At 41.3% G+C, this 144,179-nt stretch overlaps 2 protein-coding genes across 3 annotated transcripts in view; both read right to left on the reverse strand.

Moving 5' to 3' along the window:
• Window positions 1–15,798: 15,798 nt before the first annotated feature.
• On the reverse strand, window positions 15,799–88,880 carry DNAJB6 (DnaJ heat shock protein family (Hsp40) member B6). The gene is made up of 10 exons (XM_060280911.1): window positions 88,725–88,880; window positions 76,754–76,846; window positions 74,390–74,499; window positions 71,272–71,328; window positions 68,891–69,001; window positions 57,515–57,646; window positions 56,038–56,179; window positions 55,350–55,420; window positions 22,052–22,249; window positions 15,799–17,515 (listed from the first exon to the last, which is right to left on the reverse strand). The coding sequence occupies exons 2-10, from the start codon at window positions 76,816–76,818 to the stop codon at window positions 17,433–17,435; spliced, it is 969 nt and encodes a 322-aa protein (XP_060136894.1). The 5' UTR covers window positions 76,819–76,846; window positions 88,725–88,880; the 3' UTR covers window positions 15,799–17,432.
• A 4,749-nt stretch (window positions 88,881–93,629) lies between these two features.
• UBE3C (ubiquitin protein ligase E3C) overlaps window positions 93,630–144,179 on the reverse strand; it is a 60,569-nt gene continuing 10,019 nt past the window's right edge. For both annotated transcript variants that reach the window (XM_035128957.2, XM_060280912.1), the window contains exons 4-23: window positions 143,150–143,296; window positions 141,326–141,441; window positions 140,893–141,050; window positions 139,921–140,074; window positions 139,345–139,565; window positions 138,264–138,418; window positions 135,851–136,038; window positions 125,989–126,075; window positions 124,753–124,910; window positions 123,738–123,970; window positions 117,037–117,141; window positions 116,039–116,126; window positions 114,129–114,226; window positions 112,927–113,059; window positions 111,716–111,963; window positions 102,917–103,129; window positions 100,028–100,216; window positions 99,858–99,924; window positions 98,516–98,646; window positions 93,630–95,620 (exon numbers count right to left, since the gene is read on the reverse strand). In XM_035128957.2, the coding sequence (XP_034984848.2) occupies window positions 95,450–95,620; window positions 98,516–98,646; window positions 99,858–99,924; window positions 100,028–100,216; window positions 102,917–103,129; window positions 111,716–111,963; window positions 112,927–113,059; window positions 114,129–114,226; window positions 116,039–116,126; window positions 117,037–117,141; window positions 123,738–123,970; window positions 124,753–124,910; window positions 125,989–126,075; window positions 135,851–136,038; window positions 138,264–138,418; window positions 139,345–139,565; window positions 139,921–140,074; window positions 140,893–141,050; window positions 141,326–141,441; window positions 143,150–143,296 (3,060 nt within the window). In that variant the 3' untranslated portion in view covers window positions 93,630–95,449. The remainder of the gene's footprint in view (window positions 95,621–98,515; window positions 98,647–99,857; window positions 99,925–100,027; window positions 100,217–102,916; window positions 103,130–111,715; window positions 111,964–112,926; window positions 113,060–114,128; window positions 114,227–116,038; window positions 116,127–117,036; window positions 117,142–123,737; window positions 123,971–124,752; window positions 124,911–125,988; window positions 126,076–135,850; window positions 136,039–138,263; window positions 138,419–139,344; window positions 139,566–139,920; window positions 140,075–140,892; window positions 141,051–141,325; window positions 141,442–143,149; window positions 143,297–144,179) is intronic.

Below are 144,179 nucleotides of genomic sequence, written 5' to 3' on the forward strand. Positions count from 1 at the left end.
GCAGTTCCCCATTCACCCCAATGGACCAGACCCCACTACTTGTAGCAGGTGGTGTGAAAGACCTTTCTCTGTCCGGCAGCTGCAGACAGAGGGCTACAGGGGCCAGATGGACAAACCAGTTGACCTTGTTGTTGTTTAGTCGTGTCCGACTCTTCGTGACCCCATGGACCAGAGCACGCCAGGCACTCCTGTCTTCCACTGCCTCTCGCAGTTTGGTCAAACTCATGTTCGTAGCTTCGAGAACACTGTCCAGCCATCTCATCTTCTGTCGTCCCCTTCTCCTAGTGCCCAGTTGACCTAGCAGAGTGCAGATTCCTACGGTACTTTAAATTTATACCAGCACAGCAAGTGATGTCCTTGATAGATACTGAAGAGCACTTCAACAAATGAGGTTATGATCCAGCTGAAGTTAGTGGTGACTGGGGCTGCAATCCTAATGCTGCTTAAACTGGGAGTGAGCCCTGTTGAATTCAGGACGACTTTCCCCTCTGGCGCTAGACATCCTTCGGCTGGCCCACCTGCCCCCAGGAGCCAAGGCAGCCACGGATTGGTTCCCAGGTGTCAAGAAGAAGAAAGGAGGCTCTGCACAGCACTGCAAAAAAACCACCCCGCCCATTTCATGGAAGGAAAATGCATCTCCTACTATTTGTCTGCTCAAAATCACCTCTTCCAGGCTCCTGGTGTATGGGGAAAATACATACAGTACGGTCTTTTTCTCTGTTGAAAGACAAACAGTTTAGGAAGGACATTTTTTAAACAACAACCTAGAGAAAAGTCAACATCTGTATACAATCCAAATAAGCCTTAATTACCAAGGAATGGGGTGATAATGGAGTGCCTGTTTATTAGAAAAATCTGAATATTAGACATTTTAATATCTATCAATTGAAGCTGACAGCTAGAGGACACCACACTGGCAGGAAGTAGCCAACACCACATATGGGGTGAAAATTTGGGCTGTTCTGTTGTTCCTTTAAAAGGTTAGCAGCCAAGCACATGTATCCACAAATGCGAGCTGAATTTACTAGTATTTTATATTTATCTTCAGGTTTCCACATTTGGCTGGCTATCATATTTTAAAAAGAAAAGGGCTGGAGTCTTTGTCACCGGAATCTTTCTCTACAGGGTGAAGAAAATTACTTTTTTGCCATATAGGATTGATGAAGATTTGGTGGGTGCATTCTGCTGTGTGGAAGAAACAACTACACAATTTACAACTTGATATATTCCTTTGTTATTGGTATACGGAGAAAGAGAAAAGGAAATGTATACAGCATCAGCAAGAAATACAGCTTCATTATCAAAAGATGACTTGTTTGCCAAAATAATATCCTACCTCTCTGAAATACTGTCACTTTAAGTGCTGGTCCTTAGCTGAGTTGGGGGCTTTGAATTTCTTTCCAACATTTGGGCACTTGGAACTAAAATTTGCCAAGCTTCACATGCAAAAACAAATTGTGAGTGTCCCTGAGTATAAGCAGAGTTCTTTTCCCATTGATTAAAAAAAACAGACCTAGGTGGGAAATGGCCCTGAAGATGTGCAGAGTGTCTTTTCTTTGAGAAGCGAATGATTATTTGCCTACCCAGAAACTATTTGGATCTGCTGCAGGGCCTGGTATTCTTTTCATTGAAGAATGAAGTGGTCGCTCAAAGGAAGGGTGAGCCTCAGTTTCTCCTCTGGAGTGGCTGGCATGTTCAGGGGGGAAATGCACACACATGGCCAGGCTCAATGCATTATCCAAAAGAAGGCTGATCGCCGAAGAATCGTTGCTTTTGAATTATGGTGCTGGAGGAGACTCTTGAGAGTCCCATGGACTGCAAGAAGATCAAACCTATCCATTCTGAAGGAAATCAGCCCTGAGTGCTCACTGGAAGGACAGATACTGAAGCTGAGGCTCCAGTACTGTGGCCACCTCATGAGAAAAGAAGACTCCCTGGGAAAGACCCTGATGTTGGAAAAGATTGAGGGCACTAGGAGAAGGGGACGACAGAGGATGAGATGGTTGGACAGTGTTTTCGAAGCTACGAACATGAGTTTGACCAAGCTGCGGGAGGCAGTGGAAGACAGGAGTGCCTGGCGTGCTATGGTCCATGGGGTCACGAAGAGTCGGCCACGACTAAACGACTAAACAACAACAAAATGTTAAAATGATTTGGCTGGGTTTCTTATTATTTTATTTGGGGGGGGGATGATTTTCATCCAACAGTCGATCAACAGAGTGAAATCCAAGCTAATAAAATTATGACCATTTGGTAACCCTGTCTAGAATATGTAAATGGGCATGTTTAATTTGCTTTCTCCTTACCAGTGAGAAATTGCAATCCCAGCTCCCCAAGCCATGCCCCAACACACATCTAGGGTCAGTCAGAGGCTGGCTTTGAGGTCAAGCAATGCAGCTTCCATACAGAGGCTGAGCAATTTATTTGAATTTATCCCATCCCATCCCATGACCTCAGAGCAGGTAGAGATATTAAAGCCTAAATAATGCAGCCCATTATACAATGCCCATTAAACTACTAAAATGCAATTAAACTTGCCCCCCATTAAAATGGGGCTAATGCTTTAAAAATTATGAGAAACAATCCAATTTCCTTGCATTGCTTTGCAAATGTCATAAAACGAAGCTGGGGGCCTTAGCAATATACAGTACAGGATGCATAAACCGCTCTGTTACCCTTTGTTCCTGCCTTCCTATGTATATTCAGCTAATAACCAAGGCTGTGTTATACTCTCCGCTTTTAAGCAGAACTGACGGATTTGCTGTCTCCCATTCCGCCATGGGTGGATTGAATGCAGCTGATTTTCTCTCCCTTTCCGTAGTAAATATGTCCCTCCAGTGGCCTCTTCAGAAACCACATCATAAAATTGTTGCATCTGGTATTCCTGGGAAGGAAATGCACTGTGGAAATTTTCTTGGGAAACTGTACAGTTTGGAGATGTTGCTGTTGTTTTGTTAGTTGTTAAATACTGGCTTATAAAGATCAAAGAAGAGTGAATCTCCTGTTCAGAAGATGACATTCTGAAGGGTAAACACTGAAGAAAAGTATAGCCTTGGAATTTCATGAAGAAAACAAACAAACACAAACACAAACACAAACACACCCACACACACCTACCTTGTGGCGCTTTAAATACAATTTTAGCCTCTTGGTTTACTCCTCCAATCAGTGCCAGGCAGGCCCCTCCAACAGATGCTGGCTGGCTGCCATTTTAAATTTCCCACAGTGCCCCACAGTGCCTCTCACTCCAGGGCATTGTGGGAAATTTAAGAAGGTGGCTTGTGGATGCCATTGGCCAGATGCTGGTGTTCACATCTAGGGTGCTGATACCCCAGGGACTTCCCAGTGCCCAGTGTTGGATGCTGACATTGGCCTTGACTACTGAAGAGTATGAATGGCGTGTCCACGTATCCCATTTTACAGAGGGTGGTCCTCTGTTTTGAAGAGCTGGCAGAGGGCAGTTTCTGAGTGTTACCCTTTTTAATATCTGAGCTATGTCAAATTACTTTCTTGGGTAGAGACGGTCCAAAAAGGCATGGGCACAATAGACTAACACACTGCCCTTCTAGAATTCGTTGCAATAAAAGCATTCAATTGAAGCCCTCCCAATGGTTTGGCATCTTGGGCTGAGCGGGAATAAAACTATCCATCGTACTGGGTGATGTCATAGTTGCCCTTCCTTTCATGGAACACTTGCCTGGATGAAAGGTGTCAGTCGTGTTTTTCTGTCACCTTGGCTTCTAGCAGCTGAGTTGGACTCTTGCAGGTAGAAGTTGAAGTTGAAGTGGAGCAGGTAGATCAGGCCTACCTACTTCTTTAAAGGATGGAGAAATTAGAAAATCAGAAGGAGAGAGAAACCACAACGGACAAGTCTGCCCATCCCATGTTTAGCTTTTAGGGAGAAGTATCTAGGCATGGTTGCTCCAGTTACCAGATTGGGAATTGGGGGCGGGCTCCTTTGAGCTAAAGGGGGAAGAAAACCTCAAAGTGCTGAATTACTAGAACTTAAAGATGGGAGGGAATTTTTCGTTTTCATGAGAAAAGTGGCAAATGAGGCTGTTTTGTCCCCTGTCCCGATGGTGGCACCCCCATGCAACACTTGAGCCTTTTAAGAATGGCAGCTATAGACGAAAGGATTTCAAGACTTAATCACAATTTGACTAGTCTTAAGGATGTAACTGGAACTCTTAAGTGTTCAAGTGGCTTCATGTCCCTTGACAAAAGATTTTCTCTCTGTTCATAATCAAGGGCCATTGCCTTGATTGGTCTCCCATTGACTTCCATAGGAGTTACGTCAGGCTAAATATGAACCAATTAGCATCTAGCTGTAATTAATCAGAAGCTTGAAAGGAGCCAATGTGAGGAGCTGTGATCCTAAGCATGTTTACTCAGAGCTAAGTCTCACTGAGTTCAATGGGTCTTGCTCAGGATTCCTTTGTGGACAATATGCCCACAAAGAAATACTTTGTGAAGAATTGCAACAAGAAGCCCTGTAAGGGTAAAGGTTGCAGGCTCTAAACATATCCATGGTCCCATCTGGAACACCTTGTATTAAGGATTGCAAAAATATGTATTCTTTTCTTCTTTCAATCTTTTCCACAGCTGGAAATGAATAGGGGAAGCAGAAAGCCTTTAAAGGCACTGTAACAAGCACGTGTTGTGATAGGAGATCACCTAATCCACTTCTTGCCTGAGTGGGCTCTCCAATTTCTGCCTCAGAGCTGACAATTCCCTTTGGTTTTATGGAAGGAAGGTTCTTGTTCTTTTTTTATTTGCTGAATTTGTCTCCAGGGAAATCTCAGAGGATCAGCTTCTTGCCATGAGAAATAACTCCCCCCCCCAATACTTCTTTCCTCATTTAGATAAGCTTCACAATTCCATTAAATGTTGCTTTTGTTAAGGTTCCTCTGCTCTCGTCCAGACTCTGAAGTATTAGGTGCATCTTAACAGCATGATTGAGTTGGGCCAACCTCCACTATGCTAGGCTTCAACTGACAGACAAGCAGCAGAAATCGTTCTTCAACCTGCTTTTGTAGGAGCGGCATTTTGGCTCAGGACCCGACTGTGGATAATATAGACTCTACTCCACTTGGAGTAGAAATGGCAGAAATAAAACTGTTTCCTACTCTTCTCCATACGGAGAGATGCAAATATTCTGATCTGGATCATTAAAATATGAAATGGGAAACTGGAAGCAGGAGAAATCTTCCTGCTTTTTGCTCTCATCCTCAACATTCCTCATCACTGCCCCCCCCCAGCCTCCCAGCTCCTGTTGCCTAAGAGGCAAGCACCTCAGTCTGTCAAACAGTAGGACTGGCCCATCTACTTGCAAGACCAGTCAGTAAGGCAATTAACTGGAGCTTTACTGAGTATTGTAAAGATAAAGATAAAGGGACTCCTGACCAATAGGTCCAGTCGCGGACGACTCTGGGGTTGCGGCGCTCATGACTATGCTCAAAAAGGTTTTGTGAATGACCCCACGAAGCAGGCCAAGGAAGGTACGTGTGAATGAGGGCTCAGTCACATTCAGCGGCGCAAGCACAAGACTACAGTTACCTGCAGCAACAGAAGGAGACAACATCAATTGTGCTCCCCTGACATGGGTAGGATATTGTTATTAGAGAAAAAAATATTAGGAGGAGCAAAAGGGGCTAAACCACAGCACCATGTGGTGTTTGAAGTGAGGTATGAAGTCATGTATGAAATTCTATTTTTATGTGGGCAAAATCCCTCATTTTTTAATATCTGCCTCCTGCTTCTAGATGATGCAGCTTATCATCCTGAAAGTAAATGTGATTTCATTGAGTGGCAGCCGGTATCTCACAATCGTGTGTGTGTGTGCTTTGCAATGTTAATCGACAAAGGAAGAGAATGTGGCCATTTAGTGCAGCCAAGAAATTGATTTTTTAATCATTCTGTTTAATTCTGATTTTTTAAGTGGGTTCTCTTTATTCTTACAGGCCATGATTAAAACAATTGTGTAACTTTAATGAATGTGCAACTTTAATGAATTTTTAAAAAGTTACCTATTGAAGGTCATTCTCAAAAATGTAGATAAGGCAAAAACTACCTTTATCTGGAATATTGCAGTGCCATTTTCTGATTGCATTCAGATACTCACAGACATTTTTAGTCTTGGGCTGTTTTGGGACTTAACTAGCCATGGTGGCCATGTTGTGTCTCCACTGGCAGACACAGTATGCTTCTGAATACCACTTTCTGGGGACTGCAGTTGGGGAGGGCGCCTGTGGTACTCAGGTGCTGTTTGCAGGCTTCCCATAGGGGTCTGGTTGGCCACCAAGATGAGCTAGATGAGTCCAGCAGCCTCTTCTTATGTTCTTACGGTTTTACTATTGATTTTTCAGCTCTAGGAGAGGGTGAGGTTGTGCTCTCCCTGAAGGATCAGGTTCATATTTTGGGAATACTCCTGGATTCCAGCTCGTCACTAGAGTCTCAAGTGGCTTTTGTTGCTAGGAGCGCTTAAGCCCAGCTATCGTCATCCCTAGACCAGGATAGCCTCAGTTGTCCATGCTCTAGTGACCATCCCATTTGGGCTACTGTGGTGTGATCTACCTGGTATATGGTCTGGAGCTGCAGCTGTGCAGAATCTTGGCATTTGGGGCAGCTGGATGGGAGCATGTGATACTGGTTCTGAAAGCACTGCATGGGCTGTCAGTTGTAGGCATGCAGAGGGTCGAAAGGCCAGCTGGCTAGCCCCCAGCTAGGTCATCTCTTCAAAGATACATTGGCCCCTGGCTCTTTATCAGCAGAGCAAACTGGGCAAAAAGAATAGGCATGAGGCTTGTGGAACCATTCTACAACTACGGATTTATTAATCATAAATCAGGACAAAAGAAACATGTTGTCTCTCTGTCTTCTCGGCGAGAGAGAGAGTGAAAAGCAAAAGCAACAACAACACAACGGAAGTTCCGCTTGTTCCAGCAAACTGTGCTGGAATGTAAACAGACATGTGACACACAAGACCCCCCATGTCTGCAACCAAAGGTGGAATGGCTGCAGGGTCGTCTCTGGGCCCGGGTCTGGTGGCGTGGGGCACCAGGGCGCCAGGCCACCAGGGGCGCCGCTGCGCCCGTTGAGAGGTGCGGCGGAGGCCGCCCCAGGCGCGCCAGATGCAGCCCTAGGCGTGCCTCTCAGCTGTTCAGGCTGCTCTCCGGAGGCCTGGGTCGCAACAGGGGGCGGCTAGGCAGCAGGCTGGATGGCGCAAGGCGCCGGCCCTCCAGGTGGCAGCCGCACTGCGCCCGCCCACCGGCCACGCTGGGAAACGGGGCAGGGGCGCCGGAGGGATCCGTCGCGCCAGGGCGCCAAGCATGCTTAAGACGGCCCTGAATGGCTGCTGGGCCCAACTCAAAGTGTTGGTACTAGCATATAGAGCCCTAAATGGCTTGGCACCCAAGTCTAAAAGAGCACCAGTGATCCTAGACACTGTGTTTGTTAGTGGTGCTGCCAATAGGGCCTGCCCAGTTGCTGCTGCCCCACGATAAAGGCCTTTTCAGTGTTGGTTCCCCAGTTGCGGAATGCCTTCCCTATTGAGGGTGCACCTGTCGCCATCATTTTTAACTTTCAGGGGGAATTTAAAAACATGACTGTATACCCAGGCACAGGGTGGATGGAGAATACAGTTATTGGCCACCAGGGCCAGCCCAAGACATTTTGGCAGCTGAGGCAAACCACCAAATGGTGCCTCCCACCTCACCTTTCTAGAGAAGAAGGGTTGAGTGAAGGTGTACATCAGCAGCAATTGGGGTGTGTGTGTAAAGATCTACATTGGATCTGTTGCCCCTTTGGATCTTGCCAGTCCCCTGGTCTTAAGGGCCCCTGATCACTGCATGGAATGTTTTTCACTATAACTGCTTTTAGATATTTTTAGCTGTAATGGTTTTCAGAAAGTTCCCCATTTGTTTTTGTTTTTCCTTTTTACATAGTGTATCTGTTTGCATTGCCCCAGTGTGAGGCAGCTGTGGGGAAAGGCAGGTTTTCTGCTAGGGATCATTAGGAAAGGAATGAAAATAAAGCTGCCAATATCATAAAGGCCATTCTACAAATCTACAGTGCAACCACACTTGGAAGACTGTGTACCCTTCTGGTCACCACAGTTCCACAAGGATGTTGTAGAAATCGAAAGGGTTTAGAAAAGGGCAAACCAAAATGATCAAGGGAATGGAGCAATTCCCCGCGAGGAAAGGCTACAACCTTTGGGGCTCTCTGTTCCTGTTCTGCTCCTATGTCACCACTTACCCCTTATTTTCCAGCTTGTTTCTTCCTGCTTTGCTTTGCCCTTACAAGCAACAAAGCCACACAATTTTTTAAAAAGCTCGGCTTCTCTTCACCACCACTAAAAGCGAATAGTCGGATCACCATTTGTCTCTACTAAACCAGGCTAGCTGCTATGGATAGAGCTTTGGATTTTTTTATTTGTATACACAATTCTCCGATGTTGAAGTTCACATTTCTCAGCTCTACCTGCCTTTTAGCATTGCAGGCATGAGCAGCTGCCTCGGAAAACTTATCTGGCAAACAGCTCTTTCTCCCATCTGTACTTTCAGATGAAGCCCAGGATCTGGCACCAGATTTATCCCTTTGAGTTATGAAAAGCTGGACCTGTTTTTTAAAGTTTACAGCAGAGCATAGGCGCATGTGAAGAATGGACGGAGACAGCATATGGCCTGGGACATTTGGAGCAGAACTCGAAAAGGGAAAACTGGTGCTTTCTTCTGAAACTCTGTTCCAGTTTGTTTTATTAGCTGCTGGTACAAACTAGATTGGGTGGCTGCCACTCCTCCCCTTCTGCCAAGAAGCAGAGCGCCCACTTCCAAGGGAAGAGGGGGAAATATTTTGTGCCAACCAATGGGAGCAAGGAGCAATCGAGCAAAGTCTAACCTGAGCCTTGTAACGTGTGTGAGCAATATTGCGTTATTAAAACCGTAAGTGAGATGGGCCTCTTTTTGCTGCTCAGCTCTTAAATGCTTTAAAGTATGAAACTCAAACCCTCTTGTTGAGACATCATCAGATGAATGAGTAGAAATCAGAAGTATGCAGTCAAATTATTGCTGCACAAAATAAGATAACAATTGAAACAGAAATATAGACTTCCCTACATTAAAAACCGTGTGTTACTCACTCTGGAAATACTCTCCCCAGCATTTCTTAGGCACCAGGCAAAAACATTCCTCTTAAACCAGGTATTAGGCTGATTAACATATGTCCTTTAAATGTGTTTGTGGGAGGCAGGGTTATTGGTTTTGTTCTGGTTTTTATTATGTACTTTGTGGTTCTATTCTGCATTTTTATACTGTGAGCCACCCTGAGATCTTTGGATGAAGGGCAGTATGCAGTTGTTGTTGTTGTTGTTGTTGTTGTTGTTGTTGTTACCCCACCCATCTGGCTGGGTTTCCCCATCCACTCTGGGCAGCTTCCAACAAAATATTAAAATACAATAGTCCGTCAAACATTAAAAGCTTCCCTAAACAGGGCTGCCTTCAGATGCCTTCCAAAAGTCTGGTAGTTGTTTTTCTCTTTGACATCTGGTGGGAGGGTGTTCCACAGGGCGGGTGCCACTACCGAGAAGGCCCTCTGCCTGGTTCCCTGTAACTTGGCTTCTCGTATCGAGGGAACTGCCAGAAGGCCCTCGGCACTGAACCTCAGTGTCAGGGCAGAACGATGGGGGTGGAGACGTTCCTTCAGGTATAATAAATGATGATGACAACAATATAAATCAAATTGCAAAATAACAGTCTTGGCCCCATGGAAATAGAAGTAAATGCATAACATCATTTCTTCTGGATGTTGGTGGTGTGATTCTATGAGAGTAGACACCATATTGGGCATGCGAACCATGACACTGCTTTGCAGATTTGTGTAGGGTGTAATAGTTTCATTTCCAATGTGGAATTTCCTTTAAAAACACTATCGGCGCGTGGCTCCCCCCCCCTTTCCCTCTTGCATTTAAATGTCATTTCTGCAACAAATAAAGTACAGGCAACTTCTCCTGAAAACAGAAAAACCAGCCACTCCCAGGCTTAATGTTCACCTGTCAAAACAAGAGTAGCTGCGGATGCACAGAAGATTCTCCACTCAAGTTGTGCCTTAGCCCTGTCTTAGTCCTTGAGTGCTCAAAGAGCGGCATTCATTTAAAGAGTGGAAATTATTATATTCTTACCCCTTTTTGCATATTTGAGTGCATGCTTTAACATGCAACCTTATTTTTTAAAGCATGTAATAAGGGAATGTACATGCTTTGAAGGAAATGGGTGTCTTCTGTTGCAAGACCATTCAAAAGCAAGGTGCACGTATCAGAACCATTGCTATTAATATTTTTAGCCTGGGGGATGTGTACCAAAAATCTAAGCATGCAGGTAAATCGTCTTCCAAAAAGAATGATGGTAGTTTTTCAGTCATGAGGATCATATTATAATGACAATATTTTGTAGTGATGTTGTTTTTGAAATGTATTTTTATATTCTGCTAATTTGCCAAGTCTTCACATTCTGTAGAAAATCTGTTGTTGTTGTTGTTGTTGCTGTTGCTGTTGTTGTTACTAGGTAAGCATCCAATTTTCACTTAGGAGGAAAAACCAGTGCCCTAGATATCAAAACTGCTTAAGTTGGGAAATACTGTCCTAGAATGTGAACTTTACCAGTTTTTAAAGGGGGAGAAAGAGAAATCAAAACAGCAGCATAAATTGTTCCATTTGTTGTACAGTATGTTGCTGTCAAGACTAAACAAGCTGGATTATATTTTGGAAACAGCAAATTCTGTCTTCTGCCTGAAATGCGTGCGTTCACCACATGGGGGCATCTTTACACAAAACTGTGTAATACCACAGATTTTTCTACCATGGTGACTGGAACAAGCATGGCTCACAGCTTTACCTTAGTAAAGTGGTGTATAGAGACAGCAGTACAACAGACAGCACATCTAAAACTCACTTGGGGCTGGTTCAGACATGCAAGAACAATCACAAGGTTATCCTTGCTATAAGTTCTAACCACCCTTAGGAACAGGATCTCAAACTGCTAGATATCAGTGTAACACGTGAACTGGGAAGGCACTTTCCTTACCCAAGATACCGTGTGCATGTCTGGACTGCTGCAGTCATGGAAACTGCAGCAAACTCTGCCCGTCTGTAATTTGCAGTGTTTCATTTTTGTCACATATGCAGAGGCAGAAGGGATCACATATGAAGAAACTCCTACAGCTTTTCTTCTGCTTCAAAAACTATTTTGTCATGCAGTCTTGGGGCTTAATTTTTTTAAAGGGAGGCAGCCAGACTCAAAACGGACAGCTACGTTACTGACAGCGGGAGCAGAAAGGATAATTCAAAAAGAGCATTTGAGCAGCTCAAACATTTAAGCCATGCAAATGTTTTATTATGGTAAGTGATGTAAAAAAACGTTGATAGGATTAAGTAATCCAGACTCGCCTAGAATCCCAAACCCTGATCAATCATGTCCAGGGGTACCCAAATAAAGGTCCGCGGGCCGGATGCGGCCCAATCGCCTTCTAAATCCGGCCCGCAGACTGTCCAGGAATCAGCATGTTTTTACATGAGTAGAATGTGTGCTTTTATTTAAAATGCATCTCTGGGTTATTTGTGGGGCCTGCCTGGTGTTTTTACATGAGTAGAATGTGACCTTTTATTTAAAACGCATCTCTGGGTAATTTGTGGGGCATAGGAATTCGTTCATATTTTTCTCCAAAATATAGTCCGGCCCCCCACAAGGCCTGAGGGACAGTGGACCGCCCCCCTGCTGTAAAAGTTTGCTGACCCCTGTCATATCCATTTCTCCTCTTAACCCCCCACCCGCCAGATGTGCTTCCTATGATGCTGTCAGATTCCCAGTTCTGAGTGTTTTCTCTCTACATTGGCTGCTAAATGTTCTGAATGAGAGCTGCCCTTCTTATATATTCATACTAATTAAACATATTTTGGCAAGCCCAAACTCCAGCACTGGATTATTTTGTTTGCTGCTGTTGCTGCTTTATTGGCAATTTTAAATAATTTGGCTCCAACAGGCAAGATGTCAAGCTTTTATCCTATAAGGCAGGTGTACAAAAGCCTTAGCATATTGTAAGATGATATAGTCTTGAAACATATATACGCAAGGAATTGTGTGGCTAAAATTCAGCTCTGGTGTTATGGGAAAGCACGGTCTCCTTGGTTCTGCTCCCAGCTGGACGCGTGCCTACTGAATCATTCTCAGGTAATTTTCCATTTCAGCATTCTGCTAACCAGGTAGGAAAGACAGGCTCACTAAATACTGCAGGAAATTTCCACTAATGTTAACCCCAAGCATAAGTAATACGGCTGGCAAGTAGAAACGCCCATCTCTTCCCACTTGCATCAGCAGAAACTTAATGCAACTGGTAAACCGGGGATTTCCAAATATTTTTGCAGCTGAGACTTCTTTTCCGAAGATCACCTTTTTTCTCAGATCTTCGATGCAAAGTACTGTATGCTCTTCTCCTTCCAATCATCCGGATCCAGGCAGTGGCATTTAGGAAGGGGGGGGGGGTTACTATTGCTAACCACCTCCCACTAAACACACACACACATCGAATGCATTTCAAACCCACAAGCAATTATTGGGCCAGTTCGCTGCTTTTTTGTGACTATTGTGGATAAAACTCCTCTCTGTGCACTAAGTGTGCATGCCAAAAAGGAGGAGGGGGGACACAACCCATTGCTTAACGAAGTGGGGGGCAGTGGAGAGAGAATGCTAATGTATAAACAATACTATAGTTCATACGAGGTATTGAAAGTAACTGAATTATTTTGGGAATGTTGCCTTGATTAACTCAGAGACTGTGGGACTCCAGTTTCCATCAGTCCCAGCCAGCATTGCCACTGATCAGAGATGATGGGATTTTTAGTCCAACAATAGCTGGAGGGCTACATTTTATCTATGCTTGGTGTAAACTCTGCCAAGAAGCATGCCCCAAACATGAAATAGCATGCCTGCCTGGATTCAGTCCTCTCTCCATCAGGGTCATCTAGTCCAACCCCTCTGCAATGCAGGAATCTTATTATACCTGAAGAAGCGTCTCCACCCCCATCGTTCTGCCCGGACACTGAGGTCCAGTACCGAGGGCCTTCTGATGGTTCCCTCGTTGTGAGAAGCCAAGTTGCAGGGAACCAGGCAGAGGGCCTTCTCGGTGGTGGCGCCTGCCCTGTGGAACGCCCTCCCATCAGATGTCAAAGAGAAAAATAGCTACCAGATTTTTAGAAGACATCTGAAGGCAGCCCTGTTTAGGGAGGCTTTTAATGTTTAATTGTTTTATTTCATTTTTCTGTTGTAAGCCGCCCAGAGTGGCTGGGGAAACCCAGCCAGATGGGTGGGGTATAAATAATAAATTATTATTATTATTACCTATGTGGTGCTCGAACCCACGACCCTGAGATGAAGAGTCTCGTGCTCTGCCGACTGAGCTATCCCAGCAGCCACCAACCCTGTACTTACATTAGGCTCATCTAGATGAGCTTTCAGAACTGCTTCATAAATTGTTTTCCACCCAGATGGAGAGTAAATCAAGGAAGTGGTATGAAGCAGTCCTCTCCCCATCATGCACAGAATCAGAGTTAGAAGGGATGTGAATTGTCTCCAACACAAATGAATCACATGGGCCCCGAATTTGCTTTGTCCTGAATTATTTCCTTGAAATGACTCTAATATAGCCAGTAAAACCTGCTGTTCACAGCTTTACAGGAACAGTCTGTCCTGTTAAATCACCTGTACAAGGAAGCATGTCAGAGGGACCTTCTAGGATGTGTGTTTTTAAAATCTAAACCTACATTTGCAAGCAGAAAACAGCTGAACTGATTTGAATCTCCAGACAGGAAGTATAAGCTCTTCCAGTGGGACCACTGACCAGTTTATGCACAGCAAATAAGCTTTAGAACAGGCATAGGCAAACTCGGCCCTCCAGATCTTTTGGGACTTCTTTGGTGATCATTCGCAGCCGAGTAAGATTGTCTTCCATAAACACGGTTTTAACAATGAGTCCGTAAGTGACTGTGGAGGCCAATTCTGGACCCACACGTCCTTCCACAGTGGGGACATTGGTTCCTGGGCAGGAGCTGATCACGGTGTGGATTTGCCGAGCGTGCCTTCCTCTTAGCACGTTTCTCCCTTGCGTTCTGAGTTCAAGTGTCTTCAAAGTCCATGACACCTTTGGTAAAGGCTGTTCTCCAACTGGAGCACTCGCAGGCCAGTGTTTCCCAGTGGTCGGTGTTCATACTACATTTTTAAAGATTTGCCTTGAGACAGTCTGTAAACCTCTTTTGTTGACCACTAGCATTACACTTTCTATTTTTAAGTTCAGAATAGAGTAGTTACTTTAGAAGATGATAATCAGGCATCTGCACAACATGACCAGTCCAACGAAGTTGATGTTGAAGAATCATTGCTTCAACACTGGTGATCTTTGCTTCATCCAGTACACTGATATTAGTTCGCCTGTCTTCCCAAGTGATGTGTAAGATTTTTCGGAGACACCGTTGATGGAATCTTTCGAGAAGTTGGAGATTATGTTTGTAAGTGGTCCATGTTTCACAAGCATACAGTAAGGTTGGTAGTACAATAGCTTTGTAAATAAGCCTTTTTGTTTCCCTGCAAATGTCCTGGTCCTCGAACACTCTGCACTTCAATTGGGTGGAAGAAAGCCGCACTCACAGAGCTCAGGCGATGCTGGATTTCGGCATCAATGTTGACCCATGATCCCTAGCTAGCAGGACCAGTGGTCAGGGATGATGGGAATTGTAGTCCCAAAACATCTGGAGGGCAGAGTTTGCCTATGCCTGATTTAGAACAAGGGTGGCTAACCTTTCCCCATTCAAAGGCCGCATTCTCTCCTAGGCTATCTTCTGGGGGCCGCATTCAAGTTGTGGGCATAGCCCAGCCCACCTGCAGCCACGATGGACCTATATGATCCCCAAGTGCTTGTATTAATGGGATGCTGCACCCAAGGTGGCAAAAATCAACAGTTCCAGTCATCTCAGGCAAGGCCCAGGCTGTGAATGAAGCAAGTCCTACACAATCGAATTTCCCCAGGGCGTTTTATTGGACTTTAAATTAAAACCCAGCACACCAGAAATTCCCTTGGCCGGTGGCACCAAACCCTAATGTGTCATCGAGAAATCCATTCTTGGGCTCCAATAAGTGAGAAACAGAGTCACTATGTTCTTCCACTTATTTCTGCAGCCCGTAAGAACAACAGTCATGTTGGCATCTCTTGGAACAGAGAGCTAAAAATAAAAATAATAAACCTAGTATAAAATCATTTCAGGCAATCACACACAAATCTATTCGACCAAAAAATATAATCATAGAAAATGTGTGCAGTAAAACATTCCAATTTTCAAAAATGGTATATTGAAATTGTAATGTACATATGGCATGAAGGTGGCACTACGTATCATTAAAGTGCTTGAGAATATATTTGGACAGATTCTAAAAATGTTATGTGATTATATTGATTGTGTGAATAAATCTCTCTCTGTGTATGTGTGTAACATTAAGGTTTTTAGACTTTTACTCAGACTTAAGCTATCTGTTTTTCCATCCATAGGATCTCCTGCTGTCTCTTGTTACCTCCTCAGATGCAATTCCAATAAATATTCATTTCTACGGAGAGCTATAAATCCACCCTTCATCTTGTTAGCGATGCAAAAATTCCCTCTTTCTAGAAACTTCCATTGAGTTAGTTTAGCACCCTGACTTTTTAAATATAAATGTCCGAAACCCATTTTTGGCGCTGTTCAAATAAAAATAAAAAGCCAAGGAATGGGGAACTTGCTTTATTTCTTTAAATATTAGTAACACGGCACGACACAAATCAGTGGTATTCATGTAACAAAAAGGGGGGGGGGATGGTTCTGCATCAAACTTCAGACATATTGTGTTTTAAATACCTAATGAGTTGCACAAGATTACATTTTCATAATACGAGCATTAAAGATTAATCCGAATAAGTACCCCAAATCCTCTTGCATCCTAATCTTCCTGGACCTAAGATACATTATTAGGGGGGCTAATCAAAGAATTCTCCAGGAAATTTGGGGTTTCCAACAGTGCCAAGGAAGAGAATTGCCACATAATTTATCAGGGAGAGAAGGGAAGGGAGGACACACAGGAGATCAAAGCAGCTGAGAACTTCAAATCGGGGATTAAGCAGCAAGGAGGCAACTTGCTTATACAGTAACCATGCTTGGGAAGAGTTAAAGGAATGGAAGGCTCCAACTTAGTAGTATTTATGAGGTTAACAGAAGCCACGTACCATGCAAATGAAACATTTATATGGAGGGGAATGAAGTTGCCTTGCTACATCCAACTCCTTAATTCACCCCTTCAACCCCAATTTAGACCAAATGGGAAGCAGCACATACTGTATACAGCCAATGTACAAATACGTAGCCTAGATCTGACCTAGGAATACAGGCCGTAAGCTCTTTCCGGCTAGTCAAGGCTCTTCTCTACCCTTGTATAGCCTCACATGCCACCCTAGGAAGGTGAGACGGGGTGCCGTGACCCTCGCTCTACTTGGCATGAACACATCATCAAGGCTACTGATTTTCGGCCAATGGGCATAGGGAAGTATTTCAAAGTATGCCTTTCATTATTTGGCTCGAGAGAGAGAGAGTTCTGGGGATCATAATGAACTCGCAAGGGTTGATTTCACTAAGAAGCTTGGGGGGGGGACCTGCTCTCTCACAATCATGGCCCACTGTTTGTGATGCATAGCACATAAATAATGGCATGTGCAAGCAAGGAAAATCAACTGCTTCTTCCCCTGTGGAAAATAAGATGCAGGGCTGAATCTCCCGAGAACTGATCCTCAGCCATTATGGGTCCAGCTAAGTTTTGAAGGAAAATTACGGTCATATGAAATGAGAAACATATTAAGGTCAGAATATCCCATGATGAAAACTGTTTGGTTTTTTTGGGAAATATAGACACACCGTTTACAACCTTTTCAAGTTCTAGAAGAAGCACACTAGACTACGATAGCTTTAGCCCCAGGAAAGAAAGAGGTTCAAAAGGTTCTACCACATTATTATTATTTTTCTTTTTCGGAAAATGAAACACATTTCAAGCCAGGATCTGCTTATCTGATGCACCTGACACCCTGATCCTAAACACACGGCTCAGAAGCCAAACCCACTGATTTCAATGGAAGCGACTTCCGTGGAGCGGGTTTCTGACAGGGGTGTCATACAGAAACTCAAGCAAATCTGTGGTGCTCAAGCATAATAGTGCAAGTTTAGTGTACTTTAGAGAGGAGCCATAGTTTCCGCCCCCCCCCCTTGCTAAGTGAGATTAGCCGTAAGAAAATATAAGCACCAGGAAAGGAGTGTGGGTGGGGGTCAAGTGGCGTGACAGCAAAAGGGTCTGTGCTTGGGGGCATCGAAGTCCATTTTAATAGGGTGCCTTGGCTGACTTCTTCTTCTTCTGCTCCTCCCTCAGCTTCTGCTTCTTCCTCTTGCTGACTTCTTTGTATCCTGAGGAGACACGGCTGGTAAAACATTGTTCATATAGTTTCCCCTTCATTAAAGCAGAAGCATTCTGATTTTAAGCCTTTTGAAAATGCAAGGCAGGTCTCCCCCTGAGGAGCACAAGCACATGGCTTCAGCAAGTGCAAGGTTCCTCCCAGGCCACTCACGTTTCCTTAACAGTTGGCCTACCAAAGTTAGCTTCTCCACGTGTTAAGTTACTTCCAAAAGGTGACCACCGGCCATAGGCTCAGTGCAATGGCCTCCTGGGCCATATTGAAAGCTCCCATTAGCCAAACTCTATCCATCATCTGAAGAGTCTCTAAAGGCTATGGCTAGGTCTTGACGAGATTGTTTACTCTGCACCTGTGAGTCGAAGAAACTAACAAAAAGGACTGTGTCGCCTAGCCCTAAATCAATGCAATATAGTTTGACTATATTGTTAACTGAAATGGCCCTTTTTGCTTCCATTGTGTCCTCCCTCTCAAAAACTGCAGGCTAGGTTGTGAATTTAGCTCCCTTCCTTCGCCTGTGATCTACTCGGTCCTATTTCAGAGCAACCCTGCCTGTCATCAGTTGAGGTTTTGAAAACTTTTGTCGAAATAGGCTTACCTTGTTAATTTGGCTTTTAACAACCCTACCAGTTTTTAAAGGCTGCTTTAAGGTCATCTCTGTGTCTGTTTCTGAAGGCATTCCTTTGAAATTTGGGGAAGAGTTAACAAAACATTCAAAGGAATTCTAGATGGCCTTGTTTATTTTCTTATCAAATGTGTACCAGTTTAAATGATGGGGTGGGTGGGTATTTTAAATTATCTATACTGTTTGCAGTAGTGAGACAGTATATGACGCAAAGAGCACTCACTCCTTTCAGTGGGGATTAAGCAGTTATAGTGCTTAAGTCAACAGGAGACTAACATGCACTAAAATACTTGGGCCATGATATACTTACAGCACAGTTTAATGCATTGTCCTGTACCAGCAGACAAGCCAAATATTTGGTGCAGGGGTGGGGAAGCAACCCTGCATGGAATAAGTGGGCTTCCATTTGAATTATGCAGAAACAGGTAGTTTAGTTCGCCATTTGAATTCTACAGAAATCTGTAGTGCAACCAATTATTTAGAGCTGAAATCACCTGCTATGACATGTGAAGGCTGCTCCGTGGACAATGGTTGCTCTGTTTCTAAACTCTTTGACAAACTATTTTAATGGGGAAATTGCATACAAACCCCAAGAGATAAAGCACTGAGAAACCACCCTCTTGTCCTTACAAGGAAAATGCAGGTTTAACTGCATTGGTTAAAATTTGGTAGGGTAAACAAGAGGCCAGATAGGGGGTTTTTTTGGTGGGCAATATCCAGCCCAAAAGGGAGCCACCGATAGTTTTGAGCACTGTCGGTGTCTCAAAATGGGCACTCGCTTCTCTCGTATCCAAGGTTGAAATTATTCACTGGATTCAAGTTCAGATTTTTGCTACTCCAAAAATGGGGGAGCTGCTCAAACCAGTTTTTCAGAACTACTGCCATTTACCAGTTCAGTCAGCTACCTAACCAGGGGGACAAACAAGTTAGGTATCCCCCATCCTAGGGACAGTTGTCCCTGATGCAGAACCTATGATCTTATTCAGAGACAGTATGAACCCAACACAGGCAGTGGCAAGACTCCTAAATCACGGGTGAGGGCCCACCAGCAAGAGCCTTGTAAGTGGACCACCAGGTTGCCAACAGGGGGTAAATATTGACAACGTAAGCTGGTACTTCCACTTCCAGATACAAGGCTACAACCAACCGTTGGATCTCACAAGAGAGACAAAATTGCACAAGTGTCTGTCTCAGCAAAGAAGTGAGGACCCAGTGGGGCGAGAAGTACTAGAGTTCTAGCAACATGATTCATAGAATATACGAAACCATCTTCATCTGACCACTGGTCTATGTCACCCAGCATTGTATACTTCAACCGGCAGCTGCTCTTCAAGACACATCCACACTACGCTTCAAGATACACCTTCCTGCTCCTGAGATCAGTTTTCATGGGAGATGCCAGGTACTGAACCTGGGGCCTGCTGGATGCAAGGCATCTTTGCACACTACCCAATGCGCCCTATCTCCCACCCCATAAGTGATGCTGGGAAAAGTTGACCAGTGCCAAAGTCCATTTTTGGGGCAGCTTTCTTGTGTCTGCAATGCACGGTACAGGGAATAGTGATACTTACCTGATCGAACAAAAGTTTGTAAAAAGATGCAATGATTTTAAACGAGGAAGCATTGTAATTTTTGAATCTGACATGCGATAGCCTCTGGTCCCTTTAAAAAAACATGGAGCATTACCTCAATCACATGCACTTCCTGGTGTGTTTTTCTAACGCCCAAGGCTGTGCTACCTAGCAAACTGCGCTATGCCTAGCATTTTAAAATGATGGGCGCTAGTCTGCGGGAGATGGGTGGGGATTTGACAGCCCCTGTTTTACTTGCAAAGCAAAAAGCACAGATGGCTCCGATATTACATTGTCAGATTACAAACAACAGCAAGACAACGGCGTAGCTGCTGCAGCTGCAGACCCCTCTTTCATGTTATTCCAAAGAGCCACTTCAAAAAAAAACCTGCGTCCAGCAATTGACAAGGAAACAACCAGCCGCCGAAGCATAGTTACTCAAGTTGTGGGAAAGGTCAGCTTCCTGTTACCAGGTGTTGCCTTGCCTGTTTAGCCCCTGCTCTCATGCCAGCCTTGACCACAAAGCATCCTTGATACGTGCAGTATCAGGAGAAAATGTGGAGCGGTACCAGCGCTAGTCAGAGAGAGAGTAGATCCATTGAAACAAACAGAAATGACTAAGGTAAGTGAATGGATCTACTCTGAACTTAGTAGGAGACCATCCATGGCCATTAAGGCTGGCATATCCATGGCCTCAGAAGCAACGGGAGGGAAACAGGCAAAAGGTTTGAGGGCCACAAAATGACAGCCCTTTGGCAACCTATTGACGAGTGACTTTAGTGCTTAATTTTAAGCAAACAAGAGTTTCCCTCTGGGTTGTTTCAAGTTTCCTAAGTTTGCACCATGAAAGCTTCCCAAGGTGGTCACCACTCTCGATTCTGGTCTCCATGGTTCATGGGAGCTGAAAGGAAGCCCTCGAAGAGTCATCCCAGCCAAACCTTGCCATAAAGCAGGTTTCTGCAAGTTCATATCCGCTTTTCCCAGATTGCGGAATGCCATGAGCAGGGATGATGAATAAGATGCTTCAGGGTAGAAGTGCCTGCAGTCAAGGAGCAACATGAGAGAGGATAACTCACCCCATCTGGCTGTGCCGCCTTGCCATAGCAAGGAAAGACCCAAAGACATTTCCCTTTCTATTCTGTCAGGGACTAGGTGAACACAATCCACCCCGGAACTTCTACACTCAGGGCAGTTTCTCATATTACACAGGGCAACTTGAGCCTACCAATCCTGGCTCCTCAACACACCTCCCTTTGTGAGACAGGGGTTTGTTGTGGGTTGGATCCAAACAGCCCCTTCCTCCTTCCACCTGAGGGAGAAAACCTCTGGATCCAACCCCCCCCCCCCCCACACACACACTTTAGGTGTGCACCTAAAAACCATGCTATGTGAAATCTTCCTCACACCGTCATTTCTCCTCAGTTCATGTTCATTTTGCTTGCGGTGGCACTCCAAGAAGTATGGAAAATGGGCAGTGACCACCTGGCAATGGTGAAACTGAGGTTTCCTGAAAATAAGTTCCCCAAAACTGGTTCTGAAGTTAAGCCATAGCAGGGGGGGCGGGGGCGGGGAGACTGAGAAGATTCAGTTGTGCAGTTACTAAGCTACAGTACCGCAGCTTCTCGTTTTAGTAAGCACATGAAACAGACTGGACCAGCAACTTAGTGCACTTGCGTCTCCCATGACGGCAGGCGGTAAAAAACAAATAGGGTATGAACAATGGATTATTCACATTAAGGAGCTTGTTAATACTGGATACCAAGGGAAATGTGAATCTTGCAGTATCAATCTGCAAATTAGATGTTTTTTAGATCTGGCACCGATTGAAATGAGCAAAAGGATGAGTGGGCTGCTGCTTATGTCAGCTCTTGCTAAAGGAAATGAGGAGGGGGGGGGGTGGCAAGCCATTTTGCCAAGGAGACTCCACCAGGTCTCAAAATTTTGAAAATCTAGTTACCTACCTGACAGTGCAAAGAACAAAATCTATCCAGGCTACTAGAAACCTGCATTCAGAGCAAGGAAAGCAAGCAACGTGTCAGCTACTAAACACAGTTCTGCTGTTTGCTGTGAGCTGTATGCACCATTTGGCATAGGCAATGAATTTTATTTGGGTATCTTCTGAAAACGGGCAGGGTAAGGTAGTCCTGAAGCTAGTCTGAATGCAGAGGAATAGAGCATGTGAAATGTTAGCATTAAATCAGTACACAGCAACGCGATCTTATTGGGTTCTTTGACTTAGGCTTCTGGCTAAGTGGCATAACTTTTTTTACCGGCTCCTGCTTTAGCACTGGCTCCTGCTTTTTTACCGGTTCCTGTGTCACCTTTTTGTGCACACCTGATGAATAAATGGGCGTCTCCCAGTTGGTCATAACCAAGTCATCATCCTCATCGCTATTACAGTGAAAGGTATGCTTGGGGTAGGCGGCAGGCTTCAGGGCTGATTTTGGAGAACGGGCATTAGCAGGCTGGAAAGGCAAGGCGTTTTGTCCTCTGCGTCTGCATTCCTCTGCAAAAGCTTCGTCGTCAGCTACACCTGAGAGGGGGGGAAAAAGCAGACCATTCAAGAAAGAAATGAGGGGGGTCACCCAGGATGGCTCTGTCTCCAATGGAAACAAGAGAAAAACCAGTCTCGTAACTTTAGCTGTTGTCCCAAGCAAGTCACTTAAGCTTTTTTTTTTTTACACTTCAGTTTCTCCATCTGCAACCAATAATAATAATAATAATAATAATAATAATAATAATAATAATAATAATGATAATAATTTATTATTTATACCCCGCCCATCTGGCCAGGTTCCCCCAGCCACTCTGGGCGGCTTCCAACAAACATTAAAATACAGAGATCCATCAAACATTAAAAGCTTCCCTAAATAGGGCTGCCTTGAGATGCCTTCTAAAGGTCTGGTAATTGTTGTTCTCTTTGACCTCTGATGGGAGGGCATTCCACAGGGTGGGCGCCACTACCGAGAAGGCCCTCTGCCTGGTTCCCTGTAACTTGGCTTCTCGTAGCGAGGGAACCGCCAGAAGACCCTCAGCGCTGGACCTCAGTGTCCGGGCAGAACGATGGGGGTGGAGATGCTCCTTCAGGTATAATGGACCAAGGCCGTTTAGGGCTTTAAAGGTCAACACCAACACTTTGAATTGTGCTCGGAAATGTACTGGGAGCCAATGTAGGTCTTTCAGGATCGGTGGTATGTGGTCTCGGCGGCCGCTCCCAGTCACCAGTCTAGCTGCCGCATTCTGGGTTAGTTGTAGTTTCCGGGTCACCTTCAAAGGTAGCCCCACATGGAGCGCATTGCAGTAGTCCAAGCGGGAGATAACCAGAGCATGCACCACTCTGGTGAGACAGTCCACGGGCAGGTAGGGTCTCAGCCTGCGTACCAGATGGAGCTGATAAACAGCTGCCCTGGACACAGAATTGACCTGTGCCTCCATGGACAGTTGCGAGTCCAAAATGACTCCCAGGCTGCGCACCTGGTCCTTCAGGGGCACAGTTACCCCATTCAGGACCAGGGAGTCCTCCACACCTGCCCGCCTCCTGTCCCCCACAAACAGTACTTCTGTCTTGTTAGGATTCAATCTCAATCTGTTAGCCGCCATCCATCCTCCAACCGCCTCCAGACACTCACACAGGACCTTCACCGCCTTCACTGGTTCTGATTTGAAAGAGAGGTAGAGCTGGGTATCATCCGCATACTGATGAACACCCAGCCCAAACCCCCTGATGATCTCTCCCAGCGGCTGCATATAGATGTTAAAAAGCATGGGGGAGAGGACAGAACCCTGAGGCACCCCACAAGTGAGAGCCCAGGGGTCTGAACACTCATCCCCCCCCACCACTTTCTGAACACGGCCCAGGAGGAAGGAGCGGAACCACTGTATGACAGTGCCCCTAGCTCCCAAGCCCTCTAGACGGTCCAGTAGGGTGTTATGGTCAATGGTGTCAAAAGCAGCTAAGAGATCCAGCAGAACTAGGAAACAGCTCTCACCCTTGTCCCTAGCCTACTGGAGATCATCGACCAGTGCAACCAAAGCAGTTTCAGTCCCATGATGAGGCCTGAATCCTGACTGGAAGGGATCCAAATGGTCTGCTTCTTCCAGGCGTGCCTGGAGTTGTTCAGCAACCACTCGCTCAATCACCTTGGCCAGGAATGGAAGATTTGAGACTGGGCGATAGTTGGCCATATTAGCCACATCTAAAGACGGTTTTTTAAGAAGTGGTTTAATAACCGCCTCTTTCAGCAGGTCTGGGAAGGCTCCCTTACAGAGAGAAGCATTCACCAACCCGCGAAGCCCATCGCCCAGCCCTTCCTGGCTAGCTTTTACAAGCCAGGATGGGCAAGGGTCAAGGAGACAGGTGGTTGGTTTCACTCGTCCAAGCAGCCTGTCCACATCCTCGATCCCACACAACTTGACTAGACAGGACTCTAGCACTCCCCCGCCCCGGCCCTGCTCCCATGGTGGAGTCTACCTCTTCCCGAATCTGAGCAACTTTATCTGCAAAAAACTTTGCAAAATCATTGCAGGAGATCATGTGGCCCATACTGGGCCCGGATGGAGCAGGTGGTTCCGCTAAATTGCAAACCACCTGAAAGAGTCTCCTGCTGCTGTTTTCTGCAGATGCGATAGAAACGGTGAAGAAGGTCCTTTTTGCTATCGCTATTGCCACTTGGTAGGCTCGAAGTTGAGCTCTAGCCCGTGTCCGGTCCGATTCAGAATGAGTTTTTCGCCACCGGCGCTCTAGCCGTCTCAACGACTGTTTCATCACCCTCAGGCGCTTCGGAGCCAGACAGTCAATAGCCCTGGTTAACTCCACATTCCAGCGGGCCACCAGGGAATCAGCTGAAAGGCCATCAACATGGGATAAAACATCCCCTGCCACTCTCTGGAAGCCAATTGGATCCATTAAGTAGCGGGGGTGGACCATCCGAATCGGTCCCACCTCCCTGCAGAGGGGAAGGGTTGCGGAGAAGTCCAGTTGCACCAGAAAGTGATCTGACCATGGCACTTCTTTTGTTTCGCTTTTACTTAATGTCAGACCACCAACATCCATAGAGGTAAACACCAGGTCCAAGGCATGTCCGCGGCTATGAGTTGGGCCAGACTTATTCAGGGACAGCCCCATGGAGGCCATGCTTTCCACGAAGTCCCGGGCAGCTCCATGTAAGGTCGTGTCGGCATGGATGTTAAAATCCCCTAAAACAACCAAGCTAGGTGTCTCCTGAGTATTTCTGAGTAAGAGAATTTCTACCCATCATATTGGCACAGACCACAAATTGTGCCAGGGTAACTGCACAGCTACATTTTAGAATAGTGAGGCAAGTAGAAGAATATTGTACTTGCAAGTCGAAACTCCTAACAAAGGTTGTTGCAAGTGTATACCACATTCCATTTTGAAGGAAATGACACACGGGAGTGCTCTGTTCTCTAAATTCTCCTTGAGCGTGTGCAGGACGTGGAGGCAACACGACAAAACAGGTGTTCTCAGCGGACTCTGCTTCCGGGAAGATCCCATGCTCTGAACACATCTAATGCCACTAGAATCCTAGAGTTGGGAGGGGATCGCCAAGAGGAACCAGAAGAAAAAGCCCTGCAAAAATCTGCAACACAGCAAGATGTAAACTCGGGTGCATTAAAAACATAAGCAGGCCTGGATCCTAGTGACCATCTTTTGAGTGTTCAGAAATGGCACCAACAGATCATGCATTTCATTGTGACGCTACCTTCTGAAGGCCTGTTAAAGGGGGACTTTGGCAATAAGTGAAGAGCTTACTTGGGAGGCAAAAGGAAAGCTGAGGATTGCAAGAAAGATTGCAAAGATGAATAAGATCATGCAAAGGGAGAAAGAGATTTGTGCAAAGTGATCTTGACCACTGCCTGGGATGTAATGAGGCAAAAACCTTGAGGCAGAACTTGCGTTTTGCACATCTCTCTTTAAAAAAATAAAATAAAATAAGAGATGCTTCTCAAGACTCTCTGAAGATTTTTCCTATTCTCCTGGACCAGTGATGAACTGAAATGACAAACTGCAGCTTCCATAATTCACATCAATAGCTTGCGCTGTGTCTCTTGACACAGATGGTGAGTTGCAAAGAGGTTACAGGACCCACCAGGTCTCTGCACCCATTTCTTTGGATCAACTCACTCAGATGCCCTTGACTGCCATGTCTCCCTAAATGGCTGCCCGTGGATTTGAAGCACAAGGTGTCTGGTTGAGGGGAGTCTGCAACCCTCTAGAAGAGACTACCAGCATTGTGCAATCCTGAGACCTGCACTCTGGGGTTCATTCATCTTATTCAAGAACCAAAGAGTCCAAGCAACTTTTCAAGTAAAAGGGTAACTGTTCACACCGGCATGGCAGAATTGACATTTTATTAGAGGTCAGTATTGCAAGAAGTTCAAGGTTCCTACTACAAGGAAGTACAAAGCTCAGTGTAGCCTAGCTTTATGTTCCAACCAGCATAAACCAGTCTTTCCTAACCTAGTGTTGTCCAGACATTTTAGACTGCAGATTCTATTTTCCCTGACCTTCAGCCTTGCTGGCATAAACTCTCCAGAAAGCAACTGAGCCCACCAGAGGTGCCTTCATAACAAAGCTTGAGTTATCCACAAGGAAGTGATGACCATCTGGAGCTGTCATCATCCATCCATTCATTCACATTTGAGCAAGAGTATAAAAAAAGCAGTTATGTTCCATGAATATAGGACATCACTCAATGTGGCTGTTGAACATATCTGCTTACATCCCATCTCACATACAGTGGTGCCTCGCTTAACGAAATTTCCGCTTAACGAAAGGATTTTTCGAGCGGAGGTTGCCTCGCTAGACGAATTCGTTTTATGAAAAATTCGTCTAGCGAATCGCGGTTTCCCATAGGAATGCATTGAAATTCAATTAATGCGTTCCTATGGGCAAAAAAAATTTCAAAAAAATTTCAATGCATTCCTATGGGATTCGCTAGACGAATTTTTCGTTATAAGAAAAGACCCGTGGAACGAATTAAATTCGTCTAGCGAGGCACCACTGTAGTCGCCTAAAAGGCTTTTGCAGGCCTTTCCCTTTTTCACAGAGGCACAGACAAGCATAGTGAGTGGCTCCTTTGTTCTGCAAATTGAGCTTATCCAACGTCCCAGCTCAGTTCCACCGCTAGAAAAAGCCTTCATTTTTAGGCCTTTGGGTTTGTAAATCTATTGTTTTAGACTTCTGTGCTTTTAAATCTGGCTGTTTTTAAACCTGCTTTGCTTACCAAGGATTTTCCTAAGGTTTTAAGAGATCCTGGCAGCCCCTCTGTTGCCACTACGAAGTGTCGTAGGCTAAAAACAAAGCAACCTCAGATACTGGGAATAAAATCCTCATGGGGCAAGCTATAAACCAACCACAGGAGACGCCCCAAAGGGCTGCCCCAGTTTTAAGGAACGGATTAGTTCTTGAGGCAAGACATAAAAGTAGAAATGGAAAAGGCAGGCAGAGTGCGCCAGGAGGAAAACTTTTACCACCACAGAGACATTAAACAATATGAAAGAGGCGCTGGAATTTCCAACACATTGCTTAGTTCACCTCGTTAATCAGATTTAATGAGTGCTCATAAAAGCATGGTGTCATCCAAGGTGGTGCCACATTTTGTGCATGCTTTCCCTGCTGGCTCACGCATCATTTGGTAAGGATGGCAAGATGGATGGATGTAGTTCATTACAAGCGACCTCTTTGTGACAAAGAGGACTAGGAACTGGTGTGAAGAAGTAAGACAGGTCAAAGGGAAAGGAAGTCCTTAAGAAGTATTGTATGTGCAAATCTAGGGGGCTCTTGGATCACAGCACTGAAAAGTAGTATGACAATAGTTCTCAAATGCCATTGAGGCACCTTTTTCAAACAGGACTAACATGGAAAACTGGCAGAACCCACGTGCCAGCTTGAAACTAGAGTTTAATTCAAAGTTCAGACATAACATAACCCTCCCCAAGCCCACCTTCTCTTGCCCTCAGTCTAAATTCTGAGTAATGGAAGTACTGTAATCTACAAAACAAAGCTGACTTCTTATAATGCCAAAGGCTTTGAGGAGCTTATCAGGAAAATATTAAACAGTGAGGCATGGAAACACTATTAAACTGATTTTAAGAAGGAGTTTTACTTCCTCTTCTACTGCCCATAACATTTTTTTAAGGGGGGTGCCCTTTCTCAGCTGTAAGAGAACATAATGTCTCCACCAGTCCCCACTAAATAGGACCAAGTCTCATCCTTGCACAGGATAAATTCTCAGTTGATTTTTCACAAAATACAAGATACTGCTGGCCCTCTGCTGTGATTTAGGTGACACAATAATTGCTCGGTTCGTTTAAGGACAGCAAATCCACAGTCAGCACCACTTATCCTAAAGTAGCCTGTGTGGGCTGCTCAGATTTGTTTCTATATAGCCCTGGAAGCCAGTATGCAGCTGGCCAGCCTATTGCTACATCAAAACAGAAAGTCACTGAGTTGTGGCTTGCACACTTAAATGATTGTGCGATTTGTACCAAGTTTAATGGGGATATTTTTGGGAGGGGGTAGGTATGATTGTTTGGGGAAGAAGAAACACACGTACAAAGGCTGCCAAGGGAAATGAATGTTGCTTCCACGTGCTGCAGTTGCAATGCTGGCCCAAGATATTTTGCTACTTGTGGCAGAAGGGAAACAGCACCCCCTCATTCCAAGTCAAAGTGCATGGTAACCAATTTTGGCACCTGAATCAGAAAATCCCAAAAATGCTTCTCCCATTTCCTAGGAGGAAAAGAAATGCAATAAATAGTAATACAGTAGGGGGGGAAATGGGGAAAAAAATCCTAACTTGCTGCTCTTTTGTGGCACCCAAAGTCTGCTGCCTGAGGCAGACGCCCCATTCTGCCTAATGGGAGGGCTAGCCCTGAATAGCAAAAGGAATTTCTTCTACACAGAAGCTCAATCCTGATATGAGTGAGGCACTGTTAGTGGGTAGTTCCCTAGACTGGATGGATGGATGGGAGGTTGCCTGCTCTTGATGGGGTGACACTCCCACTGAAGGAGTGGGTAGACAACTTTGGAGTCCTTTTGGACCCTTTGCTGTCACTTGAGGCTCAGGTGGCCTCAGTGGCGCAGACTGCCTTTCATCAGCTTCGGCTAGTGGCGCCGTTGTGCCCCTATCCTAACTACTGCTGTCTGGGCTCTGGCAACCTCTAGGTTAGATTACTGCAATGCGTTATATGTGGGTGCCTCTTAAGATGCTTCAGAAACTTAAGCTGGTGCAGAATTCGGCAGCCAAGTTGCTCAGTGCGACAGGACAGTTTGAGCATCTTACACCGATCCTGGTCCAACTACACTGGCTGCCGATTCTGGGCCCCAATTCAAAGGGTTGGTTTTTACCTAGAAAGCTCTAAAAGGCTCAGGACTGCAATACCTCAATGGCCACATCTCACCATATGAACTGACCTGCACCCTGCAATCATCACCTGAGGCCTTTCTTCGGATGCCTCCTCCACGAGAGGCCCAGAAAGTGGCAACATTTTCTGCAGGGGCTCCCTGTTTGGGGAATACTCTCCTCAGGGCAGCTTGCCTGGCACTTTCATAACATATATTTAAGTGCCAGGTGAAAATGCTTCTCTTCAACAAGGCATTTGGCTGGTTAACAATCTATGGCTTTTTAAAATGTGTTCATGGGAAGGGGGGGATATTGGTTTTGTTGGTTATGTATTTTGTATTTTTCTGTTGTGAACAGCCCTGAGATCTTCGGATGAAGAGCGGTATACAAATTTAATAAGCCGTCGTCGTCATCATCATCATCATCATATCTATGCAGCCAGCTAGGGCTGTTTAATGATAAGGCTCTCTCTCTCAAGCCTAACCAGTTCCTAAATTATAACACTCTTTTCATTCCATGTTTGAAGACTGGTTTTCCACCGGTGCCATTAAAGGCAGTTCAGATGGCAACAGGTCGAGGAAAAGTTTCAAAGGCCAACCACCATGCACAGGGAGAGTCATGAGGTCTGGATGATTATGAATAGGAATGTACATGTGATTTGACTGATCCGGTTTCTCTTCCACTCCATAAAGATTGCAGTTCAGGGACAGAAACGTAGGAAGTTGGCTTGTGACAGGTCAGGCTGCTGTCTACTCTGACTCACATCAGCTCTTGGGAGTGTCAAGCAAATAGCTTTACCATCACCACCTATGCCAAGGCTTTTAACCTGGAAGTTCTGTATGCAGAGCTGTGATCTACCACTGAGTCAGAAAACTACCTGCATATTCCTACATACATACATTCAACCAGGTCACATTTAATTCCCTACCCACAGGCCACCACAACTTGTCCAGTAAATCCAAGGTAGATCATTTTTGGGGCGAAGATCAGAACAGATACTTTCTCACCAGAAGCGGCTTGGTCATGCTGGCCACATGACCTGGAATCTGTACGCCAGCTCCCTCGGCCTATAGAGCGAGATGAGCGCTGCAACCCCAGTGTCGTGCGCAACTGCACCTAACGGTCAGGGGTCCCTTTACCTTTCAGTAATTATACGGGGGGGGGGTTCATATTTGTTTTCCCCCCAGCTTACTAAAATAGGGTTTTCTTCTCCCCATGCAATTAGCAGTATTGGCTTTATTCCTCTCTAACCCAATTAAAATTCTCTTATGAAAAGAGTTCTTAGGCAGAACGGCTAGGATTCAAAGCTATCACACAAGCAACTGATAATTTGAATGTTAAAACTAGCTGCTTCTTTCATCTGATTGTTATAGCCAAATTTAATTGTAAAATGACTTAAAAGGTAATTCCAATCATGCTGATGTGCTAATTGTTAACTGCAACGCTGGAGATCTTTTCCAAAGAGAGACTTGTGTGGCTCAGTTGTTTGGATCTGACTTCTTCATTCAGTCGTGCAAGTCCCTTTTCGGATAGGAGTTTGCACTTATGTTTACCCAAGAACCTCAATTCACCCCAAAGGGCTGGCCCAGAAAGGGGCAGAGCTTTATTCTTTAGCAGATAGTTCAGCAGGTCTTAATCTCAGGGTCATAGGTTCCAGACCCATGTTGGGCAAAAGGATCCCTGCATTGCAGGGGGTTGGACTAGATGGCCCCCTGTGGTCCCTTCCAATTCCACAATTCTATTCTAAGGGTCAGCAAGTGTTCACTCTTAAATGAACATCTTAAGGAAACCTAAGAGCGACAGGAAGGCTTTGAGAAGTTGTGGCAGTATCTTCAACTGTGGCATGAAGAAGAAATGGAAGTGTACAATATATAAAAATAAAAGTATGGGCTGGAAACTAGATAATGGTTGCTCCATTCCCTTGATCCCTTGACTTGCCTTTTATGAACCATGTTTCTTCTCTGCTGATGTCTAGCAGAAGACAACATGTGATGTAGATGCTCTTGAAGCAGGCATCCCCAAACTGCGGCCCTCCAGATGTTTTGGCCTACAACTCCCATGATCCCTAGCTAACAGGACCAGTGGTTGGGGAAGATGGAAATTGTAGTCCAAAACATCTGGAGGGCCGAAGTTTGGGGATTCCTGCTCTTGAGTTTCTTTGTCCCGCCCCCATGAGCAGCAGCCAATTAAGCAGAACCAGGGGTGAGGCAAAGCAGGAGCCCAACGTCTCCTGTAATACCCCTAGATCAGGCATCCCCAAACTGTGGCCCTCCAGATGTTTTGGACTACAATTCCCATCATCCCTGACCACTGGTCCTCTTAGCTAGGGATCATGGGAGTTGTAGGCCAAAACATCTGGAGAGCCGCAGTTTGGGGATGCCTGCCCTAGATTATTGGCTCTCAAACTTTTTTTCTCTTGGCCACACTTTCACACACGTGTGTGTGTGTGTGTGTGTGTGTGTGTGTGTGTGTGTAATACATCTGGAAACACAACTAGGATTGTCCTCAGTATCACTTGATGTTCTTGCTCCCATTTTGAAAAATAGCTATCCATATTCTGCCAAAAAAATAAAAAATATACATATTATGCTACACTACACTGAAATGTTTAAATGTTTCCTTGGTTGTCCTTGAATCTTCCTGCCCACACCTGCCATCTTCTTCTTCTGCACCAGTGTGGCCGGTCACACACCCTTTGAGAACCACTGGTCTAGCTTGACTGGAGCTATCCAAGGCCTAATGTTGCAGAAGCATTTACAAGGCAATACGTGGTGTTAGATAACTTGCTGGAATTGGTGTTAAATGAATATTCAGCATTTCAAGGCATATTCCCAAAGGTCTGGTCTGTTCAGGTTGTATGATAAAACCTGAATAAACAGGAATCTCTCTTAACATCTTTCAGAGTCGCAATAATATGAATTAGTTTAGCCTAACTGGTAGGACAAGAAAATCCCCAAACCTCCATATTTATCCTGTGTCTGAACACAACCCTCTTATCTAGAAGGGGGGAAATGATATAATGAAGTATATACATTCTAGCCAGCAGAGGGCAGTACTACACACTGAGAAAGATCAACTGAGGAAGATCAACATTGAAGTAATCTGTCAACACTTTTAATAAGGAATAGGTTTTCAGTGCATGCCTAATAAAAGGGTAAAAGGCACGACGATAAGTCAGTACATTTGCTGAAGATGCGCACTTCAAATTTACTGACAACTCTTCATTGTCAGAAGCAAAACTGCATGCATCCGTTCTGCAGTTTGTGGAAGGGCAAAGAGGCAATTAGCAACTGATATTTCTGAAACAAAGGCTTGGAGGGCAACCAAAACATAGTGATGAGCATAAGAGAAGTGGTGACACACTGATGATTAGATGCATTGCAAAAAGATCTGCGAAATTGAAGAGGGTGGTCTATTGATGGATATGAGCAAAGATGGCCAAAATAAATCTCCATTTTCAGAGACAGTACATCCAGAGTCCCTTACAAAATGCCAAATGTAGGAGACAAGCAACAGAGAAAGGCACTCAACAGACAGTGCTGGCCTGGGATGATGTCAGCCATAAACTAGCAGAGTGTTTTTGGCAAATCTCCTTCCCCTCCCCTCCCACACCTTAGCCTCAATTCTAGATCTGCAAAATGGGCACTTTTTCAAGAACTGTTGTAAACATCTGTTCTAAGATTGTAAAGAACTTTGCACACTTAATAGGAGAAATGACTCCTTCTCATAGGACACTGCAGAGTTAAGAGAGAGGGAGTTTACTGGTGAAGCAAGACTCAGCTTGCCATTCTTGAGGGTGAAGCAGCAATAAATGTATCCCAGCATAAGGGCATGGCTGAAGCAGGGAAACCCCAACTGTGGGACAAAGCTCTGACAAGATGGTACGGCTTCTTCTCTCACACCCTGGCCTCAGGCTGCATCTCATTTCATTGTACTTTTCGGGGTGGGGTGGGGGTTTAAGTGAATGGAGTGCTTGCTTTGTCTCATGTTGGGATCACCATTACAAATGAACCTTTGTGCAACCTAATGGAAAGAGGTATACATGCTTTTAAGCATCTAAAAAGCACAAATCCTGCAGGAGTGCAGCAGTTATTTCTATTCAGCCCATGCTGGGGGGGGGAGCAAGAATATGTCACTGTAAAAACAATTTAAAATAGCCTTCCTTTCACCTCCCAAAACTATGCATTCCCGGAATACTGCCCTGCTCCCACTCACACTAATACAACATTGCTGAAATACCAATTTAAACCAAAAAAGCTACCATGATTCTTTGAGAACTTACTTCCAAATGCTGGTATCCGGCTATCTTCTACTACCCCTCCCCCCAAAAAAACCCCTCTCTTCACATTTTTCTCTGTCAAGTTCCCCAGTGTACAATTTATATTTCTATTTGCAACAGGCCTCTATTTGCAAAGCAGACTTAATGCCGCTTTGCTTCAGCGACATGGTTACATCATTGTGCCTCTAGACCAGGCACCCCCAAACTGCGGCCCTCCAGATGTTTTGGCCTACAACTCCCATGATCCCTAGCTAACAGGACCAGTGGTCAAGGATGATGGGAATTGTAGTCCAAAACATCTGGAGGGCTGAAGTTTGGGGGTGCCTGCTCTAGATCAAAGCATCGTAGACAAATCAAGGGTTAATATTTAGTTTGCCAAAATAAATTAGTGCCTATGACAAGGCCGGCGTGATTCAAAAACAGTACAGTCAAAAACAAAGGACTACAGTAAACTGGACCCGGGTGAATGGTTTGGCAGTGGTGGCTCCCAGAGGGTAGGGGGAAACAGCTCTGCATGGAAGAAAAGGAAAATTTGCACCAATTACAATGCATTTGCTGCAACGGCATTTGAGATTCCTGAGCAAAATTTGGAAGCTTTTGCCCAAGTATTTTGCAACATGCAGGGGGAAGCATCCTTCTAAGCACAGCAGAGCAATGTTAGATACCATCTGTTGCATACCGAGAACCTCACCAAAAGCTCCCGAGAGTTTAGGAGAGCTGCCTTGTTGCTTTTAAGGTTTCCTCTTAAATTATGCACGTTAAAGTCAACTCTTTTAAAAGGATAGCTCAGATTCCCAAGTGATGCCATTTTGTGCTAGATGCTGCCATCGTGGTGTTGACTACAGCAGTGTGCCTTCATAGATCACTGGGTGCGATCAAATGTTGACATATCAAGCAGCTCGCGTTAGATATTTGCTTAGGAACACACTGAATTAATGAAGCCAAGAGGCTTGGGTAACTGGAAAACCATTACAGTACTTTCTTATTGCATTTTGTGCTAACACATGTCCTACAAAGACCACCCTCCCTCTCAATTTAGCATCCAGCATTCATTTTAGTAGACTAAATGCCCAATGGGGATCTGCTTGGGGGGGGGGCTGCAACCTTCCATTGATTTGGCAGTACTCAGCACCCTAAAAATCTTGAAGCATTTTCCAACACAGGGAACCTTCAGAGTTCAAAATACTGCCAGTTCCATGGCTCATACAAATGCTTCTGAATATTAAAAATTCTCCCCAGCAAGTGTTTCAAATTCCAGAAAAACCGCAACACTTGCAGCACTTCCAAATAAGGCAAAGTTATAATAAAAATCAACTTGCTTTTTCAAAAACACGAATGCTTTGCTATACTTCATCATGTATTTTTTTAAATTGAACTTAAGTTGATATATGTTCTACTTAAAAAAAAACTTGAAATATCCCAGGGTTTGATATTATGTGAAAAGTCACTATTTTAGAAATTCCTGGCCAAACAATGCTTTGTAGACATGAGACTGAAATCATCTAGGAACCATTTATGGAATGTCAAAGCAGCTGTGAAATCACTAGCATGTGTTATTTTGCAAGTCTGGAAGAGATTTATTTGTTTTTTTAGCTCATCCCTGCCTGTGTTTACTCAGAAGTAAACCCCACAAAGTTCAATGGGACTCAGAGCAGCACATATACCCCCTTCTCCAGTGTATCATCACAAAGACATTAGTAGGTAAAGCTGACACCTAGGCAACTACAGCAGATTTGAAACCAGATTTGAAACCAATTCCACTCTACAGGATACAGGGGTCAGCTGGTTCACTCCAGCAGAGATCCCGCCGTGGGCCAGATCACGCGCCTGCACATGATTTCCAGCATCTCCACAGGCGTGATTTCCAGCGCCACAGAAGCGAGTCCCTGCGCCGCTTTAGCGCAGCGCACGGGGACTCACCGAGCAGGTGGCTCCGTTCGGGGGTGGCTTGGGGGCCGGTTAACAACCCCCGTGGGCCGCTTGTGGCCCAGGGGGCTTAGGTTGCCGACCCCTGCTCTATCCGTAACCACATTGGCTCTGTGTTCTTGCAGCTCCTGCTGAACCATTTAAGGACACTGTCGCATTCTAGATAAATAATCACCACAGCTTTGGAGATGATGCCAGCTTCCTCTGTTATCTATAGATCTGCCAAAACACCCCCCAAAACTAGGTGGTCTCTGATTGGACAATATAAGCTTGTGATCATATGAAGGCAGATCAGAATGAGAACTACTTGAGAGAAATGAGCGTGGGGAGTAGAAAATGGGAATGGTGGGGGGGCAGTAAATTAGAGGAAATAAAGTTCTGCGCTATGGAGACATGGCTGATGTTTCATGGGCAATTGCTTCCTGGTTTCTGAAATCTCAGGTGATCTCACTCCACGACTTTCAGTCTACATTTGTGACAGTTCACTGTGTTCCGACAGCCTTGAGCAATACAGAGAAGACAAACAGGGAAATTCCCATTCTTCCGTGATGTTTCTCTGCTTTTAGTTGTATGAATTTACTAAGAGCTCTTCCAAGAATGAATTTCCAGTTGCAGGTGTGGTATAAAACATTATACAAGACTGTAATGCAGAACACCCAACGTCTCGCCTTCAGAAAGCAAGGCCCTTTCGATAGTTTTCACAGCACCCTGTTACAGCCTCCTATTTTTGGAAGATTTGATCTGGCAGGCCTAAGCCTCAGACAAACTATTTTGGAACCAAGCTCACTCTTATGGTCGAAGAATGCCTAGCCGTTTGCCAAACAAAAGCTCTGCCGAACCAATGAAGGCATGGCAGCCTGATATGCAATGTGCCAAAGGTCGCTGCCTGAACACGACAAGTTTCATTTCAGTATGTTCCTCTGAGCTCAGTTCTTTTCGTACCCTGAACCGATTGCAGCAGCACAAACAAAACAAGCATGCTTCTCGTAATTCTAGAAGATAATGCATTCTTGGGCCCCTGCCCTATCTAACATCAGGGACGGGCTGAGATGGCTATGAAGCAGACACTGTACCCTTACACTGAAGCAAGCGCTGAGGTCCCCAACTCACCTCACCTGCACCACACCCTGAACATAGCATACAGCTATGAAAGGCCTACTAGTCGAATTAAGGTCCACACACACAGTGCCAGCATTCAAAATTTCCCAGGTGCCAGATTGGCGACGGACAACTTCATCCCTCTGGCCTCTCCAGCTGTCTTAAGCAGGTAAGCAGAAGAGCTTTATCACTGCATTCTTATCCCACCTTTTCCTCCAAGGAATACATGGTTCACGCTCTTCCACAGTTAATCCCTATGACCCTGTGAGGTAGGTTAAGAGGCTGGGACTGGCCCAAGGTCACCCAGTGAGCTTTGTTCCTGAGTGGGGATTTGAACCCTGATCTCTCAGGTCCTAGTCCAGCACTCTAACCGCTACACCACACTGGCTCCCTAGAGTACTTCTGCTATGGGGCAGCTATAAAAATTAAGTAGGTAAATAAATATGGGGAAAGCAAAAAGTCACTTAGGGAAGGATCTGAAATATTCTCCTTGAACATGGGTAGGCAAACTAAGGCCCAGGGGCCGGATCCGGCCCAATCACCTTCTCAATCTGGCCTGCAGACGGTCCAGGAATCAGCGTGCTTTTACATGAGTAGATTGTGTCCTTTGCATCTCTGGGTTATTTGTGCGGCATAAGAATTTGTTCATATTTCCCCCCCAAAATACAGTCCGGCCCCCCACAAGGTGTGAGGGACATTGGACCAGCCCCCTGCTGAAAAAGTTTGCTGACTCCTGTCAAACAGTGGCTGCCCAGCATCACTGCCAAACCATCCTTCCCCAAGAGTATTATTGTTCATTATTAATGCATATACCCCTTTAGGTCGAAATAGGCTTCTAAGTGGTTTACAAGATTAAAAGCCAATTTCGCCAACATTAAACTATAAGCCTCCATAATTAAAGCATGCAATAAAACAATCCCATTAAAACAACTCAGCAATTAAAACAGGTCAAGAGATCAAGGGAATGTGTGTAATCAGGTGTGTCTTCAGAAGCCAGCGGAATGCCAATACAGATGGGGCCTCCTTTATTTCAGCAGAGAGGTTATCAGCGAATGAGTCACAGTGTATCCTGAAGGGCACAGCTGATCCACCAGCCAAAGATACAGATAGGGTATTAGCCCAAAACTAGTGACTTGCAAAAGTAGCAGACAGCCATCTAAGAAGCAGCAGCACAGTATAAAGCTGTTAGTAAAACTAATCTTCTGGCCCGAGTTCTTGCAATTTACTGTTTATTTCTGGACTTTACCAAGAACTCCAATTTCTACTGCAGTAAAACTAATCCAGCATCCTTTCCTAAAATTGTAGTGCACTGTCACAGCTAAATATATTGAAAGCCTTCCATTCAATCTCACCACACCCCCAGTCTCCCTTGTTAGCCTTAAACAAGCCACAATTCTCTGACCCTCCGATCCCCCATCTACAACATGGTAACAAGCTTATTATACAGAAGATGCATTTGAAGTGCTTTGAACACTGGAATGCATAGTATAAATACCATCTGCTATCGACAGTAAGCAGGTCTTGCTTTCTGATAACTGCAGCCTTTTATTTGAATGCCTGTCTTATGCTCAATAATTTACCTTGCAGTGGTATCTTTTGACGGGTATTTGGCACTTAAAGGACTGCTCATTGCCATGATGGGATATCCCAACCCGTTTATGTTTACTCAGCAGACTGCAAAGTTTGCTGATCCGGGCTTTATAATTCTGTGAAACCTCATACAAGCCCCATAAGTACTCAGGATAGATGCCAAAGGCACAACTCCTATTATAGCACAGCCAACAGGTCTGATGTATTGGAAGTTTTAGAATCTTTTAGGAGAAAGCTTGATTTGCTTAAGAAATGCAGTCAAGCCACAGACCTCTCATTACAAGGATGAAATGGGAGGAATAGAGAGGTGGGCACTGAACGAAGCCTCAGTACTGAAGAAGTAAAATCCTGAAGAGACCATCCATTTCACACCAACCATCCCTTCGTAACTTCTCAGTGGCTGGAAGGTCTGATAAAGCAAGGAATACTCACAACCACCAAGTGTAATAAGCTAAATATGCAGCTATGGACTGCATGTGCGTCAGGTCTCACACCTTACACACAAGTAGTCTCACACAGGTAGTGCACCACACACGAGAGGCGTGACACTCCACAAAAGGCAGCCCTTTGCTTTTTAGCAGTTTGCTTCAAGATTGTCACAGTGGCCGGAGTGGGCTACTTCAGAGTAACGACTCTACACCGCTCTGCATTTTATCTTTTTATTGGTGCTGCGTATTTACAGTGCTGAAGGCAGTGCTATTTACAGAGATACATCTTATCCGCTAGAATCAGAACCTCCGAATGGCGTTTGGCGAGTTTTCCTCCAACATAACAACTTGGGGAGACCCATCCTCTTCCCCCCTACGTTTTCTGCGCAATTCCGGAGTTGGGGGAACAGGTCTGCCCCCCTTGCTTTCCCCTTCCTGTCTCACCTGGGGCGCTGGCTCCGCTACCCTGTCTGAGCCTCGGACCCCACTTCCTGCTTCCCCACTTGAGACGGAGCTCTCCCTGCTTTCCCCTGCGCTCGGGGATGGGCTGGAACTCAGGAGGGGAGGGACTTCGCGATATCCCCTGTCCCTCACAAAGATGTTTCATGTTGTCTATTCGATGTGCATCTTTCTCTTTCCATGTATGGAAATCATGCAGTAACCTGCAGTACCTGACAACTTGAAGGATAGTCTTTCCCACATGTATCTACCGGAACATTAAGAGCTTCATCAGATACCCTTCTCCTGGTGCTCCTCTCTACTGAAATTAGGCAGGGGGCAACAGCAAAGAGCACCTTCTCAGCTTCAGTACTGTTTATGGAATGTTCTACTCAGGGAAAGCTCACCTGGTGCAATGCACTCTATGTGGGGCTACCTTTGAAGGTGACCCGGAAACTACAACTAACCCAGAATGCGGCAGCTAGACTGGTGACTGGGAGCGGCCAGAGACCACATAACACCGGTCTTTCAAGACCTACAGTGGTGCCTGACTTAACGAATGCTCTGCTTAACGAAATTTCCGCTTAACGAAAGGATTTTTCGAGCGGAGGTTGCCTCACTAGACAAATTCGTTTTATGAAAAATTCGTCTAGCGAATCGCGGTTTCACATAGGAATGCTTTGAAATTCAATTAATGCTTTCCTATGAGCAAAAAGAAATTTAAAAAAAAATCAATGCATTCCTATGGGATTCGCTAGACAAATTTTTCGTTATAAGAAAAGACCTGTGGAACGAATTAAATTTGTCTAGCGAGGCACCACTGTACATTGGTTCCCAGTACGTTTCCGAGCACAATTCAAAGTGTTGGTGCTGACCTTTAAAGCCCTAAACGGCCTCGGTCCAGTATACCTGAAGGAGTGTCTCCACCCCCATCGTTCTGCCCTCACACTGAGGTCCAGCGCCGTGGGCCTTCTGGCGGTTCCCTCGCTACGAGAAGCCAAGTTGCAGGGAACCAGGCAGAGGGCCTTCCCGGTAGTGGCACCCACCTTGTGGAATGTCCTCCCACCAGAGGTCAAAGAGAACAACAATTACCAGACCTTTAGAAGGCATCTCAAGGCAGCCCTGTTTAGGGAAGCTTTTAATGTTTTATGGATTTCTGTATTTTAATATTTTGTTGGAAGCCGCCCAGAGTGGCTGGGGGAACCCGGCCAGATGGGCGGGGTATAAATAATAAATTATTATTATTATTATTATTATTATTATTATTATTATTATTATTAGGCTTTTCTCAACAGCAAGGCCCTTTAAATGTTCCCAACCTTTAATAGATGGCTAGTTAGCTGCTGTGGATATTGTGCCTTTATCCCATTTCTTCTAGGAAAAAGGACTTTTTCATGCAGCCCACGGTTAAACTACGGAATTCACTTCCACAAGAAGCAGTGATGGCACCAACATAGAGATCTTTTTTAAAGTGTTAAAATTCATGGAGAGAGCTTTTGATGGCTGCTAGTCATTATGGCTATTCTCTGCCTCTACAGTTGGGATGTAGCAATGCTTCTGAATACCAGCTGCTGGAAACCACAGGAGAGTGCTCTTGCGCTTGAATCCTGCTTGCTGGTTTCCCACACTGTGAGAACAGGATGCTGGACTAGATGGGCCATTGGTTTCATCCAGCACATTCTTATGATGTTCTATTTTTATTGTGACTGTTTTTTATTAACTCAACAGTTGGAATGTATTTAAATGTCTGTAATGCTTTGTTCCCTGGTGCAGGATAGAAAATCGTTTAAGTAAGAATGTTCTATTGTCAAACTAAGAAAGGACTGATAAGTTAACATTCTTCCTAAACTTGCACATATGTTTGCCATAACATCTGAAGGACAGCTTTTCCTTGCTTCAAGAATAAAGAGAGATTATAACCAGCTGGGGAAAAGTAGCTTTGTGCTATTATGATTGCATGTTTTTAAATATTTGGGACTGCTTAAGACCTTGAGTTAAGATTATGCAAGAGTAGTAAATTGCAAAATTATTTGTCCTTCTTAGTTTAAACTAAGGCTACTTTCCTCAAGGAGAATTAATGAGGCATCTGCTGCAACCCATTAGTATACAGAAAATATGCAAACTTTCTGGTTGCACAAGCAACTATTGAATCAAGAGTCACTCCAGCACTGCTTGGTAATGTCAGAAATTAATGGTCATATAGAGGAAAATTTGCTCTGCAGCTCCTTTCCACATTAGATTTGCAATTCTCAGAAACTGGAGCAATGCTGGAAAGAACTGTGGCATAAAAAGGAGCCTCAAAAGACTGAAGGAGCCAAGTTTAGTGTAGCCTTAAAATCTCACCTGGTTTCATGAAGCAGAATTCAGGTTCTGCAGAAACAAATGAATGGGGTTTTGTTTTTTCTAAGTAGTAATTTGACATAGAGGGCAGGTCTCCTCATCAATCAAATACAATGCAGCAAACACTATCTAGGGAAATCTTGTACCAAGTCACACCTACACATTCTGGCAAGCAAGGGAGCCTTTCCCGGCAGTATTCTCAGACAAACCAGTTACTATCCTTGTAGGCAAGTGTTGCCGTGTTTTAGAAAGTCCCAAAGACCATTGCACACACTGGACACCATGCAAAGAGGAAGTTACTTGGCTCCGTTGGAAATAAAAGCATTGACAATCCAAGGAAGTACAAAACTAAAGGAAAACCCAAAACTAATCTAAGAATGGTTTTGTTCTCAAGGGGAATAAACAGACCCTAAGTAAGTTTAAGCTAATAATACAAAGCACTGGAAGGCGGCTTAAAGACAGCATGCTAATTCACGGTGCTCTCCTAAAACCCGTCAATGCCAGGGGGCAGCAACCTTTTTCAGCCATGGGCCAGTCCACATTTTGGTGAAAAAAATGAACGAATTCCTATGCCCCACAAATAACCCAGAGATGCATTTTAAATAAAAGGACACATTCTACTCATGTAAAAACACCAGGCAGGCCCCACAAATAACAAAGAGATGCATTTTAAACAAAAGGACACATTCTACTCATGTAAAAACACGCTGATTCCTGGACCGTCCGTGGGCCGGATTGAGAAGGCAATTGGACTGCATTTGGTCCACGGGCCTTAGGTTGCCTACCCCTGGTCAATACTAAGAGAAGTGTTTTCTAGCCGGAAGGTAAGCCAGACTGCTGGTGGATCCACTATAAGACGCTGACTAGGGGTCCACACATTTTGCCTTCTCTATGAAGCCAACTAGAAATGTATTATTGCCAGAAGCCTTGTCGTTGCCTCGCACAACAGTTCCAAAAGTCAGCATGGGATCAGGTTACAGGTAGGTAGCCGTGTTGGTCTGGATCGAAGTAAAATAAAAAAATTCCTTCAGTAGCACCTTAAAGACCAACTAAGTTTTTATTTTGGTATGAGCTTTCGTGTGCATGCACACTTCTTCAGATACAGTGAAATGGAAGTTTCCAGGCACTTATGTAGAGGAGGGGTGGGGAGGGGTGGGGATGGGGAGGGGGGATCACTCAGAAGGGTGGTGGAAATGGGTGATTGACTGACTGATAGCTGTTGATGACCGCAAACGACTGCAAATGGTTTTGCATGAAAAAGCAAGGGTTGAGATGGCTGAAGATCGCTTATCATGTATAATGAGATAAGAACCCGATATCTCTGTTCAAACCAGGTCCCTCCATGGTTTTGAGCTTGGTGATAAGTTGCAATTCAGCAACTTCTCTTTCCAGTCTATTTCTGAAATTCTTTTGTAGTAAGACAGCTACTTTGAGATCTTGTATGGAATGTCCTGGGAGATTGAAGTGTTCTCCTACTGGTTTTTCTGTCTTCTGGTTCCTGATGTCAGATTTATGTCCATTTATCCTTTGGCGTAGGGTTTGGCCTGTTTGTCCAATATAGAGAGCTGAAGGGCACTGTTGGCATTTGATGGCATACACAATGTTAGAGGATGAGCAATTAAATAGTCCTGAGATGGTATGTTGGATGTTGTTGGGGCCAGTAATGGTGTTGTCTGGGTGTATGTGGCAGCAAAGTTGGCATCTGGGTTTATTGCAGGCTCTGGTACCAGTGTCCATGTTAAGTCTGGTGGTTGTATAATTGTGGGTGAGGAGTTGTTTAAGATTGGGTGGCTGTCTGTAGGCAATGAAAGGTCTTCCTCCCAGAGCTTGAGAAAGGGAGCGGTCATTGTCCAGGAGAGGCTGTAGATCTCTGATGATGCGTTGTACTGTTTTAGCTTGGGAGCTGTATGTGATGACTAGTGGTGTTCTGTTATTTTCTTTTTTGGGTCTGTCTTGCAGCAGGTTCTCTCTAGGTATCTGTCTGGCTCTGTTGATCTGTTGTTTAACTTCATCAGGTGGATATTTTAGTTCTAAAAAGGTTTGCTGTAGATCTCTTAGGTGAGATTCTCTGTCTGTAGAGTTGGAACAGATGCGGTTGTAACGTAAGGCCTGGCTGTATACGATGGATTGTTTGGTATGTTTGGGATGGTAGCTAGAAGCATGTAGATATGTTTGTCGGTCAGTTGGTTTTCTGTATAAGGTGGTGTCTATACGTCCATCCTGTATTTTTATAGTAGTGTCCAAAAAATGTATTTCTTGCATAGATTGGTTCATTGTTAGGTTGATGGTGGGGTGAAAGTCATTGAATGTCTGGTGGAAGGTTTCCAGGGTCTGTTGTCCATGTGTCCAGATAATAAAAATATCGTCAATGTATCGCAGGTACAGGAGAGGTTTGAGTGGGTAGGAGTTAAGGAAACGTTGTTCTAAATCTGCCATGAAGATGTTGGCATACTGTGGGGCCATGCGGGTGCCCATGGCTGTGCCGCTGATCTGGAGGAACAGGTCATCACCAAATTTGAAGTGGTTGTGGGTAAGGACAAAGTGGCAGAGTTTGGTAGCAAAGTCCGCTGTGGTTTTATCTGAAATGGTGTTCCTTATGGCTTGTAAACCATCATTGTGTGGGATGTTGGTATATAGAGATTCCACATCCATAGTGGCTAGTATAGTATTGTTAGGAAGATTGTTCAAATATTGTATTTTCCTCAGAAAATCTGTGGTGTCACGTACGTAGCTGGGAGCACTGATAGCATATGGTTTCAGAACAGAGTCCATATAGCCGGAAACACCCACTGTAATGGGATCAGGAACAGTGGTCTGCTCCCCTTGAAAGAAGGGCAAGCCCCAACCCTTATGCTGAGTTAGCTAGAGAGGCGTGTGGCAAATATCCCTGCTGTGCTGCTGAGGCCTGAGTGCCTCCAAAGTGCAGCATAGCTACAGGGACAAGGTTCCAAACTGAAGAGGGGGCTGTATCTCACGCTTCTCATATTGCACAGCTGTGAAGATAACAACACCCTGCTCCCCCCTCCAGCTCTAACTGTGGGAGGAAGGCTGGAGCTTGTGATGAGGGTCAGAAAACTTGAAGCTTAGAAAACGTTTTTCAGGGAAGGAAATACAAAGGTACAATACTCCCCCCCCCCCAAATCCTATAAGAGAAAAACAGTTCTAGGAAAAGATACCGTGCATCAAGTGCTTGTAAAAGAGCTCTTGGCTGTTTATCAAAGATCTCTGCTTCCACCAGAGGAGTAAGCAAGCCAATACTTTACTTCTGACTGAGCAGCCTTTATTTAGTCCATCAGCTTGCAAACAGGCCTCTTGGACATGCTTCTTAACAGTACTAGAAATGTTCATTTTTAAAAATTATACTACCTGAACGATTATCTTGATTGCCTTCACTGTCAGGGTTAGTGCTCTGAAGAGACAAGCATTCAAGCTTTATACAAAAGTGCTTGTCACAGGTTTTCACCCAACATACAGGCAAGCTAGTACCTGGGAAGTATACTCCCAAAGCAATAATCTGACTGCTTTGCCACTTTCCCAAACCACTGGACACAGGAGGAGATACATGTAATGTTCTAAATTTTCACCCTTTGGCACCGAGGAGGTTTCTCTTCAGGGAGCTATCATAATCGGAGAAAAACAAAATTTCTTCACAGTGAATGTGCAGTTCTTTTTTGATATGGCAGAAAGTGTACAGACTGTAGCTGTCATCTGGTCTAAAAAAACCACTATTTTAACATAACCCAGACACCAGCTGACAAGCCACCAAGTCTTAGCTTGCACCATCTGCCCTAGATCGCTCACTCTGGCCAGGTAAGCATCTTTAAACAGTCTGCAGTAAGCTTCAACACATTTTCTTATATATTGTTGCACAACTTGCAGACTATCTTGAGAGTCCAGGTCACATGGTTGTTGCTGCAGTATTGCTTGTATATTCCAACAGGCACACATATGGAATGTGTACACTAAATATATATACTTTTCTGTCTGAAAGTCTAGAGCTAAGGCCAGAGCTATAAAATGCAGTGTGAATTGCCTAGAGCCAATTTGGAATAGTGGTTAGAATACGGGACTAGAGTCTGGGAGACCAGGTTCAAATTATGAAGCTCACTGGGTGACCTTGGGCCAGCCACTGTCTCTCAGCCTAATCTACCTTGCAGAGTTGTTGGGAGGGGGAGAACCATGCACATCATCTTGTCCTCCTCGGAGGAAAATGCAAAAGTATATATAATAATACTATGCCAATGCCTTTCAGAATAGCTTGGGTCCTTCATTTGCCCAATCTTGTCCTGGCAACCTTTTTTTGTTTTGTTTTGCCAAACAAAACAAACGCAAGTCCTGCCTACGTACAGTCATACCTTGGAAGTCGAACAGAATCAGTTCCGGAAGTACATTCAACTTCCAAAATGTTCAGAAACCAAAGTGCAGCTTCTGATTGGCTCCAGGAAGCTCCTGCAGCCAATCAAAAGCCGTGGAAGCCCCGTCAGACGTTTGGGTTCCAAAGAAAGTTCACAAACCGGAACAATCACTTCAGGATTTGCGGCGTTCAGGAGCCAAAATGTCCGAGTACCAAGGCGTTCAGGATCCAAGGTACAACTTTATTGCCAAATGCTTCACATTTCAGAGCCAGTGAGATGGATGGCTCCTCTATCCTTTCTCATTTCTCTTGCTTGAGCCCTTACTGCCATGCCACCTTCTTTCCTCTCATCTTAAAGCCAGGTCTTTGGTTGGATGGAACAAAAGCAATGGAAATACAGTCTCCCGCCCGACCCCCCCCCCAAAGGTTAGTCCTAAATTTCAGCTGGGTGGGGGGAACGGTCTCCTGCCCTTTCCCCACACTAATTTCTACTGTGTTGGTATGTGGTGTGACAGCTAGAATGTTGAGAAGCACACATGGGACCACGCCTGTCAACAAGACGTTATAAATGTTGAGATATATGGATTAGAATTGTTGAATTGTAGAGTTGGAAGGGACTCCAAGTGTCATCCAATCCAACCTCCCACAATTGTCTGGCTCAGTATAAGGAGGTTTCCCATCTTCCTAAAAATACTGTGTTCATGCAGGCAAACCTTAAAAAAGGATAACATACCTTTGATACTTGTTTCGCACAACTAAACAATCACATCAATAAGAGTCAGGATTCTGAACACTAGTAACTTTTAGAACACTGTAACAGTTTTCAACCATAATCAGATTAAGCAAATGCCTGTTGCACAAATTTCTGGCTAAAATTAGGAAGGCACTGAGTACAAAGAGCGCTCTTTGAATGAGCAAGTGGGGAGCAACGAAAACATGCACATTAGATGAAATGCAAATAGAAAAGGCATCCTATAAAAGTCTTGTTTGTTTCTGCTATATAGAAATACACAAAATCAGTAGCTGCTACTGATTTGCCATTGTTTTCAATGCAGAAGGTTCAACCCAAGTTTCGTCACTACCTGCATTCAATGAATTCTTCCTGTACGTTTCAACAGGCTGTCATGTTTGACATTTGTCAATAAGACATCTGCAGTGATCAGTTAATTAGGCTGTGCCACCCATAATTCCAGAAACTGCTCTCCCTTTCCCAGGGCACATGCCTCTCTGGGCCTCTCACTCTCAAGACAGCCACACAAAGGAAGGAAGAAGCGCATGTGTGACTCCTTGCCCCAGGCGGCGCCCTAGATTGTCCCAGGGGGTGTCTGTTTAGCACCTACTGACCTACATTATTCAAATAATATGCTATTATTTCCTGGCCAGCTGCCATTAACAGGCCCAAACAGCAATTTAGGAAATTTTTACCACCACACCCAACAGTGAACTTCTATCTCCACCCAAAATCTAATTACGTGACAGTCTAGTACTTTTTACCTTGGGTACACACATCAGAAATCTAAGTCACTGGAGTGCTTTTGAGAGACTCCCACAACAGAAGATATGCTGCTTGGGAAGGCATTATTTGTGTATCCAACTGCAGCAATTTATGGGAGAAAACAGAGTTACCATGGATCTAATCTTATGTAAACGTTCTGGGACGACGCACATAATGAAAACACAGCTGAATGCCCTTTTAAGTACCAAGTGGAATTATGATTTGAGAGGCACACTAGGGCCTTTATTTTTGTCTAAGGAGGTGACTTAGATGAGGAAGCCCTGCGACCATGGATTCTGACCTTTGTCAACAGCTTTTGAAACCTGTGCATTATTTTAAAAATACTCTAAATAAACTTCCCAAACATTAGAATGGTTTGCTCAGTACTTTTTACAGATTTGTGACTAATGGTTGCATCTCATACAGCAACGTAATAGTCCAGTCAGTACTAGAATGGGGCAATTCCTTCCTTTTTAAGCACTGCCTAGGAGCATTTTCTAATTTATATTTGTTTTCCCTGGTACATTTAGAATTATTGGGCTGCAGCCTAAGGCCAAATAAACTAAAAATTTGATTTAACTTCTGTGGCTATCAGCTCTTGCCTAAGTTCAGTTCAAACTCTCTGGTGGCTTGGTGTTTATTAATGGCTAACTAACTGGGTTTGTTTTTTGCTTTTAACAAATGTCCCTTACATCCCTTAGAAATGCAAATGGTTAAGCGGTATATCAGTGCCTTAAATAAACAAATAAGCCAGTCAACGCTAAAAGTATGAGATGGAGCACATTCAAGTGTGTTCTGTAATGCATATGCCCCTTGTGCCTTGGTGTACTTTTGCCTCTAGTCTACTGAGCTGGGGAGCCAGTGGTGAGGTACCATGAAAGTAACAGATGTCAGTGCAGGTGTGATTGTATGTCACAAGCAGTATCATGCACATATAGACATCTTATCTAATAACCACTGGTAGCCTTATCCTCCTGTAATTCCCTTATTTTTCACCTGAATCTTTCAAGAGAGCTATTGAATACACAGTAGCAGGGCTAGGAAAGATCTTTATCAAACAAAGTGGAAAGCCAGTGAGAGTAAACAATGCCAAGCTAAGTGAATCAATGATCTGGCTCAATATAAGGCAGTTCCAGGCGTCAATACGGCCAGTGTGAGCAACCTAATGCACAGCCTTAGGATTAAAAGCTTCTTCAAAAATCTGAGTACAAATAAATTCAGAATTCTACAGCCAGCAAAATAGAAGCAAGGACGTTTAAGACTGCAGTCTGCCCTGGACAACCTCAAAACATATGCTGAATAGAGATTGACTCAAATTCTTTTTTCAACCTGACCTTAATCAGAAACATGTACAGTAACCTAAAAAGTAACCTAAATATTCTGCTAGTGCAACTCAAATGACAAGAAACGTACTTGAAGATGCTACCAAGCAACTCATTATGAAGAGTGAAGGAAGAAGAGAAGTTTCGTTGGGTTGACTGTCGGTCATTTGACATGTGAAATCTCATTACAAGCAAGCTCAACTCTTAGGCTCAGAAAAGCATTTTGTATAAAGAGCAAAGTAACTGTTATAGGGAAGCCAGATGGCAATGGTGTTCTGCCGAGCATCGTAAGTAAAAAGACTAATGCAGCCCTTAAATTATAAAGAATGACAGTGACCATCATAAAGTAAGATATGAAACAGAGCTACTCCAGGTGGAGGACAGAAACCAAACAGCAGTCTCACATGCCACAGTACTACAGAAAATGAAATTAGTTTCGAATGCAGCTTATGATACATCATGGGAACCAGAACTGGGAGCAGAGAGATACCCAAACCCTGCTTGTATGGAGGACATTAGACTGAAGGTTTGGCAAAGTACCCACCAATAAGAACTGAGAATTAAGGCAAAGGCCTCACTGTCCTATATCACATCACAATGAGGGCACAGGTTGTAAACTATATGCAATCACTAAGATACCCAACTGCAGCCTCATTTATCAATTTTCAGCATATAGCATTTTAAAAAAACACTTTTGTAGATGAAGAAACTGAGGTTAAGTGACTCATCTTGTAACAACAGTTAAGCAAGAGCTAAGCAGATTTTATGTTTGAGCATTTGGGTCTAATGTGAACCTACACGTATGGTTAATGAAGACTCCAAAACATACTGGGACACAACACTATACAAGACATCAGACAAATGCTATTTGCATACAAACCAATATGTTCAGCCAGGCAGATGGGCAACAGAGAAAGCCCAGACATGAGAATGACATGTATAAGTCAATGTTTAAATCTTTCAAAATTAAATCAGACATCTCAAAACTTAAGACAATCACATAAATTATACCTTTACAAAACACAACATTTTAAAGGGGACAGTTTAGCAATACCTTGTTGGAAATCAATCCCAAGGTACAAATGACAGCGTTCAATCTAGTAACTAGACAGAAGACAGGTTAATACAATGTATTTAATAATAAATTTCACGATTTAGAAAATTTGGTATTAGCATGTCTCAGTATTGAATGCTTCAACAACTGGGTCAAGTTTCAAACAAGGGGGGGAAATGTGTTTCATGTGCTAATGCAGAAGATTGCAGACCTTGTCACCTACACGCAAATAAGCCACAGTACAGCATGCATTTAGTGGCCTTTAGAAACAACTTTTGAGACTTACCCAAGCTTTTAAAATAAAAGATGCCAAAGTTCCACAGAAAGTTATGATACAGCTACTTACCCACAGGATTTAAACATAGTACACATAGTAGGCTTGATTCAGACTTAGCTGCACATACACCCCACTGAAATTAACAGCACAAATAAAATCATGCCTTTGTTCCATTGATTTCAAAGTGCAACAAAGTCTGGATCCAATTTACAGCAGCTGTAAAATGTAGCCCATCTCAAGACTAGATGATCAGCTACACCAGCCAGTTGCAGCTAAAAAACCCCCACAAGTGATAGTCAAAGCTATCATTCCGTAATATAATAGTGTGCCAATGGAGCAGAATCTGTAGTCAGGAAGTGCCATAGGGTCAGTGGCAAAAAGCATATTGTTTGCATGCGGAATGTCCATGTTCTGCCACTCAGTGCGGACAACACTGAGCAAGAGGGACCAACACCCGTGTTAAAATAAGTATGGTGGTACCAATTAAGTATAAATCCATAACCTGCCCATTTGTTATCATTGTTGAATATTTCACCTCTAATTCCTTTTCCCATCCTACTCAATCACCCCCCTCTAATAACCATCTCAGCTGATGAGTGCTGACAGGGTTGGGTTTTTTTAAGCCAAAACATGAGTGCACTGAGAAACAAGACAGAGCTATAAGTGGGTTCATGGGAACCCCAAAACTTGCAGTAATTATTTTTTGGGGGGGGGGATCCACATAAGGACGCAGCATGTTCAGCAGTCACAAAATGCTGAGTGCTTGTTAGGATAGGGGAGAACCAAGCCAGGGTGGCGGCAGAATGGAATATCCAGGAAGAGAACATGGCTAGTTGGAATACTTGTAAGTAATCCACACTGGAACAGTTTGCTGTAGGTCTCACTTCCTCCCTCTAATTGAGAACTCAGGTGGTTGAATGCTTTATCATTTAGGAAGAGAAACAGAGCCATACATAGGGGAGTGGTTTTTAAAGGAAACTTTCTAGGTGTGCAGAAATATACATACTTGGAAATGAAAGGTTTTTTTAATTTTTTTTAAAAATGCAAAAGCTACTTTGACAAGAACCTGTCACATTACAGAACGCTGGTGGCAGATGAGTATATTGAGAGGGGCTCTAAATAAGCTGTTAGGCAGACTGCGGAAGTCTACAAATTAAATATATGGTCAAAAGTAATTGGAACAAAAATTTCAGGTCATTGGGGGGGAAAAAAGTAGGGCGAGTGGAAAATGGACTTGTCAAACCTCTGACATTTTACACTGCTTATTCCAGAAAAGGGGGGGTGGCACTGGTTTGGGGAGCTGCATAAGCAAAAACAATTACATGACTCGGAATAGGAAAATGGTATTGTATTGTACTCGATATGTATGGCTGGAAAACTAATTACATCAATGAAGGGACAGGAAAGAAATCAAATAATATAAATCAGAAGATGGCACAACTGTAGACAAAGATCCACTTTGACTTCTCAGTCTTTCAAAAAAGGACAACAACCAACTCTTGAGGAGCTGATCACTTATATAATGGACAATTGATAAAACAAATCTCAATTGCTAAATACTAAGCAGTCAAAACACTTCTTTGTCTACTAGTGTGCAATCTTCTGATTTGATTTGATTTTTGTATCTTCAATGATGTAGTTTACATTAGATAAATAGATGATAGATAGATAAAGATAGACAGACAGACAGACAGACAGACAGACCATGTTTATAATCTGGGTCTTGCAATTGTTCTTGCTTTGGCTTCTAAGGACCTTCATTTTTATTGTTCTTTATCTTCGGGAGGTGCATGCCATGAAGCAAACCCCCAGGAAAGTAAATGAGCACCTTTTACCCTTTCCAGACTGGTAACAGGTAAACTGAATTTTTTGTGGATGCATGGACCAGGCCACTGACTAACAGGTTTTTGTTGGACTAAAAACAATACACCCAACCCCCAGATAAGGTCTGGATTTATTCTCACAAATGCTAAGCAGTAAGGACCACATTTCGCCAGATCAAATTTAACACCTCGTACATACAGACAACACAAAGTGTAGCTTGGCTTGCAATACCAGAAAGGTTAGCAGCTGAGAGTTAGATTTGACATCCAAATGACTAGCTGCTGCTAAATATTATGCAGCGCATTTGGAAGACATAGAACTGCCAGGCAAGTGGTATACTGGGGCTGTGGGCATTCTATGATCAGATTGCACAAGTACAAAAATCATCTAGCGCAGTATTCAGCATCCTGAAAATCTCCGCTCTTGATAGGCTACAAAGTATGAGCGGCATGTCTGTCAGTGATGCCAATTACATGTTTTCTCATAATTCCCATGGGATTATGCCAACTTGAAGGTTGGTGGTGAAGGTTTTGCAGATAATGCATATGCTTGATGCCTGGTGAAGTCTCATGAGATTTCAAGTGATATAGGAGAGGGCTTCAAAATAAGCAAATATGTAAATTTTAAATGCAGGGCAGGATGCAGGATGTTGACAATTCTTGGCACACAGTTCTGATTTTCAACCACAGTATACACACAGCCCCATGTTTGCCTGCATAGAGCCATTCCAGCAAAAGCACCCATTTGGCAAGTTAAGCACATTGTGTTTTGAAATATGAAATAATGTACAGTATTCTACTTTTTTTATCACCATAATATAGTTGTTGGTGGGCAAGCCTTCTAACTCTTGTCAAGTTTTGCCCAACAATACAGTTTGATTCTAATTTATTACAGTCATACATCGTGTTGGGTCAACTTCATGTTGCGTCTTTTTGCGTTATGTCCCACGGCAACCCAAAAGTACCAGAACAGGTTACTTCCGGGTTTCGCTGCTTGCACATGTGCAGAAGTGCTAAATCGCACTTCACAGATGAACACCAAATTGCACCATGCGCAGACACAGCGCTTCAAATTGTGGGCATTTCACATTACGGACAGGCCTCTGGGACGGATCCCGTCTGTAACATGAGGTACCACTGTAATAAGATACAGCTAGCACTGTCAATAGTTCTTAAACTGTGAATGTTGAGAAGGTACCAGGGGCTGATTCTTCAATGAAAGTAACCTATTAATGCTCTCCTTTAGCAACTTGGATGGAATTTATGAGTGAAATGGAAAATGCACAAGGCAGCTAGTTTATGTTTCAGTTAAAGGCTTCTGATTATAGCAAGTGTGGTTAGCCTTTCCTAACTCAGTATAATTCACCCTCATGTTTCCCAAAGAGAACAGAAATAAGAAATGAAATATAGATCATAATAGGTTAATGAATTCTGAATGAATATAGATTAATGAATGAATATAGATTAATGAATTCTGTGTTTTTTCAAAAAAAATCTGAGCTTTTCTAATTCCTTTGTCCCACATGCCGTAGAATGGCACTTGGCCAGGGGCACTGTGGAAGATGCAGAATGGTGGTCAGCCTGTCACCACAGCCATTGCTGCTGCCACTTTTGTAGCAGCAAGGGGGGGCGGGAACTCAGGGGGAAAGAAACTGCTACAGCCACTGCTAGTGGTGAGCTCCACACCCACAAGGAAGTGCTGGAGAATTTCTTCTCCCAATAAAGGAGTTTGGTGAAATGGTCCCCTCCCCTCTTTAATCATACAAGGACAGTCAATTTGGAAGACACTGCCCAAGATATGTGAACGTATGCCAACCATTGAGAGATTTACATTAGGGAGGACCTTAAAAGGGGTATGATCATAGAATCCAAAAACTGTAGTTGGAAGGGACCCCAAGAGCCATCTAGTCCAATTCCCTGCAATGCAGGAATGATGCTTTCTATAATTTGTAGGTAGGGTATCCAAAGCTAGAAATGGATACAAAGTGCGCTTGCACTTTCTAAATGAATAGGTACTGACTTTTTGCTGAAGTTATATGGCATGGTGGCTAACATACAGTCCTCGAGATGTTATTGGACTACAACTCCCATCAGTCCCAGCCACCAGGAACAACAATGGGATGGGAACTGTAGTCCAACAACTTCCAGAAGGCTACGGGTTAGCCACTAGTGACTAGTAGGAAACAACTTCATTACAATGAATGATGATCTAAAGGTTTTAGAGCAAAGCTGCCCTGATAAAGGTTTACCTTCGCCTTTTTCTCACACACTTCCAGTGTGATCCTCTGTCTCTTAGGTTAATCTAAACAGGTTTCACTGGAGCCTATTTTATACAGAATAAGGGACTCGCCCGTGTACTTATTTGACGGAAATGGCAGTCTAAAAAATGCAACACTTAAACTGAAAAACAAATATATGTTTCCTATTTTGCTTTTTGCAGCCATCTACTGTTTCAAGAAAAAACAAAAAGCATTGCTCGCTGAAAAATAATGGAAATAAAAAAATTCCTTCCAGTAGCACCTTAGAGACCAACTAAGTTTGTCACTGGTTTGAGCTTTCGTGTGCATGCACACTTCTTCAGATACCATGCACACGAAAGCTCATACCAATGACAAACTTAGTTGGTCTCTAAGGTGCTACTGGAAGGAATTTTTTTTTATTTTTTTTTTACTATGGCAGACCAACACGGCTACCTACCTGTAACTTGAGAAATAATTGTTAGAGCTGCATTTCTGTCAGTTCACAAAAAAATGAATTTAGAGGGCGATATCAATTTCAATTTCTGGTGTCCTGCTTGAGCAATGAGCTTCGTGCAAATGGAACTTTGCTCTCCCCACACATTCTCAAAAACTGCTTCAAAAGGTTTGGGGAACTCTCTGGCGCAGATGGGGGGGGGGTTGCAGGCAGAGGAAAAAAACAATTGTTTCACATCCGCTGGTGTGACATTTACCTAATCCAGAGAAATAACACTTGTCTAGTTGAGAATGTTGTGGTTAATCTTTTAGTGGCACCCAATTCTTATATGTGGCAACGTTTGCAAGGAAGAAAGTCTGAAGTAAGCAGGTACTGAAAAGCAGAGTATAGTTATCATCCAAGTTACACAGGCGCACAAAAAAAGCTACAAATGTTACCCATGAAAGAATGCACCACAAACATCAGCATTTATTCATTTTTTAAACGTTTTAGCAAAAATGACAAAGTACCCAAGCTCACTAGTTTTAACTTTTGTTAGCCTAGGCTTAAACATTACACATTTAGATGTCAAAACTGACTAAATTGCCAGCATTCATGCACAACTAGAAAACATCCTTAATTCGTTTAAACCAAAAATGCACCATCTGTAACATATTAACATTATTTCACTACTAAATATTGAAAGCTTGAAACTAAATCTGCCTCAGAAATGTTAAACTTCACAGTAGATTTAAACTACTAGTTGGCTCACACATCAAACAAACAAACAAAAAAATCAAAAAAGCAGGATTCATGCTAATGTTAGTGTACAATTTTGCCCTAGCGCTAATGCAGGGTAATTGTCCACCTAGAATCAGGTTTAATAAAAAGCAAAGTGCATACAGAAATTTACAACAATTTTAAGGACAAAAAATGGTCCTATTCATGTGGTCCCAGCAAATAAACGCAAAAGTCTGACAGTATCATGAGCTCCGATGAGCTGTTTATAAATACTTTAGATTACGTACAGTATAATGAAAAGAGTTCTTTTGAAATCTTCAAAAAAATGTTCCTGTTAATCCTCAAAGGGTGCTCGTTATAGCTTAACATTTCTGTTAAATGCGTGCGTTGAATTACTTGTTATCCAAGCGTAGCAGCTGCTCCTTACCATTTACTGTTAAAGACTTTAACTGGCCATCTTCTTCAACTTCTACTCTCTCTTGTCCATTCTCAACAATTCTGCAGGATAAAAATCCATTTAATAGTCTTTTCTGAAGTGTTTTGGTTTTGTAAATAGCAACCAGGTGGCACATGGATATCTTGTCCATAAAGTGATTACCACTGATTGGCATCAAATAGCAGCAGCTAAACTGGCAAGCTTCATTTTATGCAAAAGCTTAGAACAATTCTGACTGCTTATGTAAACTGAACCCATTATGAAATCCTGAGCCACCATTTTAGCACAATTCCAATTTCATCCAGATCCTACATCACAATTTCACATATTTATCACATCTCTAATCCACTAGGACTGGATCTTTGGCACCTCAAACACAGGAATATTCAGCTAATTCAGACACCACTAACACCACACTCAAAACTTGGGAAAATCAGAGACAGCAACCTGAAAACAGAGAACCTAAGCTTATTGGGAACTGAGTGTGTCGCTAATGTAAACAGAGTCTATACACACTTTGAAGTTAATTCTGGCTAGTGAAAGCATTTGTTTCCTTCCTTGGGCAAGTAATAAAGTAGCAATTTATTTCTATAATTCTATGTCTTTAAAAATCTATTAAGACTACAGAAAACCAGTTGCATAACTAACCTACTGAAAATGTGAATTTAGATCACTGTACCTCTTTGTAGTAATTTTTCTGCCATTAACTATTTTAGTTGAAGTTGATACAGATTTGAAGTTGCCCATCCCGGTGCCACCAAACGATGTGGAGGAGAATGAAGTAAGGCCCCCATGTCCCAGAGAACCAAATGAAGTAAAACCTGGTAAGGATATCAAAGTGTCAGAATGTACTTGAACCAAGGCAGAAAAAGGGGTACATCTCCCCCCCTGAACCCCCCCAACAGTTTTTCACTCATGCTTTTCCCATAGATTAATAAACTCAGTAAAATGATTTGTCAAGCCACTATGTGTAACCATGTCTATTAACTTCAAATACCAGTTTATATCCTGATTCCGGCATTTTTAAAAAAAAAAAACCGCCAATCTCTTAAATTTAGCTGTTGTTTTTCCCTCAGCTTTCGATGCTCCAACTCAAAATGAAGTTTGGGTCCTTAATATGATATTCTAATACAGTCATACCTCGGTTTAAGTACGCCTTGGTTTGAGTATTTTCAGTCTAAGTACTCCGCGGACCCGTCTGGAACGGATTAATCCACTTTCCATTACTTTCAATGGGAAAGTTCACTTCAGGTTAAGTACGCTTCAGGTTAAGTACGGACTTCCGGAACCAATTACACTCATACCTCGGGTTAAGTACGCTTCAGGTTGAGTACTCCGCTGACCCGTCTGGAACAGATTAATCCACTTTCCATTACTTTCAATGGGAAAGTTTGCTTCAGGTTAAGTACACTTCAGTTTAAGTACTCCACGGACCGTCTGGAACGGATTAATCCACTTTCCATTACTTTCAATGGGAAAGTTTGCTTCAGGTTAAGTACAGACTTCCAGAACCAATTGTGTTTGTAAACCAAGGTACCACTGTATAATGATACTAAGAAATTAAATTAACAGTAAACCACATAATGTATTGCTTGTGAAAGTTAAAATTATGTGATTCACTGGTTTAAACCTATGCTGCAAGCCTTTTGAAGAGCTTTCCTAAATGCTAGCATTTCCTAAATGCTAGCTGGAATCCAAACTGTAATTTTATTTTTATGATGTAAGCCACCCTGTGCTCTGAAAGATGGCATATTATCAGTATTGTTATTAGTGTTACTAATAATAGTTTACCCAATGTCACATGGAAAATCACTTTTGAAACTGATGAACTTTTCAGAAAACAAACTACAGGCAAGTTCAAATTCAAGCCTTTATGTGCATCTAAAATAGCTCTGGAATCAGCACTGTTTCCTATCAGTTATCAGTTCTCATAATTCTAGCTCAGGTGAAGGGAATCTGTGGTGCTCCAGAGGCTGCTGTACTACAACTCCCACCAGCCTTGGGCAAGCACAGCCAATGTTCAGGGATGATGACTCCCAAATTTTCATGTCTAAACTAGTGGATCATCAAACAATCCTACCATTTATAGTTTAAACTTTGCTGTAATTGGGAAATTGTCTACATTTGCTGACTAAACTGAATTTAATTCACCTTACCTGTATCAAATGAAGAGAAACCACTCCCAAATGCCGGAAATCCGCCAAAAGCGGAGAAAAAGGATCCACCACCTCTGTTCCTATTTCCGCGTGGCCCTCGCCTATTGCCAAAGAAGTCATCGAAAGGATCTTCTGCAAATAAAATTAAAGTTTTAAAAAATCATATACCAGTAAGCTTCAGTACTACACACTCTTAAGTAAGGTACAAAATTAGTGACTTTTTAAGTATTAAAGACAACCAAGCCAGTGCTTGCTGTCTACTTGCAATATCACACACTTTCCATCATTAACAAACTTTAGTTCTCCAACTGGCAGATACCGTGTTTCTCCTAAAATAAGACGGTCCTCAAAAATAAGCCATGTCAGGCTTTTCGTTAGTAGAATAAATATAAGACATCCCCCGAAAATAAGCCGGGGGTGGGAGCCGCTTGGCTGCAGGTGAAGCCCGGAATCTGCGTGGGCGACTGGGGGCGAACACCCTGAGCACTGCAGCGGTGGCGAAGAGGCGCCCGATCAGCCCGCTTCTCAGCTGATCGGGCGCCTCTTCGCCACCGCCGCAGCGTTCAGGGCGTTCGCCCCCAGTCGCCCACGCAGATCCCAGGCTTCACCTGCAGCCGCAGCTGCCTCTCACCAGGCTCTTCGCGCTGCGCTGTGCTCCCCGAAGCGGCTCCCGTGCAGCCGCCTCTTGCCGCGGGGACCGTGCAGCCGCTTGGACTTGGATCGGATTTCACAGCGTGAGTAGGCACCGGGCGGGGCGTGAGTGTAGCCTTTGCGCATTTTCCAGCCCAAGTGCCGGCGGAGAACATTAGCTGCGAATGGACAATCGCTGCCTGCCTCCTGGCGCCCTATCAGTCAGCCCCGTGTGCTGCGCGCGAGAGCTGAGGGCTGTTGCCTGCCGGCGGTGCGAGACCTTGGGGGAAAAGAACAGACAGCTCGGCTCGCTGTGCACAAAGCGAGGGCGGCGGGTGGGAAGGGGAGAGATGTGTGGGGAGAACCCTTTCGCTGTTTGGAGCAAGAGGGGATGTATGGAGGTGTACTGCGGAAGAGGCAGCTGCTGTCACCGCCTTTCCATACTCCTTTCTGTGCAAAGGGAGAGCGGGTTTCTTACAGCCGCCGCGTTTCTTTGGGCATTGCTTACGAGCGCCGAGAAAGAGCCCTGTGTCATCCTCAGCAGAGCAGAACAGACAGTGCTGGCTAAGAGAAAAATGACTCGCGGTGCCCTTGCTGCGCCCAAAGTTATTGCTCTTGTGAGTCTCTCCCCCCTCCGCAAAGACAGCAAAAAAAAAAAGACATCCCCTGAAAATAAGCCGTGCTGTGTTTTTTGGGAGGAAAAATAAATATAAGACGTGTCTTATTTTAGGAGAAACACGGTACATGGAGTGGTCTCTCCTTTTCAGTGCAACCTTATGCAGGTATACATAGAAGTATATCTCATTGTGTTCACGAAAGTCTGCAGAGATTTACAGCCTTTGTGATCTTTTCCTCCCTATTGGAAGGGATGCAGCTGATTTTGCGGAAAGGTTCATTGTCACTGCAGGTAGTTCATTTTTAAATCATCATTGCCATTTAGAGAAATACATTATATATTCAAAATCCTGAAAGTATAACTACTAAACTCTGTTAAAGGAGATGAATCTGGTTTTCTAGATTCACTTTAACAAAATATCTTAAAAGCCATCACAAAGACTACAGATCATAATAAAGTATTAGAAAACCCACATTGGATGTGCTTGAAGAAACTAAGCAAGAAAATTTCTGGCAATGTGAAGTTCAAGTAGTTGGCATTTTGAAAGCTCAATTGTGATTTTATATGTTGCATTATCTCTTTTAAAATTGAGAGCTAGTCTTTCCTCTCTGAAAGCGGATCTATTGTAAAAGCCATGTCTTCCCTAAATAAACTTAAATGGTCCATTACATCTGATTGTGAGCGTATATGAAATCCTTGAATACTACCTGAATGCTAAAGTTATACTCCAAGCACTTTACCATAGTCGGTACAAATAAGTTGTATCAATATGCACGAAGTGTTTGAAGATGCATTAAGCAGACATATGAACTATGAACATACTAGGAATAACAAATAGGAATTTATTATATACTGCTGTAACTTTTTTATTAAGAAACAAAAACCATTTTGCACCCCTTTTGATAGGGGAAGTATTTTCATGAAACTTTTCTAAAGTAGTGTTTTGAATGTTATGCGTATGTTATGTTGTCGTTTAGTCGTTTAGTCGTGTCCAACTCTTCGTGACCCCATGGACCATAGCACGCCAGGCTGTTATGTTAAGCAGCATTATTTATTTATTTATTTATTTCATTTATAATATCGCTTTTCTGCCAAGGCATCCAATGAAGCTTACCATTTTTAAATAGTAAAACAAACAAATGGTGTAAATTATATGTTTGAAGGTCATTTGAGGTGTTTTTCCACAATCAATGGTATATAAATGTTGTTATGCAATAAATAAATAATTTGTAAAAAGTGAGTTTTCAGTCCTTGCGGATTTTTAAGAGGAACATTAAAATAAAATATGAACAAGGTAAAAGAAAAAAATACAGGTTAAGCAATGGAATTCAACAACTATATGAAGATGAATGGCTGAAAATGGAATGCTAGATCCAGACTACCTTAGCTGAATCAGAGGCTCACTGAAATTATGAAACATTAGGCAATGAGTTCAACGGGACTAACATGCAACCAACAATCTACCATAGATCCTACCCAGAATGCATAGCATTTACATATGCACAACACCCAGGAACCTTTTGGCAGAGGAAAAAGTCTGTGTGCCAAGTCAAAAGTACCCTGTGGCACAGGAAAAACTCGTTGCTTCCACATGTATTATGTAACTCCAGTTAAAATGCAGTTTTCCAGGATCAGAAGCATCTCTTATTTTCCCAGCTTCAAAACTTATCTAAATCAAAGAGTGCCTGAGAACAAGTTCCAAGCTGGATATACAGTACATATATATATTGCCTGTTCACACATTATAAACATAATGTATCTGACAAGGATACTTGTTTGAGCTCATATAAAGTGTAGTCAATGTTTGCATGCCTCATGAGGAGGAGAGAGGTTAAAAAAGTATCTGCATGATGCCTAGAGAATACCTTGCACCTAAATAGTTTCTATCTATGGGCTGTTAGGCTGCTGAAAGGAAAATAATATAGTGCAACTGACTTTCAGGGTTGGTGTGTTGTGCAACAAGCACACAGAGTGCAATGAGATGAGTGTTTGTGGGGGAGGAAGGCTCAGTTAATTTCAATGTACACAGGTTGTACATTGAGAATAAAGGTATTCTTATTATGAACAGTCACTAGTCAGGGAGCCTAACGTGGCTGCAGCTGTGAAAACATGACAGAAAACCCAGCTTTGCTGACAGCATACAAAAGAGGCCTTAGAGGCATTCCTGAAATTTGCAACTTGAAACATACTTACTAGGATTTAATTTATATGCACATATTCAGATACATAATCTCATAGGCATCCAAGTATTTGGGCTTAAGTGGCATCATTTCACAGCACGGGGAAAATTTCCTCCATCTCCTTCAGAAGTAAGGGGACCAAGATGAATAAAAACTTGGGACCATTATGCTCTTGGGGTGATATACGTTCAATACCATCTGCTCTGTCTTGGGTGTATACTAAATTTTTGTTCAAGGGAGTTTTCTTTGGTAGCTCTTTCCCTTCAACCTAATTTGACAACGGCAACAAAGCAAAAAAACACTCTCTGATAGGTCACTCATTCCCCTACTTCCAAAATCAGACATCAGTTAAAAAGAGGAGAAACAACACCTTGTTCATGAGTGAAAACCAGCCATTAAAAATATGGAACATATCTAGAACTAGTTGTCAAATTTGTTTTTAATTACTCCTGATATTACTGCCTCCTATGGGAGTAAAATCCATATAACTATCTGCTGTGTGAAGAAGTATTTTCTATCACTTGTACTCAGTCTTTGAACTTCAGATTCCTTGGATGTCCATGATTTCTAGTGTGGTGAGGGAGAAAAAAATTCCCCTACTCACTTTCTCCATGCCAGGCATAATTTTATAAACTTCTATTGCGTCACTTCTTATTCACCTTTTCTCTAAACTAAAACGTCCCAAACCCTGCAATCATTCTTCACAGGGGAGTTGCCTCATCCCCTCAATCATTTTGGTGGCACTTTTCCAACTTTACAGTGTCCTTTTTGAGGTGCGGCAACCAGAACTGTAGTGTTTTCCAAATGCGGTTGCATCATAGACTTGTATAATGGTTCTAGGTTTTCAACCACTGTTGTACTGTTGGTAAAACAATGATGTCTGTTGCTGCTACACAATTCACTTGGTCATTAATCACACTAATTAATCTGACCAACATCTTCCCAATAGGGCTTAACAGTGCATCTGTAAATCAAACAAGCATGTCACCTTCATGCTCCCATACTGCTAATTCTTATCTTCATAAATGTCCAAATTGAAAAAAGGGGGAGGTGAAAACTGCAAAACATTTATCTTCTGCTGGATAAGCCTGAGGCTAAGTCAAGAGCTGCATGGGCAAAAGAATTAACAGTGCCCTTCAGTTGCAACTGTTTAAGATTTTGCCCAGAATCCTGAATCCATTTAACTCTCAAATAATCCATATTGGGTGGTATAGTCCTACTTAGCATAAATGTACTGAGGTTAATGGACATGACCAACTTAAGCTTATTAATTCCAGTGGCTCTACTCTGAATAGGACTTATACCCCATTAGGTTCAGAACTTCAAAACAGTGGACCCTCCGGATATGAATTAAATCCATTCTGGAGGTCCATCCCCAAACCCGAAAAAGTCCATAGGCAGATGTGCCGCTTCTGTGCACACGCACTTCCGGGTTTGCCACGTTCGTAACCCAAAAGCTACGTATCCAGAGTGAAACAAAACTAGAGGGTCCACTGTATTATAGAATAGACAGCTGTTTAGCCAACATCAGAAAACTTGTGGGGTTGGGTTTGGTTTTTTTGAAAATTGGCAATAGGATAAAACTGATCATTTAGACCAGGCATAGGCAAACTCCGGCCCTCCAGATGTTTGGGACTACAATTCCCATCACCCCTGACCACTGGTCCTGTTAGCTAAGGATGATGGGAATTGTAGTCCCAAACATATGGAGGGCCAGAGTTTGCCTATGCCTAATCTAGACCAAACATATGGAGGGCCGGAGTTTGCCTATGCCTAATCTAGACCAACTAACTGCAATAGAGATGTAATTCCACATAGCACACATTTTTCTCTATTTATTCTGGATAAATCAAGTTAAATATTTTCTTGTAAAGTTGTATACATATGAAAATAAGGGTCAACAAAAAATGAGTTGGAGTAGCCCTCTGACCCTTTGACTGCAATTATATTTGGGGTATGCAGATATATGATGTTTGTGCATACAGCTGAAAGGCATAGCGCATGTCTATGTGCTATCATCATAAAGAGTAACATACATCTATCTATCTCATACATTAAAACAAGCATTAGTGCTTTGGTAGGATGTTTGCCAAGCACTACAAATGAGACAAAAAGCTTGGAAAGATTGTTCATGTATTAAAACTTGAGAACATATCCCTTCTCAGCTGAATGCACTATCAGGTAAACCACTAATGCAACAGTCTAAATTATTCCTCCCAAAGTGATTTGACTCACTAGCAAACTATGAAGGTCACTTGTGTAAACATGAACAATATTATATTACTGCCCACTATTATGCATCTATATATAACCAAGTTTTCTTTTGCTTTTTTGCTTTTAAGTTACCTGGTCATTTTCTTAAAACACATTGTCACACTCAACCCTATAGGATTATGAATGTAAAGTGGAAGGAGGCCTGAAGTTACCCCTATTCTCTCCATATTAAAATTATTGTAGTTGGGGGTGACTCAAGCCTTCAATTCCATAGGAATACCAAATTACCTTCTCTTACCATTCAGCAACACTGAGCTCTTGGGGAAAGTGTACTTCATCCCTTTCAGTTCTATCACTGTATGCCTTTGCATCAATGCACTTAATTCACCAGGTATTCTTTTCCATTCAAGTTATTTGACCTCATTTGTCTACATGCCTAGCACCTGGTGTGATAGTGCTCCAAATATCATACACATGATTTGTAGAAAAACTAAATTGTAGAGTAGAACAGAGTTTAAACATTAACTTGCACATAGTTAATTTTAACCTTTGTTTTGTGCTTGCTTTCTGTGAGATGCTCAAGTTACGCAGGTCAGCATGTCCTAAAATCAAAACCCAAAATAATTCTGATTTTGACATGTGTTGAGTGAAGTATCCCACTCTACAGTGATAATCCATAATCTTAATGTGAAAACTTTTTGTAAACACTAACAAGGTGCTTAGGAAGTTATTTAGGGATCTTTTATCTCTTCCCTTGTCTGCAGATCCCCCCACTTGCAGATACCATGCAACTATATACTGAAGCAGGCAATACCTTATCTTAAGAGAGTTATCCATTTGCAAATCTCTTACTGTCCTTCCAGTGCCAGTTACCCTGTTTCTCATATTTTAAGACATACCCATAAAATAAGCCATAGCAGGATTTTTAAGCATTCAAGGAATACAAGCCATACCCCGAAAATAAGACATAGTGATAGGCGTAGCAGCAATGCTGGCCATGGCAGGAGGAGGAGGAGGAGGAAAAAAATAAGACATCCCTTGAAAATAAGCCATAGTGTGTTTTTTTGAGGAAAAAATAAATATAAGACATGTCTTATAATATGAGAAACACGGTAGTAGAGGAATAAGACAGTTTCCACTGAATGGGATGCACTTAATTGACAGTTAACATGAAGCACTGGCTTAGCTGATAGCAATATTTGTCCTTTTTAACCTCACCTACCACATGTTCATTTTGAGCCAACTTGTTTAATGCAGTAGGGCTAAATGGACAGCGATTAAGGTGCATGTGAGAAAGCAAATGCACAAATAATGCTTTGCATTGATATGGGCCTCATACAGTGTGAACAGGAGTGTGTGAATCTGAACTTGTGATAAGGTTGCTCTCTGTAGATCATGACATATGTACAAGGTTGGCACAACTTAAATATGATGGTAAACCCTCCAGAATAAAATTTGGTGACCCTGGAGCAAGCCTGATACCAAGCCTCCTGAAAGGCATTCAGACATATCTTGAGTTCACCCACATCTGACCTAAAGATTAACACATGCAAATTTAATTGGCAAGCACAGGAACTCCTCAATGGGAGCCATCTACACAATGGTAAGGTGATTTGAAGGCAGATAGCAGACAGAAGGCCAGAGTCAGACAAATGGTTCACTATCAAAGTTGGTTAAACAAACAAGATGGCCAGTTTTCAGTCCTCTTCTGGCTAGGATGGGCAAGGTGAGAAATGGGCAGGAACTCTGAGGGAAAGACAGAAATTCCTCATCTCAAAGCCTGTCCTACTAGGAGACATTGGCTACCTCCTTAATTTGTAACTTTGCTGTCTGAAGCAGCATTTACTTACTCTGCCACTCCTATGTCATATAATAAGCCAAACTTTCTTTATTCCTGTGTGTGAGAGCTTCTTGTGGGTATAAGGTTATGGGTTAACACACATCCATAACAAGGGCTGCGCACATGTGAATTCAGGCACTTGTTACAACAGTATCAAGAAACTTCCATATCACACAAAACAGAAAAGCTACAATATTGATGTTTGAAAAAAAAAATATGTGTTGACCACAAAAAATGTGGTACTTTATTCGCAACAGAAACATATTGGTGATCTGCTGAAAAGGCAACAAAATAGATTAATTAGGCGTCAAGTGTATAGACAACTCCCCCCCAAAAACCCAACTGTGTAGAAAGATACTCTTCAATATGGTTAGAGCTATTTTGTCCCCAAAGGAAACAAGCTTTGCAATTAAACAAAGGTACAGTAGCTGAAAATATGCTCATCTGTTAACACTCCTTCAGTACAATTATGAAATACTTGTATAACCAAGCAGGAGCAATTTCAGCAACCATTTTGAAGGGGATACAATTTGATTACAACTTCTTTGATTTGAACACATACCGGTATTTATATAAAAGCCCTCAGACCGTTTGAATGAGACCACCACAAAGTAATTTCATTCATTAATGTTGATCTATTTGTGCTGCTCTATTAACATCTCAACGGAAAAATAAGTAATTTTACAGTACTTCAACACAGAAGGCCAATTCATTATTCAGGCTAACAGATATTATTCTACACTGCTTTGAAGGGGTCCCTAGAGGCACTTTTAGAAATCTAAGAAACTCTGCACCACAAAATACTCATTTCACAGGAGAAAAACTGGTGATGCCTAGAACTACTAACAAATACAGCACAGACAAAAAATGCGGGCAACATCTCCTCAAACATAGGCATAGCACTCTACGAAGCAACTTTTTAAAAACCCTAGCTAAACACACCCACGGTTACAAAAAAAGCCAGGAAAACTCAATTTCAAAAATAAAATTGGGAGGGGCAAAGGGCTAGATAAGCCTATATAATGTACAAAGCCATCTACATAAAAGCAAGCATTCAGGCAGGATCTGTTAAGTATTCTGAACATTCCCAAAACTAGTAAGTGCTTGAAGTAGTGTTGTATTCAAACCGAACTATTCTATTGCTAAATTACTTTGTACTCCACAACTAAGCACCCTCAGAGAAGTAAAGAGGCAATTTAGATAAATAATTTATTAATTTTAATGTTTCCTTTCAGTAGAATTCCTCCAACTCTGATCCTATACTTATTTCTTCTTCCAGCTCCTCCAAGGTTATACTGCTAGGCTCTTCTGTCCACTCTTCTGACACTAAACTCACTTCCTCCTCAAATGACTCTTCTGCTACTCCTTCAGAGTCCTCCTCCTCCACTAGTAGCTCTTCCAACTCAATAGATCCTTCATCATATTCTTCAAAGACCTCAAATAAATCTTCACAATATTCTTCATAAAGCTCTTCCTCTAGCACTTCCTCCAGCTCCTCTGCCACTTCTATTGACTCATAACTACACTCATCCTCCAGCTCCTCTATAGACCTTTCTTCTGATCCTTCATTAGAATCCTCTGGCAGCCAACTGATAATCATTGAGTAGGTATCTACAAAAAGTACCAATTGCAGTTAAGTAAATTCATTAAATTAATTTGTTATTCAATATTTTGAGTTGCAATACCTTAATTTATGAATTAAATGAACTTTTCCATGTGAAGCCTCATAACTTTAAACAATTATGTAATACTAAGCTTTGTCAACTGAAACTTTTTTTCCATATATCAAGAGTCTCATGCTCTACCGAATGAGCTGACCAATGAATGATAAATTATATACTACAGTTCAGTGATCAATTGTCACACTGGTGGATCTCAATGAAGGTATCAGTTTAATAGCTTTGTTCAAGTTGATTTCTGTCACTTGTTAGTAAAGATTCAGAAATTTCCCACCCTATTTTTTTGGAATAACGCTAAAGACACCTTAAATATGCCCTGCTTGCAAGGAATGCAATTTTAACTCTGTCATTCCCATTTTATCCCCAATGCTTTATGAAAGCACTTGGGTGCAGTCATTAGGAAGTTTGGGACAAGGTGCCACCAGTATGCTGATAACTCTGCTCTATTTCTGTGCTATATCTGAATAATGAGAAGCTGTGCAGGTCCTGGACCAGTGCCTTGATGGAGTAGTGGGATGGATGAGGAATAATAAGCTGAGTTTGAATCCCAGCTAGTCAGGAACGGTGGGTGAGCGGTTCCTATATCAGAGAAATCAGCCAACTGCTTGCCTTAGATGGGTTGCACTGCCTCTGAAGGAGTAGGTATGCTGTTTGGGGGTGCCTCTTGAGCCAGGTTTGTCACTGGAGACCCAGGAAGCTTTCTGGGCTACAAGTGCCTTCTACCAGCTGTGGCCATTCCTGACCACAGTAATTCAAGCATGGGTGACCAAGATTAGATTAAGGCAATGAGTTCTATGTGATGGTTCTATTGCATTTGGTCCAGAATCTGCAGTTTATGCAGAATGTTGCCTATTTGTTACCAGGCCAAATTCAAGGTGTTACTATTAGTATTTGATCCTAACAGCTTGGTACCAGTTTACTAGAAGGATTGCCTTACCCCATGTGCGCTCACTTGATCACTTCAATCTGCAGAACTGGCACTTTTCCACTTGTAAGGAATCAATCTTTTACTGCAGCAGCTACACTCAAACTCCCTGCCCACTGCCATTAGGCAGGCACCTTCGCTGCATTCTTTCCAGCGCCTGCTAAAAGGGTTTTTGTTTAGGCAAGCCTACCTGGACATGTAAAGTTGACATGTATTTTAACCTGTAATGTATATTTTTAACTGTTGGTTTTGTTTATATTTTGATTTTTTTAAAAAAATTATCTTGTTTTAGCTTTTACCAAGATTAACTATTTTATGGTATATTGCATATTTTTTGTAAACTGCTTAAAGATTTTATTTACAATTAAGTGATATACAAATTCTGTTAAATAAAATACATTTGTAAGTATAAGAAGGAAAAAGGAACTGAATCTCTAGTGAGATTCAGACACTTCTATGGCATGCGTATTCTAGCTGGTCATTAAGGTGCCGACTCATAGAAAAAGTGGCCAGCTTGTTCAGAAGCACCTTGCTAGGCAATTATCCATACACTTTGCCATACCATCAAAGCACACTCTACCCAAGCAGGGGTGCCAGCTAGATTGCATTAACCTGACTTGCACTTTTCAAAGAATCCACCATCACCAAGCAGTGTTTACAGCAAGCCCACCCCCCACAATATTTAGAGTGCAATATATAAATATAGCTATACAGAATCCTATTTACTTCTACCCATGTCACCTCAAGACAAAAGAAATAAAAGGGTGCGAGGTCATTTCAAGCTGGTTTACAGCAGAGGTAACTAGCTTCGTAAGACCTCAGAATGTATATGAATAAGTAAGTCAATTTCAAACGGGAAAGCTTGAAAGCAAATCACTTCTGTAGCTGCAGTGCTACCAACAAGAACGTAACGTAATAAAACCCTGCTGGATTAGGCCGGTGCCCTCACAGTAGCCAACCAGATGCCTATAGGAAACCCACAAGGCGGCTCTTCACACAGTGACACTCTCCCCTCCTATGGTTTTCCAACAACTGGTGCAGACTGTTGCCTATTTAACAAATTCACAGTAGCCCTGAAATATCCAACTAAAGATACAAAGTCAGACTTTGTGTACTGTATACTGAAGCTATCCTTTTGTCAACACCAACAGTAAGTATAAAAGGTACAGATTTTATCACCACACCCTTATTGGGATCCATACATGAAAAAATGCAGCATATTTATTACCAACATATGTGTTTTAACATTTTTCATATCCGCATTTCCAAAAATGTCAAAGTTGTATACTCACCAAAAAAATCAAATGAGAATGGGTCTCTTCCACCAAAGAATTCCCTGAAGACATCTTCCGGATTCCGGAATGTAAAACCATATTCAAAGGGACTGTCAAAATGAGTTCCACCTGCAACAAGAGAACACTCAACATCACACCAATTCTGCATCTTATTTTCATATATAATAATAATTTATTTATACCCCACCCATCTGGCTGGGTTTCCCCAGCCACTCTGGGCGGCTTCCAGCAGAAATATTAAAATACAATAATTTATTAAACATTAAAACAGGACTGCCTTCAGATGTCCTCTAAAAGTCTGGTAGTTGTTTTTCTCTTTGACATCTGGTGGGAGGGCGTTCCACAGGGTGGGTGCCACTACCGAGAAGGCCCTCTGCCTGGTTCCCTGTAACTTGGCTTCTCGCAGCGAGGGAACTGTCAAAAGGCCCTCGGCAGTGGACCTCAGTGTCCGGGCAGAACGATGGGGGTGGAGACACTCCTTCAGGTATACTGGACCGAGGCCGTTTAGGGCTCTAAAGGTCAGCACCAACACTTTGAATTGTGCTCGGAAATGTACTGGGAGCCAATGTAGGTCTTTCAAGAACGGTGTTATGTGGTCTCGGCGGCTGTTCTCAGTAATGGTTCAGTATGACAAACCTGTCAAAGTTATTATTTTTCTTCTGAGGCATATTGACAATTTTACTAAAATCATAAGAGCTGCAACCGAAGATTCCCGGATCAGGAAATCTTAGGACAATAGTTGACTTGCCTAGAATTCTTTCCATCCTTTAAAGCTCCCCAAATCCTCAACATACATTTTAGACTACAAACTGAGTTCATTTCTAAGGTATTTAAAATTGTGTTAAGAGGACTAGAATATTCTTTTGAAAAAGTTATGACAAAGGTTTTCCGCAACGTCTGAGTCATTGTGTGAATTAGCAATGTCAAATTCATTAGCATATCATTTCTTACATTTTAACCTACTTCCTCCATGGAGGCATATGTAGTTCTTCCCTTATCATCATCAAGCTCACCCTTAACTAAACTAAGGGGTAGCAAGCTAAGGTCACTCAGTGAACTTCTAGTTGAGTAGTGATTTGAAGCTCGATCTCCACTGTCATACTCCAATACAGTAATTACAACACCACGAGCTCATACTGTTCATCTGGGCTTTACTAGACCTGCATACCCAGCAATCCCCACAATGTACAGAGGCCATGACACATTAAGATAGGTGACAGAATGTCATGTGTCATTTTTGTGTAAGCTGCTTGGCCCTTTGTGCAAACATTTGCTGCTTTAAGTTAAATTTACTGGACTGCCTCATGATAAAAATCACAGCAAACAGCTATGAAGCCAAAGAAAAGGGTGACAAGTATTTTGGCACGCCAATATTTGAATGTGCCAGAGTGCCTTGTGTGGAAAACCACTGATGAAGCAGGGCTCCCAGTTACTCTCTTCACCTTTCCCAGATTATGGTAAATTCATAGCTTGCGTTTTAAGTAGGTCTGACCACATCGAGTAATAAAATAAATGGGAAAGCCCTGCCCATGGTTCAGCTCCTGATCAATTAAAAATGTATATTCAGGGTGGTTTTTTTTAGTTAGTTCTTAGTTCTTCACTCAGCTGAAAACCACAAAGGCCTTCTGCCTTGGATTGGTGACTGAGAATTTTATTGATCTAATTATCTATCTATCTATCTATCTATCTATCTATCTATCTATCTATCTATCTATTATCTATCTATCATCTGGCCCTTCTTATCAAAGGAGCTCAGGTAAATATGCTGTGGAACTTAGAACTATTTCACATCCAGATGGGCTGCAGGGAGTTATGAGAAGAGTATATTACCTACTCATATTGATCACTTTCTTAACTACAGAATTACAGAATTGTAGAGTTGGAAAGGAGCATGGGGGTCACCCAGTCCAATCCCCTGCAATGCTTATACTCACGACTTGAGATTAAGAGCCTCATGCTGCTTAGGAGTTAATGCAAATTAAATCAAATTGCTCTGTTGGTTTAGATTTCATCATATATAAGTTGCTTTATATTCACATATTTGATCTCATGCAACTTACTTTATTTCCCATCAATTTTTCCATAGCAACATTCCATTAAACTTTGTACAACAATACAGTAAGTGATTCAGTCCAGTTACAACCCTGATTCTGTGGTTTACACTCCCTGTTCCACTGTGTTGCTACTGAACAAATCTGAATGTTGACTGGGGAAATCCAATGAATGTTAGTACATTTGCCAGAATTCAGTATGGTAGGCACTGGTGGCATTCACTGGATCTCCAAATTAACCTGTTTGTATTAACATGCCAGAAACATCTTTAGCTAAAAAGTTATTCATAACATTAAAATAGGAGAAAGCATTGAACCCCTACGTACCTCCTCCTCCATTTAAGCCTTCCTTTCCATATTTGTCATATATATCACGTTTTTTAGCTATAAAGAACAGAGAATAGATAAGAAATAGATTACATTGATATGAAAGTAATGAAACATGAAAAATATATTAAGGTTATATATTAAGAATACATTCTATTTTAAATCATTATAACGAAAGGATCAAAATGTGTAATAAAATGGGCCTCAATATGTAAGCTATGCATATAAAACTAGTTACATGATTTTGACGCAGCAATATTTAAGTGTAATCATCCAAATAAAATAAAAAGCAGAGGCATATTCATTACTTAGTGCGAATTTTAATGGTGTTCAAGTTCAAGCTGCTATTTCCCCCCCCTGTATCTATTATTCAGCCATGAAGCAAAATGTATTATTCTTTCCTGCAAATTGCAACTAAATACCTTCAAAATATATAAATTAAGCATATGACTTAAATACATGTGTTGCAGAAAAATACAATCCAGAAATATCAGGAAATTTTCAAATAAAAAAACCTATTTGATATAACTTTGAAGAATCTCTCAAACCAAACACTACTGGAATCAACAGCAGCAGTAATATTATTATTATAGGCTGTGCTTTTAAAACATAACCATGTAAGAAAATTCATCATAATAGAAAAGCTTGAAAAAACCCCAGACATGTCAATTATTTAAAAATAAAAAGCATAAAATTCAAAAAACTAGTAATATAAAAATGGTTTCAAAACAGTTTTATTACTTGAAACTTGAAGCATTAAAAAAGGTCAATTAAACAAGGCAATTCAAAATAAGCAGACTTAAAAAAACCCATTAAAAAACTTGCAGTACTCCTCTGTGGGGAGAGAGTGCCATAATCTTATTATTTCTAATAAACTTGATGGCTTATTAATGCTGCAAGTGAAAAGCTAGTATGCTACACTATGAGAGGATCCAGTTATTGGGTCCAGACATTTCCCTAAATATAAAACAGACTTTGCAGAGAACAAAGCAGTTTTATCCATGATACAGAATTGTCAGGGGGACTCCCTACAGGGAGCCTCCCCCCCATCATCCTGAACGGCACTTCGCCCAGCGACAGCACTAGCAGTGGGTCAGGGGGAAGCGGAATGGAGGAGGGAAGGGCTCAGTGAGGCATCAGAGCCCCTGCACCACTCTAACCAACAAGTGGAGGAGGGACGGCTCAGGGAGGCGTCAGAGCCCAGGCACTGCCCCAGCTAGCAAGGGGAAGAAGGGGCACTGCTCCTTCCGACGCCCGAATTGAGGCGCACGCCCAAACGCAGGGCAAGGGGGAGGTATTTCGGGGTGCCCAGGTCATTATGCTGGCCCCGAAGCAGACGGGCGCCATTGCCGGGTTCTGAGAGTGACTAGGAGGTCATGTTTTCTGCTATCTCTGCACTGTAAATAGTATGCACAATAAAACCTTTAAAGACACAACGGACTGGAGCGTCTTTACTCGGAATAGCCGCAACAACTCCCTGACAAGAATGAATTCTAAGCCTTGGTGTTTGCTTTTGTTAAATAGTGTGACCAACTTATGTCCAATATAAGTTTTGTTCTATCCTATATAATAAAGTACAAGTGTCTCTGCGTCCAGTCCCTGTGTCCCTGGGTTTGCGCTACTGCGGTTGTGCCCCACGGACAGCCGTTGGGACTTGGAACGCAGAGACACTTGGATATTATTATAGATGATATCTCGCTCGCGCACCCAGGGGGGGTCCTGCGCGTCTCACAGGGATCAGACACAGCGCCGTCGATCCCTCAGCTGTGATGAACACAAGCCTCCCCTTCGCATGTATCTTTAAGTTTAGTCGCCTGCCTGTAAAAGAAAGGAGCGGCAGGATCGGGGGCAAGAGAGGCCTCCACCCCTTCGGCTGCGCCTTCCCAGCAGGGCTTTCCAGGGGGAACCGCGAGCAGAGGCCCGGCTCTGTCCCCGCCCCCTCTCCCCGCCCGGCCAATCACTGTCGGTGCTGCCCGTGCGCTGTGGCCGTCCTGTAAAGGGAACCGCCCTGCTGTACCGAGACGAGCGCCAGAGCGGAGCGGGTGGGGCTGCGGAGCAGGGGAGGGACGGGGGAACGGGGAAGGAGGAGGGCGCTGGTGAAGCGCCTCTATTTGCCCTGGAAGAACGCCGCTTCTTTCTCTCTTTCTAGCCTCCAGCGGGGTCGGGTTCTCTCGGTGCTCTGTACCGGGAGCTGAGCCGGTTTCCCAGCGTGACTTATGCCAGTGTAGGAGTCGGGTTTGCACAGAGTGCCTGCCCCTCTACACGGGTGAGCCAGTTGTGCAGGTTAGGCGCTCTCCTCTCCCGGTCCCGGCTTCAGAAGAGCCGAGGTTGTGTGGATAAGCCCAGTGGGAGGTTGGGCTGAGCTGTTGGTGGGTGGGCAGTTTCCCTCCCCATTCTCTTTTCGATGGGCTTCAGCACTGCTCCGTTAAAAATACTATCGCGTTGAAGTAGTGAACAGCATGTTGCAAGTGACTCAAGCCCACGCTGGGGAATAGACTGGCTTAGAAACCACATACAGTATGTTCTAGCACCTGTTAATTTAATGGGCTTAATGATACTAGTAGTTAATAATATAATCCCACTCAATATACCAGGCATCCCCAAACTTCGGCCCTCCAGATGTTTTGGACTACAATTCCCATCTTCCCCAACCACTGGTCCTGTTAGCTAGGGATCATGGGAGTTGTAGGCCAAAACATCTGGAGGGCCACAGTTTGGGGATGCCTGCAATATACTAACAGACAAGAGCACACACAACACAAACCCTTGTTTGTCCCTCCTTTAAAAAAAAAGTAGTTGAGAGCATTCCTTGAAGAAGAAAAAACTCCTCTGCAACAAACAGCACAGAGAGCCACAGCCAGTTCTTTGGCAAGAAATAAAAGTTGTGTAACATGTTTCACTGCTAGCTCAGATTAGCAGCAGCTTTTGCTTTGGCAAGTAGTATGGTCTCATCCCAACTGGGAAGGTAAGCTGTAAAATTCCAGCACAGAGTTATTTTGATGGTAATCAATTCTAAAAATAAGTTTAACTTCCCAAACTGCAAAGGAACTGGCTTGAGCCAAATTTGCAGTCAGATTTAGAAGGTAAAAAACACATTTTAAATTTATCTAATACTCACTATCGGACAGAACTTCATAAGCCTCAGCTACTTGCTTAAATTGCCTTTCAGCTTCTTCTTTGTTATCTGGATTCTTGTCAGGGTGCCACTTTAATGCCAGTTTGCGGTACCTGAAACAAAAGGGGAAGTTGTGTAAGCTAATTTTATTCAAAATGGACAACACATACAAAATGAGAGATTTTATTCAAGAGGGACATCACATACAAAATGAGAGGAAATTGATTAATTCAACTGGCTAAGTTATAGTAGTAGTAGCAGTAGTATGTATACAGTACTCGCAGGTCTCAAGGCGGTTCACAGGATAAAATCAGAATATAAAAGCACAAAATGCATAATCAAGATAAAAACAAAAACAACCCAATAACTCCCCCAACACATTTTAAAAGGGCATGGGATGCCAATCAATCAAAGACCTGGTTAAAGAGGAACCTTTTTGCCTGGTGCCTAAAGGTGTATAAAGAAGGCACCAGGCAAACCTTTAATGTGTTAAAGTAGTCAGCAAACACATATTTTAAATGCAGTGAGTGGAATCCAATGTAGCACACACAGAGAGAGGGAATTTCCCTCTCCCACTGCAGCACTGGACTCGATATGCTGGTCTATAACCGTAATAAAGTACTTGACTGAACTGGACTCAAAGATGCTTACTGATTACAGGAACTTTTAATAAAATGATATGTAACTTCCCAATATGAATTATTTGAAGGCAGTGATATAGTAACATAATATAATACAGTGTAAGTTGATAAGCTTTAAGGCCTGTAAGATTTAAGATACTTTTAATAACCTTTTAATAACCCTCTCCATTTCTCAATTATCACTAACCATAGATTCCTATGATATTCAAATTGACAAACAATGATAGGCTCCTGCCCTCCAAACTATAGCACATGATTCTGGCAAATACTATCAATAGTTTGTCAATTCAGTTATCTTAGCAAATGGCTCGTAATACTAAATAGAGAAAAGAGAAGATGCCAGCAGCATTCTCAAGATCCTCCAAAGCCATGGTTTGTGGAATCACCTGAACTGAGCCTTTGTCTTCACATAGGAGAGCACATGTAGCAACTCATACAATTTCCTTAAATTGCCAATTAACATTAAAGAAGTTATTACAAACAATGGAGAATCTCAACCTGAAACAAATGAAACAAGTGAATGTTCCCAGATTAAGGTCTAAATTTTGCAAGATGAACTTTGATTCTTGTTGTACATACTAAAGTATGAAACCTGCTTGCAGCAAATTTTTATTGCCTCGTTCCCTAATTTCTCATTTGAACAAGCTCTCAGAAAATGTTCAGCTGAAGGAACAAGGAAGTAAACACTATTTATAGTTTTACCCCTAATAGTTAACCAAACTGATGAAAGTATCTCAATATATGTTTTTGAAAATTTGGACAGATTGGACAGCTAAAATAGGCAGATTGCTTCTAGGAAATGCAGAGCTGTTTTAACTCGGAAACACTGCAACAGCATACCTAGGGCAGTCATAAGAGCAAACAAATAGGAACACTGTCCTACATAGTATAAAGGCTGTACAGACGTACCTCGGAAGTCGAACGGAAAGTCCATTTGACTTCCGAAGTTTGAAAACCAAGGCACAGCTTCTGATCGGTTCCCAACTGCGGAGCCGCGCCAGAAACAATAATGGAAGCCACACCATACATTCGGCTTTTAAAAAAAACGTTCGAAAACCGTAACACTCATTTCCAGTTTTCGATCATTCAGGAGCCGGAATGTTCCGACTCCCAAGGCGTCCGGGAGCCGAAGTACAACTGTATTGAACTGGAAGGCTGTATTGAAAGGCTGTATTGGATTGAAAGCAAAATCATGATTTAATGCTATATGAAGGAGCCTAGCCTCTTCCCTAGTTCACATACACCTGTTCCTTCCCTTTGAGGGAAGACAAAGCTAAAGTTTCTCACCTAGGAATTGTGATTAACTATTGTTGGTATCAAAGTAAGTCAGCTTCAAATCATCCTTTATGAAGTTGGCTTCTTTAAAGTAACCATAGTCAATGTTACCCACAAATTCCCAGTCTAGACAAAATGAGAATTGTGTTAGTTAAAAGCAAAATCTTCTGAACTCATGGAGTCGGAGAGAAAAACAAACCTGGATATACCCCAAAAATTGCTGGAAAAGCATATTCAAGAATTCTTCTCATGACTTATCGATTCTCAAGACAGTTGTCTGGTACAGAACATCATCTGATACAGTAAATAATTCCAGTGATCACAAGCAATGAACACAGTAACTTGATGTATGAGACCATGTTAGCCACCCAAAATGTGGAGGAGACAATACATTCAAAGAAATTCAAAACTTATTTGCAGCTTACCTAGAGTTTTAAAGATTGGTACTTACGCTTTTTTAATGTCTTCTTGCGAGGCATGTCTGTGCACTCCTAGAACTTCATAATAATCCACCATGTTTTATATTGCTTTGATAACAAGAGTCCTTGGGGGAGAAAACAAGGGTTTTAACAAATATTAACACTGCAAATTTTGATTGCATGATAGAAATAGCTGAACTGGACATATATGCATTCATTTCTCCTGTATCTACCAATTTCTTCCAAACCCTATTTCAATGAACCCTTCTCACTTCTGTCACAGAGAGCTCTAGGAGAAAAACACAAGGGCCCCTTTCATCCATATCCATTAGAAAAGTTTCAATTGCACCATTTCCTAATGGCACGTGGAGAAACTTTATAACCCAAGTGCCTAATGCCCTCAATGGAAAGTAATGTTGCAGGGGAGGCACTGAAGTGGGCTGGGCCAAAGCCATGCCTCCCAAAGCAGCCATTTTCTGACTGGCACCCACAGCACTTTCTAAAATTCAAAATACACAGCTGAAACATACCATAGTTAATGGTATCAAATGCTGCAGATAAGTCCAAAAGGACCAAAAGAACTGCACTCACTGGTTCCTGGCATAAGTCATCCACCAGGGCAACCAAGCCTGTTTCAATACCAAACTCAGATTGAAGCCTGGATTAGAAAGCAGCCAGTAAGTTTCTGAATATCAAGTATCAAGTGGTTTTTGGAAGGTACCGTATTTCCATTTTAAACCAATACAGAATATACAGGAAAAGCTAACCATAAGAAATGTAAATAAGATTACTAATTACAAGTAAGAACAGAATGGCAATGCAGGGGGGAAAGGAATGAACAGCAAGCAGAAGAAAATCCATTTCAGCATTTATCAGCCTGATAAGCCTTGAAAAGATAAGGGATATCCTTTCAGTATGCGTCAGCTAAATGTGCTGAAAATTATATCCTCACCATTATGCAGTAAATAGAAGCTGAATTTCCTTTGACTATGGCTCTACAAATACTTAATGCTAACCGGTAATTTCTAACCCTCATTAGATTAAGAGCATAGACTTCATATGACTAACGGTTAATGTGTTTTGCTTTGGCAAGTCATAATCTTACAAGCCCAACTATAATGCAAAAGGAAAACTGAAAGCAGGTTTCAGTGTCCCACCACACACTGCATGCAAAGCATATCGCTACCGAACAAGCTAATCAGAGTTGTAGTAAAAAAATAAAAAATAAAAGTAGATGTTTGCACTTGCAAACTTGACATGTGAATACAAAATGGAAAAAAATGAATATATGTGTAAACACATTTAAGCAATGTGTAAACCTTACATGCTTTACTGATATCCATGAAATAAAATCCAAAGGTCACTCTTATTATATTTTAAGATTAAGCACAGTTACAGTACAATGCTAATAAAAGTTGGTACCAGCCAGTATGTGCATTTGTTACATAAACTAGTATCAATGCAGGCAATATTGGAGAATGCATCTTCAGAAAAAACCATCAAGGAAGTGATATAGGCAAAAATCTGCCCTTATTCCCTTATTGGGTTCTCCATCGGTTGGAGAATATAACAGAGGACAACCAGAGAAGTTTGAGAAGCAAAGCCTTTATTTTCGCTGTTGCAACAGGGTCCTTCCCCTCACGCAGGAGAACAAGGAAGGAACCCCAAACAAAGGTGTCCTGCCCTTAAAAAGAAATTTGAAATTGGTTTCAGCCCACCCCCCAGAAGCATCACCCGTACATCACAGAAGGGGTATAGCCCAAGACCGCCCTCCCTAGATTCATCATAGGTACATCATGAAAGGGGAGGTCTGGTGGCAGTAATCTGAGCATCCTGGACCCTGCCCCCTGCCCCCAAAACCTAATCAACAAAAAAGAGAGATATTTACATTTCCCTGTTTCCCAGCCAAGTTAATCATACCCTTTTGTCTGGCACTCAGGTATCAGGATGCCAGGGATTATTACTTTAATTCCTGAGACAATGAGAAGGTTCCCCCCACCCCCCTTCTTCCTTGCAGAGGAACACCTGGTCAGAGAGAGAGTCAAAATGGTGTCAGTCAGGCCTATCTTCCTGTGCTGCTTCAGACATGTTTCTGTACATTCATGTACATGTTTTATGAACAATTATATATATGACCTCAAAATTCTTATAACAGAAGCAAAACGCAGAAAAATATAGGTCAACTTCTTCAGGGACTAGAAGGGACACAGCAGGGCAAACAGCTGGTCACAATTTTCATGAATTATAAGTTAACAATATAGATTTTCGGCAAGAGGAAGCTATCAAATTGGTACCTTTGCATTTCAAGAATTCCAAAATGTGGTACCTCTGACATTTCATACTTTTTAAAAACCAACAATTCTATCAATAGTTCATGCCACTTCACAAAATTTGTTTGAGGCTGCTTGTGGATAAGCAAAACAAGAATTCTATGAAGGAGTAAACATGCCAATTCAGTGCCATCAAGAAAATTCATGCTAATTGCTTCATTAGAATTTAAATCTGTCAGCATTTTGAAAAGCCATCCACCACCACTATTTGGAAAGAGTGAAGATAAAGGGTGCCGGACAACAACTCCATTCATTCAGTCTTAACACTTTAGTCTCAGGTTGCCCACCTAGTGGGATGTAATTATAAATCAAGAGAATCAGAGAGGCCAATTAAACAAAGGAAAATGGAACAGAAAGGAGGACACTGGTATGAAGCAGCAGTGGCCATATGATTTATGCAAAGAATGCAATAGTAAAGACAGCTGCATGATAGAACTTAAATATCATGCACCAGCTTTACACTGACATGTCTCCAATCCTACACAACCATTTCATGAAAGTACAAAGCAATACATATTGCATAGCTGTCAAGTTTTCCCTTTTCTCACGAGGAAGCCTATTAAGCATAAGGGAATTTCCCTTTAAAAAAGGGAGAATTTGACAGCTATAACATATTGGGGGGCAGGGGAGAACTGATGGTACGTTCAAGGGAATTTTACCAAGACACCCATCATGAAACACACATCACATTTATATACGCGCAGTATCCACATCATTCCACTAGCATAAGAAACTTGTCTGGCAGTATGGGATTTTCTTATCCTCTCCTATGCAGTCTTCTGTACACCTTCAAACTCAGCTCCAAAGGGTTAGGGAACCCTCCAGAGAAGATTGGAGGTATGCCCCAGGGGAGGGGGGAGGGGGAGGAAAGGAAGCAGAACTGCTACTGCATCAGCAGAACTCTGCTGGCAATGCTTGGGATACAATTCTTCTTCTTTTTTCTGATTTTCCCCTCTACTATACTATTCCAAAGGGCTCCCAAAAGGTACACAAAAGAGGCAGAGGAGGAGCTGAAACTTGACAACGCCGCATTCCATCAGCAGAGCTGCAGAATAGTAATAGTAATAGTAATTTATTTCGGCTATATGCCCATGAAAACAAAACAAATCAAGAGCAAAGGACGCACATACGCGTTTCCAATACACAAGTAAATGAATACAACTATAAAATGAATAGAGCTGCAGAATACAGTTCTTATGCTTTTTTTAAAAAGAGTATAGTTTTAGTATTAGCAGTGTAAAACTGTCTTTCTTCTAAAGCAATGCATCCCAGTTTGCAGCTGTTTTTTGACTACAACTCCTATCATCCCTAGCTAGCAGGACCAGTGGCCAGGGATGATGGGAACTGTAGTCCAAAAACAACTAGAGACCCAGGTTTGGGAAACACTGTTCTAAACCCTCTACTTGCCAATGGACTTGAGGGGGAAAGGGGAGGAATTTGTTTAAGACATTGTTACCATGCTAGTCAGCTGAAAAAGACTCTGAGATTGGTTTAAATACAGTGGTACCTCGGTTTATGAACACAATTGGTTCCGGAAGTCTGTCCATAAACTGAAGCGTTCATAAACTGAAGCGAACTTTCCCATTGAAAGTAATGGAAAGTGGATTAATCTGTTCCAGACGGTCCACGGAGTACTTAAACTGAGGCGTTCATAAACTGAAGAGAACTTTCCCATTGAAAGTAATGGAAAGTGGATTAATCCGTTCCAGACAGGTCAGCGGAGTACTCAACCTGAAGCGTACTTAACCCAAAGCATGGGTGTAATTGGTTCCGGAAGTCTGTTTATAAACTGAACTGTTCATAAACTGAAGCAAACTTTCCCATGGAAAGTGAATTAATCCGTTCCAGATGCGGCGTCTGCGGCGTTCGTAAACCGAAAATTCGTAAACCGAGGTGTTCATAAACCAAGGTTCCACTGTAGTAAGATTAAGTAGACAGTCCCTGCCTGCAGCCTTCTAATCTAAAAAAAAAACTGGAACAAAAGGAAAACAGCATGGAGGGAAGAAGCAAAACAGCAAACTCATGTGTCAGTTCTTAAAAGTTACAATGTTTTTATAAACAGATTGAATATAAACAATTCAGAAATAGGAGCCAAATAGAACCAGTCTCTCAGGAAAGCAAATGGAGTGGACCCTACTTTCCTCCTATCTCTCTCTCTACAGCAAGCAAATAGAATGATTGCTGATAGATGAGTAGATGGCAAGTAGGCATGTTGAAGTTTATGGCCAACAATAGCTAGACAATACTGCACTAGCTACATGCCTTATTGGAAATCCAGGTAGATTATTTCATCTGCTATGTGCTTCCAATAATTCAAGGGGTCTTGAAAAGAAAGTTCAGGAACCTCAATAAAAACACATGATTAAATTCATCATCCAAAACTGAGGCTACATATGGAGCAAAGAACTGGCTATGCAGAAAGGCCCAACTGAGAATAGTGGCCTTTCCAGCGAAACAACATTTAACAGTGAGAAGAAGGTCTGAGAAGAAAGCAGTCTTCTCCCATTTTTACAAATGTTTCAATAAAATTAAAAATAGCAAGGCACATTATGCTGCTCTTTCTTCCCTTCTTCACTACTGTGCATGTGATAGAAGACTGTGCATCTCCCTCAATACCTAGCAATTGCAGGAGACCCGGAAGAACTTTCTAAGTTCATTTGGATAAAAATGGAACAACAGGGGTTCCCCCCCCCCCATTTCAAACATTCTCAAAAGAAACATGCAGGAGGAAGACACAGGAGGGGTTAGTGGCAAGCACCTATTTTTGTACCCCTAATAAAAGTGTATTAATTCCAACCATTAAAAAAAAAATTAGTCATTAAATCCAGAAGTAAGATGTGGTGTAAGGAACTTCTCTGCGTCCTGCCTCAGGGAACTGTGTATTAGGTAGTAGGGCTGGACGATATCTGATTTTTAACATCACGATATATCACACATCACAATATTTCAATTTATCACAATATCTGAAATAAGGCAGGAGCTATGTAGAGGTGAACATGGTAATGACCTGGCAACTTCTACTACCGGTACTTATGGGTCTAACTTAAAAACTGAAAATTTTTTGTTTATGTTTGTGTGCAGAGATATCAAAGGTAAGGTGAGAGAATGCTCCCTAAAAAATTAACTACATTACTAAACAAGAAAAAAGCCAATTCAGTGTCACACTTTTTGAAATTCAAATATAATTCACTGCTTCCATCCCAAAACCAAACACCTGGGGTGGGGGAAGAGAGCCACACAGACAACTACACACACCACACTGCCCCCCACCACAGTTTTTTTTAGGGGGCGGAAGAGTAGCATACCCAGAGCATGTCTTTCTTTTTGATTTTTTTTGCCAGCCAGCTCTTGAGATTTGCACAGCCATAGGCAGGGGAAACTGGAGGCAGTGTTAATGCTCCATTTGGTTCCTCAATCATTTCAGTCACAGGCAGCTCTTGTGATTTGCTGCCTGCAGGAGGCAGGGGGGAGCTTGGGCAGGAGTTAGCAAGGGCTGCACAAGACAAAGCATAGGCTTCCCCCAAGCTTTTCCAATACCGTGCTTGTTTCACAATAAATTGCCATGTCCTTTTTAAACAGTTATCACAATTTTCTCTAAATATCCATTTTAAACAGCATATTGATATACTGTATTGCACAGGCCTATTAGGTAGAAATACAAAAGGCAGCCTTTTTCCTCTGTGGCCCTCCCTTGCTGTGGAGCACCTGACTGACGCTAACACTAGCTATATTTCAGCAGAAGTTAGAAACTGGCTGTGTTGAGGGCGGATTGGTATACAGACTGCTTATGCTGGCTGCTGGTGTTTAGCATTTAACATTTTGTGCAGAGTACGATTATCATGTTTTAATGTTTTGAGAATCACCACTGGTCTGCTGCAGTTTGCTTCTTTGACTTCCAGCTGTGAATCTTGGGTGGGATATCAGTATTTAGGGATTGTTTTACCTGATCTATCTTGTCCTGAGATCAACCAATACAGGATGGGTTAGAAAGATCTTGGCAAATAAACAAAACTGTTTCCTGAAGGCAAACAAGGGCAATTCAGATATATGGTGTTATCCATCGCCCACAGTGGATTATAAATGGCAGATACAGTCATACCTCGTGTTACGTTCACTTCACGTTGTGGCTTTTCAGGTTAAAAATGCAGCAAACCCGAAAGTGTATACTTCCAGGTTCACTGCGCGCGCAGAAGCAATCTGCGTGCTTTATGCACACGCAGTAGCTCTACTTATGGACTTTTTGGGGTGCGAATGGCAACCCGAAACTGATCGCGTTCGTAAGTAGAGGTACCACTGTACCAGCATTTTGTACTGAATAGAACAGGCATAGGCAAACTCAGCCTTCCAGATGTTTTGGGACTACAGCTCCCATCATCCCTGACCACTGGTCCTGTTAGCTAGGGATGATGGGAGTTGTAGTCCCAAAACATCTGGAGGGCCGAGTTTGCTTATGCCTGGAATAGAAACTTGTATTTGTTGGATGACTTACCATCATCACACAAGAAATGAGAGCAAGAATGATGACAGGCTGAATAAAATTTCAGTTTGGACTTTTTTATTTCTATGTTTAAGAGTTTATAAAACAAAAATTTCCAGACGACAAAAAAGACATTAAAAAGCTATCCTATTTTTATCAACACTGTTCAACCATAGACCATATCTCCACAAACTCATCAACATGGAAGCTCTTTTAATGAGCATCAAATGAAGCAACCTTACAAATTATTTTGTCACTTATTAATGCAAATGTGTCAGCTGAATTCATCTTGCACCTAAACTCTTCAGTAAACAATCTTCTGATGTTACAGACTGACATATTGGAAACAGAAACTTCAGTTAACCTTTTAAGGCATCTGCAGAACAGAGGTAATTCCCAATCACAATGACTTTGCAAGCAACCTGAAGCAGGCTATATTTTAATGACTTATAAGTGACTACATACTTCAAGATGCCTAAATGGTTTGCAACCATCTAGAAGTTTCACAAGTAAATACAAAATAAAAATAAAAGTTCTGCACCTCACAGCAGCACATAAATATAAACTGGGGACCATATCGCTAATGACTGAATGTTAAGAGCCATGCCTGATTAAAACATTCTGTACCAAGCAAGTTTCTAGCACTAGATAAAACTGTCCTGCATCTTCCTCATAAGGGTACTAATATAGTATGTGGCAGAGCAAAATGCAAGGTGTATTTTTGCTGTTTTGCTTAAATATGTCTTGCTTAATTTATAAAGATGCCATCCTTGAAGAAAGGGTGTTAAACATGAAGTGGTACGTGACAGGGGGGGTGGAGGAGCAGAAATTGTAATGGAAGTAGACATCAGAAAGGTGAAGAAGCCTTAATCTGGGATTCAACTCATAAGGTTTTTCTTATGAAGATTTAGTTCTGCTTTTGGGGGAGGGGAGGGGGGAAGCAGGATATAGGTTTTAAAAATTCATAATAAATAATGACTCTATTGAGTTTTTGATCATGTGGTCTTCTGGCTATTCCAATTTATAAGTTACTTTGAATTAACTTAATTTTTTTAAAAAACTAGCAAACTGCCAACAATCCAAATCCTACGGCAAACACTCTGCTAAAGAGGGGTGGTAAAAGTGATTCTGTTGCACAAGAGGGCTTGTAATACAATATAAGAAGTTATAATCCTGCTCCACAATTTCCAGGTTTCAAAAATAAATAAATAATTCTAGGCCTCAATATGAAAAGCAATTAAAGCTCCACTTAAAAGGTACCGGTAGTACTTACACTATGTTAATCCAGGTCTTTACCAGAGTCATAAATGTTTTTGAGAGTCTAGTGTATTTTGAACTCAGCTACTGGAATGAGTACAGTTAAGATGGCCACAACTCTGTTTCTGTCTGAATGAGTACTGTATATTCCTGCGTATAAGACTAGTTTTTAACCCAAGACAATCTTCTCAAAAATTGGGGGTCGTCTTATACGCCGGGTCGTATTTCTTATACGGCGAGTATATCCCAAACTCTGGAACTGTTGAGGGTCGTCTTATATGCCCAGTCGTCTTATACGGTATATAACTTTACTGGGTAAACTGAAATATAAATATAAATAGTCCTTTGGCAAACAGTGTTTCTACAGATTGTGTGTTGAGACAATAGTTGCTGGGCAACAGGATACTTGCTTTTGGTCTCATCGCTGCCTCCTGTGCATTTTTCCTCATCACAAGGGAAGCTCTCCCTGAACAGCCTTTCCACATGCTGCATCTTATAAGGCTGATGCTTAAATCCTTTGATAAAGGTGAGATTGGCACTCTATTGGGAATTTTTGAAAACCTTAATACTCCTACCGGTATGTCCTGCTGATGCTCCATCCAACCTTTTTCTAATCTTGACCTTTGAGCTTCTAATTATCTCCTGAATGATTCTTGTCCTAAATACTTCCTTAAGGCTTCAAATGATCCTATTACAAGACCAACTTCTCTCTTCTTGTTACAGGCAGGTGGCCGTGTTGGTCTGCCGTAGTCGAAACAAAATTTAAAAATTCCTTCCAGTACGGTAGCACCTTAGAGACCAACTAAGTTTGTTATTGGTATGAGCTTTCGTGTGCATGTGGTATCTGAAGAAGTGTACATGCACATGAAAGCTCATACCAATAACAAACTTAGTTGGTCTCTTAGGTGCTACTGGAAGAATTTTTTTTCCTCTCTTCTAGTTCAGTCTGGTTTGGCTAGCAGGTATAGTGATGTCTGCTTAACCATATGCTTTGCAAATAAATGGTTCAGTAATTTCCATTTAAAAAGGACCAAAGAAGCAATATTTGAAAAGGCATAGGACAACCACTGTGAGAACAGTGATATTGAAATAGATGGTTATGGACCAATGGCCTGATTTTGCACAAAACAGCTTCTTAAGTTCACTCCGAGGACCAAATTATTCAGAAATATAGACTAAAGGGTGAGTAAAAGCCTTCAGCTAGAGCAAGCTTTGTCTTAGTGAAGAAAAAAATAGAAATACTGTACAGAAAAAAAATGCAAACTAATGTAGCATTTTGACACAGTGGCCGGAGTGGGCTACTTCAGAGTAACGACTCTACACAGCTCTGCATTTTATCTTTTTATTGGTGCTACGTATTTACAGTGCTGAAGGCAGTGCTATTTACAGAGACACATCTTATCCGCTAGAGTCAGAACCTCCGAATGGCGTTTGGCGCGTTTTCCTCCAACATAACAACTTGGGGAGACCCATCCTCTTCCCCCTACGTTTTCTGCGCAATTCCGGAGTTGGGGGGACAGGTCTGCCCCCCTTGCTTCCCCCTTCCTGTCTCACCTGGGGCGCTGGCTCCGCTACCCTGTCTGAGCCTCGGATCCCACTTCCTGCTTCCCCACTTGAGAAGGAGCTCTCCCTGCTTTCCCCTGCGCTCGGGGATGGGCTGGAACTCAGGAGGGGAGGGACTTCGCGATATCCCCTGTCCCTCACACATTTGGCTTTTAATTAATCCTAAAACAATTACTAAAGTACAGCCATCATAATCTGCCAATGGAAATTCAACCATGGTACAGTATATACATTTAACCATCATTTTTAAATTCTAAAATTTAGCTTTAAGATAATATTACTGTGGAAGACAAATGAACTCTGGGACAAATATAGTGTCTGGCGTCCTCCTACTTAGACCTTTAAGACAAAATGAATAATTACACAGTGAAAGGGGGGAAATGAATTTCCATTTTTAAATCTAATGTGTTATTAACATTAATTAAATCTAATGTGTTATTAACATTAATTAAATTTGTATTTAATGAGTAATAAAATGTATGTTTTGTAAAGAATAAATAGAATTGTAGAGTTGGACTGTATCATCACTTTACTATCCTTTCCCTAGCTACTTAATCTCCTTCATTATGAGTCTGGAAATTTCTAGGGAAACAGGTAAAATCCCAGATGCCCAAAAGATCAACAGAGGCACCACATACTGGTAAATGGCCTCCAGTCTAGTCTTGCTGTTAAGTCACCCACTTAAAGCAAGTAACACATCTTTCAGTAATTTATTATCTCCTGCTCATCAAATAAGGCTTACTTAGGGCAGCTTACACAAGGCTGAACAAAACCAACAATTTAATATGTGAACTTTGGGTATTTTGTTAACCCACTCCTGACAAAAAGCTGGGCCAAATATGAAATATTGGACCCAGAACAAGTTTTACAAAATCCAAAGTAGCCAGTTTTTGTATATATCATCTCTACACAACCTCCAAAGTTTCATCTGAATCAAGTAACCAACCAAGGGATTGTTTGCTTTACTGTCCTGTAAAAGTTACCCTACTACTTTTTATTTTATTTTAGAAATGATACTTTATCTAAAATTTGTCAAGCAAGTACAGTATTATTAGTTATGCTTTAACAGATATACAAAGTATTCATCTACTTTTAAATCATAAGATTCCAACTTTCAAAAGTCCCCCCAAAGCAATTTAACAGCTTCCAATTAAAGACAATTCTTTCTACATCTTCTAGACTGCAATCCCAATCATATTCAACAGGAGTCGCATCTAAGTAAACATGCAAAGCACTATTAGCCTATTCCTAATAGTTTTCAAATGGCAGTTTCTGACCTAAGCCTCAGCTCAGTTTGTTCTCTGAGGAATTTCGAAAGAGACAAAGGATTCAATTTCATACCGGTATTTTTAAATAGTAACTAACAACATTTGTACAGAGCCGTTAAAAACAATCCAAAAAAAGCAGGAAGGCTTCTTTAAGTTGCAAAGCATTGTGTAAAACCAAAAAGAATTTAAAAAAAGAAACAAAACAGGCAATTGCCACAGAAAAGAAATCGCTCACAGCAATACCATTCCAGAGAACAAGCCATGTTAGCCTACTACAGCAAAAATGAAAACAAAACAAATTTTTAAAGCGTTACGGTGCCTTCACTTATACAATAAGCTTTCGTGGACCGCAGATGAAATAGGTTGCATGTAGCCGAAGAAAAGCTTATAGCCGCCTCTTTGCATGTACAACAAATATGATCTATTTTGAATTTTTAAGCGTTTATTTTGGACGAAAAAAACATTTTTAAAAGTTGGGCCTCCGCTAAGCTCGAAGCCCTCGAACGACTGAAATCGCTCCCCTCTGCTCCGAAACCCAGACAAGACGCGCCAAGCGTTCCTATGGGGCGCCCACAGTCCACGATGCTCCCCCTTTTTGTGCTTTGTTTTGATTCGTTTCACGGAAGGCGCTACGGGGGCCACCCACTTCCACCAAACCCCCATGGAGTCCACGGCAGCTTCCCGGGGGTGGCAACCCCAGGACGGGGGATGGGAGCAGATCGGTGGGGGTGGGGCTGGGGAAGAGGAGACCAGACAGACAAAGAAGAAAGAGGCGCCTAGGCCATTGCGACCTTTGAGGGCCAATGAGGCACAAATGCCTAGAGAATCTAGGCGTGTGTTGGGGGGGGGGGAGAATCGTTAGCAAAGGCGAAGCCGAGCACGAGCCGCGAGATAACCATCCTTCTCCCTCCCCCCACTCCCTGCAGCGGGCCTCATCCAATCACGAGAGAGCGCGAGGCGTAGGAGGGTATGAGAGGAGGGGGAAGTCCGCGCGCCCCTGGCGCCAACCCCCCCCCTCATAACAACCCCCCTTCCTTTCCCCTCCCCGCCACCTTCCTTCCCTAACGGGTCCCCGCAACGGCTCCCCGCGCCCTCAGCACTCCCTCACCTGCGAGCTCTTCTCCTTCAAGGCCGGCGACTGTAGCGCTCAGCTCCCGCCTCTCCCTCCCCGCGTCCCTTCCCGCTCTCTGATAAAGCAGTGGCAGCCGTGACGGTGAAGACGATGCCTCTCCTCCTCTCAGGGCCGCAAACAGGAAATGCGTCACACGCTGAAAGCGTCCGAAGAGCCGTTGGTGGTTTTTTTTCCTTCGTTTTGTTTCCTTCCTCCCTCCCCTGACCAGCGCGCCTCCGTAGATGTAGGAAATGAAAGAGTGACACGTTAGCTGAACTTCCAAGGTTTCGAAAGGTTCTCGATTTCCTCCTCCCCATTCTTTCATCCTAGCTCAACTCGCCTGGCGGAAATAATTTTGATATAATGTCTGATTGGGGAGCAGCGTACCCCCCCCCAACAAAGGCAACCAGGAAGTTACCAGTGTTTTAATCTCTCATTTAATTTCATGTAAATATTTCATGTAAAATGTGAATATGTTTTAATCCTCCCCTGGCCTATGACATTTCATTATTTTCAGAGATGATAATAATAATTATTATTATTTATTTATACCCCGCCTATCTGGCGGGGATAACAAAATAATAATAGAATAATGGAATTGTAGACTTCGATGGGATCCCGAGGGTCATCTAGTTCAACCCCTGGTAATCCAGGAATCTCAACTCAATTATACATATGGAATAAATGATGATAATAAACAACAATGATGATAGTTACCGGTATAATACCTGCTTGCAAAAGGTTCGAAGTATCGCTGGACGGTTGTTGTAAGCCACTCTGCTCAACCTTTAAAAAAAATTAAATTGTGCACACCAAAATAAAAACGGCTTTAATAATTATAATTATAATTATATTTGCTGCCGTCTTTCCGGGTGAATACGTTGTCGCTCAGTCACGATTATGGTCGAATCTTGGAATTTCCTCATTCATTTCTATTAACGCAGCTCTTGATTTACCGTAATGTGGACCCGGAAATTCCCGATCTGTGAGATTTGGTCGTTCTCTATCATTTCTTTTCTCTGTGACCGTAAACCTGGAGAGAAAGGGAAGGAAGAGAACGCGAGAGGAGGAAGTCTCAGCTCTCACTTCCGCCGGGGTTTAGTACTTTCCGGAAGTTTCTAGAATAACTCCTCCTGCTTTTTGGCGTCTCCACCCCGCCCCCTGTTCCACTGCCGCAGATGGGAGGGGGGATATTTCGGCCGCGGGCGGGCGCTCCCTGGCGGCTATGAGGAGGCGCTGCGCTATTAAGAGGACAGCAGTTGGGAGCGGGAGCAACGTCTCTAGCCTTCCTCAACCTTGGGACCCCCAGGTGTTGTAGGACTGCAACTCTCACATCATCCCTGACCACTGGTCCGGATAGCTAGGGTGGGATGATGGGAGTTGTAGGCCAACCTCTGGGGACCAAAGCTTGAGAAACCCTGGTCTGGACAAAGCCCAGGTAACATTTAGGGCAGGCATTCCCAAACTCTGCCCTCCAGATGTTTTGGGACTACAACTCCCATCATCCCTAGCTAATAGGACCAGTGGTCAGGAATGATAGGAATTGTAGTCCCAAAACAGCTGGAGGGCAGAGTTTGGGGATGCCTGATTTAGGGTGAGGCCAGTGGGACACCTTTCCTCCCTGCTGCCCCAATATTTCTGGTCATCATTTTTAAGTAGCAGCTGTCACTCTCTTACTATCAATAGGCTTCTGGCTGACCAGTCGTCCCATCTGTGTGGCGAACTGAGGCAGCCACCTCAGGCGGTGGAAACCAAGGGGCAGTGCTCGTCTGTCAGCACTGCTGGAGCAGCAGTGGCTTCCAGGGAGATCTGACAAGAGCTGCATAAGATCTAGAGGGGGCTCTTGCAAAATGTTGTTGGAAGCTGCCACCTCCACTACTTCTCCTTACTTATCTGGCACCTCCATGCCAGTCTCTCCCACCCATCGGCAGAGAAGTGGCTACAGTCGCAGCTTCTGGGTTGCAGTGGGATCTCATGGATCTCTTGCAAGATCTGGCTGGAAGCCAAAAGCGCATGCAGGGCTTCAGCAAGGGACTGGGACAGGCCCTGTGGCCAACTGATTAGGTAGAGAGGTGGTTAATAGTCCCAGATAATCTGATATTCTCTCACTTAGGCGCAAATACCGGTAGATGACCATCTGATAGCTTAGATAGTGTTGTTGAATAAGATGCCCATCAGATTTTTACTTAGCAAATGACAACCTTAAAGCTTAGCAAATGACAACCTTAAAGCTGAAGAGAGTGGGTAGAAGGTACGTGGGAGAGGGAGACACTTTTGTTCTTGGACTTGGCTTTAATTTGCTACGAGCCATATTAATTTGTTGGTTTTGTCCCTTCACCAGCAGGTCCCAGGTTGAGTTATAGTAATAAAAAAAATGCCTTCAAAACAATTTAGTCAAAGAACAGGGTGCATGGCTTTTATATTTGTGTAAGCTATCTTTAATGCAAAAGGTGAAAGGTGTCCCATGTGAAAGCTTGGAGAGCTGCTGGCAGTTAGTTTAGAAGACAGTACTGAGCTAGATGGACCAGTGATCTGACTTGGTATAAAGCAGCTTCTTGTGTAAAAAGAAACACTTGAGACTTGGGAAGATACTCAGTTGCTGGAGTTGGCCATGGACAACTTACCTGTCACTCTGGAGGAATCTTCTGGGTTAAAGGAGTTCGCTTTTTCTGACACTCATCCAAATGATTCAAAGAAACGACTGTGGCAAGGCCTCAAAATTCTCCAAGTGGGGGTGCAAAAAGATGTGTATAACCGTTACAGACAAACCAATCCTTTAGTAATTTAGAGTATGTGTAGAATTGGCCCAGTGAGCCAGGTAACAGGCCCCTCCGAACCACCATAGCCTTATAATAATCCATTCCGGAAGTCCGTTCAACTTCCAAGGTGCAGCTTCCGATTGGCTGCAGGAACTTCCTGTAGCCAATCGGAAGCCCCACCGAACATTCTGCTTCCAAAAGAACATTTGCAAACCAGAACACTCACTTCCGGGTTTGTGGCGTTCAGCAGCCAAAACAGTCAACCGCTAAGGCATTCGTCAACCAAGGTACGACTGTAATTGAGTGATCTCTCCCTCCACACCGCCAGTGCAAACACAGCTTGAGTGAGTGCAAGCCTTGTGGAGACGTGGATGCCACCCTCCAAAGTTTCTCTCTGAACAAAACTAAACTCTGCCCCTTATTCCAGGACTCATCCATTTCTAGGGTCATATTTACATACACAATTCTGTGGCTCAGTGGACATCTCAGTAACATGGCCAGTGGATTAAGGTAAGGATTGCAAGGGATACAGAGACTGAACTGAGGCCCTAGGAAAGATACAGTAGCTATGTGACAAGTGGAGCTGCATTCACCTACCAATTCAACATGGGCATTTCTGTACAGATTCTGACAATTGGTTGGTATCTTGCTAGTCCGTTGCATAATAAATATGACTGCCAGCTCCCAGGCAGCATGATGTTGCAATACATTTTTTTTATTTTCCAAGGCTGGAAAGAACTGACTGTATTCCTTTCAGGCTCTGCTCCTCCCTGCTTTTTTTCATTGTGCTAATTGTCATTAAGATTTTAGCCCTTGAAATTTTACACCACCTATGCTGTAGGTCAGTGATGGGCAACCTTTTGAGCTTGGTGTGTCAAAATTCGCCAAAAAACTGAGCATAACTCGGGTGGTGTGTCACTTCAGGACAAAAACCATAATTTTGCGATATTTATAGTTTAAATACGGTACCAAAAATGTATAATTGTAATACCCTGTTTCTCATATTTTAAGACATACCCATAAAATAAGCCATAGCAGGATTTTTAAGCATTCAAGGAATATAAGCCATACCCCGAAAATAAGACATAGTGATAGGCACAGCAGCAATGCCGGCCGCGGCAGGAGGAGGAGGAAAAAAATAAGACATCCCTTGAAAATAAGCCATAGTGTGTTTTTTTGAGGAAAAAATAAGTATAAGATGTCTTATAATATGAGAAACACGGTATATAACTGTATTTAATAAACCAAAAACTAATTATTTAAACAAAACAAACCAAAAAACCCTTCTTTATCACAAAGTGCCCAGAGTTGTTGAACTTTGGGGGGGGGGGAGCTGCTGACCAAAGTTTAGGAGGTTTTTGGGGGGGGGGTGCAAAAGTTGCTTTGCTTTTTTTGGGGGGTGCCCCCAAGCTGTTGTGCTTTTTGGGGGGGGAAAGAGAACAGAAATAAATAACGAATAATACCTTCGTGGGAACTAACACGCAGCACCGACATAGCCAAAGCGCCAAAAAACCCAGCACAGAACGGGTTAAAAAATGCCATAGTCTGCCAAAGCGCCAGAAAAAAACAGCAGAGAACGGGTTAAAAACCAATCTCTGGCTACCAGCAGCAGCAACAACAACAAAGGACCCGGGTTTTAACAGCAGAGAGAAGCTCTAGTGGAGACAAGCTGTAGGAGGAGTGGGAGAACAAATGGGGGGGGGGAAACAACACCAGCGTGAATGGGCCGATGGGGCGCGTGCCAGCAGTGAGGGCTCTGCGTGTCACGTCTGACACGCGTGTCATAGGTTCGCCATCACTGCTGTAGGTCCTGCCCACAGGAACATACTGGACAAAGTCAAATATGTGCTAATATACTTCCTATCCCTCCCAATCCAAAAGCACTAAGAGCAGCACTTTATAGCACATGGCAGACCACCTCCAAAAACATTTTGTTTAAAAATGGTTGCAATGTAGCATGGAAGAGAAAGGGGAGGGGAAGAGCTCATTTGATTTTGGCCAGTGTCAACCTCATTCTGGTTTTGGCTTCCTCGGTAACATTTTAGAAACTGTGCCTTATGCTTGCACAACAAGAGTAAATGATAACTTACCAGACGTTAAAATAATGTGGCCTAAAACTAACAAAACCCTGGAAATACTATGACTCAATACAAAAAGAGTTTAATTTACATTTTACAACTTACAAACATGACAGCTTTTAATCCAGCAAATTAATTCAGTTAAAAAAGTAATTTCAAAATATTTAATACTTTGGATTATAGAATAAATAATGGTGTGTGTTTTTTTAAAAGGAAATGTCCAGGCTTTGCTTTTTAGGGAAGGCAGCAGTCCTGTTAAAGGTTTCTATAGTCCTTCTGTGTTAAGTTCCATAATCTATATAAAAATAAAAATAAAAATAAAAAGAACACAGGCAGCCAACTATCAGGAACAGAATAGGCAGGGCATCGTAAATGTTACCATAAATAAAGCAGCTTAGAACAAAACCAAAAAGAAAACAATTGTTTTATTTATGTACATTGTGACTACAAATAGTATTTTTAACACTTCATTTCTTATCCAAATCATGAAATTATACATTTTTTGTACTAACACTAGTAAACATCTTAAAATCACTCAAGAGCTCTTCTGCACATTTAAAATATATTGCTGTTTACTGCTAATTAAATATGAAATTCAGAAGCTTCCCCAGCAGTAAAATAGCTTTCGGTCTAAGAGGCCGGAAGTGGAAGGGCCCCCCACCCCAATGTAAAAGTTCTCAGGCCTTTTCCAACTGACAATAAAGGACACACTTGATTCTGCCCGTTAATGATTTAGGTTCTAATTATATTATTAAAAAAATAATTTAGTGAGAATTGCACGTGAAGACAAATGTTGACCCAGTGCCATAACCATTTCTGAACCACATGAAACAAATGTTTGCCTTGTCAGCCAAACATCGTCCAGTGATGCACTCCTTTTCCCGTGTCCAAGCAGCTAACTGCTAACTGAGCAAATGGATTCGTAGTTGTTTAGTCATGGTAAATAATGAAGGAAAGCCCAGTTTCTACACCAACCCCAGTTATTCCTGACAGAGAAAGCTGAAGAGGGTATGTGAACACCCACCCACAGGCTTTCAGATATAAAAGATTAAAAGCCTGGAGCTTCCGGTTCAAATATATTTTAATAGTTGTTACAAGTATTTCTTTTCCAAAGTCACAGCTATTGTATGTATTATATATGCCAAAGAAGTCTGTCGCATTAAAAAGTCTACAGGCACACAGGAGAAAATGGAACAGAGGAAGGAAAAAACATGTCCAGTTAATCAAGACACAGGTAGTGACTGAAGAACAGGTATGCCCATTCAGATAACTGAAGGTATTGAAAAAACACGCACACACACGTGAAATAAACACTTTCTTTCAATGCCTACCACGGTAATAAAAATGCATTTTCCCCCCAGTTGCAACAAACTGCAGTTGCAGAAAGGTTTGTAAACAATTTCTGCCTCTTGAAGAAGAAAAAAGTGGAACTGCTTTTAGCCTCTCAGTTCCGAGCCACTTGCAAAATGCCTGCTTCCCTCTCCAAAGTCATCACCCTGTTTATTCCTTGTGGGCTGCTTTGTATGTTGATTTATTGCCAGCTTATGGAATTATTCTGTATTTGAACAGCACAAAGCCAAAGCTTCATCTTTGGTTATTTTCAAAATGATGTTACTGTGCCCCAAATATGCTCTTTCTTGGAAAGCCTACCAAATTGCACACAGCTTCATTATTTTGAAATCAGAGTAAGATACCGTTGATACAGTTAAATGCTAAATGAGTGACAGAGAAATAACATCTTGCACTGAAACTGAAACCTACTTGAGAGTATTTGACAGGAAAGATGAGTTGCAGAAACCCAGGTGGGATTCTCTTAATCTGCTTGGTGTGGGTGGTGCGTATGGAGTAGGCACTGATTAGTTCCTCAACAGAGCATTGTAGTAGCTCAGCTCAACTCAAATCCAGCAGCGCATTCAATGGCATAAAGCAGCTTACTTCGCATAAGGTTCTCATCATAAAACTCTGGAAGCTTCAATAAATTCATGCAGGTACTGGCAGTGGGTAGTCGCTCTAAATCAGAGCCTCCGTTGTGTATGCAAAAAGCAGGATACAATTCCTGGGGCAGGAGAGAAGATGTTAATGATGAAACAAGGATTAGAGCAAACATCCAAACGAGGAGAAAAAACAATCCAAATGAAATTTTCTTCATGGCCTCAAAGAAGCCCCCAAAAAGTATGTTAAAATATTAAGAGATACACTATTGGGTTCTAAAGTCGCAATAACCTCCTATTGTGGAATTTTATGTGAAATGGACAACTACAAGGTATTTTCCCCACATCAGTTCATTTTTTATAATTTTATAATATTGAACAGTGTTGTATAATGATAGTTGCCAGCTTGAGATTCTGGCCAGGATCCACAGAAAGGTTGAAGAAGTAGAATTTCTTCAAAAGCAGCAAACGCTGGTTTTGAAACTGAGAGGAGTTTCAAAAGCAGCTTCTGATACAGCATGGAAGTCATCTGTTAAAAGTAAAACTGGATTAGCATTGAGATTCTTGTGTAAACTTAACACAGCAATGTGATTATTGGCCCATAGATTAAAAACAAAAACACAACTGTTGTTCCACAAAACACATATTCTATCGTTAAAAGCCTAACTGTGATTCACTGAAAAGCTAATTTGCATGTGTTTATCAGGAATCAAGATGTCTTATGAAGCTGAGCAATCTGTAATGTGCACTTGGGTGTTTATCCAAACATACATTTAAGTAATCCTCAAACCATTTGTTTCATACAGCAATACAACACTTAGAGAAAAAGTATGTAGCGTTATACCATTGTGAGCATGGGGGGTGGGGTGGGGAGATTGTTGTGTGGAGTCCAGAGGTCAGCTCTCAGTAGAAAGTAATTATATTCTAACATTTGAGGAATCAAATATATTCTCTCTCTCTCTCTCTCTCTCTCTCTCTCTCTCACACACACACACACACACACACACACACACACACACACACATGTTGGTGACACACTTTTTAGACATGCATCAGTTCGTGACACAGTAGTTCAGTTTTACTAGCAAAACCAGAGGTGAAACCAACTCTTTCCAGCACCAGGAGAAGTGCAGGGAGTGTTTACAAGACACACCTACACACTGCAGCCAACACGCTAACATGTTGTGACACACAGTTTGGAAAGCTCTGATCCAGCTACTTAACAACTCTGCCTCTAACAAAATAAGAACATTCCTAAGGTGTAAAATGGTTATACCCCTCCCCCCACAAAAGGAAAATAAAATAGGTTTTCCTCAATTCTTAAAAAAAAAAAAAAAGGTTTCTCCTCCCACCCCACACCCTAGGGGTGCCTAAGACATTTCCACATTATATCCAAAGCTCTCCTTTTCTTTACAAGAGTTTATTAATTTAATCAAATGCTTTGGTGAGTGAAAATAGATTGTCTGGTTTTAGAAACTGCAAAAAAAAAACCTAACACCCCATGCCAGAAGGTTAATGAGATTTTAAGTTAAATTATTGTTTAAATGGAGGCCTTAAAATGTATGTCATAGATAAAATGCTGTATTTTTAGTGTTCCTTTCAAAATGCTAATTGAATTTTCCTACTTTAAGCTTTAAAAATGTTAAAAATGAAGTTCTATATTGAAATGTCAAGCCAAGGGCACCATTTGTTGAATAATTAAATACTGTGGAACGGGAATCTGCAATAGTGGAGAAGTGAGAAGCATCATCAATTTATCGTGTGACCTGATTGGAACTTAACAGTTTCCAACTGCACTTTAATGATTTTTTTTTGTCTGTAACAATCTCATTTATTAAACTTATTAAACTTTAATTAGCTTTAGCATATGTTATTGTGAGCTCAAGCTGCTGGCAGTAAAGGCTTCCATTTTCTTTCTTTTTTAAATAGTGCAAGTCGTGACTGTGCTATTTATAAGTAAAGTACTTCAAGACACACTGCATTCTTCTAAATGAGTCTGAACTAACTTTAGCAAAGGTGAAGGTTCCACAATGTAGCATGGACAAGATTTCAAAGCCAGGCTATTAGAAAGTTATGTTCTTAACAGTAACATTTAATTATCTTCTACTTTAATGCAGCTATGTACAATTAATTACCGAAGACATTTTGTACTAATTGCTGCCCTCAATATATATATTTTTTCATTAAATGAATCCACTTATTTCATTGCAAATACTAATTACTACTTACAGTACATGGTGCTCTTCATCTTCAAAAAAGCACTGCAGCAGCATTTGTAATAGTCACACTGAATTATGCTACTTATCTCAGGGCTCCTATGCTGCTTGGGCGCAACATGGTAACAGTACATCTCCCTGAGCTTGGTGGGCAAACAATAACAGCTCTTGGCATTTGACGGGAGTTATTCATCAACCTACAAAATTATCAGACAGCGGTAACAGCTGTTGGGAATCTTTGCCCATAAATGGAGGAAGCATCTTTCCTGCTGCTCATGTCAAATAATATGCACTACGTGGTAGGATTTTACTGGGTGGGCTCAGTCCCTGTAACGAGCATATAAGAAATATAAAGCTGTACATCGCCATCATCTATATGTATGCTGATTCCCAATGGTATGCCATATTCAAAGCAGCTCACAATATCAAGAAGTTAACAAATAATTCCAGGCACAACGGAAAATGCAGAAATAGTGAGGGGGGGGGTAGAATATGTGATAAGCCAGAGGTCTGTGAAACCTTATTTCTCATGTCAAGGTGCAGAAATGAAGAGCACAAAATCCCTCAATGCCCTCTAGTCTCCTGAAAATACTTCACCATGGGTCGTGGCATGGAGTAACCCCCAAAATCAGGCAGCGGCACTTGATGAGCACTAATCGCCGTGTGCAAATGTTGAGTACTTCTATTTATTGTGCTTTTTTCTTAAATTGTTGAGCAATTATTTCTTAATTTGCTAAAGCATGGGAATGGCTGCAATAAATCAGATTATGCTTCTGTTAAGCCAATTTCAGGAACACAAGATACCTTAAACCCCAAGAGTGGAGGCCGTGAACAGCTTGTCACAAACTTGAGCAATTTACGCTTTTCGTCATCGGTGAAACTTTCTACAACTCTCCAAAAGATTTTGATTACTGGATGATCTGCAGAATAACCACCTACAATTTTCCAAAAGAAAAACAAACTATCAATGTTGAACAGTGTATTACGATATACTGTTAGGAGACAGCTACAGTGCATTCTGGATACATCGATAAATCTGAATGAATGAAATGCATCAATTAGATCTTATCTAATGCTAGCCATGCTGCAAGTTACCTCATTACTGGTTTCTTTTGTTCACACGTCTTACAGTACTCACTGCAGAAAATCAGATGTGCAGAGTATAACACCCCATATGTGCCAGCAAAAGAACCAATATATTCTGAACCACCTGATACATCAGTACTGAGAGCAACAGAATGGTATATCCCATTCCATATTAGCCTCAGGGATTCAATAAATGTGCAACATCTATAAGATTCAGCACATTTTGGAAGCAGCCCAGCATTCTAAAACTGAGCTCAATCAATGCAACATTTGCACATTAAGCAGAAATGGTGAAAAACAAAGGCATGAGTGAGAAGGCACCTTGAATAGTTCCATTTCCAAGACTAAGCAAGTCTGAGCCAGACCAATATGGGGAAAGAAGACCCACCTGGGAGACTCAGCGCCATGGGGAAAGGGTACAATACCAAATACAGCAATCAGGACTTTCAATTACAGTATAGAGTTTCCAGCTGGAAGGTTATCTGCCTTCACTATCTTTTCATTAAACATATGCATATTTAAATTTGAGGGGTTGGACCCAGCAGGAGGGAAGCAGCAGACATAATGTGACAAGGTCTCTCACCAATGACTGCAACAGGTTTCGAAACACTAAAATCGAAGATAATATACTAAAAATTGACTACATTTGAGTGTTTTCTTTCATGTCCTATGAGAGTATTAATGTAGCTTTAAAAACTCATTCTAGTGGACATTCTTAGGCATTCTGATCATCATGAATTATTGTACATTTGTATGACATTATTATATATTTGGTGTTCTCAGTCTTCTTTGTGGCACTTGGCATCATCCAAGAGCTCTCTAATATAAAACTGGGCCAATTAAGACCTTTGTTGTAACTGGTTGCTGTTTTAAGTATTGCTCTTAAAAATTGTGATGTGGAATATGATCCAACTAAAATTTGGAACTACAGTAATTTGAATCCCATGAAATGGGGAGAAATTAAACACAGTTAATTCTTCAATTGAAAATCGTGGCTCAACCTTCCTGGCTCGTGCCTTTGATTTTGTCTTATTTATCATCTGAATTACAATATACTTGCCTGAATAGTTTGTGAAAGTTTTAAGGTCGTCTAGACTAATAGGAACCTGTGCACCAGATATCAAAACCTAGAACAGATAGGGAAAGATAGGTGCATAGTTTAGTTTCAGACAGGATTTTCAAAGGTATATATTACTAAATTATTTTGTCCACAGAGCTATGCAACAGTACCTGAATTTCTTGCTGATCAAACATTCTAAGCCACTCAAGATTAACAACATTGGCAAGACCCTGTCTAAATGCAAGGCAATGCTGCCTGATCTGTTTGTTTAACCTGTAGTCTGCCACAAGATGGATGTATGCAATTCGATTGGCGCTAGTGACAGGAATATCCTTTCCCCCAGGCTTTAGTTCAACCACCTGCAAAACATAAAAATATTCTATGAAATAAATGTCAGTCTTGTGAACTGTTTTTCCTCCTAAATCCTAATATACTTGATGACAATCTGGTGGCATATCAGCCTATATATCGCCCAATATTACTGTGGATCACTAATTCATGCATTATTTGTATGAAGACCCATCAACGCAAATGGGCATTTACGGCGTGATATAAGCAGAAATTAAAAACCCAGTCCTTCCTGACTAACTAAATTTAGGCAGTAGTTCTGTTGCACCTTCTGCCACTAGATGGCATAACTATAAAGTCTATTTAAAATTATGCAAGCCATAGTTCACAAGTCTTTAAACCGGCAATACAGTATGCCTTTTTAAACGCTTTTCCTTTCATTTTGACCAAACCCAAACCCAAAAGAACCTCTTCCATGAATAAGTAAAAAAAATCAACATTCCCCTAAAGAGGCTTTATCAGCGAGATTCAGCTGCAGTGTAGAAGCAAAGTATTTCAAGAATACACTTAACATTCTGACCACAAATATTTTAATATATAATTAGGGATAAGCAAATGCAAGGAGTTCCAGTCAGTGAAGTTTTGGCAGAGCCAGGAATGAATCAGTTCTACTCTGCCAAAATTCTGGAGAAGATTCCTGAATTCAAAATGCATCATCCCCCACAAAAAAAAGCATTGTGGGTATCTGTTGATGGCACATTCTGGGTCCATTACGAATGTATGCAAGGTGGGGCCGAGGATGTCACCCAACCAGGCTAGCGAAGAACTTTATAGACCCCAAGATCTCGGATACAGCAAAGTCTCGGTGATAGCATCAGCCATGCTAGATCTTGCCTGGTATATTCCAAGGTGCAATGTGACAGCTGGTAAGTGAGGCTCTATCTGGAGCATGGCACCTTCCCGCTCTACCTCAGACAGGGCAGGCCGCTCCTGCTGACACTCATATCTAGATTTACCAATTAATGCAGTCCTTTGCTCCATTATCAAACATTTCTAGTCTAGAAGGAGGCCTCTGTGCTTGGATGTCTTTGTGTCAGACTGCTGAGCACAATACAGCCGCATAGCAACACACATTTATTTGGAATCACTGCTATTCTTGTGCCCTCCAATATACCATTCAATTCTCATTGCCAAGTTTTAATCAACACAGATTGAACACTGTCAACGCTTCTGTGAAGTCAACGGCATCATCACACTTTCCAATTAGTTTTCCTTGAAACGGTTAAGTTTTTTTGAAAGGGCAGAAGGGATGTAACTAAGAGGGAGAACATCTGAAACTCTGGTGAGGTGCTGCCAGCATATATAACCAACAGCTAGATAGGCCAGTGGACTGACTTTAACACAAGTTCCTATCCCAGAGTCCAAGGCCTGAAGAATGTGGTTCATCATGAATGTGGTTCATCATGAACAATGTGGTTGATGATATTTTTGGGATGCATTTATTAGGCATTATTAAGCAATTAAGCAATCATCAGGAATTAAAGCTAGGTTCTAAATGAAATCCACCTCCCTTTCTGCCTCAATACTTATTACACCCAAATTTAGGATATTGTGGTTTAATCCGAGACTGGTACATAATCTTTTCAACTAGCAAAACGGACACAATGAGCAGGGAATGGTGGTGATGGGTGTGGCCAATTGCAACAAGTATCTTGTAACAGTACAATGGCTAAACTCTACAAAAGTTCAGATAGCTTTGCTGATGCTCTTGCTGACTTTAACAGTGGCCTCTTACTGGACTTCTCTAGCCAATATCCAGCCAACTTTCAGGGGGACAGATGGGTCGCCTGTATTTAAGACCCTACTTTTAACTGGATTTCCATAAAAGTCCCCTTCATCTCAATAGCATGATTAGGATTGTGTCTGAGACTGGATTTTCTCCAAGTTATAATAGCTTTCCTTTATTGGTAGTTGAACTGCTTCCTTATAGAAACAGTCAATTAAGATATGAAATTGTTCTTCTTAAATTCTTTCACAAGGATATTCTCAGAAGCACCCAGCAGAAGTAATTACAATGGCAGAGATCCAGCGAGATACTTTAGGTGCACCCAAGGGCTTAAGCAGGACCCCCTTACTGTATCACACACTGCTTTTCAAATTCTCCTCTGTTTCAGTGAGCATTTGCCGCATAGCAGGAGTTCCTGTTCTAAAAGCACAACCCAAAGTTCCTCTGGAACTAATTGTCCAGTTCTTTTGTATTCGAGCTCATATACTCTTGAAAACCCACTAATAGGGTTTTCTATTCGAGTCATTGCCTTCCATGTAGAATTGCCCTTCATAGCATCCTGAACATCTACAAATTCGGTATTCCATACCAACATTTTAGAATCATCAACTACAACTATTTATGAAAACTATTCAACCGGCAAGTCAAACAGGCAAATACTTTGTGACACTTGTAAAGCAGTATTCTCTGCGTACCCCAATGTATAAGTGCTTCTGATTAAACTGAAGAACTTGAGGTTGATGCAAAGCATTTTCAATTTAAATACAAAAAATCATGTAATAATTTCCCCCATAACAACCAAAGTTTGTATCTAAAGGCATATATGACTTCCCATAAGAGCTAGTTTGAGGAGTATCAATACAAAGAGGGCCTGTATGCTTTGATTCCAAGTTACAACGTCATTCATGAACGTCATTATGACATCTGAATAGAAATGTTGCTGAGAAATTAAGTTAAGTGGAAGGGAAAAGCCTAAGTCCCTTACCTGTGCTTCCCCCAATTCATTATTCACCACAGTAAAATTCAGCCCAAGTTCTTCCACATCCCCTTCATAGCTCTTGAGAAAAAGTAGGTTTTTGTACATTTCGGGATCTAGTGAAGCCAAGTGATGAATGTCCACATCTGCACTTGTTCCCAACAACTTTGAAAGGAAAAAACCGGCGAATGGAAGCTCGACAAGCATATTTTCATATAAAGCCTATAAAAAATGTAAAGTTCAGAATTATTTTTATATACTTCGGAAGCCGAGTATTTACTATGTCCTTTCACTTCAGAAACTTAGCAGGATATCTCCTCCATCTATGGGAGTACTATACAAGTTCCCCCATTCATCTTCATATCATCCATCCCATGTAAATATTTTATTTCAACATTTTTGTATTGCCCTTCACCAAAAGTGGTCATCGGGCAGTTTGTATCAGTATAAGGCAAAAAGTATCAGAAAAGGCAATACAAAAAATGCATAAACAAAAACATTAAAACAAGTCTCATAAATACATAAAGTAATTAGCAATGACTTAATCAAGCTGTGCCATGGTAGAGTTGCAGAGAATCTCTTTCCACCATTTAACAGTTGCCAAAACATTATATAAGAAAACCTGAAAGCTTTTATTTGAAGTCAAAATGAAAAAGACCATCTCCTTACTCATTAAATGGCAGCTTATCTCCTGTGTGTATTCAGTCAATTCTACTTACTTTTGGAAACTCTGATTTTCTCTTTAGCCCTATTCTAGGTTAGATTACTGCGGGAGGCAGTGCAAGACAGGAGTGCCTGGCGTGCTCTGGTCCATGGGGTCACGAAGAGTCGGACACGACTAAACGACTAAACAACAAAGGTTAGATTACGCTAATGTAATCTAATCTGAAGACAGATCAGAAACTTCAGCTGGTACAGAATTCAGTGGCCAGGTTACTCACCAGGGCAACAGAGTTTGAACATATAATGTCAATCCTGGCCAGACTGTGCTGGCTGCCAATTATTTTCTGAGCTCAATTCAAAGTGCTGGTTTTGACTAATAAACATTAAACAGCTCAGGACTGCAATATCTCAAGGAGCACCTCTCCCCATATGAAGGTGAATTCTGTGTGTTGTGAAAATTTTGAGGATTTGTGTGGCCATGTTTACTTGGTTGGTTTACCACTGCTAGTAATGGAAAGGGCCAAAGGAACTAAGGAGTGCTTAGCCTTCCCAGCCCTGAATCTAATTCCCCTCTCATCCACCCACCCAACCACCCCATTTTATATTTTGAGATTCCACCCAGTAAAGACATGTGTCCATTTCCCCCCATTTATTTACATGAAAGGAGAGATTCTCACAACATGGGGAATCCATACCGCATGCCAAATTCTGCACTTGGACAGAAGAGCTAAATGCAGTAACAAACCCCGAGCGAGAGAGGCATATGGTTACTTATGTACAAACTTTTTAATGCATCTCTAATGTATTTAGAGATACACATTGTATGAAACATTACAAGGCTATGGGTATTGCTACTGTTTTACTATTATTTTATAAATGCAGTAAAGTTAGGGTCTTGGTGCCTGGTATCTAACAGAAAGGTGACACATTTTTTAAAAAAAACAGTACGCTAGCTACTCATAATGCATTAAAATTGAAGTTAGAAAAAGTATTCAAAAGTAGGTATGCACCACTGCTGCTATCTAGCATCTTCAAATTCAAGTTCTCCTACAAGTGAACCAATGTCCTTGGGTCACTCGGTCAATTCAATGCTAGAATATTTCCTGGCCCTTAAAATATAAATGCCTTTCTTTTCTTTTCCATACCTCACCAGGATTTTGGATAGGCAAACACCAACCCCACGCTCTATATGCTAAGAGTCCTTAATTCCAATGCATTTACTGGCTGTTATAGTATTAAACTGAATTATGGGCCACCCTATTTATCAATGGTAGACACATACTGCTTTCACCTAGACATTCAGAACGATGCGCCTATCTATCTGCCCATAAAGTGATAGCTAATGACAGCTTTCAATTAAACACTGGAAGCTGCAGATTGTGCTACTCTAGGTTTGTTTGTTTCATTTGTAATTAGCTCTATATCCTATACTACTCCGCTCTAGATCTTTAGGTTTCTGCTCTTTGATGAGTTGGCATAATTACTCTCATTAACAGCATGTATATGAGAACAGAGCAGCTCCTTCCTTCTATTTCCAAATGTAAATCTTCAAAAACTTTCTGTATTCAGGGTCAAGAAAAATTTACAGAACCACAAAGAGCAGTAAAAACCACCAATCTCCTAATGATGCCCTATCAAAATACCTTCACACACAAACACTGTGTGACAGTTTAGCCCCAAGAATGTATGAATAACAAGATCAAAGCCAGGGAGGCATTATGTGTGCACCACTGAATGGTTTAGGAAAAGGGATGAAAACTGAAACCTTTGTTTGTGTAGCTGAAAAAGTAAACTTCAAGTGTAAATCATTAATTTGCAATCTGTATGGTCACAGTTTGCTATTCTGAATTAGTAACAGACACACACACTCCACAACTTTGGTAAATATATCAAAGCTACCTGAAATCTGAAGCAGAATTTAATCACTGACTCACCAAATACTTCTGCATCCTTATATATATTTTCCCCGTCCCCACCCCCAACACAAGTCAGGTTTAGGCATTTAAAGCATTTAATATACAAGCACTAATAAATGATGGCCCTAAACACTATGATCACATCAGCTAAATGGATTATAAATTAAATTTCCATAATGTATGCAACTGAAATACAAATGTAAGCATAAATCAAGGTATTTTCTAAACACAGGTTAATTACACAGATTCAAGAACTGTCTATTTTTTATGCAAAATAATCCACTTACCATTTTTCATATGGGTCTTAATTCTTAGCCACATGTTAACACTGGCTCCTAGAAGCCTATCAATAACTCCTTGTCAAGGGAAAATAGCAATAGGTATATTGAAAGAACCTGCATGTTATTTTTCAAGTGTCTGTCTTTTATGAGTGTTTATTGCTGGAAATTGTGCCAAAATGATTTGAAATAAAAAGGATTAATTATCGTAGAAGCCTTTTAATATAAGTGAGTGCACTAGCAATGCAATTAATGCAAATTGTGGTGCTATCAGGAGAATAAATGTGAACAACATCACAGGCCATTTCTGTTTGCTGCCAAATAACTTTAGTAATTTACTACATTAAGAATCAATATAAAAATAATGCTTTTCAAATGCAGATCTATCAATCTTCAGGTAGCTCCACAGCAAACATTTATAACTTAATCTAAAAACTATATAAAACATTTCTAGGCCACCTTGATTGTGCCAGCTTGATTATAATTTTAATTAAACACAGTTTCCCATAGCCAAGTTCTTCCAAATATAAAAGACAAAAGAAACATTCATAGTATAAACAAGGTGAGATGAATAGTTAATATTCCAATTAGAGTAAAAGCTAAGTTTTTTAAACAGGCATCTGCAAAATGTACAGCAGTTCTTTGATAAGTTAGTCACAGTTAAGCTCTTCTCTTTCTACGTGGCAAAATATAATAAGCCACACATTGCAGTAGGTGCACACTTGCCCAGACTTCTGGGGTTTCTTGATCAAGCCAAGCTCACCTTGGTCCTTTATTTTCAAAGTTAAAAACTAAAAATACATCAGGCTTGAGCACTCCCTGCTCCTTCTCCCATGCAGCCAGGAAAAAAAGTTTGGAAGTTCTTGGTACCAGTTATTCTTAAGCGTGCAAAATTGCTGTTAAGTTAAGATGGTTGCTGCCGAACTCATTCTGGCCACATGGGAGGAGAAGCATGCAAGTATGAAGCAGTGGCGAACAGTGCCGCTTGACTGCCCGGGGCAGCACCCCCTGGGGGTGGAGCATCGCTCCGCCGCACGCATGCATCCTGACGTAACGACACACGCGCCAGGATGGACTGCGCAATCTGTCCGGGTTGGCGCTGCTGCTCTGCTCGGCCGGCGCGCTCTGAAGCAGAGCGCGCTACGGAGCGGGTTGCTGGGTGGCGGTGGTGGCAGCAAACTCATGATCCCCTGAATGATTAATATATTCTTTTACACTGAAAGAAACTTTTACTCACACATATTAAACAGAAAAATAGCTATGTACTTCTATTATGAGCAGACACACAGGATAACGTTATGGGCCTCTGGCATTTCAGTTACAGAACCAAAACTACAAAAGATATGGGAGGATTTGTGCTTATCTTCCAAGCAGAAGTTTCAAAGTCGTACAGTGGTACCTCGCTAGACGGAACGCCTCGCGGCATGAAAAAATTGCAAGACGAAAATGTTTTGCGATTTTTTTGGCAGACTCGCAAGACGAAGTTTTCTATGGCCATGCCATAGAAAACTTTGCAAGATGAAGCAGGGCACCGCGAGGAGAAAGTCAGACCGAGAGCCAGCGCGCCTCGCAGTTCCGCCACCCGCCATTGCCCGGCTTCTGCAACAGCCGGATCCCCCCTCACTCACCTTACGTCTGCCTGCCTGCGCATGAACGGGCTGGCTGTCTGGTTGGGCGCGAGGGTCCAGCTGCTGGGGAAGGAGGGAGGGAGCCTCTCCCTGGCCCTCCTGCTTCCCCCTGAAAAACTTCTGGCCGTGGCAGGTGAGACTGTGCCTTTTTTGTGCTTCCCCCCCATAGGAACACATGAATTAAATTTCAATGCATTCCTATGGGAAACCGCGCTTCGCAAGACGAACTTATCGCAACACGAAACGACTCGTGGAACGAATTAATTTCGTCTTGCGAGGTACCACTGTATTTCACACACCTGCACATCTGTTTCTGTGCACATAACTAGAATCACAAGACTACAATTTCCTATAATGATCCGCATTAAGGAAGAATTTTTGCTACGCTGCACAGATAGCCACAGGGCCTTAAGAGTACGAGTGCCCTAGAATTATCAAAAGAATTATCCTGTTGCAAGTTCATGAAGATGAGCTCTTAGAATAAAATTACCAGCATGAAGTATAATTTTTCTTTATGAAGCATTTGTTTAAAAACAACAACTGGGCAGAGGTAATTATAATTAATCCATGTGGTGGGAACACGTATTGAGATGAATCAATATCTTCAAATCAGCAGAGTACTCATTTTCAGTAAGAGTTCAAACATGACAATTTATTCCACTAAATATTCTGAACTTAATTGACTTAAATGGACCTAGGTGTTTCCAAAGGCAAAAGAAGATCAGGATGCCATTACCACATACTTTAACTGTTTATTTATTCCCTGTCTAGGAAGCCTGATTTAGGAGCTATAAAATGCAATCAGTACACAAACCAGAAGCTGGAATCATCTGCTAATGGAACTTTTAATTGAGAAGTGACCACTGACATGAGGTAATTCTTTCCATGTAGAATTGCTTGCAGAGACCTTTGTGCACTTTATCACAGTAAACAATCACTAACATATGCATTAAAGAAAATTTAAATACATTATGACCCAATAAATATCACAATCAATCAATACAATCTTTTCCTTTTCAAAGATTTAGTGTTAAAATACCACACTTTTAGTAGTCCTTTAGTGCTGGACACATATTTATAAATGCTGGTACTAAGTTTAGCCATTTGTAATGAAAAGATAATTGGTTATGTGAAAGGTACTGGTAGAGGGATGCATACAGTATTAGTTATGTTAAAACCATTTCAAAAATAAGTTAGCATTAGGGAATTATTAAAATCTGTTGAACAATACTGAGTTCTTATACTACTAAATCATTAGCCAATTCATACTATTTTGAAATTATTCAAATAGCACATTTCTTTGTGCTATTAACATATTGAATAAAAAAGGCCCAAACCACCAAAGTAGAATATCAGGCAGTTTACTTAATGGCATTAAAAAATGTTTTAGGGGACGTAAAAAGATTTTTAAAAAGATTTCTAGTTTTTATTTGACATCTATTTGAGGCGAGGATAAAGAAGGATAGAGCCAACCTAGGAGTTCTTCAAAGCACAGAGCAGGCTCAGATATCTGATCTGCTCCTGTTCCCCCTGGGTATGTCTAGTTTTCTAGCAAATCACCTGGTCCCTCAACAACTGCATGACATGAAAGTTCAACATGCTTTTCCCATGGTGGAAATGCAGTACCGGAGAAAACCTTCCCTCTAGAATTTGTGTCTGCCATGAAGTTCTTTGAAGTTCAGTAATATTCCCACACACAAAAATGAACCACCTCTGCTCCAAAGCACTAGATTCAATTTGGCTTACTCCCAGGTAAGTGGGGTTGGGATTGCAGCCATACTTAATCATATGAGTTTCAGTCAAATAATTTTTAATAACTGGAAGAAAAGCATGCAAGTGAAACAGTTTTGAAACAGTAACTCAACATTTTCAGACACTTGGTTCTGTCACCTTAAGAGACATTCCCTGCTGTTTCATAACGCCTCTAGTGCCACCTCAAAGCTCAACCTGAATTCATTTTCAAAATCTGCTGCCTATTTGATCAATATATTAGTCTATCAAAATGTTTTAAACTGATTTATTGAACCAATGAACCTATTACCTTATACCCTCCATATCTAAAAGTAAGCCTCACTGAACTGAATATGACTTATTTTCAAGTAGAAGTGCATAGATGTACCGTTCTATAAATGTACCGTAATCCCAAGTAGTTATGGCTGCAGTCCTAATCTTTCTTACCTAGAAGTAAGCCCCACTGAATTCAATAGGACTTGCTTCTTAGTAGACATGGTTAGGACTGATATGAAGCATCTATAATTCAATTATATTTGGAGGGGGGGTAATATTCTTTCAAAATTGCAACTACCACAATGAAGAGTTTTTAATGTGTATTATTATAAATTGCCAGGGATATAATATAATTTATTCAAGACAGAACTGGAACAAGAGAGTAATAAAAATGGATATCTGCATGGGCTGGGAAAATTTGATCCATAGTATCTATGATTAAGATAACTTATAACAAAAGAATACATATAAGCCATGTTTATGGTAAAATGGGTATTTTTGTAATATTTTAGAACAAGATCAATGATAATGCCCTATGCTATGCTGCTTTCATCCTGCTGTAGTAGTATTTATTTATGTTCTTTATTTTATTTAATAATAAACATTGGGGGGGAATTAAAAATATTTGGGGTAAGAAATATTCATCACTAACTAAAATATACTAGGTGATTACCTCTGAATGGCTGGCTACAAAGAATATAGGTAAATCATTCAATGTTAATGTATTTGTTTTCTGATAATAGTGTCATATAAATAGAGCTCTTAGCAGAACATTCTCTGCATTTTTATTTATTTTCTGTGGATTTCAGACGGCTTCCTTTGAATGGCATGCAGTTTATTTATACAAAGACTAAACAACTGCAGCATTCAGAAATTATTTGCAAATGGATAAAAGGTAAGTATTTTTATAAAACAGAAGAATTTAATGAAGTCTTTAACTAAAACCACAATACTGGCAGGGACCAAATAGTAAAACCGTGCCTTATCTTGCTACTGAATTCATCAGCTTTCCAAACATGCCAGTTAAAGGGTGTTTCTGCACCTGGGTACAGCTAATTATTAAATAACGTAGTCATTTTGTGCCTTATGCAAACACAGAACACACACACATCAATATTTGACTGCTTTCAAAATGACAAGTAACTGGGTTCCTTCTGATTTCAAAGTATAAGAACAGCCATGCCACTCAGCTTATCCCAACCCAAAGTCAAACTTCCCCCACTCTCCTTTTAACACTTTAACAATTAACCTGTTAATATCCAAGTAAAATATAGCAGCTTTTGTATTTTAGATGTTGGCGAGGTAAGTCTTCCAGATCCAATACATGTCTACTCTAGCAGTTACAAGTAGCTCCAAGATCAGCACAAACTATTCTATAGTGTTGTTATGTGGAGCCTTGATATGGGCAGATGGCAAAGGCCATTTCACACACCATGTTGAGACAAATCCAGAGTGTGCAGTCAAGCGTGCTCCAACCCAACAAGTCTCCCGATGACACAAGTTTGCAAAGAAGTTCGTGATTTACATGTTTTGATGTGCACTTAAAATATCTTAGGTGTACACCTAAAAACATAATGTGTGAAATTGTTCTACTCCTGCATCTTCACCCCTCTGTGCAACTGGTGTCACTCTCAGGAACGCTGGTAATTATGGAATCCTGCTCTTTTGTTTAACTTATCATGGCTCAGTGCTGTTGAGTATCTAAGGTCCTGCTCCACGCACTAGAGACAAGAAAAAAAGTTGCTCGGTTGGGTTGGGAAAGGAATCATCTTGGTAGAATTCAAATGTATTTTTCCGGACACTGAAAAAACTAAAACTTGACACCATGACCAGGCTTGAGATTCTATGAATGAAACCCTATCAAATCAGAGAGTTCAATATCATATCTATCTATAATTGTCTGCCTGAAAAAGAAATTTATCTGACACTAGTGATCATTCAGACTTCATAATCTATAACCTGCTTACAAAGTCTTGTTAATTTTATGTGTGAAGGCGATTCAACTTGGAAAATGTCCTGGCCAAAAATGGTATGTGTAAATTTTAACTTAAAACACGGAGCATTAAGAAAGTAACCCCGCAAGTAGTAAGATTGTCAAGCATGAAGAATGAAGCTGTGCACATTTAACAATCAATATCATTAAAGCAAATGAAGACGCCCTTCTCTTCATACAAAGGGCAAAGAAAATGGATACATAACTAATATTGTTTCCCAAGTACTTTCCATTTCTGAAAACATTCCGTTAAAAAATATCCACTTCTATCCCATATACTACACAAGCAGCTCCTATTCATATATATCTGCTTTTTTTTTTACCTTTCCAAGCATCCTCCCAAGGAAATAGTAGTGCCTTGCATATGACTCTCCAATGAGCATGTGTGCAGCAGGGTTAGGGTAAAGCAGTCCTTCATTAGTGGTCTTAAAAAAACCTTGGTTAGGGTTAAATCCTGATTTAAGCAGTTCGTTCAGAAATTCTCTGAATATTCCACCCCCATCAATACCGGCTTCATCTAGACCATGGGCATTAAGTAAATGGACACGAATTCGTTTTTTCAAATCTGGTTCTAGAGAAAGAGAAAACAAGTTATGTAAGGATTTGCAAATGCACAACTCTTTACACATAAAAAAGTGCAATCTAAAAGTACATGAGCTAAAACTCATTGTCCCAATGTAATGGATTTCCTGAGGTTGGTTTTCTTTCTTTCTTTCCAAAAAATCCACTGATGGGTAAAGTAGTCCCTTTATGTTATGAAGTCTGTTGACCTTATCGACATGCCTAATGTTATAAAACAATTACAGTTCCACTTAAACAAAAATTAAAGGTGCATTTGGTTCAGGCTTTCTTCAGGACAAATCGTTCTAAATAAGTGCTGAGGAACCTGCACCCCTGTAAGGTGCTGTTAGATAACTCCTATCAGACCATTCCATCTTAAGACTTATAGGGTTTATTTTTGGAACCCAACTACTGAATGAAGCCTCTCTGTTTTTATTGCTCGCTGAACTTAACATTTCTACAGTGGTTCTGTCCTTAATTAGAAAGCAAGTACTGTATAGCTTCACCAATGAATGTTGACCTTGAAAGATGAACCAAAACTGCCTGCTTTTATTCAATCATGAGCTCTTTCATCTTACCACAATAGTCTATCCACTAATAAGCTATTCACAAATTAAATGCTTGAAATCCTACTGAAAGTATGGAAATCCACTCACAACATGGGAAAAAACAGGCAACACATCGAATAAATCTAGGCAAAATTAATGTGCAACAGGCTTTTTTTATATAAAAAAAAGGTTTTTTAAAATCCCAAAAAAGAACAGCTTCACAAGTGCCCGGTGGAGACAGATAGATAGAATTCCGAGGTAGAAAATCATTCATCTTCATATGGTGCACTAACCAAATTGGCCCACAATCTGGATGTAAGCTTCTCATGCAATAAAATAGTATATAGCTCATATTTTTATAGTTCCCAATGCAAGTGATTTTATTACTATGAACTTATTTTAGCATTAATTTAAAAATGCATTACCATTTTCAGGGGAAAGTTTGTCATATGCATCTTCATAAATATAATTTCTCCTAATAGTGACATTAATTCCATCCAGAAATGGGCCTTCTCCTTGAACTTCTTGTTTGTCAGCATAGATCAGCCTTTGAAATATCTTGTATAAATCGAGAAATAAAAGGGAGAGAAAAAGTAATATACTGGAGAGTTTGTTAATGTGTGTGAACTGTTAATACAGGGAATAGTTTAAAAAAGTATTATGCCTCCATTAAGAAACTTGACGAATGCAAGTTTCAAGTTATAATTCTGTTCTGTATCACTTATAAGTCTTGCACCAAAGCGAAACAACACGTTTCCCCTCCATTTATCATTGTCCTTTTGGGAAACAGTGATTTATTTCTCCCATGAAACTATCTTTCATTTCCTTGATAGTACTAGCACACATTGATGGCAGCACAATTCTGGGAATTCAGTTTGCTAATTAGCTGAAAGCTGTAGAGTCAACAAAAGAACCTTAGAAAGTTATTACAGTTTTTTTAAACTAAGAAGATGAAGACAGCCCCTTTAAACAATAGGCACTTTGTGGTATACTTCAAAGGGCTGATGATTTTCAAAGTTATAACTAAATTATAGGTTGAGGTCAGGATCCCCCAGCCCCGACCCCACCCCCAAAAAGGCACTCCCCATTCTAAAAGTATAACAGCGCTTTGGACTTTGTTTCTCTAGTGTTGCCCATCCTCTGCAACCAGAACAACAAATGACTGTTAAACACCAGCAAGGCATACACAGCTGTGATCATAAGGCAACTTTCTCCAACCTGGTGCCCTGCCGGTGTCTTGGGCTACAATTCCCATCCTCCGTGACCATTAGGCACACTAATGAAAGCTGTAGTCCAAAACACCGTCATTACACCAGGTTGGGAGAGGAGGCACGAAGAATAGCTTTGGCGCATCTAGGGAGAAAGAAAAACATCACACCACGAGACACATACAAACATTCCAGGCCACTTTAAGACGGAGGCACTAAAACTGAAGAACCTTTGAAACATACCACCACTCACTTAATTATTTTAAAATAGCTTCTGGAATGATAGGATCACCCAGAAAGATCACCTACTTCTGTGCTGCAGAACAGGGTCCTTTACAAATGTAGTAAGATTCTGTATTTAGCAAATACATTGGTTTATGCTAACTGTCAAAAGTACAATACTTAAAGAGATGATGTACCTTTACTCTTTCTTCAAAAGGAACCACAAAAGGTAGCTCAGTCAATATTGCAAGTTGTCGTTCCTCAGACACGGAAAGAGGTGCTGGATCCAACCCCACTTTTTAAATTGAAAGTCAGAGAGAAAGAGAGAGCTCGGTTTTTAGTGCACAATACAATATACTACCTTTCCATTCTTCTCTGGATGGTAAAGAGGTCACCACTCCATACAGAGAGTCAAGCTTGCTGACTGTATAAAGCAATGAGAAACTGAGAAATAGTTGTGTGGGGAGTTACTGCTCATATACTAAAGACTTGGTGGCATTTCTTCCTACTGAACCATCCACATACTTTGTGCCACTCAACACGCAGTTCCCAAACTCAAAGGATACTGGGAGTGGTCTCCAATGCAAAGTGAGAAGCTGTAATTCAGAAATGAAACTGTAGGAAGTCCCACCAGGTATGCAGATGCACACACAATTGTATAACCCTAACTGAGTCCTGGCTATAGTCACTGGAACAAGAGACATGTTGTCTGTGTTAAACTGTACACCTCATATAAATGTTCATGTGGACAAAGGCAAACCAATTTGGTTGGAAATAAAAACTCCCCAAACAAAGAAAGTACAGTACAAAATTTTAGTTATTTGCGTAAATGATTAAAGATCTATTCCCAAGCACAGGCAGACACTGTCTGCAGGAATGGTAAAACATTCTTGGAAGACTGGGTATGTATGACTTGAGTATTAAAGCAGAGGAAATGCTCGGAGGCAATTTATCATCATCTGTTTGCAGGATAGCAGTGACTAGCTGGCCTTTCAATAGCAAGCATCAGCAGTAACAGATACTATACTTTTGAGCTCCTCAAGCTATTTTTAACTAGAGCTATTAAGAGTGTCTATTTAGTGCAACAGAAACAGAGCTGAGAACTTTTGGCAAATACCAATATTGTAAACCCTTGGAATGAGTGTTTTCCTAACTTTCAGTAAACACTTTTAATTACAGTCAACGTATGCTATCTATTAAGCTAAGGGTTAAAAGCGTTTTAAAACAAAGTGCATGTACAGCAAAGGTAAACCACTATCTAACTTCAGCAGTTCAATTATTCTGGTCAATTAGTCAATTTTATCTACATTGCCCCATCAACGTTTCCATCTTTAAAGAGAAATATGGGATGGAGTCATCAATACACAAGACATTTAGAACTCAAGAGCTTGCCATTTAAGTAAATGAAAAAGCACAAATAAACATAACCATATGTGAGTCAGTGGTTCTTTCACACTAATTGATTCTAGCCCATATGGAGTCAAGTGGGATTAAACAAATCATAAACACACTGTTATGTGCCCTTCTTCACACAATCATGTTGATCACATCTTTTTTCATTTCAAGGGCATTCAATCAAGAAAGCCAGAGGAACAACCTATGGAAGATTAAGCCTTTATTTCACCAAGAAATTAAAGTGGACATGAACAGGCAGAGAAAACTGATTTTGGTTGCAAATCTATCTGTTGCACAGATAAGAGGGCATCAAATACAGTGGAATTTCAAGTACCTACCAACTGGCCATGGTCTTTAGTGGGTACCATCAATTGTCTAGGTAAGATTTAGCTCACTCAATCCCAGAGGCAGTTGGTATATTAACAACTGCTGGCATGAATGTAGGAAAAATCCTACATCATCAAACCAAGGGTTCATCTAGTCCAGCATCCTGTCTGGTTGTCCCACCAGATATTTGGGGAAGCCCCAAAATGGACATGAGCACAATGTATTGTTCCCCAGCAACTACAATTCAGAAGCATGCTATTGCCAATGAACTGTGTTGTGATTGGAGCACAAATTCTCTTAAATGCTATATCAAGAGATTGGGAAAGCTCAAATTCCTTTATTAAAAGAAAGAAACATTTTCCGAGGCAAAGCAATACTGTCTTACCATCTAGAGTAGACTGCAGTGGTCCTATTCTTCCCATTCTTCTCACTCTCCATACATGCCTGGCTGATGGCACATAAAGCTGTGTAACCTAGTTGTTTATTAAATGAAATAGTTAAATATTTCATGTTAAAACTGTAAGACAAATTTTTTTCCTGCTGTTTAATCATTATTATCAGAAACAGAGTTTCAAATGACATAAAGCTCTGTTAAGATACCACAAACCATGTTCTAGGAAAACAGATACCATGTATTAAAATAATGCTCAACTCAAATAAAACACCATTCCCGACCCCTAAATTCTGATTAACTCTACATATGCATTGGGCCACAGAGCAAGGCATCACAAGTTTATCCTGGAATATGACAAATACCTTGTGCTACAATCCTACACAAAATTATTCCCAAGTATGTACCACTGAATTCAGTGCAACTTTCTTCTTAGTAAACATGCATATTAAAGGTAAAGGGACCCCTAACCATTAGGTCCAGTCGTGACCAACTCTGGAGTTGCGGCGCTCATCTCGCGATATTGGCTGAGGGATCCGGCGTACAGCTTCCTGGTCATGTGGCCAGCATGACAAAGCCGCTTCTGGCAAACCAGAGCAGCACAGGGAAGCGCCATTTACCTTCCCGCTGTAGCGGTACCTATTTATCTACTTGCACTTTGACGTGCTTTCGAACTGCTAGGTTGGCAGGAGCAGGGACTGAACAACGGGCGCTCACCCCGTCTGATCGGCAAGCCCTAGGCTCTGTGGTTTAACCCTGCATACGGTGGGATATGACAAATATATCACAAATAGAGAACTGAGAACAAGTGACATAAACATGCAAAATGCTTCAAGGAGTCGGGTTAACACCTGCATCAGAATTGTACTAAAGTATGTATGTGACCATTAATACCAGGATTCTGATTTTAAAAGGAAACTGAATTTAAATCTGTACAGTGTTTGATTTTTAAAAGAATTAAGAGCTTTTTAAAACAGCCACATCTGTATTACCTTATCTGCTCTAATGTTTTCCTGTTCTGAAAGCCAGTGGTTTGGTGGACAGAAATTCCTTCTTGTATCTCTAGATTTCAACATTTTCACCAAGTTAGTGATTACCTGGATGGCAGAAATATATCAATATAGATTGTAACTTTGTCTTTTTCAGAATACCACAGACAAAGCAGCAATATTTTAAAATATACAATGTTACAGTATTTTTGTTCTTAAGAGACATGATTAAGTAATCAAATATTTGGCCAAAGTTCATTAGATACATTATTTAAATTACATCTTCATCAAGACAACTGAAATCACTCAACATGTAAAAAGTTCGGATTTCAAGGAAAGTCAAGGTAACTAAATTGTTTTCATTTACCGTAATTTAAAATAGAATACCCAATTGTACCATTTATTTACTTAAATTTACAATCTGCCATTCCCTGGGCAGAAAACACACACTAAATAAATGAATGAATGAATAAGACATTTTAAAAGTAAATAAAAACAAATTTAAAACATAAAAACAACCACGTACAATAAAACATCTAAAACAGATTTAAGAGCAGATGTAACAAAATTACACATCTGGATAGGCCAGCTGAACCAGAAAAGTTTTCTGCAGGCATCATGGTGACTGTCCAAAGTACAGGTGCTGCCACATTAAGGGAATTACTCCTTGCAAATGTAGACATGGCACAAGTTCTACAGATCAAAGTGATCGCATTAGTATGTATGAAGTAAGGTGATCTATTAAGTAATCTGGTCCCAAACAATTAAGAGCTTTTTTGTACCTATAGTAACTCAACCCAGTAGCCAACTGGTAGCCAGTGCCAGTCTTTAAGCACAAGTGTAATATTCTGACAGACTCTCATTCCCATCAACAATCGCACTGCCTCATTTTGCACTAACTGCAGTCATTAATAGTGGCTGTATTCGAATATACAGTACTACTAAACCATGGTTCAGCATTACAAGAATGGGCCACAGTAAGCCTCAGCAAAGTATTGCTTCCATTTCAGATTAACTGTCATTTGTCATGACATCTGAACCCAGATAAACTGTGGTTAAACTTTACTATAGTTTGTTGGAATAGGCCATAGTTAAGATTAACCACAGTTTGTACAGTTCAGGTGTCACAACAAGCGGCAGTTATTTTAAAATGGAATTGAGTATTTCTTAACTCCTCTTTACAAATGCGCCCAAGGAGGAGATGGAAGTATATAAGACCAAGGCTTGCTGCAGCTCACTGTTGTAAAGGTTTAACATTACATAACGTTACATTTGAACAGGCCTGTATCTACTCATCATGATATAAGGACAGGATATCTGAGTAAGATACCCACATAGAAGTAGTTGCCCCACAGTTCCAGTTACCACCCAGAGGCAGCTTAAAATCCAAAATAGTTTACGGCTGTAAAAGATAAGTCTTTAGTAATACAGTTCTAGGTGTTCATATATACATACAGCTTGTTGGCTCTGCAGATACAGATACACATATATGCAAGCATAAAGCATAAACCTTCAAGACAACACAGACTCCAACTCATGGACAGACTGGCTGACTAATGAGCTGACATGATGACTTAAACACTGGGTCATTGCCATAGTAACTGCCTTAGTTGACTTTACCTGTTGATTTCTCTCATACATCTGGTGATTTGTGACCATAAAAGAAATTAACACCTACATAAATATCCAGTTCCTCCAACAGTTACCAGTGCTAGATCACAGGTGATAATTGGAGGTAGGGAAAAGAATAATGCTAGAAAAGAGATGTTACATATTCCCTTCCTTGGGACATTCACAAGATCCAGGAATGCATATGATGATTCAAGACCCAGATCGTAATTGAACATTTTAAGACACTCTTATTTAATTTCTAAGACTAAATTATTATTATTATTTATTATTATTATTATTATTATTATTATTATTATTATTATTATTTATACCCCGCCCATCTGGCTGGGTTTCCTCCGCCACTCTGGGTGGCTTCCAAAAGAAATATTAGAATACAATAATTTATTAAACATTAAAAGCTTCCCTAAACAGGGCTGCCTTCAGATGTCCTCTAAAAGTCTGGTACGGTAGTTGTTTTTCTCTTTAACATCCCTGCCCTTCCCATACAGTTATATCAAGTTTGAAAGCAGCACAGTAGATGTATGGCACTATGGTGTACAGTATTGAGCCAATAGGGGATTTTTTTTATTTAAAAAAATGTAATTACTTCAATAGTGTCTCAACTGGTGCATTAGTGGGCAGATGCCAAAAGGAGCAAAAGAACTTAATGGGCAATCAAAAGGGTTTCCTTTTCACATACTGAAGCTATTTTTTTTAATGACCTGGTTTATTAAGTGAACTTTTTACAGGTTAGAAAACTACTGGTGGGGGGACCATTAGGAGATCTGTATGATTATGCAGAATCTTTTTCACCACTTTTTGCCCTTTGTAAAATTCAATGCAGGTTAGCCAAGTTGGTCACTCAAGCACTGATTCCATTAGGCCCTGATTGCGAACGTCATGAGATATTGCATGTGAAACCTTTCAAGCACTGAGGGAAGTAATCTGAAAGACATTCAAATAAATTAATCTGAGGAAGAGATAGTCTTTATTGCTTCTTTTTTTGAGGAGGGGTGACCAATTTCCTATAAGCCTGCTCAGAAACACACCAGAGGGGGGACGGAATTTACAAAAGAGAACCATTCTTTATTCTAAAAACGAGGCAAGAACATAAAGAGCCCTGCTGGATCATACCAGAGGCCAGATCATACCAGAAGGAAAGGATTACCTTTTTCTGCCTCCCCACTTCCAGCCACTCTCTGAAGACTGGAGAAGAGACCCTCTTAAGAATATTAAGAGGGGAAGGACTAGACCAGGCATCCCCAAACTGCGGCCCTCCAGATGTTTTGGCCTACAACTCCCATGATCCCTAGCTAACATGACCAGTGATCGGGGAAGATGGGAATTGTAGTCCAAAGCATCTGGAGGGCCGAAGTTTGGGGATGCCTGGACTAGACCATGTGAAAAATGAACACAATATTTTAACTGCAGTTCATTCATTTTCAAGCTTTGTATTCTTGTTATTAAAAAGATGTGCCTAGACATTCAGTTGTTGCGCCCATAACCTTGGTTTAAAGTGCCATTTAGCACTTAGCTTTCATATCTCAGTTTCTAACACTGTCAGAAAGTTAATCCTAATGTTTAGGCAAAATCTCATTTCTTGTAATTTGAAACCATCTGAATTTAGTATTCAGAAGCACGCTGTATATGATTATAGAAGTAGTGCCCAGCCATTGATTGCCTTATCCTCCATTAATTTGTCTCATTCCCTTTTAAAGCCACCCATGTTGTCAGCCTATGGCAGTGAATTCCTATGTGTTGTGTTAAGAAGCACTTCCTTTTATCAGTCCTGAATCTTCTACAAACCAACTTCATTGGGTGATCTTGGGCCCTAGATCAGGGTCCTATTATGGAGAATTCCATAGAGAGAATTCTCTATCCACTTTCTCCACACCATGCCTAATAATTATCTAAATTTCTATCCTGTCCCCTCTTTATTCCAATACTAAAACTAAAGTATCAATGTAACTTTAAAAATTATTCTCTTAAGTAAGGTTCTGTTGTTTTTTACAAATTGTTTTAGGAATCTCTTCAGCTTTTGTAAAACATTTGGAACTAGAATATGGGGAAAGCATTTTTTTATAGAAATGAAACAATTTCATAAACTTTGTTACTTCAATAGGTTTTTATCCAAATTTTCATTAAAATATTCTTGGAGAGTGGAACTAAGGATAAGTCAAAACAGCAATCTGAAGAACACCTGAAGAAGTGTGCGTGCACACGAAAGCTCATACCAATGACAAACTTAGTTGGTCCCTAAGGTGCTACTGGAAGGAATTTTTCTTTTTTCTTTTTATTTTGTTTCAAAACAGCAATGAATCCTTTTGACCTTTATAGAAAGAGACCCAGGTTTGTCAACAGCAGAAGCATGCAAACAAGGATAAAACTATTTGTTTGGAAGTGGCACCTACAGTCCCTCTTTCAGCTGCCTCTTTGGCACAAATGGAAGAGTAACTTTGTTGCAAACTGGTTCCATTAAGTAAGAAGTTACTACTTTAGAGGCAGGAATGCACACTGCTTGAGTGAGACAGAGATTTCTTCCCTTCTTGGGGCAGATTTCAAAGAGAAGGATTGAACTGTGCATGTCTGTCTAGGTAATAGGAATTTTTTGTGATGGGTTACTTGATTATCAGTGAGAGCATCACCCACTACAACTTGCGTGAAAAACTGAATCTCATGCAAAAATGCAGGACTTAAAACCTTTAGTACTACAGATTATATTCCACAAATCTCATTCAATTTGTTTACCATAGACTCCTACATTCACAGAACATGACAGAAGTGGGTTAGATCTATGTTATATCTGACATACAGATCATAGAGTGGAAGGGAAGCCAAGGATCATCTAGTCCACCTCCTAAAATGCAGAAATACACAGCTGTCCCATATGGGGATCTAACCTGCACTCTGCTTTAATGAGATGAGATTCTATCATTTTGTGTTGGGCAAAAGGCATGGAAAACCTGTAGCCCTCCAGAGGTTGGACTCAAGCTCCCATCAGCCATGGGGTATGTTCAGGGATGGTGGGAGTCAGATCTGGGAGGCCACATGTTTTCACCCCTTGGCCACAGAGGTGTGTCTTGTGCAGTTCCATTTTTAAAGGCACAGAATATACACAGATTAAGAGAAATGCATTATATATATTTCTTCTTTGGTAAACATTATACTGCAACTTGCTTTTCTTTGTACAATTTTAATCATCATGACCCACTGGAACTACAGTTCTTTTTGTAGATTTCAACACCAGATAGTTTGCTAAATGGATGTAATGATGCCCAGCGCAAGGACATGGCATGATTTCATAACATACAAAAACATATGTTGGGCCTCTCTGCACAGCTTAACAAACTGAGCATGTAACAGGATAATGAAAGGACATCTAATTAAATAAAATTGTGCAAACAGATATTAGATCAATCTGCAAAAATTCTAACTTCAGTGATGCATTAGGGCCGTATTCAACACAATCAAAACATTATCAGTTACTCTCATCACTGGTAATGTCCGTAATGTTCATGCTCATAAGTGAAATGTGTTGTAAAAATCGGGCAAAATGGGCGGGATAGAGGCTATTGTAGACTTGTAGAATGAATAAGCATTCCTTAATTAGCCCATCAGGTTAAGTGCAAGCATTAATGGGCCTTTCCTAAAGTCTAGCATGACATCTTTCTCCAAACATGGCCAAGAAGAAAGTTCCATTAGCAATATTAATACAAGCTTAGTTGATCATTTTCATTCAATTAACTTCTTTCAATTAAATAGATAGCTTGACAAAAGCAGTGATAAAAGACCTGAAGGGACGGCTGATGACTCGAACTGAACATTAGTGTGTGAGAGGTCGCCAGTATTAAACCGACTGTAAATCTAGCATTCAATTTGGAAAATGCATTTCTTCTGCTTCCACTCCTTTAATGAGTAATTTTAGCTGACTATATGTGTTTGCTGCAGAAATTTCATGGCAAGTCAAGCACTTTCTTGCACAACCGTTAATATTCTCAATTCCTAACCCACCTCCTTAGTGTTGTTCAACCTTGCGTTGCCAAAAAGAAAAATAGACTGGGTAGAAGACTACTTATTTAGAAATGTTTAATACAAAGAGCACACTCCTGAACAATCTTATTTGTGAACAGTCTCCCTGAAATACTAACTGATGAGCAAAGTTAGCTGGCTATACCCATAGTTGGTTGAATCAACACAATAGCTTTTCAGCCAGGCTCTGCAATGTGTATGGTACTCAAAAAGGGGCTTAAGATCATAAAGACACCCTGAAAATCAGTACATAAAGTATGGATCATGGGCAGAGCTCCAAGATTGTCTCAACAGAGAAAAAAGAAATAATAGGGGAAAACTGAATAATGTATTATTAGCCCTACTGATTCACTAACAAAGGGTTGCCAACCAGGTGTCCTCCAGATGTTCTTAGACTACAACTATCATCAGCCCAACCAACCATAGCCCAGCAACCTCTGGAATGTTCCCTACCCTTGTGCTAACAGAATAGTTTCTTTTAAAAATAAAATAAAAAACCAACTTCTGCTATCCATTTTTGTAAAAGACCCATCTCTAAAGCCCTACTCAGTTTGGTCCTTTTTACTGCATTGTTCCAAACTGTCTGAAAGCAGAGCAATAAGCTCTAAACATGCCAATAGTCATCAATAGGACAATGGTGACCCTGGGATACTCATTATTTATTGACATTTAACATCTGCAAGAACTGACAACTGAACATCAATAGCTGAATCAGAAACGAATGTAGCATCCATTTTCTACATCACTTCTCCTTTCTGCATCTAAGCTCCTCAAGAAAACTACTTGTTCCAAGATATAGTGGCGTTTTTCACAATTCTATAATCCCACTTAAATTCAATTAGATTAAAAGTATACTGCCAGAAATACTATTTTATAATAGCCTTTACAATCAGGAGAAACATACTCTATAAAAGCCCCTTTCATTAAAAAACTAGTATCGCTTACTGTCTTTGCCATTAAATCAGGTGCTAACTCCATATGTAGACATCATCACCTGTGTTATCTCCATGTTTAAAGTGCATGCAAAAGGGAAGTTCTATATATAAATCAAAACCATATTGTACCTTAAAGAGTTGAATCCACCGCTTCTGTTCTGTTTGGATGCACTGTTGCATTTCTGTATTTGTGGTGACTCCAACACTTCTAAACGCTGCAATGTATTCTTCACGAACTTCTGGTTTGGTTTCAGGATATGCCAATTTAATGATTCCTAAGCAAGCATCTCGAAGGCAGCGTGATAATATTACCAGTTCTTCTAACGTAAAAGGCATCATCGATGACTGCCTTGGACCTACAACTAGACAATACATAAATAGAAGTTATTTCTCTGGACCCAAGCTACAAGACAGAACTGGAGAAGATATTTTGGATCTATGCTAATATTGCCTGGTCAGAATTATGCCTCTTTGCTTTCAACGTAGCTAAGAGTTAGCTACATTTCTAATAAAGCGGATTAAGTATAGGGCTTGGGTTTTAACATTTTTGCATGCCAATTTTATACAAGCAGTGCAAGCCTAATAAAACCTTCCCTGTTGTTTTATCTATGACAATTTAGCAGCAATTTTTAAACTCAAGTTTGGCACTTTATTTTTAACCAGATCCATACAACTTCTAACCCAAAAAGCCCAACACAGCCTACACACCATGTATGGAAGCACCAGAATGCTCCTTTTTACTGCTTGGCTGCTTTCAGCTGCCCAAATAAAATATGGTTAAGCATCCTGCAGACTACCATTGTGTGTCCAATGGGTTCTGTCCAGCTTGAAAGTCATAAGTTGCACAGGCCTGACTAAAACCCCAGCAAATTCAGCATCCACTCCAAATTTCTCCTCCACTCCTGAGATATTAAAGGGCAGGGACAGACAAACGAACAGGGGAATATTTCAAAATTATGGTATAATTATAGCAACAACAAAACAATGAGACAACCAACAGTTACTCAGTTTTGTAGAATTTTGGAAAATACTGTACACTTCCAGCCCGTGTGGATAATACATACACAACTATATGTTTATAACAATATGAGTTTTGAAGGAAAATATTTCACTAGACAAAAGCTGTCGAGAAGGATACTCTTACCTTCTATAGGATCACCAAAAAATTCATTATCATGTATAGAAATAAGCGAGTGACTAAACAAAGAACTAAAAAGATAAAAGAGAGGGATGATCCGACTAGAATCTTCTAAAGACATCGGTGAGCCACGTGATATCACCTGAAGGAGAGGCACCATAGACCTTAAGAGAATGAAACAAAAGATGAAGGAAGAACTGTCATAAATTTAATCTTAGGCCTGGGAACTGCGGGGTGGGGGGAGAGAGGACTTGAGGTGATTTTTATTTTCCTGATGCCACAATATGGAACAAGTTAAAAGTGATGAAATATGCTTTTTAGAATCAGCAAATAACATTTTTGGGCCTTTGGATGAAGGGAGGTATTCAAATTTATTAAATAAAATATTTATATCATTTATTTACATTTAAAAGGTGGAAGATTCATAATCTATCTTGTAACATGGATTCTTAATGAAATAATGCTGGCATCTATGTTTCTGTTTATATAATATTCTCAGGACAGTTAACACGCAGCTGAATATCCCAATGGAACATTAGGTATTTTCTGTCACTTAGCCAGGCATTAAAAATGTTAAAAGCTATTTTATGAATATCTACAGAGAAGACACTAACATACCAGAATGTACAGACACTCACATTAAGAAGTCTTAAATAACATGTTCTAATTGGAAAAATGAGGTGCACTGAAGTTGGGGGGGGGGGGAACCAAAGCTAAATTCCCAAGTGGATGGGCAGATGTGATAGGTGTATCAGTGCATCACAGTACTTATGCAACTTCAGGATCAATCCGTTTTGCATTACTTTCTATGGGAAAGTGTGCCTTGGTTTGGAACTGTTTGGTTTTGGAACAGACTTCTGGAAAGGATTAAATTTGAGAACCAAGGTACCACTGTATGCTTTTTTTTTAAGTGTATTTTGTTTTTAGATGATTCATAGATGTGTTAAGAACTAAGAAGAGCCTTGCTCAATCAGACCAAAGGCCCTTCTAGCCCAGCATCCTGTTCTCAGTGGCCAACAAGATGACTTTGGGAAGCCCACAAACAAGACAGCAAGCATCATTTTACAGGAAACTTCCTTCTTCATTCTCACATAGGAGGCAGTGCCTCTTTAAGATGGCACCTGCTGTCTCCAAGTTTGTATGAAGTACAACACACCTCCCATTTATTCTCACACACCGTTTCGTTCTGCATTGGTACACACTGCTCCATTTAAATTTAGATTATAAATGAATACTACATACCCAGTAATCATTCGTGTAGTCATTGAGGAGATTAAATACCAAAGATGCCTCAGGAACCTGGCATTAAAAGCCAAGCTGTACAGAAGTCTAAAAAGGAAAAAGCAAATAGGTTGAAAAATGTTGTGTGGGTAATAAAAAGCAGCTTTGTCAACTTTCATTGTATTTATCTCAAAGCAACATGCCTAAATAGGTATTATTTCCAGCACTAGTCAACTTGCTTTATTTTATCTCTGTGTTAACTGTACAGATGCTTCACAAGTAATCAGAGATGATCTGTTAAAACTTAACCTGTTCTTCTATGTTTCACTTATCATTACAGGCCCCTTCCAAATTATAATTGTAGTTAGTCTCATGTATTCAATTTATTACACAAAAGCTTCTGTGAACTGAGATATTATGGGAAGAACCTTAACAGAATCATAACCTTCCTGTAACTTCAAAAACATTGAACTTCTGTGCAAAAAATGTTTCACATATTCAAGAACTACTACGTGTATTTTTGCCATATCTTAAGCCATAAGAGCCTATGGAATTTCCAAGATCACTAAGAAAGCGATATGGTGTGGGTCTGTAAGGCAGGTGTGCAAAAACTCAGGTCCATAGGCTTAACTAGGACTGCCAGGCCTCACCATTTGGTCTACATTGGGTTTCCCCAAAATTGTGCTCACCTGATACAGGACAGATATTCCTGCGCGGCCGAATTGAAAAGGAAGAATTGGGAGCACACCGATTCTTCCTTTCCATCCACTGGCACATTTTTCTCTCACCCAGTGGCAACAGCAAAAGGTGTTAAAAAATTTAAAGCACTGAATTATATTCAGAAAGAAATAATTATAGCTGAAAACAAATAAAGGCAGGTAGCCCCAGGCACATGTCAAAATGGCCTGAGGTGGTGGTGGAGTTTTAGATCCACTTCCCAACCCAACAAAGAGGAAAGGAGTCCAGGAAGCCAGCAAATTCCTTCTGAAGCTACATCTACTATTACCAATCCCAAAAGGAAAAGCTTTGAAATTCCCAGCAAAGTGCACCCTTATCTACAACCACAGCTCTATAAACAATTAACGCTTAATTAATTCAAATGAAATTAAAACAATCCTTAAATGACATCACCTTTTTCCATTTCTGGCAGCTACTGTAAAGCAGCATAACCCAATTACTTATGTACATTAACACATCTCACCGAACACATATTATCTGTTAGGACATTTTATTTTCTCTAGCTTTTTGTAGCATTTGATTGTACTGCTGTTTTATTACTATCTGCTAATGGAGTCAGTTTTAGTATTTTTTAAAAATTGCTGTAATTTGAATGTACATATCGTTTTAAAATGTTATTAGCTACCTTGAGAGTCTTTGACTGAGAAACAAAATAAAACTAATTTAAATAGAATAAATATGGGATAACTAGCTTCAAACAAATGGGAGTTGGAAGGAGGAAGTATCCAATTTCAGCTTGAACTACGTAACTGGGCTGCCAAAGGCCTCCAAGGCTTTGGCTTTATTTATTTTACATCTGTTAAGTTAAAGGGAAGTTGTGTAAGCCCCACCCCTTTATAAAGAACAGCAATTTTATGTAAATCCTGGAGATTCTCTAAGCAAGCATCTAGTTGTTCACAAAAAGTACATGATTTGTGTGTGTTTGCCAGAAGGGTATCTTGTGCACCCTTGGCTTCTCTCTTTTTATTTTAAAAAAGTGTAAAATTATTTCCGTTGGAATGGGAGAGATTAAATGACCCATTAAGCTTTATTTAGCTGAGGTGATGCTGTAAGTTAATTAGCTGAAGGCAAGATTTTCTGGCTAGGTCATAAATTGGGCCCAGTTTCCTACAGAGACCATTTAAGTTAATGAAGAGAATACAATAGAATGAGACAAGCTCATACAGCTAGATAAAAGGTCACCACAGTGGGGCAACACATTTTGATACTTCCTTCAAACTGGAAGGTGCTACAGGTAGAAGATAACAGATGTGACTGCAATTACACAAGATTAAGTGAGCCATTCGGATACACCAGCAAGGAACTGTAAACAAAGGCTCCCTTTCTGCTAATGCCTATCCAATGCTTCTATCCTGCACAAACAAGCAAAACGCTCTCTAGATATTTTTATGCAGTGTGGCATGCGGATTTTTAACAGGATACATATAATTTCAGGATACATTCATAAATGTTCTTCGCTTTTCAAAGAACGTTTCCCTGAAGGACAACTGCTTCACAGAGGTGCCTTGAACAGATTTTCTGAAAACATGGGTTCTCTCTTAACTACCAAGGCCAATACAGTGGTGCCTTGCTAGACGAAATTAATTCGTTCCACGGGTCTTTTCTTATAGCGAAAAATTCGTCTAGCGAATCCCATAGGAACGCATTTAAATTTTTTTGAATTTCCCCCCCATAAGAACACATTAATTGAATTTCAATGCATTCCTATGGGAAACCGTGATTCGCTAGACAAATTTTTCGTAAAACGCATTCGTCTAGCGAGGTAACCTCCACTCGAAAAATCCTTTCATTAAGCGGAAATTTCGTTAAGCAGGGCATTCGTTAAGCGAGGCACCACTGTATTCCTGAGTCTCATCTGCCTAATGTTGGAAGATGAGCGGTTCTCATCAGGGTGGATTTGATTTAAATCATGATTTAAATCACTAGTCAGTAAGACTTGATTTAAATTATTTTTTTATTTACAAAAAGATATAATCTTAATATTTACAACCAGATGGTTTCATTTTTGGAGTAAAAAAAATTCAGAGTAATTTTACAGTTATATCAAGAATTACTGATTTGATAATACTGTACTATTAGAAAAATATTGACAGATAATTATGAAATTATTGTGAGGTTTAATAAGTTAACTGTTGTTTGGACAACTTTTCTGCTGTACTATTTTGGAAGGAGAAAAATATTCATTTCCTTAATAACAATTTAAACAATTTATTTAACTAAAACTGTAACATTATGGAATATGTATCCATGTTTGTTAACTGATGTGGTTAAACATTTTTTTAAAAAAACAAACAAACCTTTTAGCACACATGAAAAATTTAAAACAATTAATGATGAATAGCCTTTGGACTATAATGTAACTTAAATAGAAAACTATCTTTAGAAAGATTTTTCCTCCAAAAGCATTTTATTTTAAAAATCCAATCTAAATTAAAAAATTCCGATTTAAATTTTTAAAAATCTGATTTAAATTTTTAAAAATCCATTTTTTAAAAAATAAATTAAAAAATCATTGATTTTTCTCCACCCTGGTTCTCATGCAATAAGATAGTAAAAAATACATTGTCTTGAATCAGCCATACTGACACTTAATTTTTCAGAAGTTCTGTTAATGATCAAGGTGCAAACCCCAATATCCAAGTGCTTGAATAGTTTCCTTGCATGAGGGGAGCCAATTAAATAAGTAGCAAGCAATACTTAAAAAGCAGAGACATCACCTTGCCTACAAAGGTCCGTATAGTTAAAGCTATGGTTTTCCCAGTAGTGATGTATGGAAGTGAGAGCTGGACCAAAAAGAAGACTGATCACCAAAGAATTGATGCTTTTGAATTATGGTGCTGGAGGAGACTCTTGAGAGTCCCATGGACTGCAAGAAGATCAAACCTATCCATTCTGAAGGAAATCAGCCCTGAGCGCTCACTGGAAGGACAGATCGTGAAGCTGAGGCTCCAATACTTTGGCCACCTCATGAGAAGAGAAGACTCCCTGGAAAAGACCCTGATGTTGGGAAAGATTGAGGGCACTAGGAGAAGGGGACGACAGAGGATGAGATGGTTGGACAGTGTTCTCGAAGCTACGAACATGAGTTTGACCAAACTGCGGGAGGCAGTGCAAGACAGGAGTGCCTGGCGTGCTCTGGTTTATGGGGTCACGAAGAGTCGGACACGACTAAACGACTAAACAACAAACAAGCAATACTACTGGTATGTTGGCTGGAAAGAAAATGCAGCATTGTAGGAGGCAACCTGGTGAGAAGGCTGTCCCATAACCTGACCGGTGGACACTTTGAGGCAGCACTCTGTCTACTGTGTGCTGCTTGCTAATCCCCACTCTGGCCTCTCATGAGCACTACTAATTACCAATCTATTCCTGGAAAAGGATAGAATGTAAAAGAAAACCCTACTAAGTCACAATACCATTTTCCTCAGAATTTCCTGAGGTGGCTTGTTAGAAATTCATCTAGCTAGACCTCCCAAACAAACCAACGAAATCCTTATATTTCAAAAAACAAAGGAAGATGCCTTATAACTACGGTAATGGTTTATCTAGCACAATATTGTCTACACCAGCAACAACCAACACGGTCCCCTCCAAATGTTCCAGCCAACAGTAAGGAATGGTGCGAAGTGTAGTTCAGCAACATCTGGAAGGCAACACATTGGCTATCCCTGGTCTACCTTGACTTGCAGCAGCTTTCCAGGATTTCAGAAGGAGTTTCTTCCAACTAGACCTGAAGATGCAAATGACTAAATATGGGATTGCTTGCATGCAAATCATGTGCTCTAAAGCCCTTATTCGTCCTTCCAGTTGTTGCTGTATAACAACTCCCATCAACCCCAGTCAACATAGCTAATAGTAAGGGATGATGGGAACCACAGTCAAGCAACATCTTCAAAGCCAAAGGTTAGCCACCCCTGCACTAGCCTCAATCTGTTTTTGTCTAGTCAACAGAAAAATCCAGGATGCTCTACAGGATGTTCCTGAGAGCCCCTTCCAAGCCTAAATTTGGTTCTAGCTACCAATGGTTCCAGCCTAGCCCTGACCCAAAGCAAGTGCATCACACAGCCATAGCTCATACTCCCTGTGCCTCACGTTTCCATGCTCAACATGGAACCAGTAAATACCAATCAAGTTTTTTCCCTTCAAAACTGGGAAAAATAAAACACAAGCAACTTGTGAATTATTCAGCAGTTTCAAGATATGATTTTGCAGAAGTACAGTGTGCATTTAACTTTGACCAACTAAAAATGTAACATTATAGGCATAACAAAGTAGTAGCTGAGGGATGGATGTCTACAATTCCATTGGACAATGTCATCTCTCATATCCGTATGTAACCGGGAATAAAAGCAGTAATTCATATTTTACTTCCGGGTAGTACTTCTGGAAATTTCAGTCTATTCCAAATTTCTATCCATCTTAACAGGCAACAAGCAGACAGGAAACAAAATTAGAAGCCAGACAATTCAAATTAATTTTACCAAAAAAAAACCAGAAGAGAGCTCTAGATGAAGTGAAATTAACAAGCACTACAAAGAATAGCCACATGAGTTTTATAGGAAATGAAAACATTCAGTTATTTAACTACAATAGCACATTGACAAAGATGGATTAGAGGTGTAAGAACTAACTGCTTAAGAACAAATGGTCATTTCCTTTAGGCACAATTTATTCCAAAATTGCTTTTCTCTGTACACCTGGTGCTTCACAATGCTGACACAACATAGAAATAAACTCAATAGCATAATATAGTCCTAGTTATTCTAGAGTCTATCCTGACATTCCCATTTACTGAAAAATCAAACAGGCAGTTAAAAGGAACTAGTACTCCCAGTACAGACATATACATGGGAGGAGATTATGGCTGCAATCTAATATTCAATTACCTAGAAGTAAGGCTCACTGAAATCAATGGGACTTCCTTCTGGGTAGACACTGAGCTAAATTGTTTTTCTCAATTAGAACAGGGATGGGGAATCTTTGGCCCATCAAGGAGTCCAATTCGGCCTGTGAGGCCATTTTCCTCACACCACGCCCACTCATCCATCAGATGATGTCACATATGATATCAGCTGACAGGCAGCACCTTCTCCTTTGAGTAGTGGGTGGGCAAGCAGATCCTGTACAAAGCAGGTTTCTTTGCCTGCCCCCCGCCTGCTTCAAGTAGAAGTGCTTTGAGGAAGTCCACAGGCCCCAATGGGTTTAAATACACATAGTAACTGTGCCCTTCCTCCCATCTATTTATAGCCCACCTTTCTTCCATCATGGAGCTCCAGATGGCATACATAGGACTCCCAGGCAGTTTCCCGCTCAGGAACAGACCAGACCCAGATCTCTTAAACTTCAGCAAAGTTGCTGTATCCTTCAGACCTTACCCCAGATCCTCCTAACTCCTGACTTGAAGACAAAGGTAAAAGGCAGGGAATAGAGACACTGACCAGTGTTACTGCTTGCCTCTGATCTTTATTGCTTTCTCACAACACACACTCAAGGCCTGTGCACTCACTGCAGCCTGACCTGCAGCAATGCCCTATGCTTAAAAGGTAAAGGGACCCCTGACCATTAGGTCCAGTCGTGACCGACTCTGGGGTTGCGGTGCTCATCTCGCTTTATTGGCTGAGGGAGCCGGCGTACAGCTTCCAGGTCATGTGGCCAGCATGACAAAGCCGCTGCTGGCGAACCAGAGCAGCACATGGAAATGCCATTTACCTTCCCGCTGTAGCGGTACCTATTTATCTACTTGCACTTTGACGTGCTTTCGAACTGCTAGGTTGGCAGGAGCTGTGCTTACATTGGCACAAATACTAGCACAGCAACAAAGAGTCCTCTGTCTATCAAATGGCTGCGAAGATAAGGAAATATTTATTTCATCAGCTTTGCAAGTGTGAACACACCACAAAGATGTTAGGACTGCACTCTTAACCTGCCCTTATGTCTAACTCTGCTTTTTGCATAAAAAAGGGAAAGCATAGTATGTTTATAGTTTATAGCATGCACATGAAAGCTCATACCAATGACAAACTTAGTTGGTCGCTAAGGTGCTACTGGAAGGATTTTTTTTAATTTTTTTGTAACTAGATCTATAGTTAATAGTAACAGATCAATAAAAATGTATTTAATAGAGAGCAGTAAATACAATATTTTAATGCTTCCACAGAGAACAACTTTCCCAGAAACAGAACTGGAAATCAGCATATTGCTCCCATTGAATACTTTGGTCTTTGAGTGTAGTAGGGCATTCCAACAATATGAACACCATTTTTCATTTAGTATTCCACCCCTCATAACTAGAAAGTAAAAAATAGGAAGGGGTGATCAAGAAAGGAGGGTAGAGCACCTTTATTTTTATTGACTGATTACATAAAAGTGAATTTAAGCAGGTACACACACCCTGCATGCCAAGGTGCACCTGCCAGAAATCTCTCCTTTGTCACCCAAAGAAGAGGAGAAAGGCAAACAGTAAAACAATTAAAAGCAGGCCCCTTTGGGTTAAAGGTGAGCTGTGGGTCTGAAAGGGCTGCCAGCTTAACATGCACGCAATTAAAGTTAACCACTTTCATAACCTGGAAGCAAAACCAAATAAATTCACACAAAGATTTTAAACTACAGTTCCTTGGAGGAAATAGAGGCTGTCGTCATACAATTAAGGCTATAGAAACGTCACTAATTAAGCACCTTTCCTACACAGTTCACCAATAAACCACAAGTCAGAGCAATGGTCCATTTAAATCCCTTAATTACTATCCGAGGCAATAGACCACTTGCAATAAAGAGAGGCATACTAATTCAGCTTCTGCTATGATCTCCAGGTCTCACATCCTGTTCTAATGCCATTAGTTGACAAAGAACTAATTACCCTAATCAAGTGATCACAGTTTCACTGACATCTTACTTCCTTGAGTAGCTATAAACACCAGCGGGCTAAAGAGACTGCACCACTTAGCTTTCTATATCGTTGTTTACCAAGCAGTTTGAGTCAACTGTAGTAGCGCATTCCCAAAATACCAGTATTTATGGTATTCCCCGTAACTGTGCAATTCACCATTTCTTGTGAGTCTAAAAGGTAGCTGTACCACTTATTCCGGGGGGGGGGGGAAATCAGCCAACGCCAAGCGCTACCTCTTGTATTTGTCAGTTACATTTAATGTTTCAGTCTTTCTAATCAACACCTCTCACATTTAGCTAACCCAGGCATCCCCAAACTTCGGCCCTCCAGATGCTTTGGACTACAATTCCCATCTTCCCCCGACCACTGGGCCTGTTAGCTAGGAATCATGGGAGTTGTAGGCCAAAACATCTGGAGGGCCGCAGTTTGGGGATGCCTGAGCCTGCCTCTTAAAGAGGTGTGCCAGGGTTTTTAGATTGTTCCCCTGCGTTAATAGCTGGACCCACCCACAAAGATCTATCAATAAACTGTTATTGAAACTAACCCATCACCACCACAGCCCCATAGGGCATGTGGAGCTGCTGTCTGAGAAAAGTTTAGCTTAGCCAGCTGGACTCATATACACCAGTTCTGAGAGAACTGCACAGACTACCTATGCACTTCCAGGTGTTTTTAATTACTCTTAAATTGTGTACAGGCAGCAACCGATTTGAGCCAGGGTTACGTCCCAGTCTCCCATGGGCACTGGCAGGGCCAACGTAAGGACGCCCTGCCCTGTTCCACCCCTCCCCTGCCCTGCATTGTGATGTTTTTACGACGTTTTCGGGGCACTCCCAGGTTCAGTGCAATGTGCATGTGAATAGTCGCACACATATCGGACACGCCTAAAACTGTCACTGCCTGTATTAGATATAATTACATTTTATGGTTTTATACATGTATTGTGCCCTGCGGTCAGTTATGATGACGAGCGGCTTAAAATATTTTAAATAAACAAAAAATGCACCTTTCAGCTCAGAGAACTCGATGCATGTTTATTAGGATTCCGGATGATAAGACTTTACATTTCTATCCACTCGTCTAACAAGTGTACTACCGGCAATTTTTATAAAGCTTGTAGTGCTGCATTTGTATTCCCAATGTGAGTGGGCTATTCCATAGAAAGCATGGAAAGCATTCATGCTGCTTTAGCAACTAGCCTGCTTATTTCACTTAAAAACAGTAAGCAAAGCACATTCCATTGCCATACCCATGTGAATAATGTTGCTCAACTGGTCTGGGATGGAGTCCTGCCCAATAATTCACAGGTGATAAATGCTTGCAGGGGTTAACAGCTAACCTGGGCAAAAGGTAATGGTCAGCAGCTTAGCTAAGTTGTCAAGTGGGAAGGTGGCATAAAAATTCTTATAAAATTCCAAAATCCACATTAGGGCAATACCTTTTTTAAAAAAAGCCAAATGAGTTCCAGAGAACTCAGAAGCTTGCACACTATTTTTGTCACATTTTGGTTTGCCTAAAAGGTATTTCCCCATTATGGAATTTGGAATTTCTTATTGGCCAACAGCACTACCTTTACTTTTAAAACAAATAGCTTACACTTAAGCTGCAGAAAGAGGTGAAACACAATAACATAAACGAGCCTGCAGGACCATCTAGTTCAGTATCCTGTTCTCACAACAGTCTACTACAGGCATCCCCAAACTTCGGCCCTCCAGATGTTTTGGACTACAATTCCCATCTTCCCCGACCACTGGTCCCGTTAGCTAGGGATCATGGGAGTTGTAGGCCAAAACATCTGGAGGGCCACAGTTTGGGGATGCCTGGTCTACTAGATACCCCTGGTAGGGTATATGGGAAACCCACAATAGTTAAGATCTAAATTAGTTTAAGATGGAAAGCTCTTTGCCTCCTGGTTTCCAAACATCTACAGATCCCTACCACAGCCTTGTTTTCAAGGTTCTCTCAGCAAGTGCATAGTCAATGAAATAAAATGATCTGTTTCTGTATCAAAGCAAAAAAGGATCTCACGTTTTACCAAAAAGTGTCAAAATCAAAGAGAACTGCCCTATATCATGTTGTCCTTAGTACATTTCTAGGGCTTCTGGACAGTGAGCTTCAAAAAAATTCCAACACATACTGCTGATGAAGTAAACATAGGACCAGTGTTTCAGGCACACAGGAAAGAATGCCAGAATTGCCCCTAAATTTGTAGTTTTATGTCTGCAAATGCACTTTTCTTTTTCGTTTTTTTTTACTTACCTGACTTTTGGCACCATCATTCGGTGCTGCACCATCAATGTGTGGCATATGGAAGCCATCAGAGTAAAAACTTCTTCACTAGCTGAATCTCTCCAAACCATGTTTAGCAGAGTGTTTGTCTGCTGCTTTGTATCCAGTTTTGAAAGACACTCTTCAGTTATATATTGGACTGATATTCTTCCATCTCCCTGCAAAAGAAAAAAAATTAACATCTCAAAGAATCTGTGTTTTTTAAATAATGATGTATATTAACCTCTTTTGGGTGGGAGGAGCTAACAAGCCTCAAAGCACTTATTGCAATTTTCAGCAAAAGCAGGATATCAGTTCTACTTCCTAAATGGGTTTAGAAATGCTTCTGAAGATACGCTTCTGAATCCCACAGTACATGGAAGAGGCTCGTACTATATTAGCCCTTCTGTTCAAGGCAAGCCACAGCACCTAAAAGGCAGGTGGAGGGGAGAGAACTCAGTCACAGATCAGCACCAGCCATGCAGTATGCCTGAGCAGTTTAATCACAATGGGGGGGGATTTAGTCTCTCTTCTCTGAAGGGCTGTTCCACTGTTCTATCTGGGTTCCTTACCTACTACCCTAGTACTAGGTGAATAATAAAGAAGGCTGCCATGAAGAAAAGCCCTGCAATACTTGTATAATCAGTCTGCAGATTACTATGTAGTACAGCAATGACCTGCCACTCCAGTATGTTGGATCTTTGCACAAACCTGGATGAGTAAAGAAAGCATCACTCTATGGACAACCTGAAGCAGGGTTGGGAATCTTTTTCAACCCAAGGGCTACATTCCCTCACGCAGGAAGGAAGGCAGGAAGGCACACACGCAACATCCCATTCACATAATTCATAGACACACACACCCATTAACACACTCTACAGCCATGCAAAATCTAGTATGAGTCCAACAAAGAGGCTGTGAGCCAGAGAACCCGTGACCTAAAAGAGTAAAATCTTGAACTTTCCATACTGTATTGTGGCTCTTTTTCTACAAAGTTTCACCTAATGTTAAGTTAGGTGTTAACCACTGAAAGCTAATTTCCAAGTATTCAAATTCTTCAGAAATGTGGTTTCAAGTCTTGGTTAACTTATGCCAGATCTTCACTTTTTACTTATTTCACTTTGTATCCTTGGCTTTATTAACAAACTAGCTGGCCCTGCCACGCGCTGCTGTGGGTCCCCAGTTCCGTTCCCTGCAAACCTGAACTATCCCGTTCCCATCCTGCCCACACCCGCAATGCAGGTGAGTCCCCAGCTCCGTTCCCTGCAAACCTGAGCTGACGTGTTTTGGGACGTGGGTGGCTAGGGCGTTGCCCTTTGTGGAGGAATGGCCGTTCTGGCAGTTATAGCATATTGGTTGCTGAGACGCAGGTTCGGCCTTCTATTTCCCAGGATGCCCGGCAGTGTCTGCTGTCTGAGTTTTGAGGTCTACAAAATGGGGTTTTACCTTGTGTTGGGGTGTCATCTGTGTACGCAAATGGTATGTGGACACTCGCTTATTCGCATGTGATGTTGTGTCCAAATTTCATTGGCATTGGTCAAGTGGTTTTGGTGAGATGTGGAGACCAACACACAAGCCCCTTTTACATGTGTGTGTGTGTGTGTGTGTGTGTGTGTGTGTGTGTGTGTGTATAATACTCAAACAAGATACCCAATAAAGATAGTGTTTAAATACCCAAGTTATTTTTCATTTGTGTATTTTCAAAGTTAGTTTTCCAAAAGCATGTAAGAAACATAACAATGACTTAATTATCAAATCCGAACAACTACTTAAAAAAACCCTAAATAGTAATGACTAGTTCAAAGTCTGTTGTAAAAAAGAGTATCTACTAGCATGTGTCCAAGTGCAATGTGTGATGCCTAATACCAGCAACTTTAATATTTTTTTACTACCTGAAATTGACAAATCAGGCTTCTATTTATAAATGCATACAAAGAGCAGTGAGGCTTTTATACACAACCTCACTGATCTCTCTGAACAGTCATTAAATTCTATGCCCCCATTAGAATTCCATTCTCTTCCACAATAAATCACAGTACATTATGCAGCCACCTGTGTAATGTGCTATTTGACTGCAATTGACATGCCTAGCCATGAAAAAGACACTGTAAGCAGTCTGCAACAAAACACCTGGAAATGAGGTGGGTTGGGAGAGGCACTGCACACAATATTCAAAGTTAAACACACACAAAACGTTAAACATTTGTGCTTCCCCACACAGAAAATACAAAGGAAACTGCAAACCGTCCACATGTAAATAGATCCAAACCAAATATAAGTTAACTACTGCCAATATATTTTGCTGCAAAAGCCGAAGAAGAATGGAGTATTACAGAAGAGGAAGCCTACTCCAAGCTTGAGTGTTACCACTGTGCAATTTCTTCTGACAACATTTAATACCTACAGGCATGGAAGTCATCTTGCTAATTCCTTCATCTTCATCTTCAGAGTCACTGGTTGAATCTTGGCAGTCTGCACCTGATGCAGACACCGGTAACTGAGAAAGAAATGTCTGAAGTACTCGCAGGTACACAAGCAGCCCTTCTTCTGAAAGAGATCCTATAATGAGAAAAAGATTAAATACAGAATAAAGAACACAGAAATACTGAGCAGGGATCACTTATGACTCTTTGTAAGAAACTGAGCAAGTCTACTAATCAGCAGACTCGCTGCTGATACTGTGCATATTTTAGGGATAAGTAAAATATATATGAATTCCTTCAATAGCACCTTAAAGACCAACTAAGTTTTTATTTTGGTATGAGCTTTCGTGTGCATGCACACGAAAGCTCATACCAAAATAAGGTATCTGAAGAAGTGTGCATGCACACGAAAGCTCATACCAAAATAAAAACTTAGTTGGTCTTTAAGGTGCTACTGAAGGAATTTTTTTATTTTACTTCGACCCAGACCAACACGGCTACCTACCTGTAACCTAAAACATATATGGTTCATAGGCCACATGGTGTGCAGATTTTTCAAATCTTGAGGTTCTGAGCTTTCTTAAGTTTTAAGACCTCACTGTTGTCAATATCTAAACTTGAGAACCTAAAAACGATTAAATTATGCATTGGGTTTCCGAGATCAGTAAAGAACCAAAACCACATATTTATTCAATTGCGCATATCACAATCATTGTGCGTTTTTATAACAGTATAAAGTCAACCTGCTAAATTTTCACTGGGATGTTGAAGGTTGAAAGTAGGAGAACCTGGGTTCAAACCCCTTATTCAGGCATGAATGTGACCAAAGACTGGTCAATTAACTCTCAGTTTAACATACCTCATAAAGTTCTTAAGGTGAACAATGCAGTAAATCGCAATGTACTCTGCCTTAAGGCCTTTGGAGGAAAGAAAGGATGTAGTACAAGAGGCATAATAGTAGTAAAAATACTAATGTTTATGACTGTAAAGCACCTAGCCAGCTACTGCAGGGACGGCATATAACAAATGGATACTTTAACTGATTAAATATGCTTTACATACCTAAATATGTTTCACCAACAGTCAGAACAACGTAGAAAAGCCAAGGAGCTCTCTCACTTTTCCTCAAACGTCTGCTTTCTGTTAACAATAGTGCATTCAAAAAGAGTTCATAAGGGAAACAGGTCTTCACATCTGCAAGCGCTGGAATGATGAAATGAAATATCTGGTCTGTAAAAGGTGCTGCCAGGAATTCTTCTGTAAAAGCAGCAAAATTCTGTTGCCTGCAGAAGGTAAAGAAAGGATTCTCTTTATGGGAAATGTGAACATACCTTTCCACCACTACATTGACAATACAATAAAAATTTCAAGTTTGGAAATATATTTTACCCATTGAGATTTTTTTCTTCATAATTGTCAAGGTGCAATTCTATTTCTACCCTCTTTTTACTGTATTTATTTTTGCTAAACAAGTCTGCAGAACAGTAATAAGAGGCTGTTTTAAGACTAGAAAGAGATGATCTAGTCATTCCACAAAGCTTTACATATTTGTTCCATTAGTACCTATTAGTGCTTTGCCATGATAAGGGGGGGAAATTAAACTAATACACAATACAATGCACAACTAAACGTGCTTACCTGGCATTTTCTGGACAGGAGCTATAATTAAAGTGCAATGGTTTCAGAACATTCTCTAACAATATTTTTGCAATAGGAACTCGAGACACATCAGAATACTCAATACTTGATGGAAGTTTGTTATTTATTAGCAGATAAAGAGACCTGTAGTATCCTGAAAGAAAAAGAATTCAAGCATTTGTACCCATATTAAGGCATACATTTATTTTTAAACAATAAAATTATTTTACAACTGACTAAAATATATTTCAGAGGCAGAGGCATGTCAAATGTTGCACAAACACAACTACGAGTCTTGTAGGATGCCAAGGACCAGCTTTTATGGGCCAAAGACCACATTGTGAGATGTGCTTTAATATAATAACTATAATTTTAGCAGCATAGCTGATAAACTAGGGGGGGGGAACCTGGCAACTGATCTCATCTAGTTAATCAAATCAAAAAATTAGTTTTATTTACATCTAGGAAATAGTGCTAATTCAAATCACTGGCTCTTCAAAACACCAGCTAAATCTGCTGTTTCATAGTATTATGGAATTTGAGCCTAGTAGTCCATGGTTTTACAATTACAAAAAAGAATGTTAAAAGGACTTTGCATTAAACACTTACATGCCATTCTTAAGGATGAATGTTCTCGGTGCAGCTAACAATAAGGCAATATGAACATTAAAGCCATCACAAGTTAAAATAGCAATAGTAAAAAGTAACACACACATTTTTATTTTTATTTTTAAAAAACTGAATAAAGCATCAGGAAACATTTGAAAACATATACAACCATCTGCAAGGCATTAACAATATTTCAATAAGAAATAGCATTTTCGAAGACATAAGAAGATTATGTTTCATTTAAGTATTACTGCAATATTCATAATTGTTGGGTATTATTGTAAATGTAGCTCATTCAGAAAGCTGGCAGCTGTTACATATTCAAAGTTCAATAAAAATTTGTAAAGACATCATTACACGAACCTTTTTGAATCACGTAGTGCAAGATTTGTTCAATTATTGATGCTACATAGTTAGCATCTTGTAAAACAGGCAAATAGGTATTCTCAGATGAAAATACTTCAAGCATCCTCATAGGAAGTGCAACATTCAGACTGTCATCATTGCAGTTTTGCAGCAATCTATGACAAAAATAAAACTTGTCACTCAAATGGTATAGCTTTTCCCTTCTAGTGAAAAAGGAATACAATTCTAACTTGCAAACAATGAAATAAGCTTTCAGACCTCAGAGTTCAAAAGAAAACAAAGTGCTCTTGTCCATAGAGCCAACTGGAGCTAAAGACATCATGATGGCCATTTAACATATTTAATATAGATTTGTAGCCTTAAGTGAGCTAATTCTGTTAAGGAACATTGTTAAGTGCGCAATGAGCTGATTAAGCTTACTCGTTTTTACCTGCAACATAAGCCCAACAGCCTTTTTATCTGGAACAGGCATGTAAGTTTCTCAGGGCCATCAAGCTGCTTCACAAACTGAGAATTCTGCTTAATCAAGTTCTGACATATCCATATCTGGAGGTGGGGGGGGGAGAGAGACATGCACATATACAAGTGTTAAAATGCTCTAAAAATGCTCTAAAACTTTAGGCGCGCCGGTCGAGCGATTGGGTGCCGCACGGGTGCCTGCTGGAGGAGGGGGTGGCACTCGGGGTGCAGCGATTGGCGCCCAAGCCTGGACGCTCCGTTTAGCTGCACAAGCGTACAACGTGGAGGGGGTCGCACCCCCGTGACTTCAAAACAGAGCCTAAACGGAGCGCCCAGGCTCCAGGCAGATAACCCACTGATGCGTGATAGGTAGAGGGGGATCACGCCCCCCCGCGACTTCCAAAAACCTAGCATCACGGGGGGGTTGCTATCCCCCTCTCCGTAGCGATGCCGCGCCCCCTGGCATGGCAATTTGCCACCCTGGGTGTCGCAGCGCCTCGCTACGCCCCGGGGGGGGGGGTGTAGAAGGACAATCCAGAAACTAGCACATTAGAAATTAGCACAAGCAAACGAATTAGCAACCATACATATACAGTGCTCTGCAGCTGCTTTTAAGAGAAGGAAAGTGATGTGACCTCACCACACTCACCCCCACCCCCAAAGATTCCACACTTCAGCTTTATTTATTTTAAACACCAACATGTACCAAACGAAGAAACAAATTGCTGGGTGTTGCATACAATATATGTTTTATTTTGTTGCCTCATGAGCATTGCAGAAAGGTTTTTATGTGGAAGAGGCACTCTTGAGAGGAACTTATGAGTCTCAGGTTCATTCCTAAGTGTTGTTTTCCCCGTCCCCAATGCATACTCAGCCAAATAAGCCTGTGCCATCTTCCATTAATTATAAACTGCTATATAAATTGTGAGGGACAAGGGATATCGGGAGGTCCCTCCCATCTTGAGTTCCAGCCCATCTCCGAGCGCTGGGGAAAGCAGGGAGAGTTCCGACTCAAGCGGAGAAGCAGGAAGTGGTGTCCGAGGCTCAGGCAAGGTAGCAGAGCCATTGCCCAAGGTGGGACAGGAAGGGGGGAGCAAGGGGGGAAGGCCAATCCCACCTACTCCGGAATTGTGCAAGAAACATCGGGGGAAGAGGCTGGGTCTCCCCAAGCTTTTATGTTGGAGAAAAACGCGCCAAACTCCATTCGGAGGTACTGAAGAAAGCGGGTAAGATGTATCTCTGTAAATAGCACTGCCTTTAGCATTGTAAATACACAGCACCAATAAAAAGATAAAATGCAGAGCTGTGTGGAGTCGTTACTCTGAAGTAGTCCAGTCAGACCACTGTGACATAAATTTTATGAAATAAATAAAGCCCTTAAGGTTAGACAGCACTGACTTTATGACAGCATCTGAATGTTTATTAGGATGTCATGTTCTCCGAAACTTGGGGGGGGGATCCACACACTTCAGCATGAAAACTGAAAGCATGTTTTCCCACAGAAAAGGAAGTGGGGATTTTTGGGGGGTGGCACCATTCTCTTGCAGCAGATGGTAGACTGCCCTTAGTGAAACCCTGACCTTTGGGAGGGAAGGAGTCCTTTCTTGGGGTTGCTACCAGAAAAGAAGGAAGAATGGGAAAGCCACCCCCTCTCTGCAAGGACAAGTAACTTTCTGCATGTCCAGATTCAACCTCACTGTCTTTTGAACAGATCATTTAGTACTGACAACCAAGAAATTAAAAATAATTACTAAAAAGACACAAGAAACTGGAATCACTTTCACTGAGTACTTACCAAACGTTTAGAATCTTCATTATGCCTATAGAAAAACAGAAGCTGGCGAACTAAAAGAGTCAGATTTGCTCCATTGGCGGTGGAGAAACTTCCTCCAGATTGTGCTAGATTAGCACAGTAATCAAATTCGCTCCTCTGAATGGAATACTTAAATTGAAGAATAAAATTTAAGTTAATGTACTGTATTGTCAACATTATTAAATACAGGCAAGATTTCAATATACTCATTTGAAGCTGCAGCTTTCATTGATAAGCCAATGAACAATTTTATGCATATAATTTCTTCAGCATTGATTTTTGTTTATAACCCGAGGTACACTGCGGTACAATCACTTGCTCAAGGCCAAGTGTGGAGGTTAAATTGGCTTGTACACAAAGGTGCAAAAATGCAAAGTGATGTCATAGCATTTTCAGAAATTTTAAAAGCATCATCAATCAGTACAAGTATTGTCATCTGTACACACCCACTCCCTCAGATCCTATGGAAACAGAACTGCCTATGTACTAAGAGCAGAATTAGAGCTCATTTTGAAAGCTAGAATGAACCAAGAATAAAATTAATGTGAAGGAAGTACTTCTGTGTGAATTCATCTTCTACTGAATTGTTCATCTAATTGAGACTAACAATAAACAAGTTTCCCAACAGGCATTACGACTATACATATGAATAAATGTTCCAGATTAGAACTTCTGTACATATTTTCATAATTTTATTGCACTTTTACACAGGGAAGGATTGAAGGGGCGTTCTGGAGAGTTTTGCTCCTGCCCACTGGCTCCAGAGCTTCCTATGTAGCACAAGGAGCTGCAGTCAAAGGAAGGTATTTGGCAAACCTCTGGACATAAACAGATGTTCCTGGGAGAAAGCACAGGGTTCTTTCAAGCCATACAATAGATATTTTATATTTCTGGTTATAGTTCATTTTTACTGTGCTCTTATTCATCACAAGTCCTCCTAAATGGAGTGAGTTCCAAACTAAATTTAAGACTATGATTTCCCCACAGGCTGCAACCAATAACCCCAGTCCAG

The sequence above is a fragment of the Zootoca vivipara genome, chromosome 12 (genome assembly GCF_963506605.1).
Source record: "Zootoca vivipara chromosome 12, rZooViv1.1, whole genome shotgun sequence".
NCBI lineage: Eukaryota > Metazoa > Chordata > Lepidosauria > Squamata > Lacertidae > Zootoca > Zootoca vivipara.

Coding starts and splice junctions, on each gene's coding strand:
- DNAJB6 (XM_060280911.1), bottom strand. CDS start 76,818: ATGGTGGATTATTATGAAGTTCTAGGAGTGCACAGACATGCCTCGCAA. Junction 56,180..57,514: donor TTTCTCTTCATTTGATACAG/GTAAGGTGAATT, acceptor TATCCTTACCAG/GTTTTACTTCATTTGGTTCT. Junction 22,250..55,349: donor AAAGTCTTTAACAGTAAATG/GTAAGGAGCAGC, acceptor CCCCCCTCTCAG/GTGTAGCTGACGACGAAGCT.